Genomic DNA, 117,692 nt, shown 5'->3' with positions numbered 1-117,692 from the left:
CCTTAGGTTACGATGGCAGAGTAAATAGATGCCCAGTGCCCCATGCCTGGCTCTGCAGAGTACAAACTGTTGTGTGGCCGAGGCTTTGAAATAAGTTATTCTTATTGTGACTCTTGTTTATAACACCAGATTCATTGTTTGCAATTTTGTTCAGTGGCATCCAATCAATAGCAGACAATAAAATATTATTTCGAGTGGTGTAGACGTTCCATGAGAATGTGATTGATTGCTTTAATTTCTGCCTTCCTCAGTGTTTTTACTAAGCCCTGTCTTGATTTCTTTCGTTCTGCCTAGTTCTCTTCAGCATCAGTTGTTAAATAAAGTGACATATTTATTATATCAGCTTTATTTGACAGATTGCAGGGCGACATATTTTAGATTATTTTTTTTCATTTATAGATGTATGCATGTGCGCGTGTGAAATTATACGTACATATATATACACACACTGTATAAAGTCAGTGTGTGCATGAACAGAAGGCCAAGATTTCCAAGCACAACTAGAGATTTTAGGTGCCTAACTTGGCACACCTTTAGCTAACCCAAGCTCAGTCGCCAGCCAGTATATGATCATGCAATTTAAGTGACCGGGTCAGTGCGTGTTATATGAAGTTCTCACCCGTCAGGTGAAGTTTATCATCTCTTCAGGTGGCTGCAGTAACAGACCACGTGAACACTCCTGGTTTTCCACGTCTGCCAGGTTAGCTTAACAGACCACCATGGTGATTAGTTATATTAAGACAAGCCCTAGAAGGTGGCTTTAATGTGTGTGTTGCAGAGATATTTCAGAGGTGTCTGGAAAAGTTCTTTTTTGTAAGATAAACCAGGGAATTTGTTGGAACTATTTCTGGTAAATGTCAATCCCTCGCGGAGCACCTTTGTTCCTCTAAGTCTGGTGTTCAGAGGACCTGGAAGTTAAAATCAGCCTCTTTGGGTGGTGTATATTGACTTAATCCGTTTAATCCATGTAAGGATATGGGCCATGAGATTTAGAGCACCTTCTAAATTACGGCCTAAATGAGCTCTTTCTCCCCATAAATACTGCATGACTTTAAGTTAGGTGCCCCAGGACCTTAACAGTCAATCCCAGAAATCCAATGTCATGGGGAACATGGCAACTGCTTCCAGCTTTAGTTGGTCAAGATATTGGGCTGTAAATCCTAGTCTTGGTGGAGGACTGAGCATTTCTTCATAACGTGCCCAGTGTGCTTTGGGTAAGGAGTTTCATAGCTGGAGAACAGCTGGGCGCTGTTAAACATCCATTCTTGATCCCCAGATGACTCCTTCTTTTTTGTGCTAATCTGAGGGTTTTTTTTATTTAAAATGGCAATTGTCTGAACTTGCTTAGCAATTTAGGATGTTCTCATAGCAGGGAAGCATTAAAGACTACACAGACTCTGAACTGCATATTGAAAATGGAGTACATTCGTGTTTATTTTCTAATCCTTTCAAAATGTTGTTGGAGTAGGGTTTAAGCCCAGCCATCTCCCTTTTCATGAACATAGCTTGTTGTCTCTGAGCTTAAAAAACCCACAACCACCAAACAACCAACAAATAAATCCTATTACTCCAGAATATGATTAGTGTTCTGGTTTGAGTTATAAATCCCCTTCATTTAAAATGCACTGTTGCTACAAGTTAGGATTTGAAAGTACAATCATGCAAATGCCATTTGCAATGTTTTCACTCTAGTAACCTTGGCAATACTGCAAACACCTCTGCTGTTTGATACACACAGTTTGGGAATCTCAATTGTAAAGCAGCGAGGGAGAAGCTGCCAATTTGTGCCGTTCCTGGGGGGGAAGGGGTCATTTCTAGGGTAAAATTTGGCCTCTGAAGGAGCCATGCCTTTTTCCACCCCATTCTGGATACTGGTGCTTTGTTTTATGTTGTTTTACGCTGGTTATATCCAGCTTTACAATATTTAAGCCCCTTGTATAAATCAAAATCACGGAGCATAAATATTTATCAGCTAAAGTAATACACTGCACAGAAGACAAGCTTGGGAACAGAATGAGCCAAGTATTGCTTATAAAGGCGAAAACAGCGAGTTACATTTTCATCCTGTCCAGACTTAACGTGTAAAGCAGTCACAGACCCAAGCACCTTAATTCTCCCTCTGATGTTAAACATCCCGGACCAGCATGGATGTTGGTGCTGTGGCCACCTGCTCCTCGGGGCTGGGGCGGGGGGGAGCAGTGGGGCTTCCCTTGGGCACATCTCCCTTTGGAACAACAACTTCCCCACCTGCAGGCACACAGCCCTGGAAATGGGCCCCATCCAGCACTGCTTGACCTGCCCCTGATGGTACCTGGTTGCTTTTTGGTGGACCTGGCGGTAGGTGGGACTTGACGGCTGTTGTGTTGCTACCCGTCTGGTGGAGCGTGGAGGATGCTTTGTAAAGGTGTCTCGTGGTGAATGTGGGAGAACCAGAATTGCTGCTTGTGGGTGAAAAATAGAGCCCCGTAAGATGCAGCAAGAAATTGCCTTTGTCAGCTGTTACCCTCTGACGTACAAGCTGGTCTGAATTTTTCCCACCCAGGAGGCTCCTTACCAGCATTGATTTTCTGACAGCAGCCACTCTTGGAAAGTCCTGCACCCACATTTCTCAGGCCATGGCTTGCTGTTTTGGGATGCCAGCCCTGCTTGTCTTTGAGCCTGGGACACTGAAACCTGTTGTACTTTGGAGGGTGGGTGAGACGGCAGCGCATCAGCTCCTGTCACTTTCCCGTTGGTGCCCTGGTGTTGGAGGCCACCTGCAGCTCTGCCTCTGCTGCTGGATGTGCCTGCAAGACCCGTGCAGGGATTGGCCCTGTGAGATATTGCTCTTGAGATCTCCCAGAGCCTTCCTGCAAGGAGATGTTGTGGCATCTCTGATCCTAAACAGCAAGCCTAAAAAGAAAAAGGTGAAATGTATGAGAAGAGTTTTAAGGAAAATACTGTGTTATGTGCATGTGTGCCTGTATGAAAATGTATTGCTTATGGCTGACTAGAAGTATCAAATCTAACCTTAGTGATGCTCATGGCTGCTTGAACCTCAGCTGATTTCTAATGTTGAATTTATTAGCAAAAGCATATGAGTTAGAATTTAGTCTTCTCTAATCCAGTGCACATGATAATCTCATTAGGTCTAGAAAACTCACCCAGTACTGCAGAAGAATGTAAGTTGCATAAGTTGAACATACCTGTGGAAACGGAGAAGACCGACAGCTAGCAATAGCTTGGCTGAGTTCAGGCGGTGGCTGCATGGCCGGTTGCTCTGGTCCCCATGTGCTTCCCACCTCCACACAAGCCGGGTGGGAGGGGACCCCCGGGCTGAGCCTGCTGGGGTTCATGTGTGGGTGGAGAGTGCCTTGAGGGCAGAAAGCAGAACCCGGGGAGTATTTCTGACTTGCAAAAGCAAAGGGCTTTAGTAATTCCTGTAAAAGGGGAGCACCATCGTGTGCCCTGCCTTTCTGCAGCACATGGTTCGTTTGGAAAGTTTTTACCTTGGAACAAAACACCTTTCCTGCACCTTTCCAGCATAGATAGCTAGTGTGGGCATGAAAGCTCCGGGGGCTGGGCAGGGGGCTGTACAGGGGCCCTTCCCACCTTGGCAAGGGCTCTGTGTGTGACTGTATTGTTCCTCATCAGCCTTTCAGGCAAGCATTTTGCAGCCTTTAGCCTTGTTCAGGTTCTATAGCAGAGTCAGATGTTAATCGGTTTGTTGTAGTAAAATGTTTTATGGGACAATTTGGCTTTAGCTATACCCTCCCGCTCTTCCCCGCTTGTTTTTCTTCAAAAAGGAAAGGGACCTGCACGGTGCTATTCATCAGGGTGTGAGAGGTTTCCTGACCATGCTCGCTGTCCTTTCCTGCTCAAGCAGGGAGTGCACTGGGTGACAATGTGGTGTACGTGTGGGATAGGTGTCTCTTCCATCTGCGGTCTTCAGATGACCCTGTTTGTGTTTGTTGGCTTTGAGCAGGGTTCATCCCACCCCACACAGATACCCAACTTTGATGCCCACCCCCAGGGACAAGGGGTTGTGCTCAGGAAGCTTGTGGTCCACAGGGCGATCACGTTTTCCACCAGTCTCCTTCAGATAACCTGTCCCATGTCCATTGCAGTCCTGCCTTCATCACCTGGGGCACAGCTAGGCTCAAAGTTTTGGACACGTTCCCCTGTGTTGGCAGCAGTCTTTCCAGGTTGGGGGGGAGAAATTCAGGAAACAATGCGTATTTCTAATGCAAAACCATTAATTGCAAAACAATCATTCAACATGGTGGAAAATTATGTTTGGAGCTGAACCAGGTCCAGCAGCTTCGTTAGGATTACAGTCCTCCTGGTAATATCCCAGCTGTGCTGGGAATCTGGTTCTGGGATGCTGAGATGCTTCAAGATCCATGGCCATGTTGTCTGTGAGTAGCTGGCTTCTGGCTAAAAAGCTACCTGGAAGCCAACACAAATGCTTTATGGACACCTTGAAATCCTCCCTTAAAACCTGTCAGATAGTATTATTCAAGACTAAAGGACATCTGGAAGCAGACACCTTCCAAGGTTGAAACATGCAGCCACATGGCGAGCCAGGAGGGAGAAGAGGCAAAGAAAAGAGAATGAACTGTTTTCCTCTTCAGAACCTTCCATGCTTTGCCTGTAACCAGCCCTGCTCTTATCCAAGTGAGCAGACAGCTGAGGAAAGCAGAAAGAAACTATCATGTCCATGGCTACCATGAACAAAACTGACTTATGCCAGAGGTAAAGAGTGTGCTGGCACCTCAGCTGTCCTCACCAGCTATCTGACAAGCCCAACACAGGCGCAAAAGGCACACCTGGAAACAAAGATACTATGTGGATGCTCTCCTGTTCAGGGAAATTCTATAAAATTCAATGGCAACAGGAGCAAAAGCGTTCTCTAAGCATCACATACAATTATATGATATTTTTTTTCCTGCATCCTGGTTGATAAAGATCAAGATCACTTCTATGCATGTCTTTAACTATTTATTTTCTATTCAGTTCTGTCAGCAAGATCTGAAACAGAAAACGTACATGTTCTGGGTTGACCTTGTCTGGATACCAGGTGCCTACTGAGCCGCTCTATCACTCCCCTCCTCAGCAGGACAGCGGGGAGAAAATAAGGTGAAAAAAAATTGTGGGTCAAGATAAAGGCAGTTTAATAAAGCAAAAGCAAAGGCTGCATGCAGAAGAAAAGGGAAGCAAAAGTTGTTATTCTCTACTTCCCATCAGCAGGCAAGGTCCGGCCACTTCCCAGGAAGCAGGGCTTCAGTACGCATAGCAGTTGCTCTGGAAGACAAACATCATAAATAATGAATGCCCTACCTCCTTATTTCTCCTCCTTTCTCTTAGTGCTATGGCTGAGCAGATGTCATATGGTATGGAATATCCCTTTGGTCATTCTGGGTCAGCTGTCCTGGCTGTGTCCCCTCCCAGGATCTTGCCCACCCTCAGCCTGCTGGTGAGGGGGGCATGTTGGTGAGACAGCCTGGATGCTGTGCAAGCGCTGCTCAGCAGCAGCCAAAGCACTGGTGTGTTCTAGCTGCCTTTCGAGCTACCAACGGAAAGCACAGCACTGTGAGGGCTGCTACGGGCAAAACTATCTCCATCTCAGCAAGATCCAATACAATACAGCTGCTATTACAATGTGTAGAGCATCGTCCTAAGGAGTTTTGCCTCTAAGATCCATAAAGCAAGCATGTTCCCCATCAGTTAAGGCTCTCCTTTTGTCAGCATTTCCATTCTCCCCTAATCCCTCCCATTGTTAGGTCTTCAGTCAGCTGCAAAGAAAATCCCTCCCCTTCGAGGCCTAGGATCCAAACCTCACCCTCTAAACAGAATTACCCAGACATGACTTAGTATTTTGGAGGACCATTGCAGTCTTGAAATGAGAATGTGCAAATGCGTCTTGTCTTGAGCTTGTATTGTGGAGGAGTCCCAAATCATGAACTTCTGCAAGAAAAAGAGCTGGAGGGAAAATCTCCATGCATGCTGGCAAAGCAACAGGCATGTTAATTAGCTGGGCTGTTTGCTACCCTGGCTCTCAAAGGACCTGGGTCTGTTCAGGGATTTCTTAATTCTTTCCCTCAATTCCCACTTGTTTAGCTGTTTTGCTTTCTTCTTTTGGTCTTCACCTGTTTGATCTTGTGGGAACAGCTATTAAAGACTCTGAGGAGGCCTGTCAGTGACTAATTGCTAGCACCCAGTAATTAGTTGAACTAATCAGAAGTGGTTAATTGTGATGGGATAATAAATATAGTAGCCCACCACTGTGGTTTGTAGAATGGAGGTGAAGCTGCTGAGGTAACTGGTAGCACTTATGAGCTACAGGGGCCTGATATGGTTCGTTTAAGCTTGGCTGTGGGTCCTCATTCAAGAAATCAGGTTGGTCTTGGTAGCCTGATGTCCAGATGCTTCCAGCTCCTGGGCTAAGGGTAAGCTGTGTGACTTCTAGGTTTCATTACCCGCATGTGGTTTGTCATTCCTGATAGCAGCCCGGTGTTTCAATCCAGAGGGTTGCAATACATATTGGATGGCTTGTGCCTGACAGGTTTGTTGGTCTTCTACGATGAGGTTACAGCACTGGTCGAGGAGGGAAGAGCAGCTGGTGTGATCTACCTGGGCTTGTGCAAAGCATTTTACATTCTGCATAATATCCTTGTCTCTAAACTGGAGGTATATGGATTTGATGGGTGGATGGACCAATTGGTGGATAAAGAATTGGCTGGATGGTCACACTCAAAAGAGTTGTGATCAACAGCTCAATATTCAAATGGAGACCAGTGGCAAGTGATGTTCCTCAGGGGTCCTCAGAGGGACTTTTTACAAGGGCATGTAGTGATAGGACAGGGGGGAATGGCTTTAAACTGAGACAGAGCAGATTTAGATTAGATATAAGGAAGTTATTCTTTGCTGTGAGTGTGGTGAGATGCTGGCACAGGCTGCCCAGAGCAGCTGTGGGTGCCCCATCCTTGGCAGTGCCCAAGGCCAGGCTGGACGGGGCTGGGAGCAACCTGGGCTGGTAGAAGGTGCCCCTGCCCATGGCAGGGGGGTGGAACTAGATGGTCTTTGTGATCCCTTCCAACCCAAACCATTCTATGAAATATCCTCATCTAAAGTACCTGGCAACGGCATGGGTTTGGTGGTCACCCCAGAAGGGAGGAATGGAAGCTCGTTTCACAGCCATGGCTTTAAACCCACTGCACCGTGTCCTGTGTGCATTACCCAGCTCGCACGCAGCTTACTAGGTATTGCAGATGGGTTGTTTTTCTCCTCTTTGACCTTTTCTGCTTCATATGGGTAGTTCAATAACCATTAGGCAGGGAGAAGGTAGGAGAGGTTTCCTTCCTTCTGTCCCTCTTTCCCTCTCCCCTGTGAATGTCTGCAAGACTGTAAGGTGGCTGCTTTGCAGAACCAGATTGAAAATGCCCCGTAACGATCGCCATTTACTGCCCAGAGCTAGCCCTCCTGGGAGGTCTGGATCCTGCCACAGGGGAGGTAAGGGGTGTTAACATCTGTGTATCCCAGAGCCTGTTTCCCACAAAGGAACGTTTCAGTTATTCTGACACTAGTCTTTTGTCACAGTATTAATTTTTCATTTTTAAAGACCATTAACGTGCTCCCTCCAAATATTAATTTGTTGCTTCTCTCCTGGGGATGTTTTGGAGACCTTTTGAGGCAGCTATGAGCACCATAGATTATCTTCAAAGAAACAGGGTTTTTCCTGTTTTACCTGCTGGATTTCATCGCTCACTTTTCAACCTGGAAAAAACCCACCAAAACAACCCCACGCGCAGGAACCCGGATGGACTGGATTGTACCAGCAGGGTAAGACACAAACTGTACCTTACAATGCCAAGCCCACAAAAGCCAAATCCATTCTGATTTTGTTTTTCACATACCTAGATGGCAGGTATGACAGAAAATCTAGTTTGCCTCTTTTACATGTCTCTTTTTTGTTGTTGTCGTTGTTGTTGTTGTTGTTTGCCTGCATTTTGCTGTGTCCTCTTGTCTGTCTGTCCTTGGCAAGAGAGAAGCTGCCGCTTCTTGAGCGTTAGAGAAAAGCTTCTTTCACTGTAGGCTTATAAATAATAACAGACATCTATAACTTAATACAGTAAATGCAAGTTAAGCGCCATCTGTATCTGGAAGTATTCCTATCTTATGTGCCAGCTAAGCACACACAACAGGTGAACAAATAACAGATTAGGCCATAAATTGTGTTTCTTCACCAGCGACGTGTGTGTTCCTGCAGAATCCCTCCTGCTCACTTATGTCAAGTGTTGCCCAGGGTTCAGAGTGGAACGTGCACGAGTGTGGGGTTGTCATATGTTCTTCTTACTCAGTCTTAACACAGACATTTTCACCATAAATGTAATGCTAGAAACAATCAACAGATGTTAAAAATGTGTTGCATTAATGACCTATTTCATATTCAAGTTCAGTTCTAGAATTCCCTTCTCAGCTGCTAATTTGCATAACGTTTTATTCACGCTCGTTAACCATCAGGAGACTCTCTAACTCAGCAAAAGTGGATATTCATCAATTTCCCTTTGATAATGAATTGATACGACACCAAAAACCATTGTCAGCCTCCCTGCACCTCCTGCAGTACCTGGAAAGAGTGTGTCGTGGAGCCCAGCCACTTCGTATCTGACAAGGATGCCTTGGGGGAATTCTTGTGTTTGATTTCAGTGGAATAAATGAGCCCTGAAGAAAGGCAGTAAAAAATATGAGACCATGAGAGCATGCTAATGAACCCAGGCCTGCCTAACTGTGGAGATGTCCGAAACCTCCCCAAAACACTGTCTGAAGTTCAGGAATCTCTTCCAGTTGGCAGCTGAAGCCTTCAGAGCTGCGAGAGTGTTACCAGGAGGGAAAGGGAGGCAGGGGAGGAATCAGCATGACCAATAATCATAATCTGATCCTGAATCTGATGGATTGATCAGTGTATGTCACTCCTGCCACTGACCTAGACCATGCCAAACTGCATCAGGTCTTCACATAAAAGCAGCTGCCACCTATCATGTAAATGGAGAGCAAATGATAGCCCAACGTGCAAGTGTGGAGAAGACCAGAACATTTTTGATCACCCAAGGCTATTGAGTAACCTGGATATTTTACTCCCCACTTGGGACACACTGTGTTGGTTTTCAAAGCTCAAAGGAGTTGTCTTGATGTCAATGAAATTCATAATGTCACAGAAGAACTCAGCAAAAAGAAAATGTAGTGGCTCATGGTTAAGGGAGGGATACTCAAACATGAAGATTAATTTGGAATGACTTATTTTTACGTAGTCCAACTGGACATGGAGAAGTTTCAAATTCTGGTGTTTATTTTTGAAACATGCCAAGTGTGAAATCTGTGTGTGTGGATGTGCATGCCTGTGTGTGTAGGTACTCTGGGGACCGAATTAGGAAGCTTTCCAACATATTTGGTCCAAAGGTATCAGCAGTGGCCAGAAATACAGACCTTTTTGGGGGTGATTTGTCTGATTCAACTTAGACGTTTCTTTTGGAATAGGATGCATTGTGCCCTCTGTTTCATGGCTGTTTTAATGTTGAGTAGAAGGATGGCTGTGGTAAATGGCTGAGCTGCAGAGACCTCTGTTGCTGCCCATGTTTAGCCAGATGACAACCTGGGCCATGCCAAGTACAATGAGCTTTGTTTGCCCTCAACTGTCCAACAAGAGAAACACCTCATGAGTAAGTACGTCCAAAGCCACCAGTTACCTGGGTGAACCTGTAGCAGGTTCCATCCCTGATCAGTGTGGGAGGACCATACCCGGCCCAGCAGCTCTTCTTAGCAACTTCGCTAACGGGGGGTAAAAAAAATAAGTGGGCTAGAAAATACCAGGAATGCCAGTCAGAAGTAGGACAGGGTGGATTTGTCACTGCGTGGGGGAAGAAGGTATTGTGGAGGCCCTTTCTCACCCCTCTGTGCTCTGGATCTGGAGGGACTTTGCATCTTACAGTCTCAAGTTGTCATTTGAAGTAATTCTAGGACAAAGCCAAGGCTCAGTTAATAATGTAAGACAGTTCTGGGAGTGGGGGTAGGCGGTAGCCTGCTGTTCCTTGTATTGATCAGGAGTTAGTGTCTAACCTTTAACAATGCAGTGGAGAAGCTCAGTGTGATTTTGAAACCCCACTTTATGCTGTGATCAGTTACCTCTGGGGACCTGCGCAGCTCAGGCTGCTGATTACAGATGCATTTGGAAAAACCTGAATTTTCAATTTTTCACATGAATCTCATAAAGCGAAACGGACTCCTGCTGGAATGTATGAAAACTGGTTTACTCTCCACTGCACTCAATACATCTACTCCTTAGCTAAGTTGGGAAAGTGCTCTGACCAGAGGGGCACTGCAAGAATTATTCCACCCTCAGCAAGTTAATTGCTGCATCGTCAAGTACCATAGTTATCCATCCTGTCCCTTCTGCTTTCTCTTCTCCCCCCCCCCCTCCTCTTCCTCTGCAAGAGCTGACGTGATGTCTTTTATTTTTTTCTCCTCCTTGCCATCTGTTTCATGTTTGTAACTTGGGGAGGGTGGGTGTGTGGTAGTGGAGCTTGCGATGAAGTTTGCTGGTAGAGGCATTTCTTTCACTCTGTTAATTAGATTTGTGTTTTCGTTACTCCCAGTTCTAAGTGCCATGCAAATAAGACTAAATTATGCATTAGTGATATGCCCCAGTGTTTAAAACATTCTTATTGTTGGGGGACACTGGCTCCATCCCGTATTCCTCCCTTTCATGGAATTCAATTATATTTAAACTATTAACAGGGAAAGTCTAAAAATTCTATTAAAATGTCAGTTTAATAAATCTTCCTAGGTTTAATCTTTCATTTCTGGAATGGGGGAAGGGGAGGATGAATTATGACAGTTTTAAGTTTTCCCAGAACAGCCCCTGTGTGTTAAATTGTCTGTAACTCTTTAAGTGTTTCTGAACTTATCTCTCTTGGTAACACAATTTGAGGCAATAGGAAGGTGCCTGGGATATTTACTGGAATCAGGCACTTTGGGTCCAGATCTAAAATGTGCCATGGCTGGGGGAACTTGGACCAGATCCTTTGTTCCTCTGTAATGGTTTAAGCCAAAGGCAATGGCATGCTTCATGCCTGGTCTCCACTCTCCGCTCCAGGCTGCCAAAGATGGGGTTATCTGGCTTTAGACCCGTGATTTGGACCCAGCACGATTTAAAACCGATTAGATTGCTGTTGCTTTTCATTTCTCTCCTCCTCCATGTGCCACTTCAGGAATATCAAGGGACCTGCCGTCATTCTGGTTGGTATCCTGTTGGGCTGAGCACCATGTGAACATCCCCTGTAAGTGTTGCTTTCTTCTCCTCGTCTCTCTGTGCTACTTCAACTCTTAGTAAATACCAAAGTCATGTCTCCTCTGTTTGTTTCAGCTAACTCCTGATTTGAAGCTGTTCCAGTGTCTAAGGCACAGGGAGTTTTCTACAATCTCCTCTCAGCATTCCTGTGCTTGAAATCAGGACTCACATATGACCATATAAAGAAATTCCAATGTTTTAGCCCAAATAAAGAAAATCTAGCTCTTGGTCCTGCATTCTGTAACACAGAGGATGCAGGTGAGGGGGCTGTTTTGAGACCTGGGACATGAACAGAGCAGCCAGGAGTGCCTTGTGACAGGACTGCTCCTACCAGGTCAAGATTCAAGAGCTAAACATCCCTTTGTGGGGGGTTTTGTGGGCACCATCCGGGAGCGCAAGGAAGATCCAGGTGGTGATTTGACCCAAGTGAGTCTGCTTACACCTGAAGTTATCCCGGGCCTGTGTGGAGAAAATGATGAGGGTTGTGGGTGACGTTTTTATGGAGCAATGGGTAGTCCTGCTTTGCCTGCCCCGTAAAAATGTGGAGCTTTGCTAGTCTTTAAACAATGATGGTTTTGCAGAGCACTGTGAGTCACAGGCCTGACCTTGCTTGAAGGGGCTCAGCTGGGGTTCCTCTGGAGCTGCATAAGAACAGTGATGGATCAGGATTTGTACTGGCTCTGCAGGCATTGCTTATGTGTTGAGGGCAGATCCAGGACTGGGAGCAAATCCAACAAGTTTGGACTTTTCAGAGGATGGGCACTAAGAAGAAAAATCCAGCTGCCCCACCATGGTGCGAGCTGATGCTGGAGTTGATGCACATGAGGATCTATATTGAGATGGAAGAGATTTTCATTAGTTTCTTGGCTTTGCTGGGGAATCGCTGTGTGCTCTTAGTTCACTGCCTGCACAGCAGGGAAATGTGATTGGCATGGGCTCTGCCATAAGCCATGAAATCTCTCTGGCAGGAGATAATTCCATGTGGAAAATACCGCTGTGGGTGTTGGTGACATGGCACTGAATGAGAAATGAGTCCTCCCATAGCCCTGCTGACCAGTGGCCTACGCAATAACCTAGGGAGCCCAGCATTTTGAAGGGTGCCTGCCATTGCTTCTCCAGCATGGAAATAGGTTTAGCCTGACACAGCCCACCAAAAAAGTCAAACTCCTCTTCTCGTCTCCCTCTTGCAACCACATTTCCAGCTTCTCCCAAATGTTTAAGCTCAGTAGATTTGAATTGCCCTATTCCAGCCCTGGAAATGGAGAAAGCTAGTGGTCAGCAAGAAGGGTCAAAATGTTCTCAGAGGCTTCTGGGGAGAAAGAGGAGATAAATGATACTGATCCAATGCCTTGGTCAGCCAGGCTGTGGTGAGTAGTTAATGCCAGGCTGCAGGGAGAGTGTGCTGGGTGCAGTGCTTTGTTTGGGTGAATAAACCATGCATGTTCATGGAATATTAATTAATAATAAATGAACATGCATGAATTATTCATGCTCATAAAAGCAAATTTGCCCTGAAGGCATAACACAAGATAGATTTTTAAGAAGGTTGTTTTTTTTAATTTTTTTTTTTCTAAGGGACGGATTTGTATAGGGCATAACTGATCGGTGGTAATTTGAATCCAAACGTAGTGTGACTGCCACAGCCGTGGTCGAGCCGGTGTATCTCAGCATACTGAACAGGCACTCCTGCGTCCACTAATGCTATTTTAGTCATTCATTTGTCTTCTAAGATGCATATAGGGACCTACTTGCTCTGAATCCTATTTGACTCTAGCGGGCCAAAAACGGTCCCCTGGGTTAACACCATTACTGTTGCAACAGGGATGGATTTGTCCCTGCACGTTCATTCTGCTGACAGATTTGTTCCACCAGCGTGTAGCGCAGGTGTCTCATACATGATGCAGGATGTCGGGTAAGATTTGAAGCAGTGAGCTGACGCAGGAAATACTGCTCCTGTGTTTTAACTCTAGATTATGCTAAACAGGCCAGCAGAACCTTTTACTGTGCCAGTGTCTGTTCTTCTGGTCAAGAAAATAAATCCCTGTAAAAAGAATTTAAATAAAATAATGCCTTTGTTTCTTGGTGATGTGCCATTGTGCCACCAGAGGCTGAAAATTGTTTATAACTTAGGAGGTATCTTGACTTAGCTTTGGGCTTGATTTTATCAAGCCAAAAATGGGTTACTGCAAGATCTACATCTAGGAGAGGTATCACTGCGGGACTGTCCTGTTGTTTGCTGTGCTCTGTATATGCTGATCTTGCTCAGACCAAGGGCCTCATGTGTTGTAGCTATGCAAAGAAATATGGGCAAGTATCTTCCCAAGTGCCTTGCTCTATTGCTGGTCTACAAAGTGAAATGCAAAGCTTTTTCTCACCATTTGAGGCCATTAAAGATTTTCAGGCTGCCGTCATCCACAGTTAGATGCTGAAACACGGCCCCCACCTATCTACACCCCTGCACAAGTTTCATGTCAAGACACTCTTGAACTCTCCTGAACAGATGTGGACAAACTGTGTAAGCTGGATGTTGCTGTGCATGGCCAAAAGGTGCCTGTTTCTGGTGGGTAATTGGTAGCTCTCCCTCGGTGCTAAAACCTCTCCAAAATATCACTCTGTTCATTGCAGCAAAGGAGCTGTCTAGGAGGTGTATGACATTGCGGCTGAAGCCTCTGTTCTCCCTCTCCAGCCTCCTTGCACACTCCCAGCCTTCTTGTGTTTTGCACATCTGGTCAAAAATTGCAGCTGACTTCCAAAGTGGGCTGAGGAGACGTGTCCCTCCACTGTTCCTGCTCCACAAAGACACCACAGTTTTGCCAAAGGGTTGTCTCTGGGCTGGGAAATGTGGCTTGTAAGAATACCCATGGTGTGTCATCTGCTGCGGTGACAACCTGGGGACAGTGCTGCTCACATCCCTGGGGAGTGGGTTAGGACCTGTGAAAGTGGAGGGTGGTTTGGATATGGGCCGAGTGCTGCTGCAGGGATGTAAGGGGTTAGCAGGGCTACGGATGCACGGCAAAGGGTGTAGAGTGGCACAGGAGAAACACAATGCCTGTCATTCTCCCAGCCATCACTTCAGGGAATGTTAGGAATAGAGGTGAGATCCCCAGACACAGCTCAGGTCTGCTATGAATCTGGCCTCAAACCATTAAAATATCTTAAACTTTTTTTTCTATTTTATTTTTTTTTATTTCCTTTCCTATTTTTTTCCCCCCAGAACCCTGCGTTGACTTCCTCAGCCAATAAAGAGTGGGGCCATAAACTCTGCTGCCCTTCCCCAGCAAGGCTCGTCCCTTTGGAAAGCTTCTTCCTCCTGTCTTCATCTTCCCATTATTACATTTTTAGTTTCTGCTTTTCCAGCAATCCTTCACTGCTGAGCTGCTGCAGCTTGATCCCTTCTTTTTCTGATTCCACAACAAACATGTTTTAAAGCCTTTGCTGCTGGTCTGCAGACAGTTTTTCCAGGAAAAGTGCTTCATGCACTACAACTTAAAACACTGGCGGATTTTTAAGGATTTAATGTATTGGGAGCTAAGCCTTTGGTCTCCTCTTTCATATGGCCATGGAGGCAGACAGATGGGAATGATTTGAGCAATTTATATGTTAAGAAGTAATATTCTTTGCAACCGTTTTATCCATCCAAATGCTTTTAACTTTAATCTTTCTGTTTTTTAGCATCACCTTGTGTTTTTTTTCGGCGATAACTATCCCTCACGACTGCTTTGAGTGCTTCCCTCAGCTGCAGAGAAGCAATGTCTGATTGTCACTGCACCATCCAAATATCTCCACAATTAGCTGCAACAGTTTTTGGTGTTTGGGGGTAGGGCAGCGAAGGCAAAATGCTCTCTAGACCTTGAAAGCTGCTTTGTCCTTGCACAATGGTAATCCAAAGCCCTAGGTCTTGCTGTGTTTAGAAGTCAGTAGATTTACTAATTAACGTTCTTCACTCAATTAAAAAGCCCTTGATCTGAGCCCATCAATAGGTTTTCAGTATCTATAGAAATCTTTGCCTTGTGTTGAAAGATTTAGCTATTTCTTTCTCTGCCTTCAGACTAAGGCTTGGTAGGGATGAGACATGGTTTGGCAAAATGGGCTTCGTCACTCTGCTGGGCTGTGTCGAGGAGGTAGGAGCCCCGTCGGGAGGCTGTCCTCGGCTGCAGCTGGGAAGTGGGCTTAATTGCAATAATTTACTGGGCTGGGTAATTATCGGATTAAGGGTCAGTGTTGTCGCGCTGAGGGGTGGCATTGACAGAAGATAGGGTCTTGTCAGAAGAAACAGGCAGGGCTGGTGCAAAAGTGGCAAAGGCATCTGTGATACCTCTTTTTGAAAGGTCCCAGAGCTTAGGGAACAAAACAGCTATAGGCTGGGATTTATTTTACTCTATTTAGGCTATATCCAGGGAGGGTAAGAAGAGGAGTGTTTTTATTTCACCTTGCAACTGGGTAGAGACAGTCAGCGCTACATTGTCTCTCTTTCACCTCTTGCTATAAATACCTGCTCGGGAGAAGGATCTTCTCAGCCCGCTTGGTTTGCATTTAAATTATTTTCTCTGTCTGGCACTTTTCATCTGAAGTCCTCTATTGTTGTTTTGCAATGGTAAGTTCAAGTTGAGCATCACCGTGAACTGCACGCCTCCGTTTATGTGGGAAAGTGCATATTAAATTTTTCTCCATATGAGAAATCCTTGAAGTGAAAAACTGGATGAAGGCAGCTCTTCCTGAGACCATCAGCATGGCATGGTCCTCTGATGTCTGGAATTGACCCAAGTCCAGCGCTTTACAGTATTAGGGTCTATTTTAGTGACTTTCTTAAGAGTTTAGGCACAGGTGCCCTCCAGTTAAAATCTTTGTTCTCTTGCAAGATTCACTACCTTGCTGAAGTCGTGAGCCTTAATAAAATCTCTGATTACGTTCCTTTTTTTAGAAACTTATCATTGGTTGTCTCATTAGACCACCTTCCTTCCTTCTTTGCAGCATGGAAACCCCTTATTAGTCTTATGCGTGCAGCGTGTCTACATTTTGGATGTGTTGGGTGGTGGCAATAGTAAGGTGTGGGTGGTCGGTAGGTGTTGTGAAGAAGCCAGTTCCTAAGACCTTCCTTAATCGGCAGAGTATCCAGAGCTCACTGCATAACCTGCCGTGCATTTACAACTGCCCCAGCTTGGGGTGGGCAGGAGCTTGAGGTGAAGGGCCACTCAGGGGAAGAGAATAAGCCTCTGTGGCTTGACGGGTCGTGAGCTTTGCCTTCCCTTCATCTCTCAGCTCTCATGTTGAAAGTGAGGGGGTAGGCGAGGTGCAAGTGGCACAAGTCTCGGTAACACGATCCCCCTCTCTTCAACAGCTGAGCTGTAAAGCCAGAGATGTTATCAGCCCTGGGAGGCTGCGTGGGCTTCACGTCCAAAAATGCAGTTCAAATAGGATTCCCTTTCGCTTGCCGTGTGGTGGTTTGCTTTTCCTAAACCCTCAAGTCTCTCGCTCAGAGCGGATGGGACTCGTCTCATCAAATTGGCATCCGCGGTGTAGATGCTGACTCCAGCAGTAGTCACCCGGGGCTCCCGAAGGGTCTGCCGAGATCGAGCCAAGGCGGTTGAAGGAGTCCAGGGCATGATTCATCTCTTCTTAAACTAGACGTCTAAAATAGGTCTGGAAAGTTGTGCTCAGAAAGTGCTGATTTCTCTCTGCTGGCTGTGAAAGGAGCTGAGGGTGATTAGCTCAACGTCCCTGTTGTGGATGTCTGCGTCTTGTCGGATGAATCCTGCCCAGATGGCTCTTGGCTGTGTTTGTATACAGAGCTCTGCACAGGGGGGCCATATCCTCAGTCAATGTAGATGTTGCCATAACATAAATAACACCGCTAGCACGACTGAGGACATGTACTGTACGTGCCTTGTTATTCCAGCTCTACAAACATACATCTTACCATCTACCGCCGTTTGATATGTATTTGTTAATGTAATAAGAACAGGGGGCGGGCGTGGGTGGGTGAGTGAGTGTATGGTGTCCAGTACGCATAGGGTGAGATAGGCTGATATCATCAGACAGCACTTCTGCACCCTGATTGATTGAGGTGCTCTGTTTCCACATTAACTTGCAATAAAGTGCTCTCTGATGCCGATACGCATTCATCATGTGCAATTGTGGAGACTGTTTATAACTTAATTTACTCCTAGGTAATGATGATTATATCTAAATATTTATGGAGAGGTCAGTGCAAGTAAATTTCTCAGTAATTTTGTTTTGCTTTTCTTTTCTTTCTCTTTTCTTCAGCCAGCCGAATTATCTCAATGCTCCCTGCAGACCTTCTGCTAATTCCTTTGTTTGCAGTGACAGTTAGTGGAGAAAGAAGGCTGATTAACTGCAGGCTGCCTCTGTGCCGAGCCAGCCAACAGTCTAACCAGAGGTGCACACCATGTCTCTGCCTTTTATTTTAATTTTAACCTGCAGGAATGTCATGGGCCAGAGCTGTCTATTAGAATATATCTAAATTGTGTGTGTGTTTGTGTGGGTTAGCAACACAAGCTTCCCACTAATGCTGTTAAAATTGATACTCTCCGCAGATGTAAAAGCGGGTGGCATCTGCGTAGCACTGGTCATTTCTTCTTCTGATGATGATTTGATCAGTGCTGCTGATCGTTTTTAGGGTGGAATCAGTCAGGAAATCAAGTTATTTTTGGCACCTTGGGGTGCTCATTAATTTTGGGTGTGTGGGCATATTTCCCCATTTCTTCTGTTTGCTCTTTCTCTGTGCTCTTTATCTCATGAAACACGCTTCACCGAGGGGACCCCATCTCTTCTAATGGGATTTAGCCCAGCGGGGCTGTGGTCTGTAGACACCTCCTAGCCTGTTTGCTAGTATTTAGGGCTGACTGGAGCTGGAATTTTTCACCCAGGAATTTTCTGAAGCAGAGTGGAAAATGTACCATTTTGCTATCTCTGAGGGAACAGGAATTTCATGATATTGATATAAAACATCTGAGAGAATGTTTCATTTTGATGTCTTATGAAAAACATCTGTGGAGCCCTGTGCTTCTTGGCTCTTCCTGTTCCATATGCAGAGCTTCAATACATCACATTATTCTCTTCCTCCTTCTCGTCCATTAGCCGTGTTTTTGTACTCGCGTGACCCTGAGTCCTGTGCTTTGTGTGGGACTTGTTGCCTTTTGGATGCATTAGACAAGCACTGACCAGGACCTGGGCAATGGGATGCCTGGTTCATGGATGAGTGATGAACTTTAGAGGGAGACAGATGCTTATATGCTCAGTCCCATGAAGGCAGCAATGGGTAAGATGTGTCTGTAGGATCTGATGGCAGCTGGATGGCTCTTGCTCTCTTGGACATCAGCATCAACACAGGATGACCAGTTTCTGCTCGAGAGGTGTGACTGCAAAACACAAACCAACCATCTGCCAACGGCAGATTGTTTTCAGGTTTGGAGGCTGGCAGTGGTTGTGAGATGTCCAGCTTTGAACCTAAATGGTGTGCAGAAAAATGCCTGGTGCCTGCATTCTTCTCTTGAGTTTGGCCCCCACCAGTACTCTTATTACTGCATTCTAGCAGGGTGGTTCATGCTGCCTCTAGAACTTATCCTCATCCTACCTTAAATGCTGCTTTACTTCCATCCGTGACACTAACTCTTCAAATATTTTCTGCTTTTCCTTTCCCAGTTATATTTTCCCTAGAGGAGCAGTAGAAGCCCAGCAGCCATGCCTTCCTGTGTTGGGGTCACAGACTTTTGTCCTCACCTGGTACTGTGCTGTGGCAGAGGGATACCCAAATTCTGTCACTGACGATAAATGATTACTCCATATATCTATGTATCAGTGATTTGGTGGTGAGGATGTATTTTTAGATGTTCCTCAAAACATTTGAGTATCCAGCTGTGACCCTTGGCTGCCTGGATCCAGCTGGAAAATAGACCAGTGCTGTCCTGCAGTTCAGTCTTTATGGCGTGGAGGAAGGCAATTGTATAAATACACTGTCAGCTTGAATCAAATGCTGGAAGAGAGAAAAGATATTGAAGTATATTGAACCACCGCGGAAAAAAATTATAAGTGCAATCTGCTCCATTAAAAATTTCATAGGCCGTTACTTTTGCAGTGCAATTAGCTTTGCGATTTTGATGCTATTGGAAGCACAGCACAGTGGATAATCAGAGGAAAAAATGCCTGTGCAGGTACCTTTGCAGAAAACCTTTAGGTTTTAGCTGCTTTTCACGTGTTCCCGAGTGCTCTCGTAAGTCAACGACTGTTGATCCCTTCCCTTCAGCTTCACTTTGCTCCATGGCTTGTGTTTCCTCCCACAGCTTCAACAAGCCCCAGCCCCTGCGCCTTGATGTCTTTGTTCATTGTGCAGCTGCGTTGGGAAGGAGGCACAATGGGACCTGTCAGCGGTGGGGAGCGGGACGGTGGCGGGCGAGGGGCTGCCGGAGGGAGGCGGAGGGGGGCTTTTGTCAGGAGGGAGTGTTTGCTACCTTTGATGCCAATCATTTTGGAAGAGTTAATGCTGACATGGAAAGCAGCAAGAGGGCTTTTCATGTGAATTCTGATGAAAAGAAAGGGATCCCGAGAGCCACATAAACACGTTTCCATGGCTGAATGCTTCATACGAATTTTGCGTTTTCCTTTTAATGCAAACTGATGGCAATTTCTTTACTGCAAGTCTTGGGGAAAACTGCCCATTTCTTTGATAAAGGGCCTGATTCTGACCTTGCTTGCACCAGATGTGCCGGTGCTGGCATCAGGGGATGGGCTCTGCCTAATGCCAGAACTACAGTAGGGGTTTTCTTGGGCAGGGAAATGTTTTGGGCTTTTTTTTTTTTTTTTTTTTTTTTTTTCCATGACCTAATGCAGTTCACTGTGAGGACTCTCAGCCATGAGACTTGCACCAAAGCAGTAAGGAGTTTTTTACCACCTAGTGTTTGAAACTGTTGAGCACCCTGTTTGTGTGCTCATACCCAAAGGCTCAGGTTTGCCAAACCTTAGCAGAAATTTACAGTGGGCAGGGTGAGAACCTCCCTTAATAACAGAGGCAGACAAATAGGAAGGCAGACCCTGATTTCTCATGTGTGCTCTGCGTGCTCTTGTGGCTGGGTGGATGCTCTTGGCTCATGTAGCCATGCAGCATGGGAGGTGGACTCTGCTCCCACTGAGTGTGGGTGTCCACTCACGCAAGTCAGGCATGCATTTATATGCATGCTAATGACCAGCCATTTCACTGATTAATTTGACAGTGAGCCTCATGAAAGTCACTGGAAGCTTTCTTCCCCCACCCCAAAGCCTGAAGTTTAGTGTCGTGCAACTGCACAAGAATCACTAAAGAGAAAAAGAAGTTCCTAATCCTTCTGGCTGAAAAATATAAATCTCCTGAAAAGCTCAGACCCTGACATTTCAGAGAACTGGAACTGAACACAAAGAATGTGTATTGTTTCTAAAAAGATGTAAGAATAATAGCAAAAAAATAATCTTCTGCTTTCCAAACCAATCTCATGATTTCCAAGACTGGCTCATGTTTTTTCTTATGCTTCATGGTGACAATGCCAAGCCTCTGTTGCGAGACTGCAAAAAGACCTCATTCAATTTCATCCAAATACCAAAAAGATGGGCAAAATCAGATCAGTCTCCGAAATCTGGACAGAGGTTATGTCTCTTGCTATGATGCTGTGCCTTAGAAGAAGAAATAGGGGCAGGAGGCTGAGCGGCAGCGCTAAGGGATCCTCCTGCTGTCTCACTTCTGTGGCCACGTACAGAGCTCTGTTATCTTCCCTCTCTCCTAAAGTGTCTCCTCACAACCTACTGCTTACAGAAAATAGTTCATAATTCAAGGTAATTAATTTCTCAGTGTGAAGCCACGTTGCAAAATACAGGCTACCCTGATGTTACTGGTTCTGCACAACAGCCCTACCCTGCATCTGTCTGCCCCATCACTGCTGGCATTTCTGTCCCCTGGACACTTCCCTGCCATTTCAAAATGGGATTCTCTCCTTTCCCTCAGGAAAGGAGACTTTCAGCAGCCAGGTCTGCTTCCAGCTCTCTTGTGTGAAAGATCCCATAGGTAAGTTTTGGACTTATTTTTGGAAATGTGCTGAATTCCCCAGAACACAAAAAGTGAATTTTCTTTCTACGTTATTTCAGCTCTCAGATCCTTGGCTGCTTGGGTGCCCTGTGCTGTGTGGGGTCAGACAGCTGGCCAGGGCTCCCAGAAACAGCCTGGATGGAGCCTGGTGTGAAAGCAAGACCCCAAATCCCACAATGGAAAGGAACCAGTAACCATGCTAGGTTGTCAGCACTCAAAGTGCTGCAGAAGGAAAATTCAGAGTATCTCCTCCCCAGTTCAGTGTTTTTTTGCACTGCAGTCAGGGAATGAGTTGCTGTTACCAGACCAGCTGTGGGCTAGTGCTGGAAAATCTAGGCACATGCACCCAGTAGGTGGGACTGAGCTAAACTCCTGCAGTCCCCTGCAGGTGGATCCACTGACGGAAAATTGTGCCTGACAAATTTGGTGACCTTCTACTATGGGGTTAGTGTTGGTGCATGAGGGAAGACCAGCTGATGACATCTACCTCGTCCTGCATGACATCATAGTCTCTAAACTGGAGAGACATGGATTTGATGGATTGGACAACTGGGTGGATAAGGAATTAGCTAGATGGTTGCACTCAAAGAGCTGTGGTCAATGGCTCAATGTCCAAGTGGAGATCAGCGATGAATGGCATTCCTCAGGGGTCTGTACTGGGACCAGTGTGTTTAACATCTTTGTCAGAGACATGGACACTGGGATCAAGCGCACCCTCAGCAAGTTTGCTGGTTATAGCAAGCTCTGTGGTGTGGTCGACACACTGGAGGGAAGGGATGCTGTCCAGAGGGGCCTTGACGGACTTGGGAAGTGTACCTGTGTGAAACTCATGAAGTTCAACAAGGCCAAGTGCAAGGTCCTGCCCGTGGGTTGGGACAACCCCCAGAATTAATACAGGCTGGGTGAAGAATGGATTGCGAGCAGCCCTGAGGAGAAAGGCTTGGGGGTGTGATGAAAAGCTCAACATGGTCTGGCAGTGTGCCCTTGCAGCCCAGAAAGCCAACCCTGTCCTGGGCCGCATCAAAATTAGTGTGATCAGCAGGTCAAGGGAGGGGATTCTCCCCCTCTACTCAGCTCTCCTGAGACCCCACCTGCAGTACCGCATTCAGCTTGGGTTCCCCAACATAAGAAGGACATGGACATGTTGGAGCAGGTCCAGAGGAGGGCTATGAAGATGATCAGGGAGCTGGAGCACCTCCTTTGTGCAGACAGGCTGAGAGAGCTGGGGTTACTCAGCCTGCAGAAGGGAAGGCTCTGGGGAGACCTTATAGCAGCCTCCCAGTACCTAAAGGGGCCAACAGGAAAGCTGGAGAGGGGCTTTTTACAGGGGCATGTAGTGATAGGACAGGGGGGAATGGCTTTAAACAGAGAGAGGGGAGATTTAGATTAGATATTAGGAAGAACTTCACTCTGAGGGTGGTGAGATGCTGGCCCAGGCTGCCCAGAGCAGCTGTGGGTGCCCCATCCCTGGCAGTGCCCAAGGCCAGGCTGGACGGGGCTTGGAAGAGCCTGGTCTGGTGGGAGGTGTCCCTGCCCATGGCAGGGGGTTGGAACTAGATGATCTTTAAGCCCCTCAAACCCAAACCATTCTATGATTCTATGGTTCTGGTAGCCAGAGGGTTTGGATAAAGAAGTTTTCTTATTGTTGCTGTCACCATGGGCGGCTTGCTGCTGCTGGACTGTGGCCAGGGTCTCCAGTCCAGTGCATGCATATTCTGCTGCCTTCTCCAGCTCTGCTGGAAATCGTCTCTCTAGCCTGTAAGCCCAGATGTTTAGCAACCAGCTTTTCCTAGTAGGAAATTATTCCCCATCAGGTAGCAGGTGGCATTTTCTCTCCTTGCTGTATAGTGAAAGGATTTGGGGAGCAAATATCCTCATCCTCTCCCACCTGCAGGTATTTCCAATGGGCAGCAGTATGGAACCGGCACCGTCAAAGCCTATTACTTGGAAGAAGAGAGAGGAAATGAGGGTAAGAAAAAAAAGTGTCTCTAACAGACCCAGACCAACAGCAGAACATCCACGTAATTGTAATTTACAGAGACCTTGACTATTATAAATATAGTCCCAAAAAATGAGGTGTATCTATTTTCTGTTGAAGGCACTGGAGCATCTCTCTGGATTGTTAGGGAGAGCTATGCACACCTGGAGAGAGGGATATAAGGACAAGTGTGTCAGACAGGCAATGCAGCTGTGCTCGCCCGGCTGCTGTTGTGGAGATGGCATAGGCAGGGAGGGCACATTTTGCATAGGGGTTTTGTTGCGGCTCCAGTGAGCAGCAGCGTGCACATGTGAGATCTCGAGGTGCAATTGCCCACTGATGTGCACCTGGCATCTGCTCTACCTGTGCCAAGCGCTGTGCTGCTGGAGCAAGCGCTGCCCGCTCCCCCTGCCAGGTCTGGCTTGCTGCACAGGACAGGTGTCACCAAGCGGTGACTAAAGCTGCCACGTTCGGCAGATTTAGTGGGTGGCATGAAGGAGAAGAAAAGATGCTTTGAAGACTCCCCAGGGAGCAGGCTTAGTAGCTGAGGTCTCTGGGGGATGTTAGATCCTATATACCTATTTATCCATAGGAGTCTGTGTGCACGGGGGCTTACAGTTTTCCCTGGAGATTAGTGACTTTTTCTGGTTTCCCCAGCATATAATATTGGCTTGACAACTGTAGCTAACTTCTGGTTCCACTTACTTTTCCTATTAGCTGGGAGCGTTGTGTGTGAAGAAGAGCAGATCGCACTTATGCCTGCAGATCTGAGGGAGGACAAAGGCAAACTAGGAATGGCTTCGGTTTCCACTCAGAGCTGGGGGGTTTTGGGGAGAACCCCATGCAAATAAGGAGAGTGCTGCAAGGGTGTACGTATGCACATGAAACACAGGCATGTGTACATTTATGCATACAGTTGCTGTGTTTGCATGGTGGGAGTGTGGATACAGGTATGTGTTTACATCTACCTGTGGGCACCCAGCACGTCAACCTGTTGCCTTTCTTATCAATTCTATCTTTTGCTGGCTAAACGCTTCCCAGATCGCATCAGTCTGTGGAGAAGTGAGCGCTGCATCAGAGGGTTTTGGGATAGACCAATGTAACTCTGCTAGCAAAGGCCATGGTGGCTGAAGAGATGAGCCCGGCACTCGTTCCCTCGCTGTACCCACAGCTCAGCCCCCTTTCAGGAGGCTGGGATCTCCAGGCACTGCTCCAGCTTTGTGCCAGATGCTTCCTTCCTTCCCCGCAGGGTCAGGATGTAGCTGGTGGCACCGTGTGATCCTTGGCTCTGCCACCAAGAGTCCCCATGGGTCAGTGGGTGACCTCTGAGGCTTCTGGCAGCACATATTCTTGTGGGGACTGGGAGCACTGGTGTGCCCAGTGATGCTGCAAACCACAGAGACAGTTTGGTCCTTACTTGAACTGCAAAGGGTCTGGTTTATGGGACAATGCAGGGCCAGATTTTCAAAAGGCATCAATAAGGATGTCTCTATCCTCAAGGACTGTGACCCCTTGGCTTTTGATGGATCTGGTACACAGCTCTCCCTAAACCTCTTTCGGAGCCCTGAGACCAAATGTGGGTTCTCAGGGACTCCTGGCTGCAACCGACTTGCAGCATTTTGGCAGGGCAATGACAGAGGCATGTGTATGTGAGCAGACCTGGCTCTATGGCCGTGATCATGGTATCTGACAGTCATATTGTTGTGTTGAACTCTTTGCGAGGGAAAGACAGGAGGGTGGCCGAGGGTTGTCGGGAGCTGGGAACCAGTGGAGACCCACAGCACAACATTAAAACCAGGAAAAATGGGGTCTGAAACCTTCTTGTCTTGCCCATGCCATGGACCTGAGAAAAGCTAAAACCTTCTGCTTGCATGCTGTCCACTCCAGATAAAAAATACAAAACGAGACAAAAAAAACCCAGTCGAATCCTCACCTGGTGCCAGCAGCATCCTGACATCAGCCCCGCTCGTGCCTGTCCTTGCTGGCTTTGCCAGCACGGGAGGAAAGCTGGCGGCTGCGGACGGGGAGCGGCGTTGGGAGGCAGAACCGCTCCACTCTCTCTTTCATCCCCATCCTTCCCAGCCCCCTTCTTTACGGGGTTAATTTTATTTTTTCCTCCAGGGGTTTATGAACAGCTAGCTGAAACACGCAGGCCAGCTGCCTGCCGGTGGCAGCAGGAAAACAGGCAGACAAAGCAGATGGACCCAGCAGGGGTGAAGGAGCACTGTCTTCAGCGGGCCATAGGCACCACTAAAAAGTAAACAGCTCTCCAAAGGGAGCCGGGAGCTAACCTCAAACCCGTCCTCTCCAAAGTACTCAATCACAGCACATTAACAAGAGCTCCTGGACTGCTGGGGGAGAGTAAACAATAAGAGGCCATGCTGATGGGAGAGTGGGAAAAGCAGTGCCCCCTCCAGCAAATATTTATTGTAAAAGGGTGTAAAAAGTGGCTTGTGGCTCAGTGTGTTGTCAGTGAGCTGCGGTCTGTGTCGCTGCTCATCTCCTTTTGGGACAACTGCCCCACTGTTTGGGCAGTTTGGGGCATCTGCCCGCCTGTGCACGCATGCTCGAGAGACCTGCCATGAGGAGGGGACAAAGGAAATCCTGAAGATGCAGGTGAAACCACTGCCCTCTCCTCCTGGACCGGCTGCAGCTCGGTGGATGCATCCAAACCCGGGCAGGGATGGGTGCCTGGGAGCTCAGCTCTCCTATGACACCACAGGCACTCTCGGCTGTGCCACCACCCAAGTGAGCTGCTCCTGTGTGGGAGGGGGAATTGTGTTTGGGGGCCCAGGGCTATTGTTTGGGAGCAGGAGGGGATGATTCTCCTCCCGCTTGTGCCAGCGTGACTTCCTTAATTTTGCTGGAGCGGCTCCAGATTTATGCCTAAGAACTGGATCCCGCTTGCCGGGCGTTGCTCTTTCATCTGCAACATTGCGGTGAAGTTTGTTTACAAAGGTTTTGGCATGGCCAGATTCCTTCCCCCCTTCCCCCCTTCCCCCCTTCCCCCTCATCAGCTGCAGTTTTCCCTCTCCTTCGGCTCCTGCTGCAAAACTGATTGACCTTTCTGAGCTGTGGCTGACACATGAACCATGCAAAATCCTTTCGACTCCCCTAGCCCCGTGCTTGTTTGCTTGGGAATGCGGCTGCCTGGAGCAGCCCAAATGAGTGGCCTGCGGCAACTTTGGGAGCCCCTTTGCTTTTAATACTGGGTCTCGTTGAGTTGGGTGAATGTGTATTTTGTGGCCGAGTCTCCCCAGCGCGCTCTGCTAACAATGATGCCATCACTGAAAATGTGCCCATGACATGCGCTCGGTCCCAGGTTGCCTTTAAAATGGAACCATTTAAGCAAAACTGAATTTCAAGCCAGAATATGAAAACTTTTGGCCCAGTGGCTCCCTCCATCCCAGTGGGGTGTATTCGCATGGAAAGGACACAAAGACAATTGATTCCTCCTTGGGACCAAACACTCAGCAGAGCCCTTGCATGAAAAGCCAGTCTTGCAGCATGCAAGGAGCTAGTCTGACCTGCGGTGGCTTTATGTTTTGGCCAGGGGTACGAGTTGCCTGTGCTTGGCCTGTTGGGCTGCTAAAGATGTCACGAGGGCCATGAATTCTCCATAAATATAGGTAAACTGTGTTTTCTTTATCTCTTGAGAGTAAAGAAGCATGGGAGAAGCGATGAGTGGTCTGGTGGGCTGGCTTAAATTATCTTTGCAGCCATTTCCATGGAATCCTATCAGTCCAGTGACACTGGAGTCAAAGCAGTCTTTTATCCCTTCATGTTGGAGCTCATCCCTTTTACCACATTTCAGTGGTAGTTCAGCTTTCTGTCGTGCTACTTGCCTGTATTGTGAGAGCGAGGTTCGGAAGCAGCTTTCTGCTGGCACTGGGTGCAAATGGAGCTGTTGTCTGGGCAGGCCAGAAACTGCTAAAGGTTCTCTTTTGCTGCCTGCCTTGAGGTTGTTGAGCCAGGTGAAAATATTCCAGGTGTTTTCTTGCTTTTGTCTAAAGCAGTGTGTTTCTTGTGCTGACTAGAGTAACTGTGTTATACACTTTGGTGAAACCTGCGTGTCATTCACCTCAACGATCACATATCAGAAGAAATATAAGCAGTAAATTGTAGCACACGCAAGGACAGAGTGCTGAGAAAAAAGTGCCAAAGTGACTGGGGATGTGTCACAGGGCGAAGGCTGCCCCGGCTCTGCGAGCAAGACAACAAGGTTCCATTTCCACAAAAAGACAACAAATTGTCCAAAATAACTGCACAGTAACCACGCAGGCTAAGCCTCCTCAGACTCGAAACGTAAAGCACAAGTGTCCCACGGGGCACCTAATTCTGGCATATATCTGGCAAAGGGAGCTCTCCATGGCTGTAACACATCCCAAATGACCCATCCCCAAGGTCACGGATGTTGGCAGCAGGCTTTCACAGAACTTGAGGAGAGCATTGATGTAACAACAACGGGACCTCCCTCCCTTTTTTGGGAAAACACATGCCTTCAAATCAAGTAAAAAATAAAAGCATTTTCTTCACTTAGTCCTCCTACGATCAAATTCCTCTGGTGCTGGTGGTGGGCTCCTATTTCCCCTGGGCAATACATCAATTTGATTTTCTCCCTCAAAGGATTCGTCACTGAAAGACACCACCACCCTCTTCCCCCCAACTTTCTGGCTGCCTCTGGCTGCTAGGGGAATACCAGTGAAAGAAGCTCTGCTTTGCTTCAGTCTTTCTGTGCATACCCATTTTATTTCGCGTTCTTGCTTCCTTTCTGATAAATCTTCTTTTTTTCTCCCCAAAACATCCTCCTCTCCAGCAAGAGGCTGTGCCTGCAGCAGCTCAGCGTGCCCCAGTGTCTGTCCTGGGCAGCTGTCGGTCCCTGCCTCTCCCCTGCCACGCTGATTCCTGCATCTTCGCATCATTTGCAGAATAAAATTATCAACAGCAGCAACAGAGGGCAAGCACACAGACCCTGCAGAGCTATACGCTAGGTTTAAGTGTAGAATAATTTGACATCTACAACAAACGGTGGCAGAGCCCTGACATGGTGTATAGGACCAGTCAGCAATCGGTGGCTTTTCTCAAAGGGCTATAAATATTCAGCAGCCTTCCATCTCCCCTGGACACGGCAACAATTTACTCCGGTGGCTGACAAGGAATGAGGTGGGTTCCGAAAGCGCCCTGACCCTTCCAGTACACTGTACCAGTTTTCACACGGTGCCACTCTGTCTCTACCAGGGGTTTAACCACTTTGACATTGGTTTATCTTTTTCCCCACAGCCAAATAAAAACTCTCATATTTTGGGATGTTGCATGGGCTTATCAGGCAGAGTCATGTGAAATGTGTTGCTCTTTCCCTGAGGGCAGGCAGAAGAGGAGGGAATTAATTTTCAAGACATCTCAAGCTTGCTTTTCTTTTCCTCATGCTAATGTCTCACCTCTTCGATAACTTGGCTGGAAAATTCAAGTGGAGCAAAGACCTCAGCTTCTTGCAGCTCTGGTAGTGGCCCACAGTCCCCTCTTACAGACTTGCTCTTGGGGAACAGATTCACCCCAGCCCAAGGGCTGAAGGGTGACTTCTGCATTGCTGGCCCTGGGGCTTGGGGATGCTGATGGAGACCCCAGCAGAGCTGAAGAGCTACTGGTGATTGTAGAAATGAAATATAGGTTGGGAATCTCTCCCCTCTGGGATGCTGCACCCTGCTCCTGAGGGGGCTTCAGCTGGTGTTGCCCCAGGTCAGTGCAGTGAGATCCACCTGGGGTAATGGGCTCCCTTGGAGGGACATCGGGGGGCTTTATATTTAGCCTCAGTGATTTAAGAATGCCTGCCCCTGTCTCCATGGCTCTTCATTTCATGAGATTGCATGTTTTAGGGATCTTTAATATTTTGAGTGGTCAGTTTCCTAAAGCAACTGAAAATGCTGCAGTCCCCCTGCCCTTCAGAGGGTCTGCCAGGGGGCACCCAAGACAGACCTTGCCTTCTGGAAGGAGTCTGCCCACTTCCCTGGGCAGTGCTGGCTGCTGTGGTGGCCCCCAACTCTGGAAGACAACTCTCGGCTGGAAAACAGGGGCTGAGGAGCACGCTGTGCCCATGGCCAGGCAGAAGCGATCTGCCAGCCCAATACAGGCAAGATGTCATTTTAAGGGCAAGAGCTTTCTAGCCAGCACCTAAGGATGTTGCAAAGTTTCCTTAATTAAAGACTGTGGAGTGCTGTGGGGTCCTTGGAAGAGGGCCTCCGTCTGCAGTGAGTCCCGCATCCCAATGTTGTTCCCAAAACCTGTTTGCCAGCAATCTGCCTGGATTTGAAATTCAAGGTGTGTTGTCTGATGAAAAAAATATTCTTCCCTACATTGCTATTGCTCTGACCTCTGAGGTGGCTGGTTTATTTTTTAAAGACATTACTGCTCCCCTTGGGAATGGTGTCTTCCTCTGTTTTATGCTCTAAGGAGGTAGCTCTTTTCATGTTTATCTTTGATTCAAGCATTGTAAGGTGCAATCCCTCGCACTTATGCGCTTCATTGTATTCTGACCATGAGAGATTCTCCCCTACTGTTTGTAGCTCTCTTTTCAGTGCAGCTAGTAAAATATTTGAACAGAAAAAAAAAAAAAAAAAAGAAGAAGAAGAAAAAAAAGACACTAAACAGCCTCCAGCATTTAGAGGATAAAACGATATGTAAGCTGAGGGATGGCTATGGTTAATGCACAGGGCTGGGAGGCCTTAGATGGACCACGGCCTCTCTTAGCTGCTCTTCTCCTGACTTCCTTTGTGACTTTGTCTAATTTATTTGACCTCCTCCTGCTACAGCTCTTGGCTTTTTAACACACCCCATGTTTTCTGCCTGGAAAACCCATGCAAAAGCAAAGCCATAAGCAGAGTTGCAAGATCTAAGGGGGAAAGATGATGCTGTTTATTAGTCCAGTTCATGGCAGATGAAGTCTTGGTGGAAGAGCTCAGACAGTGTTTTGCTGAGCTGGTGGAGCATGTGAGGGGCTTGCACAAGTAGATGCAGGTTCCAAGGCCAAATGATTCAGGAGTTTGCCCCACTCCAGCTTTTTTGCCCTTGCTGGCCAAGTGAAAGCTTGGGAAGCAGTTAGGCTACACGTAGCAAGACATTTTGGAGCATAAGCTGGTTTTGTCTGTCAGGATTCATACTTGCTGAACACATTTATTGGGGTTGTTTGCAATGTGGTTGCATGTCTACATATCTGCTGAACGCCCAGCTAGGTTGAAATCTCTTCTCCTGCTGACTGATGCAAAGGCAGTTTTCAAGACAACCCTCTGCCAGGTCTAATGGTGCAGGGAAGCTGTTTTGCACAAGGTGGTTGCAAGCCAATGGTTTATCCACTGAAAAATAAATTAAATCTCAATGGACTGTGGGAGGCAAATTTGTGTTAAAGGGTCCTAAGGCTGATTTCGTCCTTTGGAAAACTGCTGTGAACTCAGAACTGAGCCAAACTGGCATGAAGGGGCATCATAGGGTTAAACATTTGGAAAAATAGAAACTCCTTGCAATGGTGATCATGGAGTGGTTGAGGGGAGGCCTCCAGCAGGATCTGGTGCAGTCCAGGTAATTCCCAGGTAAGTCCTGTTGTGGTTTAACCCCAGCTGGCAACTAAGTACCTCACAGCTGCTTGCTCACCACCTTGTCCTGGCCCCGTGGGCGGCAGAGGAGAATAGGGGAAAAGGTAAAACCTGTGGGTTAACAGAGATTAATAACTGAAATATAGTGATAATAGTAGTAGTAGTAGTAGTAGTAGTAGTAATGAAAAGGGAGAAAACAGAAAGAGAGAGAGAAATAAATCCCAAGGAAGACAAGCGATGCACAATATACTTGCTCACCACATGCTGACCGATGCCCAGCCAGTCCCTGAGCAGCGATTGCCCCCTTCCCCCTCCCCTCTCTGGCCAGCTGCCCCCAGACTGTATACTGGGCATGACATTCTATGGTATGGAATATCCCTTTGGCTAGTTTGGGTCAGCTGTCCTGGCTCTGCTCCATCCCAGCTCCTTGTGCCCCTGCTCACTGGCAGAGCACGGGACACGGAAAAGTCCTTGACTTAGGGCAAGCACTACTGAGCAACAACTAAAACATCGGCATATTATCAACATTATTCTCATTCTAAATCCAAAATACAGCACTGTGCCAGCTACTAGGGAGAAAATTAACTCTATCCTAGCCAAAACCAGGACAGTCCCCACGTTTCAGAGGCTTTCCTTAAACTTCTGGGGCATAGCGGTACGTTTGGGGATGAAGCACAAAGTGAGTATTTGACATAAGTGAATAAGCCAATGTTCCTCTGTGGGAGAGGGACAGAGTGAGCCTGTGAATTAATGATCAGCTTTTAATTTGTCCTTTCATTGGGATCAATGAAAATGTCAGAATGATTGAGGTTTATGTGCTCATGGGAAAGATGTGAGCCCAAGAGAAAGAGATCAGGCCTATTTTTTAATATATTTTTTCAGTGAAGAAGATGCTTCCCTTCATCTCTAGTACCGGAAAAAGGATTAGAGAAAGCTAAAGGGCAGCCTGAAATTTACCCCTCTGTGGAGCTGGTCTGAAGGTGGTGATCCCTGAGAATGATTGCAATCACCTGGAGTCAAGTTACCTATCCTATGCTGCCAGATTTGCTATGAGTGGTTTTCTCAGGCAGCCTAGACAACGCTCAGGTCCCAGCAGAGCCTTCAACCTCGCCATCCTCAGGATGGTGGCTGCCCTTGGCACAGGATCCAGCCTGGCTGGTGTTGGCAGATGTGAATTTGCTGGCTACAGACGCGTGCTGTTTGCTCTCCCCAGTGCTGGGATGTTCAGGACTGGATGCATTTCAGGACGCAGGAGAACAATGAGAGACTCATGTTTCTAAAAATCCTTGTTTGAAAAGGCTGGATGCTGCTGCTGGGTGTGAAAAGCTGGCATTAATGTGTTGGAGGCAAAACGAGTCACTGTGGCCAGATTTGGATTCTAGTTACTGGGACTATTGATGCTCGAACCCCACAGCCACATCTAGTTCTGCAGGACAATGTTAACCTTTGCTCTGCCCAGGGTGCCACTGTCCCCACAATGGGACCAGGATGACTAATGAGGTTTTCAGTGTAATGAAGCTTCCAGAGGGCTTTTTTCAAGAGCAAGCAGTGTCCCAAACCTCGCGCTTACAGACATACGTTCACAGAGGCTTTTCACACCTAAAATGGGCACCTACATCCTTGTTTCAGCCAAAAAAAAAAGGGTGTTTCTGAGTCTTGGCAATGTTCAGGCATAAGGAAACTCCTGGTTTTGCCACTCACTTGGTGCTTATAGTGTTTCTGACCGGTAAGTCAAGTATTCAAGTGGGTGGACAAGGGTTTAGCTGCCTAGAGAAGGAACCTAGGATGGAAACTGTGGCCTGAGGTTGTAGACTCCTTCGCACATCCCCCTTGTCTTGGTGGAGGTTCTCAAGCAGCCCCATGGCAGGGGGAACGTGTCTGCAAGCAAGCCACCAGGCGCACTTTGGACTAATTAAATATTCATTGTGACAAAATGCCACAGACACAAGGGAGTTTTCAGTGATCGCTTCACCCCAGATAACCACCTGACGCCTGCTCGCTGTGGTGGGGCTCCTAGGACGCTTCCCTCCTCCCTCTCTAGACTCACCTGCTCACCTTGGCCAGCCTCCCGCTCCTTGTAATGAACAGGGAAAGGGTGAGCTGGGCTCTTTTATGTCACAGCTGCTTTGTCTCAGTTAATTAATCCCCCCACCCCAAATGCTTTCTTTGTTATGTGGGGGCCTGATTATAACATCCCACATTGGGACTCTGGCATTAAGTTGAGGTCTTCTCCGGGTGGGTCAGCAGCCAGACTGGACCTATAGCCCCTCTCTTGCTTCTGCACGTTGGCTCAGGCTGGGTTTTTGTTGCAGAAAATTTGTCATTCTCAACACTCCCAGACATGAGCAACGCAACCGTGCTGCTGCCAGCAAACACAGCCTTCACCAGGAGCTTTTATGATATCAGCTCTGCTATTGCTACTTCTTTTCCAGCCCTGTGGCTGCCGTCTCAGGAACTGACCTCATCGCTTCCTGCTTTTGAGCTCAAAATGTGGGGCATGGGGACATGCACGCACGGCCCCGGCTGTTATAAAACCTTAGCAGCCTGGTGAGCACATCCTACGTGAAACCTCCCACCAGCCTGTCCCTGCGTGCCCAAACCAACGCCCCCTGTCAGGGACCACGAGCTTCCCTGGTGGGCTCAGCAGACACCAGGTTTTAGCCAAAATAAGGGTCAACGCTTACATGTACCTGGAGATAGAAGCAGGAGGACTGAGAGTCAGGCTCCTGGCTTCCAGCTACATTTCTTTTCTCTTTTGAGATAAATATGCATTTCTTGTGGAAGGCAGCAAAGTGGATGTCCAATCTACCCTTCAATCCAGCTTAATGCCCATCCCACAGCCTGACCGGTCCTTTTTGATTCAGGGCAGATGCTAAAACCTAAACCCCCTGCTGTTCTGGAAGAACTTACTCAGAGAGAAACTTCTCAACAAAATCCTTGTTCTGCTTTCTTCTCCTTCCCCCATCCCTGCAAGCAAGGGGTTTTATATCCCTGCTGAACTGCCAGGGCTTTTTTAACTCCTTGCTTTTATTGCTCTTGCTGTTCTTATTATTGAAATGTCCAACCCTGCCTTGAGCATGTGGCTTGTAGGGATGTACCAGAGCAGCGAACTGCATGGATAAATTGTGCATTATGTCAAAGCCAGGGCCTCAGAAATCCTTCAGTGAGCTGGCTTTTAGTGGCTTTAGTTTCTCAGCTGATTATTTAGCCATCTTCACCAGAAAGTTGTCTCAGTGAAATGAGAACCCGCCCACATTCAGGATAAACTCACGGTTTGGTGGTTTGTTTTTTTTTTTTTTTTTAGGTTTGGAAAATGTCAGGTTGTCTCTGGTGGAGGATGTGTGTGTGTGTTTTATTTTGTGTGTGTGGCATCCCTGCATATGTCTTGAGTTGGTTCAGAAGCTGAAATAGGAAAATAAGTTTCTCTTTATTCAAAAATGGAAATGAAATGATCAAACAGTTCAGACAAGAGCTATGTAATGCTGTATTTTTACTGATTATTTAGTAGATACCAATAACAGTAATTTTTATTACTATGACTCTTTATGCCACTGCTTTCCCCATCACTCCTGAGTCTTTCTGTATTTGCAAAACATTTTGATAGCCATTCCTGTTTGTTTTCCACCCATTGAGGATGTTTTAAATTCTGCTGCAATCTGCCTAGAGGCTGCGGTAAGCCAAAGGCAGCGGTTTGTGCAGTGCACTGGCAGAGCAGGTATCCAGACTGTGTAGAGAGGCGGTGCTGGAGATGCTGTGGTAGCAAGGCACCAGGCTTGCTCTTTGCCTGCCTCAGTGGAGGTGTGCATTTGGCTCATGCCCAGCTACCAGGGGACATCCTGGTGTCCTTTAGGTGAATACCTCTGGTGACAGGGATGCTCTGATTTTGGGGGCTAGGGATGCTAGGGATGCTAGGACTCCTGAGTACAGCACAGTGTGATTGGTAGGCTCTAGCAAGGGGAACCGGAGACCTAAGGGATGGCCCTTAACAACAGAGGGCAGTTTCAGAGGAAATCCTGCAGAAAGGAAGGTTGTGGGTAAGTAAAGGAGATGACCTGCATAAATCCACGTCCTTTTGCAAATTTCAGCCATTAGAAGATATGCAAATGCAGGGTGGAAATAACCTTAGGCAACAGGTTTTTGTTGCAACTACACAGCTGTGTGAGTTAAGAAAAAAGCCAAATCAAAAGTTTTCAGGCTCTATATTTTTGGATGGGGCTTTGCTGAGCTTTTTACTGGATTTTTTTCCCCCTTGAATTTGGCACAGTTAGCACGACAGAAGCTAAGATGATACATATGTTTTATAACAGTAGTGCACATTGTGAGTTTAAAATCAGTTTATCAATGTCTCTTCTCTTTTCTCTCTTTTCTTATTCTCTGCATTTTCTGTTGCTCTTCACAAAAGTTCTGCAAGTTCAGCTGAGGAACTGGATGTCATTTTATTGAGGGAACAGCAATGACATTTTGTTTGGATGGGACTGACATTCTCGCAGTTCTGATGTCCAGGAGAAAATGACAGCCAGATAGAGTGTGTTGTTTTGGGGTTTTTTTTGCACATTATTTCTCAAATCCTGGCCGTGACCATAAGAGCATTCATTTAGAAGAAAATTCACTTTCAGAGAGGAATTACCACAGCTAAGTCTAATTATGAGGAGCAGAATGGCTAGCACAAGAGCATGGCACATTTGGATGTAACTGTGAAGAACAATAGCTTCAGCTCCCCTAGAGCTGCTGGCCACTGCAGATGTGTTGACTGAATGTATTATGGGGCAGAATAGCTACGTGCATTCAAATCTTCAAGCATCCCATAGCTAAAAGGTTCACAATATCCTATATTTCTACATTGGACAAGGTCCATGCAGCCCACAACTGGATATATCAAGGGAAGGTCTAACACTGCAGCTGTGGGAAGGCTGCCCAGCACATAGGTCTCACTTTAGCTTCTCGAAAGTGAACATTGTTCCAGTGAATCCAATGTCTGTACGTGAAGCATAAACCTGGGAGTGGACCACTCTGGCTTGGCATGTCGCCAAGCTCTGGGATGAGATTAAAATGACTACAGAACTGGTTTAGGCTGTTGACCGATGCTCGCTTGGTGTTGTTCTACTGACTTCCATGAAGCTAAGCTGAATTACATCTACTGAAACCAAATCTATCTGTTTTTTCCCCCTGCTTCTTATGTTCAGGCTTGATGTATTATGTCTGGAAGCAAACAGTTAGAATAAGATGCATTTGTTAGATTGTGTCTTTTCATTATCCAGACAGAAGGAAGAGGCAGTTGACAAAGTTTCAGCAGACGGTGCATAGTTGTTGTTTATGTTAAACAAAACGAGAATGTGCAGCATTCGGGTGTATAAACAGCATGACAGCAATAAGCATAAAACATAAGATTGGAAGCAGATTTCACTTTCAGGCCTTGGGGAGCAGATGGATCTGAGATCATTGTGCATTTGTGTACAACTCCAAGACCTATAGAAACTCATTTATTCCCCATGTCGATGTGTTTTACAGGAGTCAAATGTAGCATGGCTGCAAATGGATGCAGCTCCATTGAACATAATGAGCTGGACCCAAGCACCTAGATCTGTCTCTTAAACTGCTCCAGCAACACTAAAAGGATGGGGAACTGCTTTAGTCTTGCAGTCAGAGATTGCCTTGTCATCTTAATGTTCAGGTGGCATAAAGATGAGGCAGCCCCTATTTGCATCTCCTGTGTGTGCAGGCTGGAGGGAGCTGAACATGACAGGAGTCACATCTGGTGGAGGCTGGTTCTGCTGAACTTGCACCGAAGGTGGTTTCCTCCCCATATCTTATATATATGATATATAGACACATCAGAAGGCTTAAACTTTTCTCTTCTTTGCCGTTTTCTTACCCCCTCCACCCTTGAACTCCCATCCCAGATCTTGCACCATGGTGAGCACAGCTGGAAGCGGAGATGTGGCTCAGTCGATGGAGTTACATCTGTTTGTACCTGTGTGGTTCAGGACTGATGCTGCGAGAAGGAGGAGAAACCAGTCCCACCCTCTGTACAACGGTGGAGACAAAGCTATCATTTCTCAGTTTCGGTGGGCCAACTGGATCGGTTCAAAGGCTGCACCGGTTTGGTACTTATGGAAGCAGGACCACATGGGTCACCTATTATTTGTGGCCCTGATTTGCTGGAAGATCCATGTCATTGAAGTGAAGGACATAATGAGGGATTTCAGTCCCAAGCAGAGACTATCCAAGCAGGTGGGAAAGTGACGGGCCAGTGTCCAGCCTTCAGAGCACAGACCAAAGCGAAGCTGTTTTAAATAGCAACAATGGCCCTAGTCCCCCAGCAGGATGGAGGGATGCAGATTGATAAAGGGAAGAAAGGGCAAAAAATAGTAACCACAGTAAGTGCATGCATGTGAGAATCCCTTTCAGGATGCATTAATGGGATGCAATGAATAGCAAGAAGACCCCGGAGTGTGTTTAAAACTGATTCTTGGTATAATATGAACCACTGTAAATGAAGTGCTGTACAAAAGAAATAATAAAAATATATCACTGTAGTCAGTATCACTGGCTGTGTCAGTGTTAACCACATCAGAGCTTGTTATTAACTAAGCGGCAGAATAACATGAGCAAACAAGACAGCAACGGGGAGGAAGAACATAAGGACCACGACGGGGCCCCAGCGAGGTTCCTCCTGCCACTGCTCCAAGAAATGGGGGCCCAGGAGGGAGAGAAAGTCCACCCGCCTTGCACAGCTCAGCAGACACCTCCAACGACGGCGTGGGTATGCACTCACCTCCTCCGTCGCCAGCTCTCCTGCAACAATTCGTCTGGAACAGCCACTCGCCTCCGAGTGAGGAGTTTTAATAAATGAACGTCATGCACAAGCCGTGCATGTATGTGAGAGAGGATGGGGACGTGTATTTTTAAACGCGAAAACTCCCACCAGCCGCAGTTTGAACACGGACTGTATGATCTTCAAGGGAAGGAGAAAAATGTGCTGGTTTCCTCTAGAATCGGATCGTTTGTTGCAAACTGGGCAGTCGATCTGAGAAGAATTATGGAAAATGCGGTCCACAGTGATTAGTAATTTTGGGGTGGTATTAATTTCAGGGTGATCTGTTAGTGGCCCTGTCCCAGGAGAGGTGTTTTGTACTTTCTGGAACTCAAACCATCTCTAGATGCTTCAGGCTGGATTGCCCCAACTCCAGCAGCTGAAAATGTAAATCTGTGTGAGGGAATTTCCAACAGCTGGTTGTGAATTATTTGTGCAGCTCTTAGGAGAAGAAGGGTGAAATCCTGCCTCCACTAATGTTAATGGTAGATGTGCCACTGACTGCAGCAGGGCGAGGACTTCCCTGGGCTGCCTGACTGTCCCCTTGGCTGACTGTGGTCTCCAGCCAGGATGTGAAGCCATGCCAGGTCCGGAGCAGTATACCCAATCTCTCAGTGTAAACAACTCAGGGCAGTAAGATTTACCTACCCTTTGTATCCTGGGTGTTTTACTTTTCAGTCTTTAATACCCTGCCTGATGTAAGCTTTAGTCATGCTGAAGAAAACAGCTTTATTGAATTTGGCTTTATGTTAGCATTGACTGGACAGACTGTATTCAGAATGGGCTATTACTGTCCTTTTTACTAGTTATCCGGAGCTCGAATATCCTAAATAACATGCTCTGATGATGTCAGTGTCTCAGTGTCAATAACAGTCATCAGTATAAGACCTGCTGCCTCTTTCTTCTCTCCTTCTTCAGTATGGGAGGATATATACATGGTTGTGCGACCTTTATGCTGAAGGCCATGATCAGCTTGCACAGAAGTCGGTGAGGATGCACTACAGCAACAAGGAGCTGGACTGCTGGTCCCCAGGGCTGGGCTTTGGTTGCCCAACAGCCTCCACTATGAGGCTGCTGCCTTTGGCTCAGCACTCTTACTGCAAGGGCAGCTCGGGCTGCATTTAGGATTCTTGGTGTCTGACTCTTTGAGGCAGTTGGGAAAGTGGGAGGGGAGATGAAGGAATATGCACAATAGCCTTTCGAGCCTCTCCAGTGAACCCAGTAGGATGGAGGATGATGAGAGGTGGAGGAAGGTTACGGGAAGGAAAGGGGAGGCCATAAAGGACAGAAGTACAGACTTCATGAAAACATGCTGTGTAGGTTTACCTAAATACCCACCTGCTGCCCTGGCCTCTCATGGCCTCTGGGGGCTTATTATCACAGCTAGAGGGTGGTTGTGCATGACAAGGGATTTTAAAAATGAACGATGGAGAAAGCCTTCCCCTCGCCCTCAGCTTGACCTGCCACCCCCAGCCCGCACGGCTGGCGATACCCCACATTTCTGCACGTCCCACCAGAATACCTGCATACCTCCAGCTGCGGGCAGAGCCCCGGGCTGGCCAGGCAGGTTTTAAGCCAGCTTCTCAAAGCTGCTCCGCTGTTGTCTGCGTGTGTGTGTGAGAGCAGCATTTCATCTCAGTGCTCCAGGGCTGCACGGAGCTCCCGGATGACCAGCATTTCCAGCTCTAAGCCTTTCCAAGTCCAGCCAAACAAAAAGGAAAGGACAAAATTGGTTCTGCCTTTTTTCTGCTGAGGAGGCACTTCATGACAAGTGCAAATACAGAAGTTGCTTTGACTCCTGGATGGATAAACTCTGGAATCTAAAGGATGTTTGAGGACAGATTTTCAGAGGTTGGCACGTACATACTGACTGTAAAATTACTTCATTGAGCCTGGCTGTGCATGTTAAATCCATATTTGCCTGTGCAAACAAGGTGCTTATGCATGCAGTTAGACGTTTTGCAGACACAAAGGCAAAGGCGAGTTCAAACCCTGCCTTTCTCCATCTTTATGACTGTACTTAGCAGTATTCTCCCCTGGCCAGGAACTCTTCCCTGGGATCTGTGTTTGCGAGGAAAAGCTCATGCCGTGGCCCCAGATGGAAAGGCTTTGAACTCATAGCTTAGTTTCAGATAGACCATTTTAATTGGGATGGTTCCCAAAGGAAAGAATAATCAGCCTTGAGTTTTAAACTACCCCAGAGGAAAGTCTCTTCAGCACACAGCGGGAAGGTGCCTGCAGCACAAATTCTCACTCCCCATTTGATGCTGCAGCTTCGGCTCCTGATGTCAGCCGGTAAAAGCTCAGGGTGCCTCTTAGAAAATGCACAAAATCTCTCTCACTTCTGCTCCAGGGCAAAGCTTAGGGCTGGTGCCTGCATTGTGGGATGATGCTTGGGACCCATGGGCAGCTACAAGCCATGACAATACTCCTGTCTCTTCCAACTTCAGTCCATGTCTCCAGTGCTTGGTGGCTTAAGTTCAACACCTCCATGGTGCTTAGGGAGAGATGAGCTTGGGCTCCTTTTGTCCAGTTGGCATGGATGGGGGTTTGGGTCCATGGTTTCCCCTGCCAGAGCCCTCTGGAGCAGAGCTTAGGTGCAGGACCACGTGCAAACCAGACTAGTGCTGTGTAAACCTGGACTGGAGGGTGGGTTTGGAGGTGGTGGAAATCGACCAGCTGTGCAAGGAGGGAACAGAGTTGTATCAGTGCTGGGTGCTGCAGAATATCATCCCTGTCTCAGCACGTGGAAGCTGCCCGTGCTTTCTGCGTATGGGGAATTACGCTGCATGAGCTGCTGGTCGCACCTCAGTGTCTAGAGGCAGAAACTGTGCAGCGATTAGGGAGATAATAAAGGCCTAAACATCCACAGGCTTTGAAAATAGTTCTCTGAGTAAAGCATGCTCCTAATCCTGCCTCTCCCGTGACATTCCTGCCTCCCTGCAGATCTTTGTCTCCTGCTTGGCTATCTGAAGTAACCCAGCGAGAAAACTCATGTTAGTTAATAATAGCAGCTTGGGGATAGAGATTACAACCAGGGCAATGTCAACAAGACATTTATTTTCAACAAATGGGATAGGGTGTCTGATGGGTCGCATTTGCATTTGGCATCCACGGAAATTTAAGGCCTGATATTTGGTGTCCGGCACGTCCATAACAATGTGGATTCATCACAGCCCTAATTATAGCTTTTGGACAGCTCACATGGGGTAGCATGAAGCTTATTTATAGGTAATATTTATAAACAGACCCATAATCTTCCCAGGAAAAGGGCTCTTAAAGCGAGACACGTTATGATATGATTATGATTACTCTGAGAGCCATCACGGGGAACATCGCTGCAGGAATCCCTTCCCCCTCCCAAGCGGGGACCGTGCAGCATCGCTGCCCTGCAGCAGGTGAGTGCCAGTATCCCCATCCCACCCCATACCCAGCACGCAATTCCTGCAGACTTCTTTGCTGCACTCTCTGGTTCCTTGCAGGGAAAGGGGGTGTCTGAAACTAGTGGTTTCCCAACAACACCGAGGGCATGTGACAGACATGCAGTTGTATCTCAATAGGCTACTGCAGTGTTCAGCTGCAATCATGTGGCTTAATCACCTGACTGTATAAATGAGTTTCCCTGGACAAGATTCGATCCTGTTAGGCCCCTTGACTAATTACCTGCTATTGTGAGCAGCCCTGCTTGTTGGGAAAAGCAACTCTTGTCCCCCAGCAATAGCAAAATAGAGAAATAAACACAAAAGTCTGGAGATCAGAGGGTGCTCATTTACTCTCTGTATGCAGTGCCATATAAAGGGCCGTTAATTATGTTCCTCTTTCATGACAAAAGTAGCTTTTCAAAACAGTTTTCCTTGTTTGTTCTCTTTTAAACAAAGGTACCTGTACTTCTGTCTTCCTAATCGCTCTGTAGCACTTGCAAGCAGCCTTGCAATGAGGAACTGGCAAGAAACCATGTCACCCAGCTCTGTATGACTTGGGTTTCTCAGTGCCATGCAAAACAGAGGGCAGAGTTCCCTGTACCTGGCAGATGCCCTGGGTCAGACCTACAAATTGCTATGAATGTAAAGGAGCTGCCTGGCAACTTTCCTGTGCCTGCATGGTAAGGGCTGGTGGGATAGTGCAAGGCAGGTAGAAGTCAGGCCAAAGAAATGATGGAATGCCTGAGCCCTGGAGGGAAAGGCTTTTAGTGTCCGCTTCTGACTGTGCATGCTCATAGACATCATTTTCCTTGCATATGGGTGGCAGCGATGTACAAAAAGCATTTGAGAAAGTAGCTGGGTAACCCAAGAAGAGAGCTGGCATCTCTTCAGAAGAAGCTGTCAAGTCTGTGGTGCACGTGGAGGGAGAGCTTTAGTTTATTCTGCCAGGCTTGCCCCATTCATTCCTGGGTGCGTGAATCTGGAAATGGAAGGTGACAGAGCATATGGGTCTTTGATCCTGCTGAGTGGTGGAGAGGGTGCTGAGATGCCAATGCTTTCCCTGCACCGCACTTGGGTGCCGGGTGATTTATGGTCCCCTGCCAGAACAGAGCTATCTATATATAAACTTTAACCAGCAATGATCAACCCCTCTTCTTTTTTATTTTTAATTTTTGTTTTTCTGAATATTCAGAAAGCAGCCCCAAATTGTCCTAAATTAGCCTCTGTTCTGACGTACCGTCTCACACTTCTTTGGTGTCAAATTCTTTTTTAGGTAGTGCTAGAAATCACGAAGATGAAAAGAAGGAGGTTGTCTGACCTGTGCCTTTTCTTAGAGCATCACACATCTGTGGCTCACAAGCCAGTACACACCAGCTCCACTGGTGTCAGTCACCCTGTGCCAGCCTGGTCCTGCCCTGGGATGAGCAGAAGGTCTTCTCCTGCCCTTCTTGGGGAGAAGAGGCCTCTTTGGTATTTCCTAGGAGGGATGCTCTATTTATAACTGATAATCCCCTGAGAAAATGATCAGGAGCAACCTAAGGTCATTTTCTATTCTTACATTTTTTGCTGCTTTAAGCTCCATCTAGGAAAATGAAGCTGCTATAGGCTTAGGCAGAAAAGCTGAGATCCAGCTGAAAGGGGGCCCTAGTAGCATACAGTGGTGCACTCGTCCAGGGTTTGAGTCCTGGCTCTTTGTGCAGCGAAAACCCAGGAGAAAGATGCTTCTTCAGGGCTTCTCTTTGAAGGCACGCAGTGGATCTACACTTTAGAAATGCAGTTTCTTCACCACTTCTGTTATGTTTTGATCTTAATGGGAATCTTCCAAAGAAATTACCACTCAGAAAACACCCATCTTTCAGAAACAAGTTTTTCCCAGAAACAAATATTCCTCAGTGAGACTTTTGAAGGGTGAGTTTCTCAAGGTAATGATGATAGAAAATAAGGAAAGGAAATGTGGATACTCACTCCTGCTGACTAAGAAATATGTGTAAGACACTTGGCTGGGACCTGCAAGGATCGCATTCCAGACCCTGCTCTGGGTTGTGAGGTGTCAGAAGCCCAAGCACCCTAACCTCTGGCTTTTTGAGTAGTTTGATGAAGAAGAGCAACTCAGCATTTCTTGGGTCTGTCTGACTTTTAAACAACTCCCTGCCCCATTATTTAATGCAGACAGCTCTTTCCCAAGTTAAATGTTTATATTTTCACGAGCCTGCTTCCCCTGAGCAGGAGGCTTTCGCTGTGTCCATCAGTCAGTTACACTTGATAAGACTCGTATCCTGACCAACTTGCTGCAGCTCTGCTTCCAAATGGTCCTGTGTAGCCCCACTCTGGGAGAGGGATTTACCCTCCATAGATCCTGCAGCGTACCTTGGCAAGATCCATTTGCAACTGGCCTTGACCCATGGTGTCCGGTTAAGCAGTGCACACACCTCGTCCAAGCTATGGGACAGGGTTGCCTTCCCCTGGTTCCTGATCTGCGGGTTCATTCCCAAGCACGGCAGCAGTCTGTGTGCCTGCAGGGCGGGAGGGCGTGCGCCAGCACTGGGGGCACGCACCCCCTTATTCCGCATAACGGAGACCTTCCCTGCCCTTGACTTCTGCAGCCGGGATGAACGTACCAGCAGTCTCTCATGGAGCCTTTTGGACTGACTTCAAAGTCTTTCTGTGTGTGTTTAATTTTTTGCTGCCCAAATTAATTTCCTCACTTATAATTTTTTTTTCTACTGACTTTAATGAAGCTTTCCCAAGACTCCTAGTCTTGATGACCTTTCTAAGAAGAAATACAAGTCAGCCTGTTCCCCCAGGCAGTTTTTCCTAATTTCTCACAGCTCTGTTGACAACACATTCCCACCTCCCTCTAATTTCCTCTGAATATGATGACTCCTCTCCTATGTCTTGAGAAAGTAATCAAAATCAGGAGGAAAAGCAGCCTTTTTGGCTGTTTGCTGGGGAAGCAGCTTGTCCTCCTTAAGGAAACTCTGGAGAGGGTCTGTTAGACACAAACCAGGGTGAATTACCACCACTCATGAGCTGACAACTCACATGTCTACTGTTTTCCTTATACTGATGCTTTCAAAGTCTGCATCAGCTACTAGCATCCCCATTGGGGTTGCTTCTCACCTGACTGCTGAGATCCCTGTTGAGGACCATCATATGAATTTTTTTTTGCACTCTTTTTTATTTGTAATATGTAATTACACTCTTTGCAGCTAAAGACAGTAGAAAAAATTTGGAGATGACCAACTGAGGCATCAGCTGAAGCTCAGGTCTTCAGACATAGTCTTCTGTTGAAATCAGGCTTCAAGAGGCAGCCTAAATGACTTACTAAGGGTCACCCAGGACATCTGTGGCAGTGACAACTGAGCTCTGGTCTGCTGAGTCCCACGCTAGTGCCCTGAACAGAGGGTAATCAGTAGTCTCTTCTGCAGGAATTGGAGAAAGGAGACGAAGGGATTTCCAAGGAAAAAAAAAACCTTCACATCTTCAAACCTCTTTAAAGGCTGTGGGGTCAAATCTTTCTTGTTAATGGGACCAAAATAAGCAGAGCAAAAATAACAGTAACCTTCAACTCAGGCTGGTCTGCAATCAGAACAGCCTTTCCCCGCTCCCCCCCTTTCTTTTTTCCACTTCCATATTGAAGGCATTTAAAGAACAACAAAGACTCAAAGACTTTTCACAGGGTCTGGATTTCTGGCACTGCTTGAGCTGCTGCAGAGGAGCAACATCTCTGTATTCAGATGACTCGCTGACTCTGTCATAGCCCTGGTAAAACACCATTAAAAATAGTTATTTCTAATGACATATTCCAATGCAATGGAGATTCCTGTGTACACTAATTTGCTTTGAGGATTGCATCATCCTGAAGGAAGTGTAGCCAGAGAGATTTGAAAGCAAAGTAGTCTGTCTCCAGGCTGAGCTGTGGTACTTGGCAGCGATACTGCTCTCCACCGAGCCCAACGTGCTGTTTTAACATACTGCTCCCCTCCCTGTAATGTCACGCTGGAAGGATGGCATTTCTTGTCTCCTGATCTGTAAAAGATATGGGATGAGCTATTCAAGCTACCAGTGTCCTTGAATGAGGTTATTAGTCCACGTGGGACCTTCTACTGTGAGCATTTCAGGGGGGGTTGGTCATGAAGTAAAATGTTGAAATAGAACCTCTCATCGCTGGAGCAAAAATTATTGAAAACTGCCGATAAATTGACTATAGGACTGATATTTATCTCTGTTACTGTCCCAATATTATATTAACTAGGGACATAAGTTAACAGGTGAATTAAGAGGGTTGGATGCCCAGGAGGGGGGAAGGATTTCTTTGCCCACCTCCAGGATTTCACACAGTGGAAATAATCCTAAAGCACACAATTTCAACCCCAAAAGCTGACATATGTCCCTTGCTACCTGCAGGGGACACCTCTGGGTATGGGCTTTGGTATGGGTAGAGCTGGTGAAAGGACAGAAGGTTATGTTCTGGGTGTCTGTGGAAGAGCAGATAACTGGACGGTAATGTTCACCAAAAAAAAGTTTGGATAAACAACACTGCTAAGCTCCTACCCATTGTTGAAGGTCCTGAGAGAGTTGTGCTGAAGTTTTGGAGTGCCAGTGCTTCGTCTTCTTCCTCTGTATGGCCCCAAAATGTCAAGGGAGAAGCATCTAGCTCTTTTCTCCGTCCATTTGTAATAGCACCTTGATGGATGCTTGCCTCTTAGGTGAAGGGCAAACACATCAGCTCTACTGTAGGAAATGTGGACTGTGGCTGCATGCAGGTTGCAGTCAAATGAAGAGTTGATTTTGCTTTTCTGCCGGTGTGAGTGACTGGAGTAGAAGGAAAATAGATACCTTGTGTAAAGGAATGAAGGCAGTGGGTTGATTAACATTGGTAATATGCAGCTGTGGCCCTGCTACGAAGGCAGTGGGTTGATTGGCACAGATGATGTGCAGCTGTAGCTCTTTCCTGCATAGTGGTTAAATAGCCCTGAGGAGCATGGGAAGAGAGCTTGGATGGAAGAGGGGTCTGGAGGAAGAAAGCCCCAACATAGCAGAGGTAAGGAGCAGTGTGGTCTGGCCTCTAGAGGATGGAGAGACAGCATGGACAGTAGAATCTGACCCATGGTAAAGCCTTGTTGCAGCTTGCTAGCTTGCTTGCCTTGTGATAATTGGTGCCCTGTGTGAGTCTCAAACTCATTTGGACTCTAATTGCAACAACCTTGGACTGAATGACAATAAGATATTTTTTTTTTGAGATCATAACTAAGGAAAATGTTGCCTGCCAGAGTTCAAGGAGTGTCTGGACAACACTCTTAGTCATACAGTTTAGTTTTAGTAGTCCTGTGAGGAGCAGGGAGTTGGACTTGATGATCCTTATGGATCCCTTCCAGCTCAAGATATTCTGTGATTGTCTTTTAGGAAAAAAAAAAACATCATTGAGGAAATCAAACATTAGTTGAAAATGAAAAGAAAAAAGGGAAGCATCTTGGCGTTTATTATTTCACTTATTGACAAATTTACCACAAAATCAGAGATTTATGGTAAAGCCTAATAGGACCTGGATAAAGAAAGAAGAAACTCTGCTTGATAAACGTTACCCTGTTTTAGGACTGATACATGGAAAGTACTTGTTATGGTACATGTCTGATGTTAGTGGTTATGTGATTGGGTTATGGGAGTGGGTATGGATGAGTAAAATGCTCCTAGGATTTGTGTAGCACAACCTTCTCCCTCTGGTTCTCTCCCTCAGAAGAAAGGGAACTCCTAGAAATATGGTCAGAAAACAGGGGGCAAGGTGGAGTAACCACCTCAGGTTCTCTGGTGTATCCATGCTTGCTGTCTTATTATGGCTAAGATTGTCAAAAAGCGATCCCTAAGCAATCTCTGCTGAAATGTAAGACTGTTGCAATTATGTTATGTCTTCCCTCCCACCCCACAAAGCGGTTATTAATTAAATTGCATAAAAACTCTGCCTGGTATTTAAATGTTGTGCATGGATTATCTTCGCAGTTCATTATCCATTCCTATGGAGATCAAAAAGCATGGCTCTAACTCCAAGGAATATTTCAGTTAAAAAATGTAATCTTCTTGTTGTGCTGATCTGCACTGTAATAACTACCTGTAATCAGAGGTACATCTGCCCACTCCATCAGCTGGGGGCAGCTTCTTCTGCAGCTCAGCCCCGTATGGGAGCTGCCTGATGAATTTGTGCTCAGGTTCAAAGGGCTTCCGTGGGATAACTGATCAATTAAAAACAGGATTCACTTAATCTGCTTTAGATACGCTTTCGATGGCAAAGTTTAGAGGTGCTTAAGTTTAAAGCTGGCAAGTGTGGGTTTCTTTTTATGCTCACTGGAACAATCACTCCAGGATCCTTTTACATTTTCTCGGTGGAGAAAAACGGCCCTTTCTAGAGGGCGGTCCTTCTGACCTCTTGGGTGCTTATTTTAGGATGAGATCACTTCCCGTCTCGCCGTTGGCTGTAAGCGAGGCCAGGGGTGGCTATGTCTCAGTTAGTCTTTTGGATACTTAAATTAGGGCAGATGGGCTGCACCCTGCTGTGCCCCTCCATGTGACCCCCGCTCCCAGCTGGGGAGTCAGAGCCAGTGGGATCTCAGCCGGTGCCTGCCTCCTCAGCGGGTTTGTTTCCTGAGCTCAAACTCTGGACACTTTCTTGTTCTTCAATACATGAGCCACTAGGCATCCAAAAATGAGGATGAGTTTGCAAGGCGGGTGGCAGGCAGAGGGGAGAGCCTCCCTTATCTGCTTGTTTGGAAATGGAGCATGTTCTGTATAACCTCGATGGGCTGCAATAAAGTGGAGTTCCTGGGGGAACCTTCACAGAGCCAGCCTGCAGAGCAGCTCCTGCACCCCACCAGAGTCTGGCTGAGCTGGGAATACAGTCTGGGAGGCTTCAGTCTCTTCTGCTCTGTAATACACACTTCAAGCAAAAGGGATTGTGCTCTTTACCTGCAGGAGTGAGAGGAGCCGAGGGGAAGGCAGAAGCTCCGCATGCTAACAAGCTGCACGCCTTTGTTACTGAGGGAATAAAGTCTTTGCACCTACTATTCCTTTCTGTGTCCATTTACAAGTGTTTCAACAAGGCAAGCAGTGTTGTTCAGAGTTCTTGGCATCTGACTTGTTTTTTAAATCTGTTATACTATTATCTGGAGCATATTAACCCCTAGGTGCTTAGGTTTTTAAATGTGTAAGAGATGCCAGAGGGAGGCTGAGGGGAAAAAAAACATATCTAATCCTGCTTAAAAAAGGGCCAGAAGGTGAAATAACGGATTAATCACTCTTAAACACAATTTGCTGTCACCTTCACCGCAAGGTCCCTTTGATATCCAGAATTAAGAGACAAACTCTGCTAAGTTGCTGCAATTCAAAAAACACGCACACACACAAATAAATCTGTGCCCAGCAGTTCCCTGTGGTACAATTGTTGGAAGCACAAGCCATTTTTAAACTGATACCAGAAATGAACTTTTATTTTCAATCATATTTACTGTAAATTAGAAATTACTCAGTAAAATGCAATCTGTTAGGCAAAATGCATCCTGTCACTTTCAATTAACCAGCTAAAAGGTTGTTAATGAATAAATATTGACTTTTAGAGGAAATGCTTCTTAACCAGCTGCAGATCCATGTGCATGATATTTGACAAATGATCAATAGGGAGCTCTACGCTCCTGCTAACCTGGAGGTAACTGTTCAGAACGCCTAGGCACAGTGTTAAATGACAAATTGCAGGGTGGCCCAGAGGTGGGGGCAGAATAAGGAGATGCTGAGCTGCCTCATGTGGATGTATCCAACTCTACTGCCACTTCTAAAACTAAGCAGCCAAGAGTGTAAAGTTGGAGATGGAAATCAGCCATTCAAGCACACCTGCAACTTTCACTTGATTTTTTTTCAAAGCCTTGAACACTAATGAGAGCTGAGACAGCTCAGCCCCTTTCCAAGTCAGACCTTCTATTAGATAACAAAAATATGCATGTAAGTGCTACAGATTGACTCTTCAGGCTTCTAAGAGTTTGTCTGTCAACAGTGCCTGGAAAAATATCCAGGTATGACATCCCAAGTTGGTACTGTCTGGTGTGTACAGTGACTCACGCTGGGATCTTTGCTAATCCAGAAAACTGAATCCTCCAGCCAAATGCTCTTGTGGGGCATTGAGTCTCAAAGTCCAGCAGAACTAGTTGGGTCGTAGCATCTGTGAAAGCCCGGCAGACAGAAGGATCCCATGGTGAAGGAGCATGATTGCAGTTCAAATCCTGGCCCCAGACTGCACTTTTGGGCCTGGTCATATAGTTGATCTAGTTCTCATTTGTATGTGAAAGAGAGGTATTAGTGGGACCGTTTAGCTGGGAGCTGTGGGTGGAAGGGTCCCTAGTAAGTCAGAAGCCTCTGGATCCCAAGTATGGAGTTAATTAAGCTTCCTATAGCTTCAGTCACTTCATTAGTTATGGCATGTGATATGCCATGAGGAGTACTCCACAGCATGGACTATAAAATTCTGCTTTGTTTCACATGACTTCTTTGTAGGCACTAAAGCTGTACCTGCCCCAGGACACAGCTGGGCACACGGCTCAGGGAGGGGTTGGGACGGGGAAAGGCTTCCATGCCATGGTAGTTTATTGGAGCTTCTTGGGATCACCAGGGCTGTCAAGTGCACACCATTACAGTCTTTGTTTTTTCTTCCATGTCCTGTATACATGAAAATAACTATCTTCGTTCAGTACTTCAGCGATTCCAGTTGTTCCTACACTAAACAAACATACCTTTCAACCCACCATTTCTAAAAGCAGAGCATGTGAAACATGACAGGTGCCATCAGACATTCAGTGGGAGTTGAGAGTTTTGTCCCATGTTGGTCTTTCAAGTGTTTTTCTTGCTTTACCAGAAACAATCATTTCTGGCTCCCTGGGCTGAAGATGATCAAGATTATGAAGTTCAAAGATGCTTTTCTGCTTGGGCATCTAAATGGAAATGAGTCCATCAGCTGGGACTCCTCAGGAGACCATCAGAAAGATTAGTGTTTGAACTAAGCCTGTTGCTGTAGAGGTTAAAAGGGGCCTTGTGGAGAGGCATTAGCCCTGTCTTAGATGGGCAAGATAGTCTTTATTCTAAATATCCTGCTGATCACTGATGTGGTGTGTTTGATTTGCTTTATGTGAGGGCTCAAATATTATTCCAGTTGCCCTTGTGGTACTTGTGACCATGCAGTAGCAGGGCACTGTGCCATCTTGCCGTTTAGGATGTATTTGCTCCTTTCTCTCTGCAAGTCCCGTTTACCTGCTTTACTTGTACCTTTGACCAGAACAGCATGGCCTGATGTGTGCAGGGCAATTTAATAACTGCACCACCTCTGGGATCCTTCCGGTATCCAAGGGCATGTTAGTGAGCCCCATCTCTCAGCAGGACTATTTAGCACTCTCATGATGGTCCAGGCATGGCTTCTGGCTCTGAGGTGGCTCATTCAGTACCTGCCAGAGGATTTTTGATATATCTTCTTATGCATGTTGAAGGCAGGACCTTAAAAACTTTTTGCCTAAAAAAGGCATTGGGATATAACTCCATGATTTTCATAGGCCAGGAGTTCAGAGTATAGGGGACTATTTGGAGGCTCTTCATGAAAATTATAATAGAGTTTTGTTTTTCACTGAAAGGAGAGCTCACATATAGATTAGATTTGTACTCAAAGTCAAGTGCAAGGGATGCTGCCTTCCATGTAAACATATCACCAGATTTTTCTCCAGCTATAATACACAGCAAGGACTTGTGTGTGGCAATGCTTCCTCTCTCCAATTGCTTTAATTTCTGTGCCTCAGATGCACCTAGATTCCTCTCACGTTCCCATTTGGGTGATAAGTAATGCAGCACAAATTATAGGAATGGACATTGGGTGCATCAACAACAGTAAAAGCTAACAGCATTGCATGGGGACCAATAAAGCTGAGACAGGAACTGCTGGGCTTTTCTCTTCTTCATTGGCAGTTAAATGTGATTTCTATTATCTCACTGTTTGCTTTAATGTTATATGGAACCTGTCAAAGCCCCATAGTCTACTGCTTACTGTTCTACTACAAAGAAAAGACTCCATAAATTATAGTACCTTGTGCCACTGAAAGGTGTGTAAAACTATTCCATCTAATTCATGGTCCCCTTTATCATAAGAGATAGTGGAAATGCAGAAGATTAGCAAGGTCAGATGAGTTTGGGATATCAGGCCAAATCTGTAAATCTTCTGAGCTTACTGTATTCTCACCATTATCCCTAGACCTGCCACAACCTGTATCCACCTCTCATGTGCTCCACCTCCAGTTCATCTTTTCCCATAAAGTCCCCTGTTCTGGGAGCCTGCTGGCCAAAGTTACCAAAACTGCAGTAAGCCAATGAGTGCCAGAAAGGATGTGGTTTATGTGAACCTCTGTGCTCAGGCTATTTCCTCATGTGCGTGTGTACACAATGATGGGAGGCAGGTATCTTGAAGAATGATTGAGAAGGTCATTACCTGTACAAAGTATCTTAACTAATTAATTCAGGTACAGTCCCATGCTAACCTCAGTGTTCTTCTTCTGGAGCTCTTTCTTGAACATCTGCGTAATGGTATATAGGACCATGCCTTACATGGTATATAGGACCTGACATATACCTTAAGGCATTTCAAGGTGGCAGAAACTTTAGGTGTCTTTGCTCTACCTGCTTTGTTATTAACCTTTGCCCAGTAGCATCACTTACTAACCAGGCTGGACTATCAGTCTTTTGTCTCTACTGTTCTCAGCACAACTCAGCTTCTGCCCAGTTGAGTTTTACCCAGCAGCATTGACGTGGAGGGTGGCTTTGATAACACAGTTGAGTCCTCTCTGGGGACCTTAAGCTTCATTTCTGGAGCTGTGCTAGTGGTGGCTGTAAAAGAGCCAGGACAGAACATGAGTGTATAAGGTATGTGTGATATAGGAAGGAAACTTAAGCTCTTTGGTAAGGGTCCAGATCTTAAATATGATCAGATTTCTTCAGCTGGCCAGTTGTAGATAGATTGAAATATCAGTGGTATAACAAAAATCTCCCAGGACACATTGCTTGTACTGTGCCAAAATCCTCATCACTCTAGTGTTATCAATAAAAGGTCATAACATTACTACTTAATATTTATGTTTTGTGTTATATACTGCACAAATAAGTGAAGTTGCATCTATTGCTCCAGGGAATTTGTAAGATGTGCAAGGCAAAGCAAAAATTGCTAGCTTGGAAAGGAGAACCTCCATGGCAAACCAAGACATTTTCCCATCTCTGGGCTCTCTCCTCAGCTCTCTACACCAGCAAAACAACCTTCAGAAATTTTGGAGTATCTTTTATGGGAATAAAATTTACTTCATGGGAATTTGTGTGAGCAATGGGAAGGAGCCAGCAGGTCAGCTCTGCTTCTGGACCAAAACAGAAGGATCCTAGAAGATAAGATATAATAAAGACCACTGAAAGAAAATACCAAAAAGGTGAGGGGAAAAAATACCTTATGACTACTCCAAAATGAGTCATTTTTCTAGCCTACTCCTGCCTTGAGTATTACTCTCCTGCCATTATAGTCTCACCTGAGCCAAGAGCTGATCCCTTAGGTCTTTTCATGAAGATCACCAATGTCCCACAGACTCTGGTTGTGGCTAAATCTACGTGTAGCTGGGATAACCAGGATCTCTTGATCCTCCCAGCTAGGAAGGAGGCAGCAACTTGTACCTAGGACCCAGCTGTGGGAGGTGAAGGGGAAAATGTTGGGTCAGACCTTACTGGAACCAGACTGAGGTCTGCACAGTCCTCCTTAGTTACCACCTTTTTGTGGGGGGAAAGGACATGGAGTGCCTGGCTTCAGAGCTGGAAAAAAAGGTAAGTTTTGAGCTGGCACCAATGTGCAAGGAGGGAGAGGCAGAGCTTCAAGTTCCCAGCCGCCTGTGCGCTCCGTGGCGAACTGGAGTAGCAGGGCTGGGGATTAAAGGGAATCCATTCCCTGTGCTCACGGCAGGAAAGGATAGCAGACTTGTCTTCCTCTCAGGAGTTTCTTTTCAGACAGGCTCTTAAATAAGAGAGGATAGTGATTAAATTCCTTCCCTGGGAGCTTGCCTCTCTGGGACAAATGAAAAAAGGAAAGGAAACATGTAAACAAATATTAAGCAGACAGACCAGCCTCCCAGATTTAATCAGGCCCTGGGCTGTTGCTTGGTATGCTTTTTGGAGGAGATGTGCGTGCCTCTGTTTGCATTAGCCTTTCTGTATTCTCCCTCCTCCTTTACCTCTGTACCCATTCTCGTTTCTCCTTGTGCCTGAGCTGTAGAGAGAACTGAAAATTTTGAAGTTGGGATGGAACTTTGGCTGCTAAGAGTTCCTCTCCAAACAGATTTGGAGATGTTTGATTATTCAGAACAGCTTTAGAGTCCATGCAGAGGCTGGGTGGTGAGGTCAGAGTTTGCTCCTGTAAAGGACACAAACATGATAGTTGCCAGGAGGCACTTTAGCACCCAAAGCCCACGGGAGCGGGCGATGCTGCATCTTTTAAACATTTCAGATGCATCCTGCTACACTGAGCTGCACCTCACAAGTATGTTCTCTTGCATTATGTCAGGAGCTGACATGACATGAGGTAATTGGATTTGATATGACATAATCCAGCCATAATGCAACATGTGATAGATGAAAGGGCTTTCCCTGCGGCAAGCAGAAGCCAGCTGGTACCGTACAACACCTGTGAAAAAAAGGTTTTTAATCGTCTCTTTCTGCCTGGCTGGGGTGGGAAGTTGTTCGGTCTATACACATCCCTAACTGAAAACTCCCAATGATTAATTGTTTTTTAAAATACCACAGCATGTTTTATTGGGCTTGAAACAAATGTAAGTTTCCATAAATTCATATCAGCCACCCACACAAAAAAGAAAAACCAAGCTCTGGTGAACATCTACAATACATAAGATATGATCAGTTTGCTTCAAGCTCTTCTGATCTAAAGTACCTTCTGCTCATTCTTGGTATGTGTGTGTCTTTAACTTTCATTTTGCTGCTAAGGAGAACACTGGTGGGCTGATACCCATTTAGGTCTGATCTTGAGCAGAGCCTCTTGTGGTGCTTCCTGCTGTTCTGCCAACACTAATGACCATGATGTGGTCAGAATTAGCTGTGCTTGGGAATGTCACAACTGAACTCCCCATTTGATTTCCTTTTCCTTGGGGACATCCCAGACTGTGATGTCCTCTGAATGGAAAGGGAAAGGCATGAAGAGAAGATTGTTTGTGGCTTAGGAAAGTGTTTTTGTATCTTCATTTCTGAATGAAGATATCTTGTGAAAAGAGCTGGAGGGGTTTGGAGGAAGACTTGCTTTAGATAAATTAAAAGGGATCTGATCCTAAAGGGACCTGTCCACAGTCTGCTTTGATTCAGGTTACTGTCATTCAGCCATTTTACAGGCTTCCCTTTCAACATTACGTTCTGGAATGCTGTCACCTCTTTGTTCACTACAAATGTTTCAGAAAGGTTTAAAAAAAAGTAGTAAATCCTGACAAATATAGGGATGAGAAGGAGAGGGCATAATTTTCAATGTACGTGTCCTAATTCCTCTTGGCTTTGATGTATAGCTTGTGTCTCAAGCATAGACGGTCTTGCACATGTGGCACTCGCACTTTCATGACCACACTCCTTAATTTTTGAGGTGCAGCATGTGAAGTTTCATGTTCCATCACTTGGCTGTCAGAGATGAAATGCTCCTTTTCATCTCATTTCAACCCCAACCCTACCCCCAGTATATTTGTCCTGGAGAAAACCAAACAAAAATTGCAGATGATGACACAGGTGCTTACTGCTGCCCAAGGCTCTGGTTCGCTTAGGGGGAGCAGGACATTCCCTCTAGTGCCACCACTAGTACCAGGACCCTTATAGTCCCATGGACTTTCCTGGCCTCTTTGCTGGCCCTGAACGAACCAGGCTGAGTTTTGTTGAACTTTTTGAGTCCTTTTGTAAGCAGAAGCAGCTTGACTACAAAAATGAGGCACGTGTCTTCTTATGATGGTCTCTAAATAAAAAGGTGATTTTGTATTCCTGTCAAAGGCTCTGTGCAGTTTCCTCTTGCTGGTGTTTCCAATTGCTCCTGTCAAATGTTGCCATCCCAGTGGATGCTCTCGTGAGCAAAGGCAAACCGCGTTTCGGTGCTGGCCTTGAATGTCCTTCAATTGGGGTTGAAAGAGATGCTGAATGTTGTTCTAAGCTGTTTCTTTTGTGATGCCTTTAGTATAAATCTCTGCCCCCTTTCTTAAAAGCCAACTCAGCCACATGAACTAGGTTTTATTTTATGAGGCTCATTATTTTTATATTGATGTTCATTTTCTGAAAATAGTGTGAAAGCTAAATGCATACAGCCCCCTCGACGTTTTAACAAAATCATATTTCAGTTGCAGTATTGATTGTCTATCTATAAAGCAATATATGGCCAGGAGTTAATGTTAACAGTGCACTATGTTAACTGAAGTAATGTAGTGAAAAACAAAAATGAGAGTTGGGCTGGCTTTACTTTTTGCTGCAGTGTGACACCTCCAGCTGAGCTTTATTGCTTCTCCTGAGTGTTAGGTAATCACAGAGATGACCTATAGCTGTTCCCCTTAATGGATGATAAGCAAAATCAGCCAGAGTTCATGCTTGCTAGTATGGGGGTGGCACATAAACAATCCTCCTTTCATTGTGTTTACACACAGGTTTTTTTTCTGTCCTTTGAGCAAGAAGCAGTCGGGGGCAGGTTCAATGTTAAAATGATGCCTACACTTGGTTACTTCTATACACTCCTGCAGTCTAGAAACTGTTCTTGCTTTGCTGCAAATGGGTAGAATTTTTAGATGAACTATATTTATTCTATCATTTTCTCCCAGGAAATGAGGCTTTAAGGCTAAAACCAGGCAATTGTTTAGGCTGCAAAGCCTTTCCTTTATGGTTTCTGCAGATATGCAAAATGAGTAGGAGGACCCTGATCTACGTTATTTCTGTTTATTGCAGGGTGGATCAGCTCCTGTTTTCAGAAGTCAGCACCACCCCAGCAGATCCATAATCAGACAGATTTTCTAGGTGCATTATGTTTGCGTTTTTTTCCCTGGAAAGGGATGAGAATTTTGTTTCTGTATATTTACATATGGGGACATTGAGAAGTAGAGGAGTGTAGTGATCTGGCCAAAATTGCATAGTTCCACCAAATATGGGAGCAAAGCTAAAAACTCTCTGACATAAAAAGACTGTGAAGGGACCCCAACCAATGATCTAGCCCGTTCCTCAATCACTACGTCCCTTCAATTAACCCAAAAACTTTTCTATCTTGTTTTTAAAATCCTCCAATGGTGATAATTTCAAATATTACCCCTGCACTTGCTGAATAAGAAAGTTTTCCTGTTGCCCAAAATAAAATCCCTTTAATTCAATCTGGCCTGTAATTCCCATATGGTCATGGGAAAAACTTTTTCCCCCTTTGTTTTTGCAGCTGTTTTGTAGGTGTTTGAAGCGGTGCTGCTTTTCCATATTCTATTCTCTGGTCTTCCCTGTTCTTGTTCTACACAAATCAAGTTTCCTGGCTTTCTGGTAATTGTTTGGGTTTTGGGTTTTGGTTTCCTCCCTCCCCCACCCCCCCTTTTTATTTTTTTTTTATTTTATTTGAATCTCCTCTTCTCTCTTTCCTATTAATATAACGTTTTCTGACATACAGTGGCCAAAACATGAAAAAGTTCTCCAGTAAAGCCTTTACCAGCAGCGAACAGAGCAGAAGGCTTTCTTCACACATCTCAAACATGATGGTGCTCTTTGCATTCCTCAGCATGGTGCTTGCTGTTCTCAGCATAACCCTGTTGATTCACATCTCTCTGCCGATCCACCCTAACCCTCCGGTCCTTCTCCGCAGAGCTGCCACCCAGTCTGTTGTTCCTCGCTTGTAGTCATGCAGTTGTTGTTCCTCTCTGATCTTGAGATTTGTTAAGGACAAAAGCTCATTTGCATCCTATCTTTTCAGACCACTTCTACCGTTTGCCAGGATGATTTTGAACTCTAGCCCTGTGTTTTCTGGTGTGCTGGTGGCCCCTCCCTCTGTGGTGGTGTGTGTGAATATGTAAACATAAAGGTTATGCTGTCATCCAAATTGTTAAGGAAAATATTGCATAGTGTGACATCCCAGTCAGAACCTTGAAGAATTTTCCTTGATATATATACCTCCTTCTTGTAAGTGAGCTGCTGATTACTACTATACTAATATTTTTCCCAAGATAGTTTTGCATACTCTAATAGCAGTTTCACCTAGACTGTATTTCTGTCCTGTTATGAAGATATAGGTTGTTGAAGCAGAGGTATGATTTCTACTGTTCTTCTTCCAGTCACCCTGCCAAAGTGCATCAGATTGATTTAGAAATTATTTGATTTAAAAAAAAAATAATCCAAATTGGAGTGTTACTCAGTGTTCCTGGTTATCTGTTAGGTACTTACAAACAACTTCATCTTTTGTGCTCGTATTATTATAGAAATCGGAGTTAAATTGCTTTTCCACTCTTTTTCTCCCTTCTTTCTATGTTGCCCATTTTCCAGTTCCTTGTAATCACCACCACTCTTCAGGAGATCCAGATGAGCCCTGCCACAGGCTCCGAGATGTTTTAGCCCGCTTCCGAAACACCACGGTTTCTGGGCCGTTTTGTCTCTTCTCGGTCCTCCAGCGCTGAGCTGCTGGATGCTCTTCTGCTGTGCAAATCCTTGGGAGATGCGCAGAGCAGATATTCAGAGTCTGTGTCCTAAATAGGGCTGAGTCATCCCACCTAAGGGCTAAAGCACTTCTCAGCAGCCAGGAGACTTTGATCCATCATGTCTCTGGAGAGTTATCTGGCAGCCGTGACAAGGGTTGGGGTAGAGGAGTTGACCTCCTCTATTTCAGCTGCTCAAAGGCTTCTGCTCTTTCTGTTTAATTTGAAGATCCCCCAAGCCAAGGAGAAGGTCTTTGACTGTCATCCAGTGCCCTTTTCTGGTAGGAGGAACTTCAGCTTTCAGTTCCTCCTGCTCCAGGGACTGTTTTTGTAATTTAATGTGATATTTTATGCATTTTTTGATATGTAAAGTAGATAATTAAACCCCATTAAATCTCTTCATAGACCCTCATTCAAGTTTAACATAACATTAATTTGGCTGAGCTTAATTTACTTTGTAAACTGAATTAGCAACACTTTAATTCTGAATGAGAGTGTGCATAAAGGAGCCTAATATGGATTAAATAATCCAAATTAATTTAAAGTATGAACAGAAAATGAATTAATTTTCCTGAGTATCCTAGTTTAGGCTCAATACATCAATCATCCTCTGCTGCAACTGCTCATTCCACGCAGGTAAGGATCCATCTCAATTGGTTCTCTCCCTCTTTGCTGCATGGGCCTCTTGTTTCTCCATGCGGGTGATGACCAGATCCTGCTGGAGCACTGATGGTGAGCTGGATTGGCAGCAAGGGAGCAGGGAGAGTTTATCAACAGAAAAGGATGTGAGTGTGCAGAGCACGCAGGCAACATGAGCAGCTCTCAAGCAACAGTTAAATGAAGAAGGGAGTGAGAAACAGCCTCTCCTGACCATAAAAAGGGAAAGGAATAAAAGCTTTTTCTCTGCTTTTAGCTTTGTTTCCCTTTGTTTTAACCACCACTCCTGATTTACATGGAAAAGAAGGGCTGGGCTCATTGCTCCTGAATATAAAGTATTCCTACAGGACTTCATCCATTACTTGTGCTGCGTAAGCACTAGTAATCCCATTGAACGCTCTTTCACTTGTGCCTCGATGCTAATGCCTTGTACGCCAGCTTTCTCATGCATCCCCCTTCATCAGGAGCTCTGGGGAGAAAACTAAAATCAACCACAGATTACTCAGACTTGCCAAGTGTGCTCTGCAGGCCAGCGAGTACATCCTCAGCTCCATGCAATGCAGTACTCCTGTTCACGTTAATGGGGGTTCTGTGCTTACATCCACAGGAGGCTATTCCCAGATGCCTGACATCTTGTTTCATCATTTATGGTACTGAAATGACCTGCAAATTGTTGGGGTCAGAAGCGAATGCCGATACACCAGAATGGTGCCGTGGTTACAGGTAGACTGGAGATCCCCTTTCTCTTATACCATGATGGTGCCTGGCCCAGGGCATCTTTGTTCTCTCACTGTTAATAGGACAACTTCTAGATAGTTTTACGAAGATTTCCCTGTGGAATTGAAATAAGACAAAACTCAACCTCCCAAATGCTTTGACACCCCTGTAGAATAGATTTACGCCAACCCTATGTAAAAAGGAATTAGCCCTATGGCAACAATCAGCAATCATATGTGCCAGGGAAGAAGAGCAGTTGCTGCAAAGGGGATTAATTAGGAGTAATGGGATAAAATTGAGGGGGTGGGGGAGTTTAGTTTGAATATTAGGTCATGCTTTGTACTGTTGCATTTCTCAGCCTGTGGAACAGTCTCTAAGAAGGGAAATCTTGCCATTTTGGGGATTCAAATGTGTACAGAGCTGGAAGGCTCTGAAAGGACTTCACCTGGCTCAGCAGTAGTGGGGTATGATATGAAAAGGATGGGACCATCTGCACGGTGCATCAGGGTGAGCCCTCCAGCATCTGCAAAACCTTGAAAGACAGCATAAGAGGAGGGCTTGGTGGGTCAGCTTTTACATTCCTCCTATAGCCGTAACTGCCCGGTTCCACAGCTGGGATTTACCTGCACCTCAGAGTGCCTGTGCATGGTTTTCATTTTGTCTCACATCTGGAGCATCCTACCTGTCCTGCTGACCAGGGAAACAGACATACAGGGTGGAGACTTGCACGTGGTCCTATAAAGACTGTGTCCCACAAGGCACGCTGCAGAGCAAGCCTGGGCCCAGACTTAGGCAGGGCGATGGTGGAGATAGACCCGGTATGTCTACTTAGACATACACATACATCCATTTATAAATGTGCAATGGTTCATTTTTTAAAGGCATATCCCACTTTGTGTTCCCTTCAACATCTTCACTACAGCTCTAGATGTAGCTCTGAACAATCTGCTAACAGTGGACAAAACTGGTGAAAATAGGGTGGTTCCTTGTAATTTTTTAGTGCTGTTAACCAAACATTTTAAAATCTAATTTTCTTTGCATTCTCCTGAGTTTGTTTCTCTCCCTGACATACTTGATTAGGTCATTAGGCTCATGGGTGTGATCTTTTCAGCCCCAAGATACCCATAAATTTTGGGGCTGCATTGTCATGGTTCTTTGTGCCAGATTGTGCTTTCCTGGCACAGGCCACCCTGATTGCCTTTGCCTTTTGCTGGGTTTCGTTAGTGCTCTACTGATAGTAGCTGGCAAGAAAGTACATCTACTCTGTTCAAAACCTTAAAGATCACAGGGGTCATGATGATAATCAAGCCTGTCCTGCTACTCAGAGATCCTGCCTCTACTTGCAGAAAGTCTATAGAGCAGAGGAACATAATCTTACACTACCAGTTCCCTATAGATCTCTCCTACTTCTCCCAGCCTTCCCTCCCACCCATGGTGACATGTCCACAAGGAATGACAGACTGCTAAACAGTACGCCTTCAGCCAGGTGAAGGTTTACCCGAACTGAAGGAGGTGCCTTCAGAGTGGCAGAGCATTTATTTATAGTTAATGGCATTTTTGACCTTCCTCATCCCCTTATTGCTCTTTTAAGTCTTCTTTAATCTCATTACATAAGGAAGTAAGAGCCTTAGAGGGAGAATTTGTACCCAGGCAGGCCAGCTCAGATAAAGCTCTAAGCACTGTAGGGTGAAAAAAAACTCCAGTATCTGGTTACCGGCTACATGGGAATCAACGGGAGTGAAGATGTGACCTGGCAGCCAAGTGACAAAAGTACTTAAAAGGAGGTTGATTCCCCCCTTTGCTTCCCTTTTAGTTTAACCAGACTTTTCCCAATTCATCTGGGTAAAGACAAGTAGTAGAAACAGTCAGCCACTGACTCCTGAGCTTTTTCCTAAGTGAGGTTTGAGAAGCAGATTCATCCTTGTCTTGGTGAAACACCAAGAGAGGAGGTGATCTCCTGGTTTCTGTTTCTGTAGGGGATTGCTGGAGGCTGGTTTGCCTCGTAGCAAAATTTGCAGCAAGAACATTTGCTTTGTGTTCATAGGAGGAATGGCAGCTCTCTTTTGGCCAGGCTTCTTCCCACTCCCAACTTGCCGTGAAACAGGAGACTGTCCATCCCCACGTAACAGCAGAGGTGGTAGGGATGCACTGGGAACGCATGGGAGAGATGTTTGTGCTGGGCATAGCAGAGACCTGAGTGCTCTGAATAGAGTTTGGGGTTATGTGCTCGCAGCTCAAGGGGAAATCCCCCTCCCGCTGGGTTTGCAGGGTGCAAGCAGCTGGAGGCACAAGTCCCAGCACCTCCATTTAAGCTCTTCTTTCAGAGACAGAAAAGGATCCATAGTCTCAGAGCATTGGGCATATTCCAGATGGGTGCAGTAAATATCCCTCTCCTGCATAACTTCCCAAAGACATGGTTGTTTTTTTTTCTGTCCCTGCAGACTTTCCTGGGGCACTGTTGCCTTTGGTCTTAAATTTAGCCTCTCGGCAGCACTCAAAAAGAGCAGAAGCATTTAATCTCCCGTCCTCCGTCCAGGCTGATGCTCTGCTTTTTATTGTCTACATATATCTGTAATTATTAACTTACATCAACATTTCATTGGCCAATAAATGTTAGTTATGGTATATTGGTAGCTTTATGAAATGTAATTAGTGGTGGAATAGTATGAGATATTCAGGAGCTCCGGCACTGGTAGATGAACCTTTTACCAGCTGTGGGCATTTAATTCACTTTAACAGAAAAGACATAAACAAATAACAATATTGCATCCTTGGACTGGCCTAGTTTCCTCTTGTTTGCCTGCCTGGCTGCTGTGTTTCTACGGTTTCCTTATATGATTTTTAGCTCCCGCAGGCTTGTAGTAAATTGATCATTGTTAGTTCTGAGATTCAAATTTCCCTTTATGCCATCCACAGACCATTTATTACTGCTTATCATATTTCACTGGAACCTAGGAACCTCTGCCAGTTTTAGAGGTCCTTGCTCACCACTCTAAGAAGTGCAGAACAGATAAAATTGGAAAAATACTATTACCAGAACTTTCAAAGATGCATTTTTTTTTTCAGTTTGGCAATCAAAATAAAAAATATATACCATTTGGATTAAACCAAATTATCTTTTCCTTCAGGTTTTCTGGCCAAAATAAATAACCCTAAACGCCATTTTATGTGAATCAAAACATTCCCTTCAACCTGGAGGAATGCATTTTGTTTGGTCTTTTCTCCAGAAAGTAAAAGGCTCAAAGGCCAGCAGCTTTCCAAAGCAGCGGATATTTCAGAAGACTTGCAGAAGATGTTGCAGACCCAGATTCAACTATTGTTTCAGGCTGAGAAAACCAGCATCTGCTCCTGCACCTCCTAGGAGAAGACTTTAGCCACTAAAAGAGAACTTATTCTTGGGTGAGATACACTCAGTATTTCGCTTTGGCTCCATTCCACTCTATGCAATCAAACACTCATGGGATCAGAGGTAGGTTTGGGTCTACCGCTTTCTAAAGCAGGTGTTCTAGTTGCCTACAAGGAAGATCACCTGCTCAAAGCGGACCAACTCCAACAAGATAAGCTGAGAGATACCTGCCTGAACTGCAGAGGCTGCAGGTCCAATTTACTCCGCCTAAATCGGGGATGGAAATTTGCACATAACTCCAGGCTGATCAAAATGGATTTTTGGCATATATACTGGCTATTGAAAGAGCTGTCCTGGAGCTCTGGTTATTATTTGTGCTTTACGGCAAATTAATGTAAGGCAAGGTTTAAATTCCAGACGTGCTGGAGAGGTGCAGAACATCCCCTTTAACACTTGTCTGCTTTTCCTAAGCTTTTATATAACACTTATGTGGCATTTCAGCACTTCACACATCTGAAAACTGACAACACTACAGGGATCTCTCCTTGTTTCTGTTACGAATGTCTCAGGGTGGTCTTTTCTGGTGTGAGATGGTCTTGGCAGCCATGGGGTACGGGTCACCACTCCAGACCCTGGCTGCGGTGGGTGCCGGGGGGTCCTTCATCCCACTGAGATGCACTGATAAGACCATGGTCACCTGCAGGTGTGAAGTCTTCCTCACTATGAGGTCTCAGTGGTGAATCATGCAAGCATCTCCTGTGACTCCTCAATAATAGGAATCCTATTCTTCAAGGATAGTTTTAATTTCAAAAAAGATGCTAAGCTTGGTCCAGAGTGTTGGTGTCTCTGTTGAAGTCTTATGCACAGAATCATAGAAACATTTAGGTTGGAAAAGACCCTTAAAGTCATTGGGTCCAACCATAAACCTAACTGCCAAGTCCACCACTAAACCATGTCCCTAAGCACCACATCTATGTATCTTCTAAATGCCTCCAGGGATGGTAACTCAACCATTTCCCTGGGCAACCTGTTGCAGTGCTCCTCAACCCTTTCAGTGAAGAATTTTTCCCTACTATCCAGTCTAAACCTCTGGTGCAACTTGTGGCTGTTTCCTCTTGTCCTATTGTTTTTCACTTGGGAGAAGAGACTGGCACCCACCTTGTTACAACCTCTTTTCAGGTAGTTGTAGAGATCAATAAGGTCTCCCCTCAGCCTCCTTTCCTCCAGGCTAAACAACCCCAGTTCCCTCAACAGCTCCTCATAAAGCTTGTGCTATAGACCCTTCCCTGCCTGTGTTGCCATTCTCTGAACACGCTCCAGCACCTCAATGTCTGTCGTCTTGATAAAGCTTTGCTTATCACACACCACAACGTCCCCAGAAAGATCTTCTGTGTAGCTGGGGTAAGAGTCTGTCTTCTGCTCCTCATTCTCAGTGGGCTTATAGCATTGTTGGCTAAAATCCATGGGCATGCGCTCACCTAGTGAAAAAGGGAAAATGAGATGCCTGTAATCTGGCTATTTTTAGCTGGGAACTAACACAGAGAGTGCTTGGCCATGGTGTGGTTCAGAAGCCTTTTGGGGTTGCCAGCACCTGGTACAGGGTGATGGGCACGTTGCAGGACAGGTCCCGGCGTGGGCTGGCAAAGCCAGCAGGAGGGGGAATTTGCTTGTCATCCATTGGATTATACCTGATTTATGGTTTTGCTCATTGACTTCAGAAATCTCGCAGTGGCAAGCTGCATTGTCTTAACTTTGCATTTGTAGATTATCCACACTGCGGAGTTATAAATCCTTCTGAGCACAGCGTGCTTCCAAGGCCTAATTATATTGTCAGTGATAGGGTCTGGAGCGGGAGTGTATGTGCTACAATGCTGTGCTGGCCCCAAGTTCAGGAGGCATTCATAGAGGCATTTTATCAGTCAATTTCATGAGACATTAATTAATGAGATACTTCAATTAGATCATTTCTGTCACTAGGAAGGAATTATTCTTCATGGTCAAGATTACATCATCTTAATTAGTCCCTCTCCAAGTAATTTGCTTCTTTTCAAGCCCTGAAGAAGGGTACATTCATTATAGATAATTAATATTCAAGTTAATTGACTGTACCCTACAATTCATGGAGCCCCTTTGAAACAGATTTTCTAGTTAGGCATGGGGAAGGGCTGTTAAAGTTGCACTGCACAGTCCTCTGTAAGGCTTCTCAATCATCCGGGGGACCAAATTATAATTATCAGCCCCAGGCCTCCCTTAGCCACTCCAGTTAATATCCACAATACAGTGCCCATTCTGAGCAACTACTGTATAGATACAAAAGTTGAGACCAGAAGGTTAGGCTAAATCTCTTGTATTTATGTATACACTAGGCAGGGAATCTATTTTTTTGTTAGTACACACATTCTTCACAGCAAAATTACTTTGATTTGACTATTTCAGTTTTAAAAGGGAATTTTTCTAACAAGCTAATCAGGAATAACAGATACTTGAAGCTCAGATGCTTGGTTTGTTTTTTCTCTCCAAAGGAAGGTCATGCAATATTAATGCTGCATCTTTTAATATTGCCAATAATCCACAGAAACCACCGTATCCCACTCAGAGTAGTAAATTTAATGGAAATGTTCTATGTCATATACAAACATTGCTGCATAAATTTTCTGAGTTATTTGTGCTTAAGTTTTTACATTTGACTTAAGCCAAAATTTGATTTTTTTTCTGCTATGTTTCAGACTATAGCAGTAATCTTATATTTGAAAATGCTGCCTGCCTAAAATCTCAGAAGCTGGAAACTCAGATGCAAGACAGCGTTTCAAAAAGCAGCCATTAAAAAAAAATAAAATAATGATACCTGCAGGCTAACAAACTTAGAAGCATCTACAAGTCTGGAATAAACAGCTACAACCCCCATTGAAGCGAGGGAATTGTGCTGGGTCTGCTTGCATCAGGGCTAAATCTGCCTAATTGCAAGTGCAATATTGCTGCTCTTCATTTTTATGCAGATTGCTGAACCCGACCGATCCAGGCAGAGCTGCTGAGGAAAGGCGATGCAGCCCATACGTGTGCAAGTCTTTGTTTTTAAAAACAAAACTTCCCCTTTGACTTGAACTTTAAATAGTAGAGCCAGGGAAATAATGCGGATAACATCACTGAATATGTGCTCAGATTTCAGCATTTTATAGCTCTTCCTGTCTTCATGCCACATATTAGTTTCCTCTGAATGGTCTTTCAAACGAATTAAATGGCAGGAATGTTAGTGGAAGCAGTGAGATATAAACAAACACTGAATATTCAGAGTGACTATTTTTATTCCCAGCAGAAACCTAATTTAAAGATGAGACTTTCTCCAACTGTGGAGAAGAAATATTAGTACGAGTACAACGGCGTTTGCGTGCTGTACTATTACAGGAGCACTGCTAGAAGCTTGCTGGGAGCAGGATGCTGGTGAGTGAGCACACACAAAGTGACACTTGGTGCAACCCCATATGGGAGAGGATTTTTGGCCCATATGGTCAATGCGCTGCCTGCATGGCATGGAGTGTATGGAGAAAGAAGTCTGCTATCACTCTATTCCCACCAGGATCTATCTAAATAGGTTAGAAGCGGGGATGAACACATTCTAGAAGCTGGATATTTGAATTTTGTAATGTTGATGTGGAGCTTCTCTGCTTGTGTTTCCCTTCCTGCAGCCCTCCCAGCCTCCTGCAGCCACCCTGTGAACCTCACTGCAGGCGGTGAGCCCCAGCCCCACAGCAGCTGTGCGAGGCAGGGAATAGGGGTCCTTTGGGGGGTACCCTCTCTCCTGAAATAGTTGCCACCCCATACGCTTTCCTTTTCCTCAGCTGTTGTGGCTTTGCTGGCGGTTTGGGGCTCTGGATAAACAAGTTATTTGCTGAAATGTTACCTATCCTGAATATGCAAGAGAAGAAATGCAGTGCAAAATCCCAAGTAATGAATAATCTTGGAGATTACTGTTTTCTGTATTTGGCCAGGTGGCAAGGAAAGGTTAAAAAAAGGAAAGAAGTGCATAAACTTCAGCTTGGAAATACTTTCTTGAGACTTATTCACTCAGGGCTGTTAAAACTGTAGCTTGAATTAACATCCTGCCACTTGCTTAGTGCCTCTGCCTAATTCTGTTATCTGTGACTGATTATCCAAGAGCAATTCTCCGGAGCTTGCCCAATTTGTTTTAATTGCTAGTTAGGCCAATGAAAAGAAATCGCCTAAAACTTCTTGTCGTCTGTCTCCCCTCCCTTCTCCATCCGCATCCCTTTTCTCTAAACTTGCATGACTCCTAGCCCTGTTCCCTGCATCATTTCTGCATTTGACTTGCTGATATTTTTTTTCACTTTTCATGCCCCACGGAAAACAGCAGAACCCTTTTGCTGTTGGATTTGGAATCCATTAGAGTTGACATTTTGTGGCTCAAATCAAATCTGTGTTCTTCTGTCACCTGCCTGCAAGAGTACAGGCTCTGTCTCCACCGGCACAGAGTGCGGTAAGTGCACGGAGACAGAGCAAAGAACTGTGCGTCTTCCACTGTAATTTTGAAAGGGTTTCTTTATTGATTTTGGGATAAAACAATGCTAAAAAAGCATTTCTGATTGTGTTATGAACTCACCCGCCAGGCTGCCTGACGCCATGGCTGTGGGCACATTTGCTCTTTCAGCTCTGGATCTGGCAGTGCTCTCTGCATAAAAACTATCGCAGGGTTACTTTAGGAGGATAGCTGCAATATTTTTGCATCTCTGGAGCAGCCAGTTTGGGGATCTCAAGTTGCTCTGCAAACAAAGGTGCAAAATCTACCAAAGAAAGTCAGTAGCATTAACCCTATTTTGGCACTGGCCAGTTCAATGTCCAGGGAGACAGGAGGTCCCCACTGCGGAGATGCTGAACACGTGTACTTTGAGTTGAAGCCCAGAGGAGCTGTGGGTATTTGATGTCTGTGGAAAGCTGGGGTCATGTCAGAGCTTTGTTTAAAGGTAAATAGAAGAATAAATGGGAAGTCTTGACTCCCAGACCTCTCCTCTGATCACTGAATCACACCAAAGCGTAATTTTTTAAATCATCATATGTCTGTATTACACCAGCCCGAAGCTTGTAAAAAGTATGTAGTATTTCAAGGGCTTTGTTTCTTAGCCTGTGAAAAAATACTTACTCTTTCTGTGTTTGCTCCTTCTGATGTTTAAACTGGGCTCTTCTGAAGGGCAGCTGACTCAGGCACACTTAGGTTGCTCACTGTTCCTGCATGGTCATCTGAAGACGCTGATGGGTATTTTTGCAACACTACACCACTGTCCCCAGTAGCCCAGAAGTTTTTCCTCGTGCTCCATTTTCTTATACCTTGATTTCTGTCCCCTGACCTTTACTGTCATCTTCAGGCCCTGACTAACTCCAGATTGCAAAGGAAATGCCCTGAGACAGAAAGCACTCATCAGCACACCCTGCATACTGAATAATTACAGTGAAAACCCATGTCTATTGGCAGAGGTGAGCAAAATCACGGAAAAAAGATAATGGAGTCCATTGGAGCAAAAAATCCATTTCAGCATAGATTTCTGAGACCTGGGGGAGCTGTCTTCAGTGAGAAAATAACAAACTGCATATTTTAAACTATATTTTTCCTTGCGGGGAGGTCCAAGGACTGTGGAGAACCAGGTAGATGCTGGCTTTGGGCAGGCTGGATCCAGGGTCCCAGAGTCCTGCTAAGACAAACTGGAAATTTGGGAACTATTTGGGATGGGAATAGCTTCCTGACATGATGCTTTGCCACACACAGGGCAAAAGGCAGAAATCAGAATTTTCTGAAGTGACTGATAGCCTCTGACAATGTGAAGCAAGTTAATTCCAGATTATGCTATAACCTTGCCATCAGGCAACTTAAATGTACTTCTGCATGTCTTAATGGTATAGTACAGTATGCTCAGCATGGCAATGTAGAGGGATTTTCCCAGCTAAGCATTCCTTTTTTTAATAATCTCCAGATTTTCATGAGAAAAGTTCTTTTAATTAGGGTTGTCTTATATATTTGGACATTTGCCCATTGTTCTAGCATCTGGTGTTTGCTTTGTAGGTAGGGACCATTGCTGGCACTCGCAGAAAGAAGTTTTTTCCTGGTCTCCAATGAGGCTTAGAGAAGAGTTGTTGTGGCCTAAATCTGCAGTCAGAGCAATGTGAGTCATTTCCATATGGTGCTTTGAGTCTGATGGGCTGCAAACAAAGGGAAAAAAGGGAAGTGGTCCCTCAGCCCAGCCGTGGGGGCTGAGGTGACAACCTGATAGGACCTTTCCAATGAGCTTGAAAATACCCATCGTTTGCATTCTGGAGAAATTCTTTTCAAGCTTTCACCCCTCCCCTCTTCTTTTCTCTTTTTGCTTCTTCTCTCTTTCATCCTCTCTTTTTCATTTTCAATTTCAGCCACTTGATCTTCAGGTATTTTTGAAATGGCTGGGAAAAAGGGAGACAAAATGAAGCCGACATAAGGGAAATTGAAGTGTGGGGAAAAAAGGCAGCAGTTTATTCCTAATCTTGTTTAATGAAAAATAATTAGAAAATTTCAAAACAATCTACAACCTGCAGTCCCATTTTCTGTTTATTCATGACAAACAAAACCCTTGAAGCTTTGGTTTCCTATGATAAAAGCAAGCAATATTTACTTTTTTTTTTAATCACTTTTTCCCCCTATTTAATGACTTGAAGGGCTTTTGCATGTGAAGGAGATACAATATTCAGAACTCTGCATTCTTTCTAACTCTTCTTGTTCTGCTTCCCCAGCCTGGGTGACATTTAACTCCATGATCTCCATCCGCCCTGGGTGGGCCCAGAGCTAAAGCTGTTGGTGAAGTGGTGCTGACTTATGGAAGGAGATGACTTGTGTTCATTCCCTGTTCTCCATCATAGGGAACAGCTGGTGGGACTGGTCAGGCTGGGTCTGTTCAGTTTGGAAAGCAGATTATAGTGAGGGAAAAAATTAGAAGGCAAGACAATTAGGAATGAAAAGGAGGAAGCAAAGGGTGAAGAATTATTTACGTTTTCTCAAAATGCAAGACCTACGTTGACCCAATGAAATGATCAGCTGACATATCTGAAATAAACAAAAGGTGGTATTTTCCACCTAATAAAACTGGAACTTGTTGCCATTGGGTGCTGTGGAGACCAAATGTTTAAATATAGTTAAAAAAGACTAAACAATTATGGAAGATATCATTACTGGTGGCTATCAGACATAACGGTTCACACCCAACTCCCATCTCAGAAAGCCCTGAGCTGCCAACTGTCTGAAACTGGAGGGATAAACCAGGTTACAATGTGTTTTATACAATCATTCTCCTCCTCCTTCCACCTCCACTTTCAGTGATAGGATGGACCTTTCATGTGTCGGAGTTTGGTGGGTTTTCTGTATCAACATGCCATTCCCCAGCCCAGTTGCACTTGGATTCTGTCAATTTTTAATTAACAGAAAATTAAATTAAAAAATTAACAGGAGATTAAAATAAAAATTAAGGATGGTAGGTAAACCTAAACCGTTGAGTAAAGACAAAGAATTCCCTCCCAGTTATCCATACCATGAGTGCACCAAGATCTGTGTTAGAAAAAGCAGTTTTATTCTTGACTTCTCTGAGCTTTTGGATAAAATAGTTTCTTCCCTGATTATTTTCTCTTCTTACCTGTGTTGTGCTGGACTGTTTATGCAGAACCTCAACAAAAACCTAGATGTCTTCAGTTGTTAGTACAAAGCCTAGTACCATGGAGCTTTAATCTTCTTGAGGTGTCTAGGTTCTTCTTAAATACAAGTCAATAATTATAATTTCTATAAACTACAGCGTATTCAATTAGATCTTCATAAATGTCTTCTGGTGAGACAGGGCTTGTAGTAAAACTGGTCTTTGGTCTTACACTTACTGAGTAATGAGCAAAGTTCTCTCTTTGATGCTATTGCCCTACTTTCTCCTTTGAATAAAGTGGAAAATATCTGAAGGATGCACCAGGGCTGCTTCCTGTGGGGTTTTATTGTTTTGCTAGTGGTGGGGTATTTTTAAAGAGATCTAACTTGAGAAGGCAAGGAGTGCATTGATTAAACAGAACTAAATGTATCAATATCCATGTCGAAGTAGAGGTGTTTTGCTGCTGGAGATCGCAGGCAGAAGGGGGAGCGTAAGCTTCCCACATGCAAAAGAGCAATTTGATCACTCAGGTAAAAGAAGTATAAAATTTGCCCCTTCTGAAGTTATTTTTGTGACTATAAATAATCTTCAAGTGCTATTGTGCTCATCTGTCTTTGCATATGGTTATTATTCAGCAGCACCAAGTTAGGATTGGTTGTACGTTGCCATGTGGAAGCCATTTGAATGATCAGGATGTGATAGTTTGGGGGTTGGTGGGGCAAGAATGGGGGATGATCTTCTGTAGATGTGAACAATGAGGGACTAACCCAGATTTTCTGTTCTGACAAGCATGTAACTTGCACAATATGAAGTTTAAAAAAAATTGCCTGGGAGGCAATTTGGATTCAAATAACGTTTTCTAGAAGGAGCTGCCTGCTGGCAGTGTGTCTCAGTCCGCCGCGTGTTGACAAGCCCAAAAGCAGAGTTAAGAGGCCCTCTGAAGTTGACTGAAGTCAGTGTCAACAAAGCTGGGATTTCTTCCAACCAAAAGCTGTGCAACCAGTGTGAAATGTTTGTCAGGCTGCAGAGAGGAACAACTAGAGGAGCTACCAAAATATTTAACTGAGGCTCTCGGAGAGACGTTGGGTTTCTACTAAGAGATACTGCAGTGGCATTCAACACTGAGTAGTACTTTATCCAGAAACTTCCTTGAGTTTCCACTTTAGGAGGACATCACTGGGACATGTCCTGACAGTTGCAAGGTATTTAATGATCAGGGCACGGGGGAGCTGCGTGGTGCTATCAGAAGGCTGGAGGCCAGCTCCAGCTGCATTTAGGATGTTTAGTTCCACCCCCACAATTTGCAAGCCCCTTCCCCTGCCAGCAAGCTTCTGCTTAGTCCTGGTGTACAAAATTCCATGCCCACCTCAGTTTCTGCCCTGAAAGCATTCCCTGGGAACAAATAAACCCTCTATGGAGAGAGAATCAACCTACCGCTGCTCTCCACTGACCACCTAAGGGAAGGACAAGTGACTGAAGACTGAAATTAGGCTCCAGTTCAGTGATGGTTCTGTCCCCATCTCTCTCATAAGCCCCCTTTAAGTACTGGGAGGCTGGGATAAGGTCTCTCTGCAGCCTTCTCTTCTCCAGGCTGAACAGCCCCAGCAATCTCAGCCTGTCTCCACAGGAGAGGTGCTCCAGCCCTGTGATAATTTTTGTGGCAGTTTTTGTGACACCACTCCCTGGATGCTCCACAGGGTGGTTGCTCTGGATCCTGCTCTGAGTTGCTCCTCTTCCCCCCAGCTATTCTCCAGGTCTCAGGAGCCTTGCACACATCGTTCATGTCTGGAACCTGGAACACTTTGGTGGAAGCTGGATTTGGGGGGACAGATACTTCAGGAACTATATCCCTTATCAGAGTCAGCCCAAAGCTCATACAAAATCAGTTGTTCTGTGATCTTGATTCCTACCATTTTAGTGATGCTAAATTGCTCCTTCTGCCACTCACAGACAGATGCTACCACACTCACACACCACAGACATCGCATTTTTCCTAACTCCCTTTTCTCCTAACTCATGTTAGGGCCGTTGGTGTCAACTACTTGCCCGATAAACGGCTTCTCTGACTGCCACACTATCCTCATTTTTAGGATGATTTCCAAAATCAGGCTCTTGAACCAGAGTGCCTATAACTTTACTCCTCCGTGGTGGAACATAGCAGCTTTTGTGAACACACAGACTGTGGCACCAATGTGACGTGTCCTTGAGGCAGGGATTTGGTTAATAGCTTTGGAGCAGGAGAAATGAAGTTTCGCCTGAAAAGCCAAGAGGAACTCAACACAAGCAAATTGGTGAGGACTCTAAAGATAGCTCTCCTGCTCTTGAGAAAGCGCCTGTGTTCTGCGGTGCTCACAATTGCTTACAGCCTCAGCTTTATTTCTCATCCAAAGGGCAGCTGCTCAATAAGGCATTGCTGGGAAACAGTTTCTTGCTCTGTAAAGTTGTATCGAATACCCACTAAGGCCATCACAAGGAATCTTTTCAATGGCCTCTGTGGGTGTTTAATTGAGAATAAGAGAAGACATGAATTTTAAAGAGGTAACATTCCCTAGGAGAAGGGATTTATATAAAGCAATTTCTACTTGCTTTGCCACCTAACTGAAAGATGCATGGATCATTAAAGTGCATGCTTCCTCAGCACCCGGGTTAGTGATCCACTGTGGTTTCGGTGATGATTATCTACAGAGCTTAACCATGAAAGCCAGGATAGTTGATGAACTCGTGGTACCAAAGATCAGTAGGAATCAAGGCTAGAGGAGACAATTAGTTTATTATGTTCTGTTCTCATGAACATACAAGGTAGAAAATGTCATCCAGTGATGCCTGCGCTGAGCCCAAGGTCTTAAGTTTGATTAGACCATCTGCACTGATACAAAATCCCTATCACCCCTGTTTGCAGACCGTTTTAACCAGAAGTCCCATCTTGCTTGAGAATTGCAGGATTGAAATGGCAACTATTGAGTCTATAAATAGACCAAGGCACCACCAAATATTATTTTGTGATTATATTAACTGAGACCTTTGCCCCTTGGAACAGGAAGAAGGGGAAAGGCAGTGTTTACATTGACTAGAGGTAGCAATAAATGCTGGATTCTCACGGGGTAATTTATAGGGCCCTGTGGAGTGCTGAGAAGTAGAGTGAACGTATTGACCTGGCAGGGTTGAAGCCAGTTCTGTTCAATAAGCTACAATGAAAATATTTTTGAAGGATTGTCCTTGCTATTGTTTGGTGTTAAATGAAAGAGAAAAGGAAAAGAGACAGAGTAAAACCAAGAATAAAAAAAAAGATCAGAGAAAAACATTGGCATAAAGCTCACCATTTTTTTTTTTTTTGGGGGGGGGGGGGAGGGCAAGGGGGCAATAATCCCTTTCTTCAAAGATTTTGGGAGAAAAAAAACCGTGCTGTGCTTGCTAAAATTCCCTTCCAGCTCCTATTGTCAGTGTTAATTGGTGATAGCCCCCATCACACAGAAGCACTGTGAAGGTAAAATGAAAGGAAATATGTAAGGGGGTGTGTGTAAGAGGCTGCTGTATCATGTGAATGAGGAGCACAACAATGGCCCAGAATAAGCTAATATATATAAATGAAAATATCAGCTTGATCCTTTGCTGGACTTTTTGATGCTTTGAAAGTTCACGTTAATTCCAGCTGCGTGGGTCCCTTTATTAATTAAATGGTCAAGGCAAGCTCCATGTGCAGCACCAGCTCCGCTAGCGAACGATGAAAGCACCGTGTTGACATCCTTATTCTAAGCTCCACAGTCACCTTCAGGGGCTGCATTCAGGGTGAATTACTTTGGCTTCAGTGAACTTAAAGAATCCCAGGCTTCTCTCAATAGATTTTAAATCCTTCAGCGCTGTTCACGTAAGAAATGAGAAGGTCTCTTGCTGACACCCTTCTTGATGTTCCTGATAGTAAAAAAACTTTAGAGCCAAGAAGGTAGATCTAATTATTTCAAAGGGTTCCCAGCTGCACCGCTTCTTCGCTTTCCCTTTCATCATCTATTTAATTAGAAAAGGGCTTTGTTTTATTTATTTTTACATGGTATGTGGTAGAATTTTATTTTAGACTCCTAATAGCTCATGGTTTGTCTGCGTGCTGGAGACTGCAGCACATGTTCCTCTTGTGCTTGGGTAGAATTTGAGACCAGGTGTTGACACGTCTTCTGTGGACAGCTGCCCAAACATGGATGGCTTTGGTAATGTAGGAGGATTTGGTTTGTGGCTGACCTGAGCATCTGCATGGAGCAGCTTTGTCTTCTCTGTGCATAGCCAGGACCTAAACATAGAAGCTGAGGGTCCTTACAATTACACTCTTTGTCCAAAAGCCACCTCTGATGAATACGCAGCCTTTGCTCTTTATCACTTCATTGCGCTGTATCTCTGGGTGGCTCTACAGAAACGCACTGAGTGCAGAACCTGGAGGTTTGTTGAGGAGGAGGGGGGATAGCAATATGCTTAAGGAACAAGGATGTCCCAGGGCCCTGTAGCTCTGTTTCATGTAGACAACCATGTAAGGATTGTCATCCCTCCCTGCCTGGGTGGGTCTGGTGACTTTTCATCATCACCTTTTCTGCAGCCCTGAAGTTCTGCAGGAGCTAATTCTCTCTGCAGGTAATGTGATGCAATATTGATGTGTTGGTCTCCTTTGGAAATAAAGGATTTAGCCACCCTCACTGAGGGACATTAGAACGGAATGTCTCAGCTAATCTAAGCCTGTGACCCTCTGAGTTGAAGGAGGGACTTCCTAACAGCTCCTCTTGACCCTTGTCTAGGTTTTGAACCCTTCTTGAAGCCTTTTGCAATAACACCTGCTTGAACACTAAATTTAAGACAATGAAATTAAGGGCAATGGAAATTACATAAACCTTCATGCGTGAGGACGAAACACACTTCTAGGTCTGGTGGGAGCTACAAGAAGAGCTTCCTTGGGGACAACCTCTCACATACCGTGTCCTTCTGCCCTGGCAGAACTTGGGCAGCAGACCCAGCACTGACCTGCTGCAGCAGCTCCTCAGCAGCCGTGTCCAAGTTCGGGTGCCGTGTGTTGAGCTTTTCCTGCCTATTATGACAGGTTTTGATCCTAGTGTCACAGAAAACAAAGCTGAAGCTGATATAGGGATGGATATCGTTGTTCTATAACAATTAGATGTTGTGTGAGCTCTCCCTGGTTCAATTCACTGTTACTTTACTCTGTCCTACCACTGCTCGTCATCTGAGGTTTGAATCAGTAATCTAATAACTGCTTTAACAGTTGAGTCAGTTCCTCCTCCTGGATTTTTTTCCTTTCTCTCCTTACATTAATAGTAATAGGAAGATGAAGGCACTGGATTAACATTTGGGCCCGGTGGCTGCCCAAAGTGGTAATGGCTTTTTCCCAAGCCAACACATGGCGCTTGCTACATGGTTTAATGTGCCAGGTGTCCAGAGGGTAGAGCCAGCTCTTAAGCTGCTTGTCATCCCTGGGTGGCGTCATTAGTGCATCATATGTTTCAGAAAGAGAGCGCCCAGTGAGAGCCATGCATTGCAGAGCAGAAGCTGAAATGCTGATGCCCTGCCCTTCTGTCGCTGGGAAAATGTTGTAGGGAACAGTTGAATAGGTTTGGATGCATGGGAGCATCTCTCCTGTGCCGTGCACACTGGTTGTCTGGAGAACCAGTCCCACTTTTCCCCACACAGCAGAGCATAGCACAGAACCTCTCTGCTCCCTCCCTTTCCCCCCCAACCCCCCAGGAAAAAAAAAAAAAAAAAAAAGGACTTTGCTTTAATTTTGGAGGTGAGGTTTGTGTTGCTTCTCTCTTCTTGCTCCCTCTTCATGCATGTGCGTGTGCACCACATGCCCACACACTCTGCTCTTTCTTGGGTGCATTTGTGCTTCACAGACTGGTTATTTACCTTTTCTTCCAACACTGGGGAAAGCTTTGCAGCACCCCAGCCTGTTTTAGAGCATGGATGCAGGCTGCAATGCTCATGTCTTGCCTGTTTTATACCTTCCTTTGACCCTCCTGCATAACTGGAGAGCACTGGGAGCTCTGCAGGAGCTCTCAGCGGGGTGCAAAATGTGGTCCCAGTGTGCCCAAAGCCTCCTATGGCCCAGTGTTGTCCTAGGGTTGGTGATGAAGAGGTGGTCCACACCAACTTGAATGCCTCAAGGGCATCTCCTGCCTCACTCCACAGTGATGATGTTCCCCTCAGAGTCAAGGCAGCTCAACTGGAAAGGTAATTGGCACTAATTAGGGCTCCTGTGAGCTGATTTATTCCTCGCTGGCTGCCACGTGGCCTTCACAAATGCGTAAAACTCTTCCTGGGTTTTGTAAATGTCAGAAGATGTTTAATACAAACCTGCAATGAAACCCCACGGTGGAGGAGGTCTTTGGAAAATTAATAGGGGATCTGTGTTAGCCAAATATTATCAGGGGTCAGGAAAAAAGAAATCCCACAGAAGTGTATTTTTCACATTCAGGTTGTTGAGAAGATCTGTGAAGGGATTTCCCTGTGAAGGGATCTCTTTCTCCAGTGACAGGGGAGCTTGTAACAATACTCATTTGTATTGTTACATTTGTATTTAATACACATATTATAAATAATATATTTATTTATATATAATATATATATAAAATAATAATTATAAATAAAAATAAATACACATTTGTAATGGGCAAATCTTTAAAACAGTCACCTGCACCTACACTGGAGGTTTGCCAGCCTGTAGTTGTGTGAGTGGCAGAGCTTGGTGCAGTCTTACCTGAGTGACTGTCACTCCACCCTTTCCCACCTCCATGCCTCAGTTTCCCCATATCTAAAAATGATGTAACTCCTCAAGAACTGCAGCAGAAAAATATTGGATGGGAATCAAGCATCAACACAGGCGAGGCCACTGCCCTCACTCTGGAGGCTTGCTTTTTCACACAGTTTTCTTTTTTGTGAAGAAAGAGGGCTTTGTGTGTGCTTGAAAACAACCAGCTGAGAAACACAAGTGCTTGGAAGAGGCAATACATGTGCGTATTTCTGTGGGTGCATGCACAGCCCTGCCTGAGCCTGGATGGTGCACATGCAGAGGGTAATCGTGCAGAGGGAAGATGAGCAGCTCAGGGGATGGAAGGGACCTTCACCATGCAGAGCTGCAAGTGTGTGGCTGCATCCCGCTCCCTCACCTGGCGCGCTTGGCAGGGGGAAACATCACAGTGTGCAGAGGAACAGCATATTTTGCTTATTCTCAGGGAAAACTGCTGAAATGAGATTTAGTTATAAATGTGCTCTGTGTTCTTTAGGAGAAAAAAGCTTGTGGAAGGAAATACTTTTAATGAGGAACATATAAAATTAGATTCTAAAATGTGTGTATGTTATCTGATAGCTTTATGATGAAATGTACTCTCATCAGGGCTCTTTCCAGTGTTTTGCAGAGTTAAAGTGAGCATCACCGTGTTTTGTGTTGTTCATTATTTCTGCTGCTCCTGAAGCACAAGGTGGCCTCATCCTGGCTCAGGTCCCTTTGTGGCACTGCACAAACACCAAGCTGAAGGGCAGGTGAAACCAGGAGGGTAAACGCTGACAAAACCCCTGGTTGATTCCCATATTGGCCAGCTCAGTTTTCCCGAGAGTCTGGGGTTTACACAAACCTGCTGACACAGTGCGTGTGAGTGGGGTGTCACTGCAGGTGACACCTTTGCAGAGGTGACAATCGTTATGTCCTGGTTGGAGTCACCAATCACAGAAGAGCCGCTGCCCCAGTTACTCTTTGGGGTTTGAGCCCCTCTGGTGCCACAGAATAAGGAGAGGAGGCAGTGTGTGTACACTGCACTGACACAAGATGCTCCTGTGTATGCAGCACGTGTTTGCTTTCCCCATTACAGCTTATTCTACCTTCCTGAAGGGACAGAGTACCGTTTTCCACTTTGTCACATATAATAATTATCTCAGCAATCACCTGTGATGGGAGCTCACCCTGAGGAGGCTGCTCTGGCTGCAGGAGGCGCGGCAAGATGCTCGAAATGATGCTCTGTGCTATTTTAGCCGTGCACTTCTTGCGGCAAGGGAATCTGCATATAGAAAGGGGGAAGAATCTTGTGCCTCTACCCATCAGAAAATCTTTAGGTATGTCTGCTTGGGGTGGTACCTTGTAGCCTTCCCTTTGCCTTCTGGCCTTGCTCTGCGTACCTGCCCAGGTGGAGCAGCCTTCCAGTTTAAGCATTTGCCTGCTCTCAGGGAGCACAGCAGCGTCTCGATATCTATTAGCCTCACACACTAGTACTGCTGGTTTGCGTTCTTTCCTAATGAGTCCCTTCCCATTAAAACAACCATTCATCATTCACCACGTACAATAAACCAGGAGACTGTATTTTACTTGGTTCCAGCCCCAGGCACCTCAAGCAGGTATGAATCTTTTAAGAGTAAGTTCATCTTTAACGTGTCCCAAATGTGCCATGAATTATTTATGTGGTTTGTTAAATGTCTGTAAAACAATCCTGAAATTGAAAATGATGATGTGGCCCCAGCAGCTCTCTAAGGTTTGTAGAGGGAAGTTTGCTTGGACTGTAGGTTGGACCAAACTACCTTTTAGAGGAGGTTTCCAGAGGGTTTGGCAAAATGCTAATAATTACGGCTTGTGTCATCCCAACAAGACTTGACTGGCGGGAATCCTACATACCCAACCTTTGGAGTGTGACCATTTGTGGTAGGAAATGCTCAGACAGGAGATAAAGGAATTAGGGAAATGACAATTTACTGGTTTTGTAGTGTTTATTGACCACAAGAGGTCAGGGCTTCTGTTTGTACATCTCATGAGAGAGAAAAACCCTGTCAGAGTGCAACATCTCTAAAGGTATGGTTTCTGGAGCAGCTTAAGTTGAAGGCTATTACTAGCTGGAAGAGGCATCTGCATCCTTTCACCATTCCGGGCCGTGTTTTCTTGCCTTCTCCGTTGCCCTGGCACTGGTAGTATCGCTGCCATGTGGAGGGTCAGCACCACTTTCTGATCTGACTGAAAATGTTCAGGTGAACCCTATGGCTGCAGTTGGTGGAGCAGAAGAAGCGGATGGCTGGGCAAGGAGACAAGGGGACATAGGTGGTGTGGCTTTCAGTAGCAATGCAACCCTTTTAATGGGCTCATGTTGACTATGAAACCATCCCCCTGGACCTGCAACATTCTCCAGCCCTGCAATAGCCCTTACTATGTTCAAATAATGACGAAATTTAGTCATGGGAAGCATGGGGAATCTGAATGGCAGTGATCCAAGCAGCCTGGGCTACATAAGATGACCAGTTTTGATGGGAACTAAAGGACAGGATAGCAAATCCAAACAGGTAGATCTCATAGGCAACCAAGGACATGTTTGGCTTGTCAAATATCCAGCAAAGAATGCAAATTCCTCCTAGGAATGGGCCATGCTTCATCTTGGAGGTGTACAGGTCATTTGCCCGTCTATTCATAGTGGAAGATGGCTATGTCATCTCTCTCCTGAGAGGTGTCAACACTTCTGATTTCTGGACTAGGTAATGCATCACACACTTTTACCCATGGAGAAAGCAGTCAGATGTAGCTGTTTACATAAATCTTTGTCCTGGTCATTTGGGGATTGACAGGGACTATCTGCTGTCCTGAGCTTCACCTGAAACTGCATTATAAACATCCAAACTCAGCTGACCTCATGAAGTAGTGAGGCTAACCTCAGGAAGGAAAGGTTACTCAAGGGAAGGCTCTCAAGAAGAGAAGCACTTAGGGCACTTCAAAATCTGTGAGAGAATTGCACCCAATATCTCAGACCAGTGAAGATCTGAGGCAAAGTACAGTGCAGCGAGCCAGCAGCCCTTACAGCAGCCATTCCTCTCCTCCTGTGTTACCACACAGGTTTATCCCACCAATTTCTATTTCAGAGTCTTTTGTATGTCACCAGCGATGACATTAATGGTTTTTCTTTCAAAACCTGCACTAAAGCACATGTTACCTAGGGAGTAGCTTTAGTAGTGACCTTGTATCAGCACTGCCCTAACTTTGGAGTATGGGCTCTGTAACTGCCAATGAACTCACCGAGTTGGTATTTCTGAGCCTAAGACTGGAGGAATGTATACATTGTGCTGTACATCAGGAACAATATGCATGGACATGGCTGTGCTAGGAACTTTGCTATGAGCTTATTCATGTTCTGCCAGAATAGGCATTTGCTACCAGCCTCCTGCTTCCAGAGCATCGTGACATAACACCTATGGGCTTTCTGGTTTTGCTTTAAAGTGTGTGTCAAGCTCCAGGGACGTGACTGTTTTGTAAAGATGAAACTGGCTGCCTCCTCTCATGAGATGGAGTCAGAAGTGTGAATTCTAAAGAACCCGATGAAGCCCTAAGTGGCTAAAACAGATAAAATGCCAGCACTGGGTACTTTAGTATGCTATACTAACAGCAAACAGCAGCTTCAGAGCCACAAGGGCCTCCTAAATACTTATGATAATGTCTAACAAGAATAAAAGATGTCAGACAAAATAGCAACTATGCATCTTAAGGAAAAGCCTTGTTGTTTCCTTAGCTCGTTGGTTATTTATCAAAGCATAACCTGTAGGTTAGCCTACAAAGCACCAGAAAACAAAGGCTCTGTGTTCAGATCTTTCAAGGGGGAAGGTTAAACAAAGGACATTGAAATATACTATGTCAGAAGATCTTTGTTTCTAGACATCAGTGGAATAGAGGATTTGGAATAGCCTTCTCACTTCCTTCACTGTCCTTGCCCATGGGTGTTAAAAAAAAAAAAAAAAAAAGAAAAAAACCAACCCCAGGTTAAGATATGGAAACAATTGATATCTGTTGATGCAGTTGTTTGAGTAGCCATATGTGCATCACCTGGAACATGAACTATTCATATTCCAGAAAGCGAACTGTGTCCCACTCTGCTCAGATTTCAGAGTATTCTGCAGCCATAGAGGTAGGATTTTCAAGATAAACTCATTTGCTCAGGGATTAATAGATAAAAAATGAGTAAAATCAACCTATGGATAAATTCCACAAGTGGGGACATACATATGTCAGAGGGACTCATGCTGGTCTTTCTTAGGATGGGTAAACCCAGTTGTACCTCCAGTGGCACATCATGGCGTTACTGAAATTTGGAGCTCTTTCTTTGGGTGCCATGAAACAAAACCACTGCCAGTAACTGGTCTGACATAAAGGGATTATCATATTTTTTGAAAGACTTTGTTTCACAGGAGGACCACCATCCAGGGAGGACTTATTTGTTCCTCTTCTGAGTCCTTCCCTATAAAATTCGATGGCTAATAGCCTCCTCTTAATTTACTACTCTGAGCAAACAGCCCTTCCCAAATTCCTTCTAAGGCTCCCTTCTCCACACTATCAAGGGGAAATGTCTTTCCTTCCTTTGTGCTCCATACTCTGAAGCACACTCACCACATTTCACAGCAGCCTGACATACGAATTTATCCCATGGGTAGCGGCTGTTTCATGTAAAGGTTAAGAGACTTGTGTAGTTGCCAGGTAATAGGTCTGCTCTGGCATCAGCCCATTCCTCCAGTTGATGCCAACGCCAGATGCTCTATGGGGTAATTTGTTGGCATGCAGTCACATCTCACCAGGCTCCAAATACTTCACCAGAACGAGCAACTCAAAGAATAAGAAGAAATGCTTTGAAAGCAGGAAAACCACAGTGAAACCACAGAGAACCAAGGTGGTCACCTTTGAAAAGAAGTGATATACGTGGTCTTAAAGAAACTTAAGTTGCTTCTGGACGGGAAGTTGTGTCCACACAATGGGATTTACCTTGCTGGGACACTGGTAATGCACAGCTTGTACGTGCTGCATTAGCCTTGTATGCGTGGGTTGGTTACCTTGCACTGACTGTTTTCTGTAAAGCACCTGATTGCAGCTGCTGTGGGAGAACATACGCTAGGCTAGATACTTCACTGGGATACTTCAGTACTTGTTTTGTCTCTGTTCAAAACCATACAGTTCATCTCCCATTGCTCTTCAGGCCAAGAACATACCATTCCCTGATGGCAGTAAAATCTGCCTACTGATGCTACAGGTTTAAAAACCAGAGAAATTAAAGACTGGCCTTTTTCAAATATGTAAGGTGGCTTTCTGTGTTGCCTGCAGGCTTCACATTTTAAGAAGCAACTTTCCCTCTCTAATGGCTAATTCTGATGAGGTGATCACACAATCTGGTGGTGATAGCTATTGAAATGCCAGGAATGTAAAATTAAATGGGTCATTCTGTGAATTTCAGTGATAGACATAGAATATAATAAAAGATAGGCAACTGAGGCTGGAAATTATGTTTTTTACCTTTTGCCACTGAAGTGAATATAATCAATGTACAACAGAGAATTAAAGGGTTTAGCATGTACATTCAAATCATGGGGACAACTGCGCTGTATGAAGTTAAGATGCTTAACTTTTAATGTTGATTGCTTGAAAAAGCCTCTACAGAGGGGTTTTCCATTCCCTGGAAATGTGGCAGGGATAAACGCTCCATAAATAAAGGAGGGGACACAGTGGATCAGAAGTGATCAGAAGAGATGTGAAAGATGGCCCCGGGTTTCAGGCACTGCATTTCAACTCCAGATAGCTGGCTTTGCTTGCGAGCTCCCACAGGCTTCCTGCGACCAAGAGCAGCTACCAGGGGCTGTGCTTCCCATTTATAAACTAAAGGAACAAAGCAGTTTCCATGCACTTTTATAAGCCCCTGTTTACTACAATCTCAGCAGCAAAAGACCATTTTTTTCTCTTGCTGTCAGAAGAAATCTGCTTGAAGAGTGATTTGCATATAGCCGCAGTATTTTATCTGATTTTTCTTAACGCATACTGTAGTTAAGATGCAGGGGCTTTAGCATTTTACTAATTTCTTTTAAAATTGTAATTTAAATATTGACTAAATGGGGCCATTTGTATCTTCACTGGTCCTTCCTAGACACCATGAGAACCCACAAGCAAAAACCACACCACAGCTCAAAAACAGTGGACTGATACCGTACCTGGTCAGAGTGATGGGCCAGGGATGAACCTCATCTACATATTAATATAAAGCTTATTAATGCAAGATTCAGCATGTGGAATAGAAAGGCTTTTCTCTAATGTTAGCAATTCCCAGGCAGGAAGGAAAGCTTTACTTTTAAAAAAGAAATCTTTGCTTTTTGAAGAGTAGGATCAGCTCTGTTTGGGGTGAGGGGGACTTTGGTGGCTTGGGGCAGGGGTAGGCAGCCCTGGAAACAAAGAACGTGATGGCCTGGGGACATCTGACTTTGAATAAACCTTAAATAAATCAGAGTAGTGGCATTCCCATGGGGAATGTAACCGGGGCCAGGGGATATGTGTTTGGGAAGTGTCTACATCTTGTCAGCAGGTTGGGGAGCAGGACAGAGACAGCCTTTTGGCTCCAGACTAAGGGTTTACTCACTTGGCAACAGTTCAAACCAGTGCTGTTTTCTTCACTTTCCATTACCTACGACTTTAGCAGCCTTTACAGGCAACAGAAACTCTCCTGATGTAGTGCGGTTCTGGAAAAGCAGAGCTGTGGAAGGAGGCATTTGACAAAGAAGGCAAATAATCCGTGTTGTCTTTTTGGATTTTACTCCAGAATCACTCCTAAAAAATATCCATTAGGTAGGACTTTACTAGATGTGCTCCCAAAGCGCATCTTCCAAGGCCCTTCAGCTGAGAAGGAATCCCTTCCCTGTGCTTTGTGCCTCCAACATGATGCCAAGGAAAACATGGTAAGCAAGGACCGTAGGAGGGTTCACTTCCAACATGCACATATGATCCAGACTAAGATGCTGATGTCAGTGTGCCCCCAGGCACCTTGGTGGAGGGTGCAGTGATCCTTAAACCTAGAGTGCTGGGTCCTTCCCAAAGAGAAGGATTCACCTGCCCAAATGGAGCTACAACGCAAGACACCTGCACCCAGCTGGGGTAGGAGCAGGAGGACAGACTGCAGCACCTAAAATGACACTAGGTGCCTGCAATTGAAGCAGCTGAACCCCACCCTCTGTGGCCAGTGTCCCAGTGCATCTCCAGGTCACCCAGAGGAGACCAGGCTGCATTTCTGCTTGTGCTATCACACCCCGTGGGAGCCAGATCGGGCTGCTGTAGCTGGGTCTCTTGTGAGGAAGGTGATGGAGGGAGCCCCAGAGATTTGGAGGGGGCTTCTAACAGTGCACTATGACTGCATCCAATTCAAATGGGACAGTTCTTCACAGATCTGAGGCAGTGACTTGCAAAAAATTTATTGCAGTGAAAATCCTGTTACAGTGAACGTTTACCCAGGTCCCTCGGGGGCTTGCTATATAGAGCTATACAGAGAAGTTAGATTGCAGCCTCCTTTTTCCTGCCATCTCTTTATACTATACACAATCTACAGAACGTGCATCAGCTTTTCCTCTGTGTTCTGCACTGTGAGGCTGAGGTCTCTGCTGAGCCTCTAGCTATGATTGTGATTAAAGGAGTTTGGGGCAAAGGGTAGCTTGTGGTGTTAAGTCAGAGACCACAAATAATACAAACAAGATGCCAAGTGAGGTCTGGTTTGAATTCTTGGATAATGCTTTCTCGTGGCTAATTTAGAAGGACTGAGGCTTAGAGTTTCTGTGGTCAGTTCTGCCACTGTGATCTGGTAACAAATCTGTCCTTGCAGAGGCAGAAAAAAAAAGAAGTCACAGCATCACGTCCTCTTGCGCAAGCTAGATCCTGGGGTGCTTATTTAGAAAAGCCTCCCGTTGACTCCTGTAGTATGAATGCCCAACATCCGCAGGAATGTAACCCAGAAATGTGACCCAATAAATGCTGCTTCTTCAGCCATCAATCTGTTTCTCATCATGTTGTTCTCTCAACTGTTAATCCAGATGTTATTTACATCGGTACAGTAACATTAAACGCTTGTACAAGCAGTATTAATAGCATCAATAACAATACTAAACATAAATAGCGGCAGCACTGATAGTAATACTTCCAAAGCAGCTTGTAATTGTAACAACCTGTCATTCCTCTGCTAACTCGTGCTGACTCAAGATTAAATTGCTCTATGTGTGGAGAGCAACATGCAAAAGAGCCCATCTGTGCCAAGACAGTTTTCCTCCTTTTGTATTTTTGTTTGTTTGCTTACACCAACGAGCTGAGAAAATGTCACCATGCTTTACCCTCTTTATTGTTACCATGTTTTTGACTGGCATCATTCACAGGCTGCTAATCCTTGGAAGTGGAGTATAGAAGTGGAGTAACCATGAGCCCTCCTTACCAAGCAGAGTCTGAATGCTGGTGAAACTGCACTGACTTTGGTGAGTTGACTCCTGATTTATGGTGTTGCAATCTGGCCTCCCTGGTCAACTTTTTTTTTTTTTTTTTTTTTTTTTTTTACAAAAAAAAAGGTGTAAGAGTTGTCAAAATATCCTCTGGTTATATTTCCTGCTGTTTTGGTTTTGAGCTGTTTCTGGCAACTTTACAATATCCAAAGCAGTCAAGTTTCCTTAAAATGGCTCTTCTCTAGAACAAACGTGACCCATCCCTGCTCCTGGGTGTGAATGGAGTCTCACAAGAAAAGAATTGAGACTCCTGATGTGCAACACATCAAAAGTGGCTGTGCGTTTTATGAGTTCCTCAGCTTTGAAAAAGGATTGTCTCCTAAGAGAAGACAGATAGGCTTTCAGCTTCCAAAATGATAACTTTTTTTTTTTCCTTCAGTGCAGTGCCGCAATGTTTCTCATTCTTAGTTAAATGGATATGTTTTCATGTGTTAAGAACACGCAGAAAGTTTTCCTGCATTCCCTGGAGAATTTTCTGCATGACCCCGTTTGTTATATAGCAAGCAAAAAGTAATTCTTATAAGACAGAAACTTGATATGCCTTTTTCAGTCTATCCAGTTTACCACAGATTGGGGAAGATGTCTGCATGCTTTCATTGCACTATGGATTGATTAAGCCTTAGATCATTAGGTAGTTGAATAGTTCCCAGTCTCAGGTGTAATTATAATAACAGGACTGAAGTATAACATGTATTGAGGAAGATCTGAGAAAATTTCCTGAGTTTAATGCAGATGCAACCAGGGTGTTTTATGGGTTTCTTTTAAATCACTGTTATTTAATTTTATTATTGGCTTGGACTCTACCCTATGTGAATAGCTCTTCTAGACTGTATTCCTTGCCCTGTGTAGGTTGTAATCTATTCTCCCATGGATTTCCAAGGGACCCAAGCACCTTAGGATCCATATCCATGGCAGCGGTTTTGGGATAGGACGGGTCTGTCTTTTGCACTTGCAGTCACGAGATGATGAATGGAGCAAGGGGATGGTCACTGTAGGAGTTGTACAGTGTGGTCATCTGTCCTTCTAATCCCCATAAACCAGAGACAACACTTTAATTGCAGAAAAGGAACATTGTGAAACATGGATCACTGACAATTGCTCTCTGACAAACCCTGTAGCTGCAATTCCACATGTCATCATGCTTGATTATCTCTCCCATCCAGGGAAAGCGCAATTGTGCTAAGATGCCTGTGTGTAAACCAAAGCAGCAGAGGGAAGGACCGGCAGCATGTGGAGGGTCATCAGTACCCATGGGCCAGCAGGGTGGATACTTTGTGCAGCAGTTTTTTGAGTCACCACAGCAAAAATCAGTAGGAAATATCACCCATTGTCCTTCATTAAATAATATTAATTGCCTAAAGCCTATCTACAGAAAAGAACTAAACAGGGAAAAGGTTGTATTTGCCTGTCCCGTTTTCTGACAGCCTCGCCTTGAAAACCCCTGTGGAAGTCACTGTTAGCTTCTGTCTCTTGAGTTTTCCATTTGATTTTGTCATACAACTTATAAACAGATTTGTGAAATGAACAGTAAAAAGCCCAGCCCAGGATACTATCTTTAAAGAATTCAAACTATTGCAGTTTCATAGGCCCTGGTGGTGCTGAGTTTAAATCAGTGGCTGGATCCTCAACAGTTTGCCCAAGGGTTGGCCTCCCCATCCTGTTGTGGCTCTCTACCCCCTGTTTTAGCATGTTTTCAGGCAGCTGGTGGAGAAACATCTCCATATGTCTCAGAATAAATGAACAATTCCATAAGTGGTTGTTGCTTTGAGGTGCTGGATTCAAAGGTGTTCATCTGGCCTGAGTTATAGAAGAGGTCAAATGAAAGGATCATTGTAATGATGCCTTCTGGCCCTCAAAAAACTTGTTAGTATGTGGATTTTGGGGATCTTGGAAGACTTTGCACAATGTTTGCTTGTAATAACAACTGCAATTAAACTTCACTTTGAACTTTAAGAACCTTAAAAAAAAAAAGGAAGCAGAAAGTAAAAAACTTAAATGTAGTCTTGGCATGAGTGGTTGTGCCTTGTCACAGTTCTAGCTGTCTGTAAATGCACCCCTGGAAATCTTTTTCTAAAGAAATGAATTACCTAGGCTTGGGAGGGCTCTTCAGAATATGAAATAAGAGTTTTAAAAGGCAGGGGGAGACCCTTCTTTGTATCATGAACTGTATTTTAACTGTGCTTGACAAATACAGTTCAGCTATGTAGCCAAAGATTCAAATGTTTACTCAAATCTTATCTGACCTACAGAAATCTCTGAGTATGCCAAATTAGGCTGCAATTTTGTGATAACAAGATTCTTCAGGAAAATTACAGTATTTCTGATGGGTCCTAAAATAACGGCAGTGTAATCTGCTGCAATGTATTCAGCCCACTCTCTTCTGTTCGCAAAGGGATTGCGGAAGAAAAGTATGGAAATAGAAAATGTTGATTTTTTTTTCCCCCTCCCCCCTCTTAAAGAATATCTCCAGCTGTGAAGAATATTGTTTTTTCAGTTCTCAGTTCCAGAGGGTTTTGTTTCCCTCTGGACAGTTGTGGCCAAATTCCCCCCAGATAGAGGTGGTGCCAGACTCTCTTTTGCCAAGAATTCAGCCCATCCAAATCACCTTGTGTTTGCCCTGGGATGAAAGCTTAGGCACAAGGTCACACATCACCCATGATGTGGCTGCCTTTTTCTTCGTCTGATTCCTGCATCCCAGTTTATTCTGTGAGTTAACCTAGTTCATTGGCACCCTGTCTTATAGTGCAAAGGGTGGAGTTTTAGGGGCATTCAGCAACCCTGACATGCAATTTGGTAGCTGAAGTATTTCTGAAATATTTGGTGTCTAATTGTCATTGAAACCTGAGCCCAGCTACCTAAACCCCTCTTCTAAAATGGGATGTAGGTGGCTGTAGCCTCAGACTCGTACCCCAAACCCCCATCCACAGGACTGCACTTTACACAGCTCCCTCAAAGCAGTGCCCTTCCCCACTGAACACCACTGAAACCTTGATACAGTCCTCCATCTGAATGCAGATGGGCGACTGAATGTAGAATGCTTCTCCCCATCTGACCACAGGAATGGGAGGTAAGTAAGATTTTGCTTTTGAAAAGTCTCAAATAAGAGCAGGTCTGGGTTTTGGCCTTGTTTTAGGGTTGGGCACATGACTGTGGCAAGCCGAGCTGCACTCTAAGGCTCCTGGCGGGAGTTTCACTTCCACGTGTCTTGGGACGTGTGGACAATATCCTGGGACTGATGCTCCCAAGTGACCAGGGCACTTACCAGTGAGCGCGATACCCTGTGCCAACGTGTGATGCACTGGTAAGGGCACAGGTCCAATTCTTCAGACTTTTTTAGTGGCGACATTCCTTTTTGATGTCAGGCAGCTCTCTGCCGCTTGCTAGACAGAAGGTCTGTTCTGTGCAACGGGATTAATGAGCTGTCTTCTCTTGTCATGCTGACCTCTGTCATTCCTTTGGACACCCCCTCTGCCCACCAGACTGTCTCATGCTCCTTCCTCCCACTGCCTCTTGTTGGTCACACTGTTGGTTGCTCCAGTTGCAAAGATCACCTTGCCTTTGCTGTTTCTGTACTGCCTGTAGCAGCCACAGAGTCCTTTGGTCTCCAAACCATTAAAAACACTGCTTTTCGGGTTACTTCATCCACCTGCATGACTGTGGGGCTGCATTAATTAACTTCTGCAAACTCTTGAGTCTCGAATGAGAAGCTACTCAAGCACAGCAAGCCCTGTGAGTGCATACATAGCCTACGTAAGAGCACCACTGGAATTTCAAACGCTCTGATTAGACTGGAGAACCAAACTCGCATGAGTCACTTGGTTCGACTTGGGCATTGCTCTGCCATCAGTATCTTCTGAAAAATACCCTTCCTTGAAAACAGCATCTCCATAGCACTCCACAAGTGCTCCAGTGGCTGGTGCTCATTTCATCCCTAATGTAAACGGCAGAAACCCTCAGCTGGAATTTGAAGGCTGACATTGCACAGAATTAAAAGAATTTTCTTCGTTACTGCTCGGTAATGAAGTATCACTTTGTCTGGCCCCATGAGAAGCGGGTTTCACTGTACATCGTCCTGGGAAATTCCTCTTGGCTGGCAGTCAGGAGAACGGCAGCGTTTTGAGCACTGTCGCAAGAAGCTGCAATTACTGTATTCGTGTTTCTTTGCATTTCAAGCTGCTGTCTTAGTGTCAGCCTGTGCACATTAAACATGACAGTGCTCTGTAGACTCCTCTGTGATACCAGTATATCTCTGACAAAGGCAGATTCTGGGAACATCCTAAAGAGGAGTTTTTTCCTTCTTCTGCCCCTCTCTTTTTTGCTGGTGGGACTAGTGGTGGTTCAGGCGTGAATCTGGAGCCAGTTAAAAATACACCAAAAATCTGAGTGTAGCTATGCAAAACATTAAACAAAACCCAGGAACATTTCACAGGAAGGAATTGTGTGTGCTGCAGTTTTTTGACTAGATTAAAGAGCTAGAATGAAGCAGTGTGATTCAAAGTGGTCACACAATAATAATAATAAATAATAAATAAAAGCTGCTCTGAAATACTTTAATTGGAAATAAAAATCAGCTTTTGCTAAGCAACCTGGAGAGAGGATACAAAGAGAGGGGAGGGAGTGTGGATTTGGAGCCCCTTTGAATGATCTATTATGCTGAAACTGCTTTTATCTTTTGTTTGGTGCAGTTGTTGAATGCAAAGTTGGCTTCATCTGTGTGACATGTGTGGCAGACGCCTCTTTGGTCTGTGCATCCTACAGGGTGCAAAAGACCAGCTGGCTCAGCAAATTCCTCCCGGCATTATTTGCTGCTTATCTTAATGCCGTGCGCAGGGATCCTCTGACATCCTTGGGAAAGATGGACTTGCACAAGAAGAGGAAGGACGGGAAGGAGGAAGCAGAGGGAAGGGCGATGAGGTGCGTGGAGGCTGCTGCCTCCCAGCATCCCAGTGAACTTCTTGTGGTTCCCACATCCTGGCATGGGCTGTGGAGATGCTTTCCCTGCCTGTCCACTGCCCTCCGTCCAGCAGCAGGTATGTCCCATTCAATGAATGGACAAACCCAAAGCCACCTGCACACAAAGTGCTTTGGTTAGGCACATTTTCAAAAAACCATCTCCCACAGGCTCTCCCCAGACTGCTTAGCAGAAGCAGAGCCTTTTCTCCTGTTACAGGGTTTCCAACAAACTCCTTCCTATTTATTATCATCATTGCTTGGTCACTTTGAACCACCCCTGTCACTCCAGTTTAACCAAAAGTCAGCACAAGCAGTAGGTAGCAGGAGAGTTATTTACCCATCATATGATGGTAACAAACGTTCTGAGAAATGTGTGGCCTACTTGTTAATGCCAGCTTAGACTATGAGTGATGGACATTCTTTTTCCCTCCTACAAGCTTTAGCAAGACTCCTGTCTGATGCAGGAAAACCTGATCTAACTTGAGCACCATACTGTAGATGGAGTCACCCCTGTGCTGCAGAGCTATATAAAATACAAGTCAGTTCATCCACAGAGGTGTGTGGGGTTGACCCTGGCTGGACACCAGGTACCCACCAAAGCCACTTTATCCTTCCCCTCCTCAACTGGACAGGAGAAAGAAAATACAATGAAAGGCTCATGGATCGAGATATGGACAGGGAGATCACTCACCAATTACCATCATGGGCAAAATGGACTCAGCTTGGGGAAATTAGTTTGATTTATCACCATTTAAATCAGAGTAATGTAATGAGGATTAAAATAAAATCTTAAAAACCTTTCCCCCCACCCCTCCCTTCTTCCCAGGCTCAACTTCGCTCCTGATTTTTGCTGTAAACTCCCTGCCAGCAGCTCAGGGGGATGGGGAGTGGGGCTGCGGGCAGCTTATCACACGCTGTCTCTGCCACTCCTTCCTCCTCACACTCTTCCCCGGCTCCAGTGTGGGTCCCTCCCATGGGTGCTGTCCCTCAGGCACAGCTGGCTCCAGCGCAGGTCCCCAGCCCTGCCCGCAGCCTGTCCCCAGCCTGGGCTCCTCTCCCCATGGGGACACGGGTGGGCTGAGCGTGGGCTTCCCATGGGTCACAGCCTCCTTGGGGCATCCACCTGCTCCAGTGTGGGGTCTTCTATGGGCTTCAGGTGGGATCTGCTCTACCATGGACCTCCATGGTCTGAGGGCACAGCCCGGCACCTGGGGCACCCCCTGCCTCCTCCTGCACTGACCCGGGGGCTGCAGGGCTGCTGCTCTCACAGCATCCCACTCCTCTCTCCCACTGCAATTGTTGTGCAATTTTTTTCCCCCTTTCTTAAATACATTATCTCAGAGACACTACCATCATCACTGATGGGATTGGGCTTGGCCAACAACAGGTCCGTCTCGGAGCCAGCTGGCATGGGCTCCATCAGACAGGGGACAGCTTCAGGCAGCTTCTGATAGGAGCCACCCCTGTAGCCCCCAGCCCGGTACCAAAACCTTGCCACGCATACCCAGCACAGGAGGTGGCAAATGTAAAGGTCATTCTAATCAAGGTGTTAAAAAATATTTACTTGGATTGAACTCCCCTGGAAAACTCTGAAAGTGGTTCTGCTCCAGGAGGGGTCTAGCATGGGACATTTGCAGACGGCACATGGTGTATTTTTCATTTCCGATCTGCGCCTGTAATAACTTTTATGGCTGAAAGAAAAGTCGACAACTTACAATAAAGGTGCTATAGCCAGAAAAGAAAAAAAAAAAGACCAACCTAATTTATGGTGATTTAAACACACTGTACCTGTACTGCCATTTGAAAAAACCATGATTGTAAAAGAACTATAACATGAAAAACGTGGGGAGGAATTTATTAAAGGCCAGGCCACTTCAGCAAAGCCAAGATCTGAGCTGCCTGAAATGTAATGTGGTGCTTATAAACTAAAGGCATAAGTTATTAACTTAACCTAAATGATTTCAGATTTGTGTTCAATGGACTTGGTAATTATACCAAGGAATTTAAGCTGACCTCATCAAGCCTGCTTTCTCTTTTAAAATGTATTTCTGTGTCAATTAAAATGCCTGAGTATAAAAAGCAAAGTTTTTATAGGCCCAGCCATACAAATTCATTATCGCGCTATTATATACTTGGCAGTCTACAAATATGCCAGTGATTAACTTAGTGCGCATTAGCTGCCAGTGTTGCAGCATTTCAGATAAGTGTAGCTATTGTCTACACTCAGCTGATTGAAAATGCCATGGATATAGACCTTGGATATCCTGGAGAAAGTAAGTCCTTTCTGGCTGATAGTAGTTCTCTGCTTCATGAAGGTTATGTTGGATTCAGAAGCATCACAGTCAATAGATTGCTGGAAAACAGCTGCTGGAGAGGCAGATCTTCTGCAGGGTACTGGTCAGGGATGGCAGATTCCCAGGCTGGAATCAGTTCTCGCCTCTGCCCATGCGTGGCTGGATAGCTTTAGTCAACAGCTTCCCTACTCCATGTGTTTCCATCGTTATATTATTCCCATTTTGTTCCATTTATATGTCTGTTTTACATTGTAAATTTTATGGGGCAGGAACTTTTTTATGAGTGGCTGTTATTGTATTATTGTAAAATATTATCAGCTAAGCTGAAATTTCTCTTAACACTTGTTTCTGCTCCTCTGCCTTGCCACTGTGATGGCAGCGGTGGTGGGGAGATGAAGCAGATCACCACTGGACACCAAGACCCTGGGAAAAATACCTCCTCCCTTTCCATCCCATCATTAAAGTGGTGGATCCGGCCAAGGAAGGGTAAGCATCATGCCCAGGGGACACCCAGGGGGGCAGAAGCAGAGCAGGGTACACCCCAGCCCTCCGGCAGTGCAGTGCCGTAGCTGTAGACATATTCTTTCCCTCTGTACCTTCTATATTGTTTAGTTAAAAAATACAATAATATCTAACCCACTTGGTAAATATTTCAAAATAGCTAATATAAAACTCAATAAAGTGATAACGTCAATAGGGGAGGAAGCTATTTCCTCGGGGTAATGGGCTCTTTCTGTCAGATAAATGCTGGAGCAAAGCCTTGAGCTGCAATGGTAACAGACAGCAGGGCATGCCCAGGGGAGAGCTGTTTGATGCTGTGACTGGATTTTTTTTTGCTTGTGCTTTATGTCTTGGCATCTGGGAGCTTGTTTTCTGGAGGTGCTGAGTAGCCACGTTTCCTATGGGGGACAGTGGTGTTCAGCAATTCCAAAAGTCAGGTCTCAAAAGATGAATCCTGCTGACCTGGGCTGTATCTCAAGGTGAGTGACAGCTGCACAGTGAGGCCATGTTTTGGAGTATATATATACACACACACATATATATATATATATATATAAGGAGAAAATATAGGGCTTTTCCTCTGCTGTTTTTCACCCTTGGGAAGAGCTCTGTGTTTCTGGGTTCCAGCTGGAGCAAGTCCCAGGAGGTGCAGTGGGAGAGGCAAACCTTAGCCTCAGTGGCACAGGAGGACAACCTGTTCTTGCATAATTTTTGTAGTAAAGGACTCCCAAAATGCAGACACAGGAATCTGGGGAAGCATGAGGTTGGGGTTCCCAAGCCTGGTGTTCCTTTTCCTCCATTGGTGGCAGCTCTTGGCTCCACGCATCCCCCTGAGATGAATGCATCTCTCGTCCTGCATATACAGCATCTGGGAAGGCAGTCCTAGAGAAGCCATGGCTTCACGTCCATGTCTGGGCTTCACGACATCATGCAGGTGAGATGAACCTTACTCTGACTTTAGCCTTATGAAAATTAGGGACTTAGCCTAGACAGCTAACCAGGTCCCTCTTCAGTCAAAAGTGAGGACAGCTATGATGACAACATCTCCATCTTCAATACTGGTTATTTAAATACTTAAATGGAGGCTGCCCATCCTCTGGAGGTGCCTAGGCATGCAGGGCAGAAACCTAGGCTGCTTGCTGACATTAGAAACTCAGTTTCTCTGAATATATAAGATGAGTTCCACCCTGACTGGATTAGATGATCATCAATATGTATCAACTCTCACAGGCCACCTAAATACGAGCTGGTAGCATGGTGGTCTCCATGTGTTTGACCAGTAACTGAGACCTGATCTGGCTAACTGGTAACCCCTCCAGGCACGGAAGAATAGTCCAGCGCTAAGAAGCATCAACGAAATCATGTCTATGTATATGAAATGATTGGTTCTGCCTTAGTCTATAAACATGATCAGGCGATGTAAAGTAAGCCATGTTCTATTTTTTTGTTGTTTAAAAAAATACTTCATGAATTTACCTGCATATGAAATCTGGCCATGATTAAACTAGACCAGCTTGGAAGGAGTCCAGAGATTTCCATAGCAAGTTTTGCACCTCTTTAGTAGATCTTAATTTATATTTCAGGTAATGACAGAGCCAGAGGACACTGTTGTTATTACTTAGTGACACTACAGTGCACACCCATACGAAGCTTGAGTCTGTAGGCTGCAGTGAATGCTATAGTCGCCTGGTTTTAGCCAGCCTGCAAAGTCTCTGTCTGGAAAGACTTACTGCTCATGGTGAGCTGAAGACCTGAGAGAGAGGTGGGAGGGAGATATGTGCATTATTATTGTTTTACAGCAAGAGAAATGACAGAGAAAGAGAGGAGTTGTTTGTGGCAAAGGCAAAGACTAAATGCAAATTTCCTATTTTGCTTCAAACATGAGATGACTATGACCATCTCTGGGAAGGAGATCAGTCCCATTCGCAAGGTAAAGCATTTTGGGATCACAAGCATCTTTGTGGGTTCCTGCAGACATCATCTTGTAGCTTAGGTGTGACAAATTTCAAGTCACAAACGGAGGGTGATGTGTTAGAGGTCCTGATACATATTTTACTCCTGAGCAAATAAAACTCAATTATTGAAGTTTTTGGAATGAAGGAGGACAATTATATATGCAGGGGAATACTTAACACAGCTAGACATGTAACAAAATGAGACTCAAACTGATGCATTATTATTTAATTAGTATTGCTCCGTTTAAGCAAACCCATTTGTACTTGTACATATCACAAGCTCTTAATGTAATCCATTCAGACACAAAAGCAGCACAGAAACAAACAATTAAAAAATCTACTATTTTGTAAATGGTATAGTAGAAAGTCTACTATGAGTCCAGTGAAATCCTTGTCTCTCAGTAGGGGAATTTGGCAATATCCACCACATTATGTAGGAATTGTCCTATGGGTTTGGCTTATTTAGGTATTTAGGGAATACTGAACCTGGTACTTCAGCTGTGACTCCCTGTGCTGGGGGTCTGGTTCTCGGAAGTGGATGCAATAACATGTTCATAAAGCATGTGTTGTCCTGTATCTACTGGGGCAAAAACAGAGCCTCTCTTGAATGTCTGACAATGTCCCTACTAGAGAGCTCTCAGAACAGGGTCACTTCAAGACACTCATAGCACCATCTTCGCTCCCCTCCATGCCCAAATAACTGTTGGACAAAATAAGGAGAAAAGATGGGGAGATGTCCTCTGGGTCACTAACTTGAAACACCTGCAGCTTTACTGGGAGGAGTTCTTGAGTGAAGGATTTCAGCTGTGTTATAACACAAATGGTGCCAACCTGTTCATGTATCTTATTCCTGCACAGATATGTTTACATGACCCTAGACCTTCCTTTGGCCATATTGTTAAATGCTAGAATCTGATTTTGCACCTAAAGTAAACAAAAATAGTCTAGTCCTTGTCACTGTTGCTCATACCAGACATGAATTTTACAGCAATGCTTACTTGAGTCTGAAGACAGCCCACAGACAGCTCCAGGGAAATAGAGAACATGAGTCAATCCTCTGTCTGGTGGTAGTGCTGCAGTGCCATGACATTCTTGATACTAAGGACTATATAACTTATCAAATTGTCTATAAAAAGAGAGTGCAATTGACCGCATCTTTGGGAGGGGAACGGTCAAGGTCCCTTCCAGTCCTGCTTTCTATGATTTTTTCTATGGAGACATGCACACTGTGCTGGCATAGTCAACAACAAGATCGACAACCTGGGGGAGTATCACCATTTATTTTTTCCTCTGGGAAATCATGGATTTCTTTTTTTTTTTTTTTTTTTGCCACTGCAGCCATTCATTATCCTTGCTTAACCTCCCTGTCTGCTGCAGGAATCAGTAGGGAGCTCAACAGGATGGCAGAAGCCCTCGCGCCATTTATATTTGATGTAATAGCCTGGAACGTGTGGATGGTTTTTCCCACAAAACCAGGAACATGCTGTGAAAGTAGATGCCTGCTAATTCCCTGCTTGCTGAGCCAATGGAGCGAGCACAAGGGAGTCTTTGTTAATTTAATGGGTTTCTGGTGTAGACCCAGCCCCAGTACCAGCTGTATGAGATGGGTTCTGTCCTCACTGGTGCTTTGGTTTTGGAAGGGCTGGGTAAGAGGGGAGCACTCCTTTTCATGTGTTTCGTCCTTTCGACAGGGAAGAGACATGGAGGTAGTAAGTTCTAGAAAAGGGGTAATTCTGCAGCATGTTGGAAGTAGAGGGAGAAGCACAGTTAACTTGGCTGTTGATGATAGAACTGCTCAGAATATCTCCCCATGCCTAGACCAGTGGCACTCGTAAGGACTCGAATGAAAGTACTGCAGTGCCATGACAGGTGAGCATTTGTTTTCCTAGCCCAAACCTAGGCTATACTGTGAATGATCTGGGCCAAAGACCTGGCCTGACAGCCTTGTTTGTCATTAGAGAAGGTTGTGACAATATCCATTAATCTTTTTTAAATTCTCTTACCCACTTTTTTTTTTTTTTTTTCTTTTTAAGTAGGGGCTTGTAGAATGAGCAATTTTGTCTCTATTTCCAATGATCAGTCTCTGTGAAGTCAAGCCCTTATTTATTTATATGGGGTTAATATTTTTGCGGCTCATCCGTAAAGTGGTTGATAGCTTTCTGTCCGGTGCTGCCATCCATCTCAGCTGGGTCCTTCAGAGGAGGCTGGTGGCTGAAGTGAGCAGTTAAATATAGCATGGTGGCCAGGAATAGTGCAAATTGAAATTCTAAATATAATCAGCACGGAGTTTGGCCTTGTATGGTATTGCCTTAAATATTCATCATCAACATCAGCCTTCATATTAATGGAAAATATTTGGCTTACCATATCCAGCCAGAGCCATCCTGGATGCAATGCATTTATGTTGAGTAGAAGACCTTCTGGAGAGCTAGCAGAGAGAAGGGGCCATCGAGGGATCTTTCTCTGCTGAATATTAGGTCTTTTGTTGAGGACAGTTGACTTTGAATGGGTTTTGCACAGAAAAGTTTTAAGGAGAAACTAGAAGTCCACAGATGGTGTACTTCGGGATTTGAAGTAACGTGGCTTGACCTCTTGACAAGAGGTGGGAGAGATTACTGAGGCACTCAGCCTCTATGAGGCAAGGGCAGCAATTTCTCATCTGTGCTCCTGAGAAAATCTGGCAGGCTGGAGGTTCAAGCCAGGTCCTCCTACAAATGGTGAGACTGCCTTGAAGGGAAATGTTCTCAAAGGGTGTTTGTTTTTCATAATTGATTGCTTTCTGCGCTTTTTTAGGAGTAAAAGTGTTTGGGGTTAGAAAATTCCTGTGGCTCACCAATGTTTGGGCTTTACTGCCATCTCACCCTAAGGAGTTAGCTGAGAAAGCGGAGCTCTGGGCACCTCTGAAAGAAGCTATCTGAGCGACTGATGTCTCAGTGGGGATGAAGTACTGTTTCCAAGCTGCAAGGAGATGGGCAGTAGGGCTCCATGTTGTCCAAACAAGATAATCTGGCATGAGTTTGGCCTCAGGGTGCCCTTGCAATGAGCTGGTGGCCACTGCAGAGGGAGACAGGGCCACTGTGAGACTGTTTAATCCGTCTATACAGCTTTCATCAGGGCATTATCTGAGCACCTTTGTCCTACAGAACAAAGTGCTAAAGGTTGCGCTTCTGAAGTTCACGGACTGTCTTAGGGCCAATAGGACTTTATGTTGCCAGCACACCCCCAGGGAGGGATCATCTGAGACTGCCTGCCAATGTAAAACAGGCACGGGATGCAACGAGTGAGGCAGCATGGCTGGAGACCATCCTGCTGGTTGTCATCCAAACCATGTGGACTACAGTCAGTTGCTCTGTTGCCATCATTTACACAGCAGGTAGGTTTTGCCTGGAACCAGCATCTCATTTCTTCCAAGCAGGAATTTAGGGATCAGGAAGGAACCACTAAAGTGGTACAAAGTATAACTGGGTGTCTTGGCATATGGCGGGTCAGATCCCATGTGGTGATATGCTCTCTGAAATCCTACTGAAACGGGGGAATTTTGGAGGATGTTGGAGCTCTGGCAGAGTAGTTTCAGTCTGTGGCTCTTCCACAGATCTCTGGTGGTCATCTTGAGCAGCTGATTTGGCTTGACAATCATGCTTTTAATGGTGGTTCCCTTGCATGTGCATGCTACATGCATGGAGAGTTCACCAGTCATGTCCAGTAGAGCTCATGCAGGCTCCAGAGAGCGACCTCAGTGATTGCTGAGGCAATCTTTTGGCGTTTGCTGTCTCCATGGACAAGGACAATAGTCAAGAAAGGAATTATCGTCCCACAGAGATCACACAGATCTACCCTCTGTGCCTCTTTCCTCCTCCTTTAAAATTAAGGTGATATTGCTTTTCTCTTTTCTATTTAGGTTGTTGGCTTTCTGAGGCAAGGGACATTTCTCACTCTACGTTTACTATGTACAATATATGAACACTGACTTGCCTCTTGTTGTGTGTATATGAATGATCTGCTCCAAATGGCCTCAAACTATTCAGCAACAGGTCCAGCTTTTCAATACTGCCTTTGCCATGCTGAATCCAACAGCTTATTAAATTAACTAAAAATTACAGAGGCAGCAGAACTTAACTCCAAGCAGTGTGCAGTGCACAGTGGTATTGCTGGGGTTGGCAGTGCTGAGCTTTCATGATGCTTTGACTCTTGCTCTGCAGTCTGAATGCTCCCTGGGGGTCATCACACCCCCCAGGGCTGCCTTTGCATCGGTGGCCAAGATGGCAGGTGCTGTTTGATTATTACTCATTCCTTTTTTTATTACCTTTGACATGTTAAAATATTGTTTAGTGATTTACTCCACTTTGTATTTAAATATAGTGATTAGAATATCTTTTTATATTAGACTGCAGTTTTACTCCGAAGATGAAAAGTGCCACGTATTAAATTATAGCCCAATAACTCACAGGTCCTGTTATTCACAGTCTGCGTAACCTGTACTTGAGAAGCAGCGAGTTGGACAGTCTTCACATGTGTACTTGGATGCCTTTGTTGCTCCTACAATTGCATTTCCACAGCGGAAAACAATACAAGCATAAAGACTACGTGGTCCATCCGTGTCCTTGCAGCTGATACCAGCAGAAGCTCTGTTTTGCCTCCTGAAAAGAGAAGAAACCCAGCATCCCAGCAAAACTGTGTCTTCCCCCTTTTTAAGAGAAGGTCACAGAATAGGCAGGCTGAAAAGGCCATTCAGCAAAAATAAACAGAGGAAAATATGACCATCTGTGCTCATCTCGGATGAGCAAATGATATTTGGCATAGTCATAGTCACAGCTGAGTACCATTACCTTCTGTCCCCTCCAGAGAAGGAGTGTGAACTTCACCATTTAAGCACCAGGAGGTTTTGCAGTTGAACTGGCACCGTGAGCTGTGAAACCTTGTTGTGTGAACCACAGCCTTCACTGCACAACTCTCCCTGTCTGTTTGTGACTTTTCTAACCTTTGTGTGCATGTAAAGCAGGCAATAGGATCATTTCTGGTGTAACTCACCTGCTGTGGCTTACAGTTACTATGAATTTGCCCCAGAGGGCTGATGGCATGGCTCACAGTCACCCCAGAAAGCCATGAAGCTTGGTATTACCAGGTAACTTACTCAGATGGTTGTGAAGAAGTTGGTGACCAAACTCTAGATAGCCATCTTAGAGCTCTTGTCCTTAACATGTGTTTCCTCCCCTCTGTGGTTGGTTGGTGACATGTGTCCAAGCAGCAGTCCAGAAACAGGGGGAAAGCTCCGTAAAAGACAGCAGAATGGTGTGTAAGGGGAGCTCTGGTGAAAGGTGGCATGTTTTGCTGTGGAGTGATGCTGTGAGGCTATCTTCTGCCTGACTCCAGTTGAGCCCAAATTGTTATGCAGTCTTGACTTGCAAGACCAGATGTACTCTGCATTTAACTGACGGACTCCAATCACCTTCAGCCATGAGGCAAGTGAATTTTTTGATAGCCCATGGACACAAGCTTTCCTGGTGGTAGTGTTTGGTTTAGCTGTCATGTAACTCCTGAGTACAAAGTTTGTGGTGTGAAGAGCTAGTTCAAGGCTGAGACGCCAAGTTCAGCACACCCACCCTGTCAACTTACTTACACTTTTCTTAAATTCCCTGCTTCTGGAACCAGTTAAATCTGACTCTCAACATTCATTAAGAGTAAAGAGAGGAGTGTGGCTATAGAAATCTGTCAGGATGAGTCTTGCTCATTCACAACCAGAGGAAAACAAAATGTGAAGTAAGATAAACCTGTCTGACATAGAGTGGCCTGGTCTCTGGTTAAGCAACCCTGGCTGGAGGGGACTCAGGCTACAGTTACAGGTGCATCTTCCAGAGACGTTTTCTGGGACTGCTCACCCTTGGCTCCATCAACTTCTCTCCCCACTCCCTGAGAGGCTGATGTGGCAGCACCTAGTCACCTCCTTGTACTACACACTTTGCCAGATTTGTATAACAAAGTATTTTGAACAAAAAAAAAACCTACCAAAAAACTCCACCCATCATGCCAGACAGTCTGAGGTGTATATAGCTAATAGTAGTACAACTACTCCCCTATTTCAGCTGCTGATGTGCGCGCCTGACTGTAGCTTTTACAGCATCACCAGTGATCACTATGGGCATGGTTCGGTTTCCAAAATACAATATTTAGGCAACTTTTCATGCCACTTGAAGTGGCCTTGAGTAGCAGAGATATCTTCGTGAGGCAGGCAGATGTGGTGCACAGAAGACCTGCACCTCTCTGCAGTGGCAGCCAGGTCCAGACAGGATGAGCTAAGAAAGCCCAGATGGCCGCAAATACTTAGTCATCTAAATCGTCCCTGATGTGTCCACACTATTTCCACTGCATAGAAGATGGCGTGGCTTTTGAAGTACACAGGCAGTTATATTGATAAGAAGTGGCTGGATGTGACTTGGGCACTCAGTTGCATTTCCGTAGCCAGTGTGTGCAATCTGATGTTCATGCTGCCCATCTGCTGACCACGAGAAGACAAAGATCCTAACCTGAATAGAAGAATATGGGCAAGGCATAAAGTCTTCCTGGGCGAGGTAATTTCCTTGAATACTTTTAGATACGTTTGAATCTGCGTTTGGCTGTGGGGTTTTTCTTTAGGGGTGATGTTTTTTTAATTACGGTTACATTTGTGTTCTTTGGCCACAATGCTTTTGATGGAAGACTAGACACCCCTAAAACTCAGTGTATTGAGTGGTTGAGCCATGACCCGTCTACCTGGCAGTAAGGACAGGACATTTTTGTGATTGTGCAACTCCATCTGCACTAAGGCATATGCCAGTGAAATGTAACTGCTTCTAAATGAAAGGATCACACGGATTTGCATAATATATATAGGGATATAGCACACAGGAACATGAGAAGTAGCAATGGGCTTATATAGTTCCTACCTGTCAAGTGAGATACTACAGCTATCCTTGTGTGTATTCTTCGCCCGTTTCTGTGATGAGACCAGCAGGTTCAGCTTCCCCCCTTTTTCACTGAGACATAAGCTATTGTGCTTAACTCACAACAAGAAGCAATTAGTTACCTTGCCAGTTTAAGATGCTGTAACTCAATTGACTAATTGTGTCCCGGTGTTTTAGACCAAGTCTATCATGGCTGCAAATGTTAACTTAATTTAGGCACTCACCAAATGCTTGTTTCTGGCTGGGGTCCAGCTTTCAACAAATGTTTCAATCCTGAAAGATGTATTCATGGAGGATTGCTAATTTGCAGCCCTGTTAGTTAGGACTCTTTCTCCAGAAGGTGCTTCTGCTGCAGCAAAATATTTCTGCTCTCTGCAGGGGTCTATGGAAGGGATACTGGAGCGACACTGGCCCCCAGGGTACCCGCCCTCTCTCTCCCCTGCAAAATCCGGGGCTCTAAACAGCACGGCTCGCTGTGTAAGCTTATCCAGGCTTCAGATAACTCTTAACAGCAAGACCTTTGCATGGATTTGCAGAGATTTGGAGTAAAGCTGCATATATGCCTCAGTCAGCTGCGATGTGTAGATATGACTCAACATTGCACCATGCCCTGGCTGCTAAGTTGTCCCCTGGTGAACCAAGAAAACCAGAGAATTTTGGGATTTAGCCCCCCTCAGCCAGAGCCACCTGCTTACTGCTCGCGGGTTTCCTGGAAGTCGCTGAGAACTTCTTACGCCTTGTACGGGGGCTTGAAGTGACAAGTGACTGGGTGAACCCCCTCATCAAAGAATTACATTTTAGTTTGAATATGTTAAATTGCACCTTGAACAAGAAACCAGAACAGACTCAAGAGCCTCTGTGAGGGATGTTATTTTACGGTCACTGTCACCCTCGCAGGGGGTGGGTGTTTCTACATAGACTCCGAAGGTGGGTTTGTTTAGGATTGTGCTCTACCAGCCCCAAGGGAGCTTTGCTGAGCAAGAGAAGCTGCACAATTAGGCAGGACCCAGCCTTTGTGGAGCTTGTCAGGGCTCAGAACCAGAGTCCAGACTGGCATGGACATGTGGACAGAGCTGCCACTGGAAGGAAAGGTTTTCCACATACACACAAAAAATGGGATTTGGGGCATAATAGGGGATTGAAAGTCAGGCAAGTGTACAGGTGAGGTAGGACTAAAGATCCTCATCCTGGAGAAAAGCACCAGGCCCTCTTGAGTAGGTAACTTTCCATGAGAAAACCCCAATTCTTAAATCTTAGCCTGTTTCTACCCCTGTCCCAGGGTATCCACTGTGTCATGTCTCATGAAGAGAAGAATATTTGCCTGTCCTGAGCAACAAGACTTCCACTGCTGCCTTTGGGAGAGCCTGTGCCAGAAAATATTTAAGGGGAGTATTCAAAGCAGCAGCAGTTCTCCTAGTGTTTAATTTCTCTAGTGAGAAAAGCACAGGGTGGGCTGCAGATGATCTAAGCATGTCAGTTGTCAGATGAAAGCATTTCCAAATGGCTTTCTGGTTATATTTATGTCTTCTGGCTGAAAATGCATTTGAAATTTTTTTCAGATGAGGACTTTTTTTTTCCCCTGCCTGTCTTAGAAAGAGAATTTACTGATTAAAAGTCACTGCATTGACAGCACTGGAAATTGAAGTTCCTTTTTTATCTAAAGAACAGGTAAAGGCAGCATAAACCCAGGCTGCTGCTGTGTTTTAGCTCTGTCCCGGGCTTAACAACCTGGAAGGAAGAGGGAATAAGCTGCTCCTCATAGCCCTGTTAGGTTGTGCTGCCGTTGGGATGGAGAACCCTGGCTTTAAATCTGGGATGGGAGGTTTCATTAATAGGATTGTCTGTTCAGCAGGAGCACGACTGAAAACCTCTCTCGGTGGATTTGCAAAGAAGGTAACTGGATAGCTGTCAGGTACTGACAAGCGTTGATCTTCTGAGTTGGATTTGAATGGCTCAATGATCGGCAAAAGACTTTTCTCACTTCTGAGAAAGTCCCTTTAAGAGGCAAGTGGTCTCTGTTTGACTGCAACGGCGATCCCGTTACATACTCACAATGAGGATATCACTTTACATACAGGTCTCATTCTTTTAACAGGGCTCTGAAAGAAGTCTTTGTCTTGTGATTTAGTAAGGTCCACTTTTTTTTTTTTTTTTTTTTTTTTTTTTTTTTTTTTTAAAGATCTGTGCCAAGACCTAAACATGTATGACCTGATTTGGGAAAAATAATTCCGCAGCAAGGTGATCGTCTGCACCGTGAAAACCAAGGGCTGTCTTACCGTTTGGTGTATAGGTGCTGCCTCCGTTTGCAAACGTAGACAGCCACTACTACAAAAATAGGCTTTTAGTAAGCTGCTTCCATTTTTCTTCCTCTAATGAGACCAAAATACTTAGAGAACAGTTTTCTTCTGGTAGACCATTGGGAGATTGGATGTCAGTGTAGTATAGGACACTTGTTTCTGCATACCGAAACAAAAATATAATTATGAAATTAATGGTCATTGACCTTTCAACAGGTGTCTGTGTCCATGTAAGAAGAGGTAGGTGTATTTCTAGCCTATTTTTCTTGAGAAATAAGACTTACATGGTGGGAAATAAGGCATATATGATTTCTGTGGCTGTGTATATATCCCCTTGCTACCTTGTAAGCCTGATGGCCTATTTCAAGGAAATTCGACACAGGTCTCAGGGTATTTCATTCCTACAAGTTTCATTAAAATAGATAGTACAGAAGGCAAACTGTCGTAACACCTTCCCTAGAGAAAGGCTGCAGTGTTAGCATGACTCTCCATAGACAGCAGAGAATGCCTCCAGAGATGTCAAATTTGTGGGAAAACTGGTTTCACTAGTTTTGTTATCTGAGGAGTTATTTGGTGAATTATATGGGAAAATGTCACTGTAGGACCTGAACTGTATGTCCATCTGTCCCTGGGAAGGGGTGACTCAGGAGCTAAAGCATGAAAAGGAGATCGGGGCTACATGGATGATGCTCAGCCAACAAATTCTCACCGTGGTATCTTGTGGGAGGGAGTGGCTTTTCTTTTCTTTCCCTTAATTTTCACATGAAATTTACTGGCCACGACATCTTCTATGATTACCAGGACCTCATGAGGATATGTGTTAATCAGCTTAGGTTAGGTTCCTTGAAGTCCTTGGGTAGATGTTTTGTAACAAGGAAACTTTGCACTTCAACAGGCAACACAAAATAATAGAAGAAATGTTCCAAAGATGAAAAAGCCTAATGCTCAAAAAAACCTAAATTACTGAGAGGAAAAATACCCATAGTTTGACTTGCTGGAGAACAGATGCAAGTTTTTGAAGCTTTCTCGCTCAAACATTGAAAGGGTTTTTTAGCAAAATGTTTTTTTCAGAGCTTTCCTTTCTTCTTCATCATCTTTTTTTTAACTAGCTCCAGTGCAAAGAACACAAAGCAAGTCCTTCAGATAAGTAAATTCATCAGCAAACCTGGATATTTTTCTTTATAGAAGTCATTTTTTCTTGAGCTGGCAAATTAAGTCCATATAATAAGAAGGAGTTTTGGTTGGGTAATCTTTACATAGCATGCTGTTTTCATTCTGCACATTGCAAGTTATTAAAAACAAACAAACAGAAAGTGGTGGTTAATTATCTAAGGTGATACCTTGTGTACATCGCTGTTGACTTGGAGGGTGAATCCTCTCTTGATGCTAAAAGACTTCCCCCAGAGAAAGCTCCAGCTCCAGCCCTGATAGGGGCTGCAGTAGGACCTCGGGTCGCTCTGCGCCACTTGAGCCAAAGTGATAATTCTGAGATGGCAGCAGTTACAAGCAGCTATCTTCAGTAGGTGCAGAAAGTCTATCTGACAGCATTAGATCTCCTTTTCAAAATACATCCCATGCAGGGGACAAGCCCCGTTTGCCCTATATCATGGTTTGCTACAGAAGGACGATTTGGGCAAAGTAGAGGATCTGTCCTGTTGTGTGTGACTAGAGGCAATGCAGCACTGTCTGGGGGCTGGTTTTGTGCAAAAGCAAAAAAAGTTCCTTAATGATCAATAATCAGGAGGTGTGGGGAAAGGGGAGAGAAAGAGACCAGCTAAATAGTTTCAGCTACGCAAAATTCATGTGGTCAGTAAATCAGTTAATAAACCTGTCTGTTGGAAATGCCCCGGCTTACACTGATCAAAACGTTCCAGCAGGCAGTGCCTCTGAGGCCTTACAGCTCAGCAGAGAATTGAAAACTGTTAATCTGAAAAATATTAAGAAGCAAAGCACAAAATAAAACAACCCTCTCTGTCCCCCAGCCCTGAAGTCAAGTGTCTGTGGTTCTAAAGGCACTTTGTCTATGTCACCCCAGCCGCTAAATGCTTTCTATTGATTTCTCTCTTACAATCTTTTTCCCCCTGGTTTTCTTTCCTTTTTCTTCCCCCTCCTCCCTTTACATTCAGTCCAATCGTTCTATAGGCACAATGCATAGCTTTAAACAAAGGCCACCGAGTGACCATTTGGAAGATCACAGCCCTTTCTGTTATCTGAGCCAGCAACACCTTGAGAAGCAGTTTGTGCTGTTCCAACAAAATATTCAGTGCAGTGGCTGAGCAAGAAGTGGGTATCATCTGGGCGTTATCCCATATATATGCTCTCATTGCTTCCATCCGCTCCCTTGCATATGGGAAGGCGCAGAGAGGGGCATTTCCATGTGCACCAGTCCCACCCCCCCTCTTGCCTTGTGTGTCTCAGAGATTCCCAAAAGGCCAAACCACCAAACTTTACATGCTCCTGTATACCCTTCTACTGGCTTCACCGTGACTGAAAATTAGTAAGTATCCCATAAAACTGGGCTCTTTTGAGACCAGCATGGATGGTTAAATAACAAGGAGCTTTAGAAGCTTTCCTGCAGTGGCAATCTAGTGTGACTGACTCCACAGCCCATAGCATCATACAGCTGTTTCGTCTTTTCCCTTGCCTGCTTCCCCAGGGAAGGAACCTGCAGAAATTTTGCAGCTGCCTGGGAACGGCAGGTGAGTGCTGGCTGAGTGACGTGCAAGGCAGCACACTGCAGTACGTGTTGGAGACTTCAGAGGGGATGTCTCACAGGAGGAATTCCAGTTCCGGAGGTTTTAGTGTTTGTGTGGGTTGTTGTGGCTGCTGTTGTTTTCTCCTTTGTTTTCTGCAGCTCAGTGTATTGTTATACGACAGCAGGGCAGCATGTTTAAAAAAAAAAAAAAAAAAAAAAAAAGGTGTTTTCCCCCTCTCTTTAGGAGCAAAAGGGAATACAATTCCTCTGAGGTGGGGGGGTAAAATGTGGTGTGCAGAGGTATGAGCCACCTGGTTTGAGGTATACGGGCAAGCTGCTCTCTCCCCCCTCCCTGCTTTCTCACCATCCATCAGAGTTGATATCAATTCAAGTGTCTTGGCTGCAAATTTGGTTAGTGAGCGGGGAAACTATGCCTTTGTTCTGATGCTGGCAAACCTCAGCAAGCTTGATTACCTAAAATAAAACCATCTGCAACCACTCTAATCAATGGCACATGCATAGCAGCAAAAGCTTTAAGCTCATGGCTCGTGTAAAATGTTCATTACATCAGACTGTTGTGCTGCAGGAAAGAATTTATGGGTGAAAGCAAGTGGCTCAGCATTACCCAAACTTGTCAGTGGGAACACGTGCCCCACTGTGTACCTCATGACACTTGTCCCCTCCTGTGGCTGGTCCAGGAAAGATGAGGCTACTGCAGCTGCTAGCTGGAGGAATCACTGTGCGTGCCAGGGTTGTTTCTGTGGCATTGCAGGTCCTGGATTCAGGACTCATTACATGGTGATGTTTTTGGGCAGGCTTGGAAAACAGAAAGCAGTCATGAAATTTGCTCATATCCCTTGTGGGGTGAACGAGACTACCCTAAAGATTTGCTAGGCATCTATCGCTGGATTTGTAGGCAATGAGTTAATCTACTTCTCCATGCCGCTAACACCCGCTGCAAGCTGAGGGCTTGTGCTCAGCTCCTTGTTTTGACGGTGAGATGCAGCCAGTTGGTACCACAAACGATGTGGGTCTAACCGGTGATCATATTCTGGATCATAGAGTAACTTTTTAGGCATCCTTTCGCAAGCTGGAACAGATAGCCAAGGCAGCTTGCCAGTACAGGAGTCAGCAATGCAGTACCTCGACATCCCTTGCCTTTTAAATGTGTGTGCTAGCCTGGACCAGATCACATAGGAAGATCTTGTCTCTTGAGAAGCTCAGTGCAGGTACTATGTCCAGCTCCAAGAGAGTTTTCTTAAAAAACTGATGGCAGATCAAGGCCAGGAATAAGTTCCCGTGCTACTCCTATAATTCCCTTTTCCTACAGCCTTGTGCAATGCAGCTAATGATGCACCTGCCAAGACCAAATATTTCCTCAGGCATGGAGAAAATATATCACTTCACCACTGGAGCTCACCTGCCCTAAGCTATAGAAGCTGTTCACCGCCACGATTTCCCGTTTGTGCTTTTCATGTCAAATTATTGTGCCAAAATTGACAGGCATGGCAAAGCTGGGACACTGAATCTATTACCTTGGCTGATGATAATCACAGCATCTATTCCCCTGAAAAGTATAAAATTCTGATTCCCCATGGTCTCTTTGGAGCAACATGTAGCCAGGTACTCATTAAAAGATTTCTTTGACTTACCTTTTTCCTCGTGTTTGAACAAATGTTCAGCCTGGGAGACCCTCTCTGAGTTTGTGATCTTCCTCCTGCAAAACCCACCTCTTTGTTCAGCAGTACATGAAGTGGTGGTAGATACGCTTGCTTTGTATTCTGAGGTAGCGCTTAAAACTAGCTTTTTCCCTTCAAAATCTGATACACAGGTCAAAGGGGCCACTGGTCACGTGATTTGATCTACACGCGCCTGACAGCTCCCATCCTCTTCTGCATATTCATCGCCGCCTCTTTCACTGCAAAATGATGTACTTGAAAGTCTAGTCCACATCTGACCACTTTGGGGACTGATTTATGATAGCAGAGGTTTTTTTTCAAATTGTATTAATCTTTACACATTGAACGTGGCCCTGGGCTACAGCACATCGGTTTCAGGCTTGCATGCTTCTGGTTTTTGAAAGGTTCTTAGGTTAGTTTATAGTAAAGATTGATTAAATGAGACAAAATCTCCCAACCTAGAACCAAATCCTAATTTAGCAAACCAAATCCACTCAGCAAAGCATGCAAACACATGGTTTATGGCAAGAAAGTGCTTAAATTGCAATAGGGTCAACAGGTTGAAGGATTTTCTTAGGGACCTCTGCTGAACTAGGTAGGGAAAGCAGGAGTGGAAATCTCTGCTACTTCTTGCACCAAAGTTGGGTCACTTATGTACAGTGTGGTGGGAGTTATGGGGATCAAAAGCAGGCTGGCTTCTTGTCTTTGCTCAGAGAGGCCAGTGCAATAGTGGTGATGAAATCTTGATAAGAATTTTTCCAGTCCCACTGGCTACTGTCTCACCACCTTTAATGCATGCAGTGGAACTGAGCACTTTGCAAGTAAATTCTCTCCTATGGAGACAGGCTGAGAGAGCTGGGGCTGTTCAGCCCGGAGAAGAGAAGGCTGCAGGGAGACCTTATTGCAGCCTTCCAGTACCTAAAGGGGCAGACAGGAAAGCTGGAGAGGGGCTTTCTACAGAGGCATGTAGCGATAGGACAGAAGGGAATGGCTTTAAACTGAAAGAGGGGAGATTTAGATTAGATATAAGGAAAAAATTATTTGCTGTGAGGTTGGTGAGGCACTGGCACATGTTGCCCAAAGACCTGGGGCTGCCCCATCCCTGGCAGTGCCCAAGGCCAGGCTGGACGGGGCTGGGAGCAACCTGGGCTGGTGGCAGGTGTCCCTGCCCATGGCAGGGGGGTGGAACTAGATGGTCTTTAAGGTCCCTTCTGATCCAAACCATTCTGTGATTCTACAGTTCTATCACGGATCAGCTGTTAGGCTGAAATTTGCCACCCTCCAGTAACTTTGCTCATGCTTCCTAGCCCTCCGACTTTCTACAGGTGCAATATGCAGCTTTGATATTTACTTTTCTGTAAGCACTGTTTGACCATTCACCAAAGGGAGGTTCTGAATTTGACAACAGCACTCAGCAAGGGTGTGAATTCCCAAGTTTTATGCTCATATGTGCAGTTTGAAATTCATCCCGCTGTTGGTTGGTTGCATAAGGCTTTCCAGGGAGGGAACAGGAGCGTTACCTTGACGTTCCTACAGCGAACCCACACAGCATGAGCTGCAAACTGTGACTGCTCGCAGCATACCACTCAAACGATCTGCAGACTGATTATGATTCACCGAAGAAACCTGCAAATAATTTTAGATGAAGAGTCCAATCAAGAATCTATTTGCAGACAATTCACAAACACAAAAAGAAGCGAGATTCATTGGATAAATTACGTATTATGAATTATTCATCCAGCTCCAGTTAATGAGGTAAATGGTACTATCAGTGTTTAAAGTTAAGCTCATTTGTATATATTGGGCAGATCAAGGCCAAAGTAAGAGATGAGGTTTTGGGGAAATAGCCTGAGCTCCACAGAGTTCAACATCAGCACTACTAACCACCTGTGCAACCAGGATTTCATCCTGCAGTTTGAATGAATGTAATGGCTCGTCTGTGCTCTTGAAGCAGAGGAGCAATAGAAGGTATTCCTCTTTCCAGGTTTGGGTGTCCACATTAGGTGCCATTCCCTGGGGCTTGCACTGAAACCAAAAAGAAAAACATCAGTGAGGAAGGGAAGCTTGGGGTGGCTTCTTCAAAGTTTTTGTGATGTATTTAATATGAGGGTTGGCCTGAGCTGGAAATCTCGGGTTTTGATTGATTTTTTTGCAAGAGTTAAGTGATATCCAGGCATCCACCTGTGTTACACTATGGAAAAATCCTCTTGAAGGAGGAATCATGAAAATTTGAGAATTTTCTAAAGCTTTCCTGTTTAAATGAGCTTGCTTTGACCAACATTTTAAGACTTCCAGACTTAAACCTTGGCTTTAGACCAGCAAAGCACTTAAGCACATGCTTGACTTTAATCACATGAGTAACTCTACTGAAATCAAGGGGAATACTTCTATGACCCAATGTATATGTAAGTGTAAGTCCATTTGCTAGAAAATCCAGGGTTTGGTTTTAGCCACTCAGAGATTTAATCAGAATTAAAGGAGAAGTCAAGTGGATATTAATTTCTTCCAAAACATTTTTCTTTAAGAGTCTCAAGGCGGATTTAATACCTTCATTTAATCACCTAAGTTTGAAAGTTTTCACTTTTAATCATCTGCAACCTCGAGTAGAAGAATTTGGAGTATTCATGAAATTGATCATTACTTTAGTAGAAAAGCCCTTAATTTCAAATCTAGCTTTTCCTTTGTATTTTCAAATTTTGGATTTTTAAAAACTGATTTATATTTTTTTCTAGAGCTTGAAATTTTTTTTATATGAAATGACATTTTCAAGAAATAAGGTTTTTGACATTGCTACTCTAAATCTTTAGCAGGTAATGCTTGAAATTACAGGCCACAAATCTCAGTAAGTGCTATTTACTAACATGATAATTGTGGAACATTCGATGATGTGTTAAGTACCATGGAGTGGCAGTATAATTACAGTACATGGCACGTTACAATATAAATATAAAGTAAATACATGATTATTTCTGGCTTAGGTCACATGGTAAATACTAAGTGCAATTACGGCACCAAGTAATCTGCAGGAACGTGTAATTACTCTTGGGCTCAATTCATTTACAAATCCTTGTCCAGCTTTTCACACCACATGGGTTGTGGAAACTGTGGAAAACAGATTATTCATGGCTGCAATGGCCTCCTTATTACCACAGCCAAACCTTATATTTGGATGATGGCTCCTCTGCCCTCTCCCATGTCCCAGAGGATGGAGGTAAAGACTGGCATTATCTAGGCAGCACCATGTAGCCAGATGTCCATGGGATGCTGGGCCAAAAGCTCTCTCCAGCTCATTTGACAAACTCAGCTAATGCTATCTAATAGCTTTCTTCTCACCATTGTTTTAGTGAGATCATCTCACCACCCTGTTTCTGAGTTATCCATCGGCAGCCCAAACTCTGCCTTATTCCACATCCTGGAAGTCGAAGGCTATGGCTGATTGCTGCTCATCATGCACTGGTCCCAGTTTGATCCAGGAATCTGCCATTTTGTGATCTCTATTTGGATCCCTCTGCTCTATTAGCTAGAAGGTACAAGGAGCTTAGAGGGATGGCTTGGACAATACAGCCAACATCTCCACAGGTTCAAGAGCAAGAGATGGTGGCAGAAGCAACCAGGGCATATGGAAATTCTGTCCACCTAATGGAGAGCAGACATTTGATTCAGATGGTGTGAAACAGTCAGTCTATGGACAGCCACAGTGCATGATACTTGGAGAAAAGTCTATCAGAGAAAGGAAGAAAAAGGAAAAAAAAAAAAAAAAAAAGAAGTTTAAATCCACCAGAGCATCGTTCTCTTTATCCAGCCAAGAGGACAACGTGGTGCCTTGGGCATCATCGACCGCCTGTTCTCTCAGGCTCCTGGGACCTCAGAGAAGGTGAACCTTGCTGTATTTTGCTAGGCAAGATTATTAGTATTAATCTTACAGTCTGTCAACAGGATCTGAACCTGGGACCTTCCCTGTTAAAGCCCAGATCCCCTGAGATAACATTAATGACTGCAGCTGTTTGCCATTAGCAAGCCATGCTCTCTGGGGACTGCTTCTGGGGTAGCTGAAATTTTGGCTTGTTTCTTTTAGGGTCAGCTGGGAAGCATTTGAAGTAAAGCCGGGAGGTGGGGAACTGAGGCGGGCGCAGCAGGAGGCTGCTGTGGTCTGTGCTGCTTCAAACTGCACAGGAGGTGCCGGCTCCTGAGTCGAGGCGGCTGACACTTGATGGGCTCTGATGAAAAGAAAACTTCCTGAACTCAGGATGAGCATCTCCTGAAGCTTTGAAACTCTTGAGACACTTGGGTGCAGGAATACCCCCAACTGCAGAAGCAGGCGCAGGTCAGCTAAAGGGCAATGTGGCTCTGGAGAGACTGGGGAGCGTTTGGAGCAGACACCACTGCATTTTGGCTCCCCTCAAGGGCTAAAATGATGCTCGTTGTCTGAAAACTGCTTTCATGCCCTCAGCAGGCCAAACACAACTTCCAAGCGTGGGGAGGTGGATCGCCCCCAGGCACAGCAAGCAGCCCACGCTGAGCTGCTTTGCCATGGTCTGCTCACACTTCCCTCTCCCAGCAAGGGCAAAGGCTGCACTGCTGAGAGAAAACACTGGAGCAGAGATGAAAGGATGTGATCTCTCGACATTTTTGTTTTATCCTTCTGCACTCCCTTCCACCATGCTTCTCTTTGGCTTGTTTGGTCTTACTTGGTTCAGTTTTTCTCTCAGTCTCCCTTGGCCAGGAGAGAGGGGGAAATGACAAACAGCCTGAGGAAATATTTCCAGTTGTGTTGCACACACTGCAGTGCACAGGGATAGTTAAATGGAGCCTTGGGGCTAAAACAGGGGAGAAATGAGAGAAACACCAATGGTTCTGATTTAACCTCAAAATGCATCTATGTCTTCCCAGTAAAACCTTTGAAAACTCCTCTAAGGTTCCCAGAACTTTGGATAATGTATATAAAGATATGTCGGATTAAAATTTCTGCCTTGCATTAGGCTGGAATATATAATTGTATATTATATGATTATGGCATCAAGAGAAACTCCAGAGCAAGAACCTTCTTATTTGTTGCACACCATTTGCTTATCATGAAATACGAAATGCACTTACACTGTGCTACAGCCTTGAGAAATCATTATAAAAATCTGTCAGTGCAAGCGAAGACTCTTGTTTACTCTAACCACGGCAAAGGCAGTAACGAAGATGTGAGTTATGTGTTACCTAACTGGAAAGTTCCTTGCCCTAGTTCAACAGACTAGTATAATTTTTCAGGATGCTGTGTCTAATGCTAAGTGCCTGAACACTCTCAGGTTGTTTAGAATCAATTGGCTTAAATCTTGTGTAATGAAAGTGTATTTGTCAAATAGGCTCAAGCTTATTGCCATGCAAATTAACATTTGCAGGGACAAATTTCGAAGTCCTTCCTTTCTTTGTTGCTTCCAAGATGTTATGGATACAATTTTGCACTTGCAGTTATGTGTGGGTGCAGTTCGTGTCATTTAAACTTCTAATTACGGCATCTGATTGCACCCACGTATCTTATCAGCTAGTTAGACACGTCAATGACTCGCACCATAACTGCAAATAACTGGGGGTACAAAATTGCACCAGCAATTATTTGCACCCACTGAAGGCGAGGATGGATATAAAGCAGGCCATTAAAGTGTTTAAAATACTTTTCTTACAGTAGCATAAACCACTGCTACAGGGCTATTACCTGCAGGAATGTAGAGCAAACATTAGGCTGAATTTCGAGCAGCAGCTGGGTTGGCTTTGCAACACGCACCTCACCAAGGTTCCCTTTATGGGTGCAAAGTGTGGCAGCCAGGTCTGAGTTTACTTACCTGGCTTTCTCTTGTAGCCCTGCTCAGGATCCTGACAGTACAGCGCTGAAACGCTTCCTTCAGTCCAGCTGAAGCCAACAGCGATGCCTGTACTGTGCCCTTTAGAAAATGTGCTCTGGCAGGGTCTGAGCCAGCACCTGCAAATTCACTGTGAGCACAGTCTGTTTTTTTCAAACAGCCGCAGGGCTTCTTTTAGCAGCCAGAGGAGTTATGTCGATGGGGCTTATGCTCGTATTTAAATTTAAGCTTGCAAGTGCTCTGCTGAATCGGGGTGTAAATGGAGTGAGGACAGTTAAAGTAGAAAGAAAATCAAGCTCTACTCAGGATAATAGCAAGCAGCTTCATGACTTTCCTGTTATTAATTCAAATAACAGTCTGTAGTCATGTTTGGGACACATCCTTCTGCCCTGATCTCTGTGATCTTGCCATTATTTCCTGGAACTCTCAAGAGATGTCACCAGCACCATGGCAAAACGTAGCAAATACTGTGTGATTGCCCTACAGCTCTGTGTAGCCCAAACCTTAAGCACTGGGCTTTAGAGGCTGGTCCTCCACTGGTGCAGTATGGAATGATGGTCCCTGACCCAGGAACATTCCAGGCTGGTTCATTCCCTCTATCAGGCATGGGACATGCCAATAGCATTTTCTCTCAGAGATTGATAAGTGGCTGAAGATGGTAGAGTTAGTAACAGCAGTTGAAATACTGGTGCTTACATGTTGAGCGCAGCATTGTGAAACCAGGTCTGGTATAATGTCTTTTTTTAAAAAAAAAAAAAAAAAATAGGTGTTTTTTAAGTGATAAATTTCCTCACTCAGAAATGGTGTACATTTTACCACAGACGTTTTGCTGTCTGAATCGAAGTCTCCCACAACAACCTAGGTGCATGTGTCTGAGGATTTTTTTTTTTCTCCCTATATCACGAATACTTGCAATTATTCAGGATTAGATCCAAGATTTTCCAAGCAGATGGTAACATTACAGGAGCTGGGCTGGAGGGGGGTTGCTTTTAGAAAGGAGCCCTGTCAGAAGTGGAAGACGGTAGGGAGCACAAATATTTACATCCACACAGATACCAGTGGTGACGAAGAGGTCATACCTTGGAGCTGTACTGATACTAGTTTCTTGGAGTCTGGCCCTGATTCTTCTTTAGAAAGAAAAGGAAAGAAATGAAATAGAAAACCTGGAAGGATTGTCTTCTGTTCTCACTTACCCTGGGGTAAATCCAGAGCAAATTCAATGATCCAAATGGAACTAGTCCAGATTTCCACTGGCCTAAAACATTGTTTTCATATACTAGTGGGGAATTCTGCCTTCTTTAATACCATACTTTTAAATTTTGCTGTCACCACGGGACACTGAAGTTTTATTTTTTGGCTTATATTTTACCCATGAAAGAATTAATTGCTCCAGCTTCCTAGAAATCATTGCACGATTCAAGTTACTCTTTTTCATGGCTCGTTCAAAAGTTGGGTTTAGTTTTCACCACAACCACTCCCTACTCTAAAACATTATTTATATCCATAAACTACTGCATGTAGGGAACAGCCAGCAGAGAAGTAAAATAAACACAGTATTGCCTTTTAGCTGGGGTTGCACTCTGCTCCCCAGAAGGGATAACATTTATAAATCAAACAGGGGTTTAATTAACCTTCCGTCTTTGCACAAGATTACGAGGGCGGGCACAGTCACACTGATTTGAAGATGCAAGGTGCTTCACACAACTACTTTACAAATTTTCAGGGATTCAAAACAATAAAGCAAACCATGGTTTAATAAACTAAGGTCTGGGTTCGGGGCTCTGCCAGTGCTGGCCCAAAGCTGTAAGAGCCATGATGAAGTCATTTCAAAGCAGCACGAGATCAGAACGTGGTGCCCAAAGTGAGTATTTCTGTTTTTTACACAGAAAAAAAAAAAATCCTCCCCCAGATGAAGAGACAGTAATATACGTTCTGGCATTTGAAAGGGGGTTGCATATACTTTACCATCTTGCAGTCTGCAATCATACACGCTTATCCCTAACCCGTCATTTTGGTGAGTGACACTACTGTAGTCAGAACCTTATTTCTCCCTATTGAGAGAAAGAGGGGGAATTCTTCTCTGCTTTGATAAAATGCTGTATCCCAGTTGAAAGGCATCCTTCCTGGGTAGCACCTCTTTGTGCAAGTCAGCGGTTCAGTAACCATTTGTAGCCTGAAATTAACAGTTAGTCTAAAATCAGTCAAAGATGATAGCAGTCCCTTTTGCAATGAAGTTAATTAACCACATTAATCAAGATTTGGGTGCTTTTTAAGAGCTCAGGCTCAATCAAAAGGTGTGAGTGTTTGATGCAAGAAACATGGGGTGCATTTCTGGGTCTCTCACAGTACAGTTGCGTGCGATGTTCAGACTCATCCTTGTGGCCTTTAAGCTCCAAGTCTACCAGCTTTGCCTGTGCTGGGAACACTTCCCAGAATATTTGTGCTACGGACAGTGTTGTTGGAATGACATTATTTCTAGTGGCAAAAGAAAAGACCAACTATCTACAGGTGACCCCCTTACTTTCTTATTTTCATTGCTGTGTCTGTGGCAGCTGCTGGGAGCTCAGGCTGCACAAATGCTCCAGCCTGTGTAGCCTGATGCAGGGAACTGGTGCTGGCAGGGGAGGAGATACAACAGCTTGGTCTGATGTGGATGGGGCATGATTATTTCCAAAATCTCACTGAAGAACTCTGCACATGAAGATTAACACCGATGGGAGTGTTAGTCTCAGTTTTATGATCAACCCAGCACTGATTTCCACCTGGCAAAGCCTGCTGTGAAGGTGGGCTGACACCTTTGCCCAGAAGCCCTGGTCCATGGCATGGCTTCATTCCTCTGCACCCACTAGTGATAGCACTGGTGTCAGTACGTATCAGCTTGGCAAAGTGTTCAGCACTGCCTGAGAGCCCTGGCAGGGCAAGTGGCTCTGCTTTTTATAGAAAACCATGGTGATG

General features: G+C 45.1%; 1 long non-coding RNA gene across 1 annotated transcript; it reads left to right on the top strand.

Annotated features, from left to right (window-relative positions):
* The first annotated feature begins 31,126 nt into the window (after positions 1-31,126).
* Positions 31,127-85,626, top strand: LOC308063659. The gene is made up of 2 exons (XR_013928033.1): positions 31,127-49,215; positions 49,247-85,626. It is a non-coding gene; the product is annotated as an uncharacterized lncRNA (long non-coding RNA).
* The last annotated feature ends 32,066 nt before the right edge of the window (positions 85,627-117,692 follow it).

The sequence above is a fragment of the Falco punctatus genome, assembly GCF_963210335.1.
Source record: "Falco punctatus genome assembly, chromosome: 4".
NCBI classification, from domain to species: Eukaryota; Metazoa; Chordata; class Aves; order Falconiformes; family Falconidae; genus Falco; species Falco punctatus.
This window is presented reverse-complemented; position numbering and strand designations above follow the sequence as displayed.